This window comes from Staurois parvus, unplaced genomic scaffold, assembly GCF_062004578.1.
Source record: "Staurois parvus isolate SC_StPar_1 unplaced genomic scaffold, SC_StPar_1.0 ptg000132l, whole genome shotgun sequence".
Classification (NCBI taxonomy): domain Eukaryota; kingdom Metazoa; phylum Chordata; class Amphibia; order Anura; family Ranidae; genus Staurois; species Staurois parvus.
The window spans coordinates 785,815-896,015 of NW_028317928.1; the positions used below are offsets into that span (position 1 = coordinate 785,815).

At 45.7% G+C, this 110,201-nt stretch overlaps 4 protein-coding genes across 6 annotated transcripts; 2 read left to right on the forward strand and 2 right to left on the reverse strand.

Moving 5' to 3' along the window:
* The first annotated feature begins 11,760 nt into the window (after positions 1-11,760).
* Positions 11,761-33,261, forward strand: LOC149466113 (uncharacterized). Its single transcript, XM_089672730.1, has 8 exons — positions 11,761-11,888; positions 12,392-12,559; positions 12,646-12,769; positions 12,877-12,971; positions 13,122-13,215; positions 13,438-13,532; positions 14,326-14,419; positions 18,094-33,261. The coding sequence occupies exons 1-8, from the start codon at positions 11,811-11,813 to the stop codon at positions 29,673-29,675; spliced, it is 12,330 nt and encodes a 4,109-aa protein (XP_089528856.1). The 5' UTR covers positions 11,761-11,810; the 3' UTR covers positions 29,676-33,261.
* Positions 33,262-38,819: 5,558 nt separating this feature from the next.
* Positions 38,820-48,455, reverse strand: LOC149466114 (uncharacterized). Its single transcript, XM_089672768.1, has 4 exons — positions 47,588-48,455; positions 46,991-47,176; positions 46,781-46,904; positions 38,820-46,464 (listed from the first exon to the last, which is right to left on the reverse strand). The coding sequence occupies exons 1-4, from the start codon at positions 47,795-47,797 to the stop codon at positions 45,020-45,022; spliced, it is 1,965 nt and encodes a 654-aa protein (XP_089528894.1). The 5' UTR covers positions 47,798-48,455; the 3' UTR covers positions 38,820-45,019.
* A 5,494-nt stretch (positions 48,456-53,949) lies between these two features.
* On the reverse strand, positions 53,950-59,379 carry LOC149466115 (uncharacterized). Of its 3 annotated transcripts, none has more exons than XM_089672828.1 (5): positions 59,327-59,379; positions 58,912-59,062; positions 58,235-58,351; positions 58,026-58,149; positions 53,950-57,915 (listed from the first exon to the last, which is right to left on the reverse strand). In XM_089672828.1, the coding sequence occupies exons 2-5, from the start codon at positions 59,005-59,007 to the stop codon at positions 56,714-56,716; spliced, it is 1,539 nt and encodes a 512-aa protein (XP_089528954.1). In that variant the 5' UTR covers positions 59,008-59,062; positions 59,327-59,379; the 3' UTR covers positions 53,950-56,713. The 3 variants fall into 3 exon arrangements, with proteins under 3 accessions (XP_089528954.1, XP_089528953.1, XP_089528952.1); XM_089672827.1 differs by lacking the exon at positions 59,327-59,379 and adding an exon at positions 59,218-59,317; XM_089672826.1 differs by lacking the exon at positions 59,327-59,379 and adding an exon at positions 59,188-59,310.
* Positions 59,380-59,520: 141 nt separating this feature from the next.
* Positions 59,521-81,483, forward strand: LOC149466116 (uncharacterized). The gene is made up of 7 exons (XM_089672698.1): positions 59,521-59,649; positions 64,212-65,836; positions 75,191-75,303; positions 77,360-77,468; positions 78,003-78,179; positions 78,264-78,384; positions 78,897-81,483. Exons 2-7 carry the CDS (start codon positions 64,328-64,330, stop codon positions 80,603-80,605), a joined length of 3,738 nt encoding a protein of 1,245 aa, XP_089528824.1. The 5' UTR covers positions 59,521-59,649; positions 64,212-64,327; the 3' UTR covers positions 80,606-81,483.
* The last annotated feature ends 28,718 nt before the right edge of the window (positions 81,484-110,201 follow it).

The window sequence follows — 110,201 nt, forward strand, 5'->3', positions numbered from 1 at the left end:
TACGTAGCGCAGTCCTGAACCCTGCACTCTGTATGTAATGCACTCCTGAACCCTGCACTCTCTACTTGGCACACGCCTGAACCCTGTGCATAGTGCAATCCTGATCCCTGCACTCTGTACATAGTGCACTCCTGAACCCTGCACCCTGTACGTAGCGAACTCCTGAACCCTGCACCCTGTACGTAGCGCACTCCTGAACCCTGCACCCTGTACGTAGCGCACTCCTGAACCCTGCACTCTGTATGTAGCGCACTCCTGAACCCTGCACTCTGTATGTAGCGCACTCCTGAACCCTGCACTCTGTATGTAGCGCACTCCTGAACCCTGCACTCTGTATGTAGCGCACTCCTGAACCCTGCACTCTGTATGTAGAGCACTCCTGAACCCTGCACTCTCTACTTAACACATGCCTGAACCCTGTACATAGTGCACTCCTGAACACTGCACTCTGTACGTAGCGCACTCCTGAGCCCTACACTCTGTATTTAGCACACTCCTGTAACCTGCACTCTGTACTTAGCACATTCCTGGTATTTATTGCTCCTTCCTCCAACTGTTATTGCAGTTTGGCCACACCCACCATTTGATGCGGGAGGGTTGGGGGTTCAGCAGAGCGTGAGTGGTTGAGTTCCTATTCTCTGAAGAAAAAAAGCCATGGGCACACGGAACAAGGGAGTGGGGATGTTCGTGACATCACTGACACTAAGTATGGCCACATTTAGACAATTTAAATAGTGAAGCGCTTAAACCATAAAAACTATTTGCAAAATATGCTACATATACTATATTACAAATAAAAAACAATCAATAAATCATTTCCATATAATGTGCAGTGACACCTCCTCCCAACAGGGGGAGTAAAAAATCGTGCTATTAAATTTACACAAAACTCTTTTGTGAAATAATACACACTGTGATAATCCTATAAGGTGCATATAAATTCCTTTAGGGGCCTAAAGTGCATATATTATAAAAATCAAAGTGATAAATATACTAAAAATAAGTGAACACCACACTTAACAAAATAATTACTCTGCTGAATAATAAACAGACGACATATAAATCATAAGTGCAAAACAGTCCGTGCACCACACTTGATGAAATGATTACTCTGTTTGATAATAAAACAGACAACAAATAAGTCATAAGTGCAAAACAATCTGTGCATGTGCAGCTGTGTGTTCAACTCAAACGTGTTCCACTTCTAATGTGAGTTAAATCCTCCAAACGGCAGCAATGCCTGCTCACCTCCCCTCCTAGACCCACACAGGGCCAAACAGCAGTTTCCACCTCAGTGGTATCTCCTCTCTTGGCAAGCTCCTCCTTACTGAGTATCTTCTCTTGTGTCACCACTCCCAGGTATATAAGTGAATACAAAAACACATTTAGACAGTTATTGACCAGACCTGTCCAAGTGGCCATATTAGATCAAGGATGTCACGAACATCCCCGCCACTTTGTTAGGAAAAAAAAAAAGTGTATGCAATTCCATATTTATGATTTCTAACCAGCACCTTGTCACCTTTTCATACGTTTACCGGGTTAATCTTAACTGCTTTGCTGAAGAAAAAAAAAGCCAGCTCTTTACACAGCAGCTGCAAGGTTGAAGCTCAGATTACAAAAGCAACTGAATGAGTTAGAGCAATGATTCCCTGACCAGGCTGCATGCAGTTTCAATTAGAGAGAGATGCTGTGAAAGCAAACAGCTACTGCTCTGCGTCCTTTTTTTTTTTTTTTTCAGGAAACCCACAGTGCACTAGAGTTATGTAATGACCTCACCTTGTATTTACTGTACATTAACCTGTTTCTGCTCGTGTTACAAATATACACGGCAGCAAAAGATTAGGCTTCAATGCCCACGCACGCCACACGTAATCGTCACCAGCTGTCTGATGTTTCTGTGCTGAGAGCACGCTCACTGGGTGCTCCCTGGACAGAGGCCCAGCCAGAAAAGACAGCTCTTGGCCTGGGCTCTAATGATTGTTCCTGATTGTGGGACCACTGTGGCGGCCGATCACAGTGGTCACATGATTGACGATCCTTTCTACACCCTGGCCCTTAGGAACATTTTAAAGGGACACTGGGGTGGGTAGGAAGGGGGTTAAAGATTTTTCATAAAAAGCACATAAAATGTTGGTGAAAAGTATACCTTATGGTGCTGCTATGGATGGAAGGGAAAGGATCACCCCCACCGGCAAGTGAGAAGGGAGGATCTGTTCTGAGCGATTCCAGTGTCGGCCAATACAAGTGAAGAGATTGGGCGCTGCTCAGCCAACCCCAGGAGTCCAATGTTGAGGAATGGCCTCACCCGCCGTTCTAGCCATGCCTTCTGGCCAGCAGTCTGGCCATGACATCTGTGGCCAAGCCCCCTGGTGGGTGGGGTGAAACGCAGGTCGTGGTCAGTATGGCGGCTAAGGCCATTCCTCAACATTGGACTCCTCTGGGGTCGGTTGAGCATCGTCCATCCCTTCACACATAAAATGTTGGATTATAATGTTTTGGATAAAATAAAAATGATGATCCCAAACGATTATGGATCTCCTTCAATGATCGCTGTCAACTGAGAAATGGAGGTGGGGGGGCAACCTACTATAAATGCTACTCGCCTAGTTGTCATTCTGATGCCCTGGCCTCCATTCTTTGTGGTCTACAGGGATAGGGAGTTCTGACCTTTCTTTGGTTTTCACTTGTCACATGCTTTGTCCTGCTTCAGAGACATGGATATGGGACAGAGCAATGGAAAGTTCTCAGCTGGAGGCCAGCAACGGCCTCTCCCATATTCCTCCTTTGTGTACTTTGTATGGTATAGCAGCTAGTGGTGCAGATGTTGAGGCGTGGGTGGCTGTAGGGTGTGGAAACTTGTTTGCCTACATCTCTGAGAAAGGTGCGGTGGCGAAAAGCGACTCTGTTGATCCCAGTGTTACTTGACTCTACTCTGTGTTATGAGGGTTATTGTTTCCAGATCTAGCATTCTACCAGGATCTCAGATCAGACTAGAGCCCGAGGATGTGCACAGATTTGATCTGTTTACCCACAGACGGGCAGAGGTTTTAGAGATCTGGGATCAAACTAGAGACAGAGTGCATGTAGATCCCTCTATTTACCCATAGATCGGTAGATGTTTCAGGATCTTTAATTATAGCGGGGGGGAGGGGGCTGAGATCAGATTACAGACAGAATCTGTGCACATGATCCCTTTGTATACCCATAGACAGGCAGAGGGTTAAAGCAGCTGAACTGTCTCATTTTTTTTTTTTTTTTTTTTAAATTAAATGAACAAACATGTTATACTTACCTGCTCTGTGTAATCGTATTGCACAGAGCAGACCCGATCCTTCTTTTCTGGAGTCATTTTGGGGGAAAAGGAAGCACTCCTGAACCCTGCACCCTGTACTTCGTGCACTCCTGCACCTCGTGCACTCCTGCACCCTGCATTCTGTATATACACACTCCTGAACTCTACATATTATATGTAGTGCACTCCTCAACCCTGCACTTTGTATGTAGTGCACTCCTGAGCCATACACTGTGTACGTAACGTGCTCCTTAGCCTTACATTCTGTACGTAGCACAATCCTGAATCCTGTACTCTGTAGCGCATTCCTGAACCCTGCACTCTGTACGTAGCACAATCCTGAACCCTGCACCCTGTGCTTAGCACACACCTGCACACTGTGTATAGCACAATGCTGAACCCTGCACTCTGTTTGTAGCGCAATCCTGAACCCTGCACTCTGTGCATAGCGCAATCCTTAACCCTTATCCTTTTTTAATTTTTTCTGCTTTCAACACATCAACTTCAGGGACGACATGTTCACTTGCTGCCTCATATTTCCCATTAGATGCCATTGTAACAAGATAATCAATGTTGTTCGCTTTACCTGTCAGTAGTCATAATGTCATGGTTGATCGGTCAGTAATGTCACAAATATATCCTCCTCTTTGTTTACATGCAGCTTCAGGGCATGGAATCCAAATAACAGCGCCAGAGCTGTGTGTATATATATATATATATATATATATATATATATATATATATATATATATATATCGATCATTGTTTTTTTGAATATTTTCTTATTCATGGTCTAAAAAACCCCAGGTGACCTCAAGAGAAATGCAGGCTGCTCTGGTAAAAGATGATATGTTTGTTTCAAGGAGCGCAACACAACGATACTTGAACTAAAATGAGCTGCATGGTTGAGTTGCCAGAAAGAAGCCTTTATTGCTCCAAGCCCTCAATCTGCTGAAAACTGGTCAGAGGAGTGCAGAAAGAACTGCACTGCTGTGATCCCCAGGAGGATAGCCAAAGGACCTTTGGCTATACCCTTTTAAGTCCTGTGGAAGGCGTTGAAATGTATGGGATGATGGTGGGTCAGTGGTATTCTCCCTGCTCTCTTAGTGATCTCATCGGGGACTTAAAATGAGCACGGGTGTGGTCCAAACTGTGAAGCAGGCTGTTACTCCCACCAAATCAGTGCCCAGTCACCTGCAGACAGGGCATGCCTCATCTTATAGCCATACCCCCCCCCCCCCCCCCCCGACACTGGCCCTATGCTTGCCGCTCACTATTGTAATTTGTAAATACAGAAGCCTGGCTTCTGTGTCTACAAGTGACAGTGCACCGCTCCTGGGGGCTGCACTGAACCCTCACTTCACTGTACATGCCTATGAGAGCAGAGCAGGGAGTGGGAGATGCCTATGCCTGGCCTGCAGCCTGCGCTCTCCTACTGAGGCAGGCTGTAGCTGCTCTTCTGCAGCAGCTGTTCTCTATCGGGTACTTGCCAAGGAGGCGGATTAGGGGGTGGGAGGAGAGTTCGGTACTAAGGGAGGGAAGGCGATTTTGGGGGAAAAGGAAGCACTCCTGCACCCTTTACTTAGTGCACTCCTGAACCCTGCACTCTGTACTTAGCACATGCCTGCACCCTGTACGTAGCACACTCCTGAACCCTTTACTCTGTACTTAGCACACGCCTGAACCCTGCACCCTGTGCATAGCGCAATCCTAGACCCTGCACTCTGTATGTAGCGCAATCCTGACCCCTGCACTCTGTATGTAGTGCAATCCTGACCCCTACACTCTGTATGTAGTGCAATCCTGACCCCTGCACTCTGCATGTAGCGCAATCCTAACCCCTGCTCTCTCTACGTAGCGCAGTTCTGAACTCTGCACTCTGTATGTAACGCAGTGCTGAACCCTTCAGTCTGTGTGTAGCGCAGTCCTGAACCCTGCAGTCTGTACGTAGCGCAGTCCTGAACCCTGCAGTCTGTACGTAGCGCAGTCCTGAACCCTGCAGTCTGTACGTAGCGCAGTCCTGAACCCTGCAGTCTGTACGTAGCGCAGTCCTGAACCCTGCAGTCTGTATGTAGCGCAGTCCTGAACCCTGCAGTCTGTACGTAGCGCAGTCCTGAACCCTGCAGTCTGTACGTAGCGCAGTCCTGAACCCTGCAGTCTGTACGTAGCGCAGTCCTGAACCCTGCAGTCTGTACGTAGCGCAGTCCTGAACCCTGCAGTCTGTACGTAGCGCAGTCCTGAACCCTGCAGTCTGTACGTAGCGCAGTCCTGAACCCTGCAGTCTGTACGTAGCGCAGTCCTGAACCCTGCAGTCTGTACGTAGCGCAGTCCTGAACCCTGCACTCTGTACGTAGCGCAGTCCTGAACCCTGCACTCTGTACGTAGCGCAGTCCTGAACCCTGCACTCTGTACGTAGCGCAGTCCTGAACCCTGCACTCTGTACGTAGCGCAGTCCTGAACCCTGCACTCTGTACGTAGCGCACTCCTGAACCCTGCACTCTGTACGTAGCGAACTCCTGAACCCTGCACTCTGTACTTAGCGCAGTCCTGAAACCTGCACTCTGAACGTAGCGCACTCCTGAACCCTGAATTCTGTATGTAGCACATTCCTGGTATTTATTGCTTCTTCCTCTGACTGTTCTTGCGGTTTGGCCACACCCACCATTTGATGCGGCACCCTCAACACTGGGGGGGGGTTCAGCGGAGCAAGGGTGGCTGAGTTCCTATTCTCTGAAGAAAAAAAGCCAAGGGGGTGTGGAATGGATGTTCGTGACATCACTGACACTGAGTATGGCTGCATTTAGAGAGTTATTGACCAGACATGTCCATATGGCCATATTAGGTCAAGGATGTCACGAACATCCCCACCACTTTGTTAGGAAAGAAAAAAAAAAAAGCGTCCATCCCTTCACACATAAAATGTCAGATTATAATGTTTTGGATAAAATAAAAATGATGATCCCAAACAACTATGGATCCCCTTCAATGATAGCTGTCAACTGAGAAATGGAGGGAGGGCATCTTTCTGAAAATGCTTTGTGCTTGGCTGTCATTCTTATGCCTTGGCCTCCATTTTTGTGGTCTACAGGGATAGGGAGTTCTGACATTTCTTTGGTTTTCACTTGTCACATGCTTTGTCCTGCCTGAGATACATGGATACGGGACACAGCAATGGGAAGTTCTCAGCTGGAGGCCAGCAACGGTCTCTCCCATATTCCTCCTTTGTGTACTTTGTATGGTATAGCAGCTAGTGGCGCAGATGTTGATGTTGAGGCATGGGTGGCTGTAGGGTGTGGAAACTTGTTTGCCTACATCTCCAAGAAAGGTGCGGTGGCGAAAAGCGACTCCCAATGTTACTTGACTCTACTCTGTGTTATGCGGGTTATTGTTTCCAGATCTAACATTCTACCGGGATCTCAGATCAGACTAGAGCCCGAGGATGTGCACAGACGGGCAGAGGTTTTAGAGATCTGGGATCAGACTAGAGACAGAGTGTACGTAGATCCCTCTATTTACCCATAGACAGGTAGATGTTTCAGGATCTTTAATTATAGCCGAGAAAGGGGGGGGCGGTGCTGAGATCAGATTACAGACAGAATCTGTGCACATGATCCCTCTGTATACCCATAGACCGGCAGAGGGTTAAAGCAGCTGAACTGTCTCATTTTTAATTTTTTGTTAATTAAATGAACAAACATGTTATTCTTACCTGCTCTGTGCAATCGTATTGCACAGAGCAGACCCAAACCTCCTTTTCTGGAGTTATTTTGGGGGAAACTCCTGAACCCCGCACCCTGTACTTAGTGCTCTCCTGAACCCTGCATTCTGTATGTAGTGCACTCCTGAACTCTACATTTAGTGCACTCTTCAACCCTGCACTCTGTATGTAGTGCACTCCTGAGCCATAGACTGTGTATGTAACATGCTCCTTAGCCCTACATTCTGTATGTAGCGCACTCCTGAACCCTGCACTTTGTACGTAGTGCAGTCCTAAACCGTGCACCCTGTACTTAGCACACGCCTGCACCCTGTGCATAGCACAATCCTGTACCGTGCACTCTATGTAGAGCAATCCTGAACCCTACACTCTGTACTCCGTGCACTCCTGAACCCTACACTCTGTACTCCGTGCACTCCTGAACCCTACACTCTGTACTCCGTGCACTCCTGAACCCTACACTCTGTACTCCGTGCACTCCTGAACCCTACACTCTGTACTCCGTGCACTCCTGAACCCTACACTCTGTACTCCGTGCACTCCTGAACCCTACACTCTGTACTCAGTGCACTCCTGAACCCTGCACTCTGTACTCCGTGCACTCCTGAACCCTACACTCTGTACTCCGTGCACTCCTGAACCCTACACTCTGTACTCCGTGCACTCCTGAACCCTACACTCTGTACTCAGTGCACTCCTGAACCCTACACTCTGTACTCAGCGCACTCCTGAACTGCACTCTGTACTCAGCGCACTCCTGAATCCTGCACTCTGTACTTAGCACACTCCTGAACCCTACACTCTGTAATTAGCACACTCCTAAACCCTGCACTCTGTACGTAGTGCACTCCTGAACCCTGCACTCTGTACGTAGTGCACTCCTGAACCCTGCACTCTGTTTTTTAAAAGCGCAATCCTGAACCCTGCATTCTGTACATAGCGCACTCCTGAACCCTGCACTCTGTATGTAGTGCACTCCTGAACCCTGCACTCTGTTTTTAAAAGCGCAATCCTGAACCCTGCATTCTGTACATAGCGCACTCCTGAACCCTGCACTCTGTACGTAACACATTCCTGGGATTTATTGCTCTTTCCTCTGACTTTTATTGCAGTTTGGCCACAGCCACCATTTGACACGTCACCCTCAACAATGGGGGGTTGAGCTGGGCTTGGGTGGTTGAGTTCCATGGACACACGTAACAAGGGGGTGGGGATGTTCGTGACATCACTGACACTGAGTATGGCTGCATTTAGACAGTTATTGACCAGATGTGTCCATGTGGCCATATTAGGTCAAGGATGTCACGAACATCACCGCCACTTTGTTACGTATGGCTGCAGGATGCGGATTGCTCAGGCCATGGCTGATTTGGTGGGAGTCACAGCTTGCTTCCAGGTTCAGCCTCAACCTAAATTTATAACGTCCAGAATAAAAAAAACGAATGATCTCAAACCATTATGGATCCTCTTCAAAGACACCCGCCTTCAAAAAAATGGAGATGGCTGCTATTGCCTTTCCTTCTTTTAAATGCTGCTCGCCTGGCTGTCATTCTGATGCCCTGGCTTCCATTTTGTTTGTGGTCTACAGTGATCGTAATCTGTTCTCTGACTTTCAATTGTCACATGCTTGTTCTGATTCAGCAGTATGGAAACTGGTTGCAGCCAAGCAGCTAGCATTCTCAGTTGGAGGCCAGCAAAAGAGTCTTCCATGTTCTTGTGACGAGTTTACATTGAATGTTATGGCAGCTAGTGGCGGAGATGTTGAGGCGTGGGTGGCTGTAGAGTGTGGAAACTCATTTGGCTACAATATGAGGAAAGGTGTGGAGGTGACAGGAGACTCTGCAGATCTGTACTATGTGGTGACCCGTATTGTGTGTTTACAGATCTACTATTACACCGGGATCTCAGATCAGACTAGAGCCTCAGGGTGTGCACACAATCCCTCAATGTACCCATAGACAGGCAGAGATTTATGGATCTGTAATCAGATCAGACCAAAGCCTGTTCATCCACGTACAGGCGGAGGTTTAGGAATCTATAATTATAGCGAGGGTCTGAGATCAGACTAGAGACAGTCTGTGCACAAGATTGCTCTATAGCAGTGGTCTCTAAACTGCCACCTTGGGGAAACAGGAACTCTTATTATACAGAAAAGACAAAGAGTTTAACCATAGATGCAGCTACAAATGGATCAAACATACAAATGTAGAGTCAATCGGATGTTCCCTGGATCAACTTTACCTATAAATGTTATATCCAGTTATAGCCTGTGTATCTAGGAAAGAATCCAGGACTTTCCTACAGCAATCCACTGAGCTGGTGCGACATGAGTGCCATAGACTGCAATGTTAAACTCATAAAAGCCTCAAGGTAGTCGTATCTTTGCGACTCTGGCTGCAACTTCAGAGGTTTTTTTTTTTCTGTCTTAGGCCAAAGTCGCAAAATATCAAAGTGGCATGAGGCTAAATTCACACTTTTTTATGACTCCAAAATTGTGTGACTTTTGGATGGGTGTGACTGGGATGTGACTTGTCCAATGACGACCCGTTCAAGTAAATGGGGCCTTTCTGTAAGCGCCTCGCAACTGCCCACTGGTTGCACCACTGTTGCATGTAAGGGCTCATGTACACGGGGTGTTTGGAAAACTCTTCTGACCACTGGAAACTGACTGCTGGAAAATGTAGGTTAAAAAACGTCAGTTTAGCCGTATTTGTATACCGCGTTTATGCGCGTTTGCGTTTAGAAGCGTTTTTAAAAGATAACCCCAAGAGACATTCCCAAATGCCCAGAATGCACTGAAAAACAGTAAATAATTAACTATTTCAGACATTTTGAGAGAAATGAAGCAGAAGCAGAGAGAGCAGTATGTGTTGAGATGACCTGTATTTTCTGGTTCTATTCACTATGGATCCCATCATGAGCATAATGCGGTGCGTTCTACCATTTTTTTCCTTAGTTTGTAGTTTTTAAACTTTTATAGCAGTTTGTGGCTGAGATCTCGGCACCCGATCACTGTGTTTATCCATAGGCGGGCAGAGGTTTAGGGATCTGTAATTATACTGGGGTCTGAGATCAGGCTAGAGCCCGAGTTTGTGCACACAATCAATGTATTTCCCCATAGACTGGCAGATATTTAGGGATCTGTATTTATACCGGGATCTTGGATCAGACTAGAGCCTGGGGTTGTGCGCACAATCAATGTATTTCCCTATAGACTGATAGAGATTCAGGGATCTGCAGTCATACTGGGATCTCGGATCAGACTGGCAGAAATTCAGGGATCTGTAGTTATACTGGGATCTCAGATCAGACTAGAGCCTGGGGCCGTGTGCACGATTGATGTATTTCCCCATAGACTTGCAGAGATTCAGGGATCTGTAAATATACCGGGATCTTAGATCAGACTAGAGCCTGGGGCCGTGCGCACGATCAATGTATTTCCCATAGACTGGCAGAGATTCAGGGATCTACAATTATACCGGGATCTTGGATCAGACTAGAGCCTGGGGCCGTGCGCACGAGCAGTGTATTTCCCCATAGAGTGGCAGAGATTCAGGGATCTGTATTTATACCAGAATCTCGAATCAGACTAGAGCCTGGGGCCGTGCACACGATCAATGTATTTCCCCATAGACTGGCAGAGATTCAGGGATCTGCAAATATACTGGGATCTCAGATCAGACTAGAGCCTGGGGCCGTGCGCACGATCTCTCTGTAAATCGGTTAAGGGGGTTAACTTGGCCATATACTTGTAGAATTTCACTTTTGTTCAATTTTGTTTTTAGTGGGGTCAAATCAATGTTTGTTTTGGATCGCAGTGACAAAAAAATTCTAAGGAGCAGGATGACCAACGAACGAATTTCTAACGGTGGTTGTGGTTTTCTTCTCGTACAGTCCATTCGTCCCAAAATCGAATGTTAAAAGTGAAAGGAAATTTTGTAGTACTTTTGAACAACATTCTTCAAGTCATCACATGTGCTGCATATTTCCATACGAATGTTTTGTATGAAAATCTACCAGTGTATGGCCAGCTTGAGGGATCTATATTTATACCCAGAGCTCACATCACACTAGATCGGGGGTCAGCAACCCACAGATTGCAGCCTACGAGAGATCGCCGCCAGGTGCTTGGTAGATGGCGGTCTGGACTTGCTGACCCCCATCCCAGAGCATCCGAGTGTTTCGAAGACGAGCACGGGAGGACTAACGAGGACTGGTATTTTACGTTTTATTCGTTGGCCAAGCGGAAGCCATTGGAAGGACTGGCATCCATAGGTGGGATGAATTTTAGAAATTTGTAATAATACCGGGAGCTAAGATCAGACTAGAGCCTGAGAACGTGGTGATTTAGGAGGTCTTTTGCTGGTGGATTGGATGTAAAACTTCTCCACCAGAGTGTGTTTCTGCCCTGCTGGACGTGATTCCAGTGGGAGCCTTCGGACGATGTCTGTATGGTCAAACCGTCCCAGCTGGCGCCTTTTAAAGGAAGTCAGGTTTAAAGTTTGAGTTTAAGAAGAGCTCCAACCCAAGAAACCATTGCTGGACTTTCCGTATCTTAGAGAGTTCGCCTAGAAACTGTGCCTTGCTACCAGAGCCAGTGGTGTTCTACTAATATTTTAGAAGCTTGTGGCTAGTACTACTAACTGCTATCAATTCTATGCAAATATTCAGTTTTGACATTCGTTGTTCTTGTCCACTGGATGTTGCAGCAACATAACACATAATCAATGTTTCTTCACAAAGGCCATAACCTGGATCTGTTCCTCAAAAATCAATGACACCCCTGGAATCTCCAGAATGGAAGATGACAGACGCCAGAAGATTAGGAGTATACTAAAACTCACAGTGGAGTTTATCTATGTGCTGACCGGAGAGGTGAGGATTCTGGGAGGTCACATGACGTCACTCTCATATCTATTAATAAAACACAGACCTGACCGGAGAGGTGAGGAGGATTCTGGGAGGTCACATGACGTCACTCTTATCTCTGGTAATAAAACACAGACCTGACCGGAGAGGTGAGTATGATTCTGGGAGGCCACTTGACATCACTCTTATCTCTAGTAATAAACAGACCTGACCGGAGAGGTGAGGAGGATTCTGGGAGGTCACATGACATCACTCTTATCTCTATTAATAAAACACAGACCTGATCGGAGAGGTGAGGAGGATTCTGGGAGGTCACATGACATAATTCTCATTTCTATTAATAAAACACAGACCTAACTGGATAGGTGAGGAGGATTCTGGGAGGTCACATGACATCACTCATCTATTAATAAAACACAGACCTGACCGGAGAGGTGAGGGGGATTCTGGGAGGTCACATGACATCACTCTTATCTCTATTAATCTCATATTTATTACTCATTGTACAGGATTGCATAATAGTGAGGAAGTCACCTGGTACAAATCCTAATCACACCCAGAGGTCATCTAAAAGCCCCACCATGGAATCTCCACCTCCCTCCCTGACCTTTGAGCAACACCATGACTGGAAGTTGTTACAGCTGATCAACAAAATCACTGAGGTGCTGACAGGAGAGGTGAGCGGTGCCGGGAATTCTGGGACATTCTCCAGTAACCGACAAGGGATGTGTCTGGATGGTGACTGTATCATTGTGTGTGTCAGGTTCCTATAAGGTGTGAGGATGTCACTGTCTATTTCTCCATGGAGGAGTGGGAGTATCTAGAAGGACACAAGGATCTCTACAAGGATGTCATGATGGACAATCGGCCGCCCCTCACATCACCGGGTAAGAGGAGACTTTAGTTTTGTGTAAAGGAGAGAAGAGTATTGAGAATCCACCTAGATACACACATCACATAGAAACAACATACTCATTCAATGTGTTTCCTTCAGATGGATTCAGTAACAGAAACCCACCAGAGATGTGTCCTAGTCCTCTGGATTCCTGGGACTCCACACAGAAAAGCCACAATACTCTTCAGGAAAAGGTTAATTAATCTTACATAGTCTGGCTGAAAAAAGACAAAAGTCCATCCAGTTAAACCATGGAAAAAACCATTAATCTGTAACACTAATAACCGAGGAATCTTTTGTAGGCCTCGAATTTGAGGTTCTCTCACCATCGTTCTTCATTTTAGGTCATAAACCAAAAGACAGCCGTGATGACACCAGAGATGGCAAAGTGTGCCAGTTGGAAGAGGAGGCCAGACGAAACAGCTACAGAGACCACCGGTGAGGTCATAAATTAGTGCTGCCTTAAAACTAGTATAGTGTCTGGTAATTATATCTGAAGGAGGCAACTCTTCAAGCCATCTACAACTTGCCTCAACAAGCAGATGTCTACCATTGACGTTTGTAACCCTAGAGCATGCCTCGTCTCTGCCTACTGGTTTGTGATTGGTTGTCTCAACACATATCTGCTGATACTAAGTCAAGTGTGTGTATTTTATACAGACATATCCAGTAACAGAAACCCACCAGAGGGATGTCCCCGTCTTCTGCCTTCTCAGGAATTCACACAGATGGTTTATGTCATCCCACAAAAACAGGTAACTCATTCTACTCATTCTAAACCTGTAATGCAGACATGTTTTAACTGCTTTCACGCCGCCCTATAGTAGAAGTACTGCTACAGGGTGGCAGGGCTGCGCAAAATCACATATATATATATATATATATATATATATATATATATATACACGATTTGCATTTCCGAGTAGGGGGCACGCGCGCGCTGCCCTACATACGCCGCCATTGGCGGCTTGGCATGTCAATCACCGGGTCCCGGCCGGAGATTCCCTACCGGCACCTGGCAATCGCTATGCAAAGCTGACAGGAGAGACCTAGCTCCTTCTAGGCCACACTCTCCAATGCATTTCGTCCTGCCCCTGGGGCTTAGTCATGGAGGACTTCCATGGCTAATCACCAAAGCGGGGTTACAATTGTCAGAGGGGAAAGCAGTCTCAGACTAGCTCAGTCTAGGCCACGTCCCTGACAATTTTAATCCCACCCCAGTGTTTAGTCATGGAAGTTTTCCATGACTAAGCCCCAGGGCAGGGCGAAACGCTTTGGAGAGTGTGCCCTAGACGGAGCTAGTCTGAGGCTGCTTTTCCTTTCCTTGACCGTCGGGTTCTCCCAGAGTGCGGCAATAAGGACTTTCAACCGTCTGTCTCGTTTGGTATTGGTCACCAAGACGCGTTGGGAGGATGACACCGATAATGGTCAAATTTGCCAGGAGTTCTATGGTTTCCTTAATCTATACAAAACTACAAATAAAAGTTTTGGCTGCAGATACATTTTGACTGATACCGCCTCTGTTCTGCTTTCTACGCTCTACTCTAGGTGCAGAAGCAGATAGGCGCACAAGCTTCGGGGGAGACGAAGGACAGCGATGGTACAGAGAAGATTTGCGAGGTTCAAGGTGTGGAGGCCACAGGTGAGGTCACCTAGCTTTGTCTGCCGTATCATGCTGCAACATGTTTTAATTTCACTGGACGCTTGCTTAATGACTGTCCTTACCTAAAATCTCTTGGTGGAGCTGAGCAAGGTTTGATTATTCCCCCCTCCCCTCCCGGCATTGGATCTGCTTGTTGAACTGAACTGCTTGTATGAATATTCCAAACCGGGGGTCTCCAAACTCTAAATAAAGGGCCTGTACGTTGTCCTTTAAAGGGGAACTACACTGCATGGAAGCAGCACAAACCAAAAACACAATTTAATTCATTTTTAATATTCAAAGTGAACTGGCGCCCTCCATCCATGTCCCCACGCTTTATTTTGAGAAAACACCCCTCTGGCTGTGGCCATCTTAAGTAAGGGCAGATGAGTTTACTTCCTGGAATCTGCAATCCATCTGCCTTAGCTGAGAAAGCCGCTCCTCCCCTCCTAAAGACTCCTGGGATGTATGATATAATTTGCCAAGGCATGGAAACCAGGTAGTAACTGAAGAAATGTAAAAAAAAAAGTTTAAAACAAGTAAATAGATTATACTTTCCTATCTATTTACTTATGCTAGCGGCATAAGGATTAAAAATAGTCATTGTTGATTGAGAGAGTGAAGTTCCGCTTTAAATTTTAGGAGGACCAGACTATGGCTAGTGGGAGTAGAAAATATTGCGGCATTAGTGTGAGTTTAAAAAAAAAATAAAAAAAAGGAAAAGCAGTGCCCCCTCATTGGTGTCAGTGGCAGGAAAAGTGCCCCATCCTTGGTGTCAGTGGCAGAAAAAGTGCCCCATCCTTGGCGTCAGTGGCAGGAATAGTGCCCCATCCTTGGTGTCAGTGGCAGAAATGGAGCCCCATCCTTGGTGTCAGTGGCAGAAATGGAGCCCCATCCTTGGTGTCAGTGGCAGAAATGGAGCCCCATCCTTGGTGTCAGTGGCAGAAATGGAGCCCCATCCTTGGTGTCAGTGGCAGAAATGGAGCCCCATCCTTGGTGTCAGTGGCAGAAATGGAGCCCCATCCTTGGTGTCAGTGGCAGAAATGGAGCCCCATCCTTGGTGTCAATGGCAGAAATGGAGCCCCATCCTTGGTGTCAGTGGCAGGAATAGTGCCCCATCCTTGGTGTCAGTGGCAGGAATAGTGCCCCATCCTTGGTGTCAGTGGCAGGAATAGTGCCCCATCCTTGGTGTCAGTGGCAGGAATAGTGGCGTCATCCTTGGTGTCAGGAATAGTGCCCCATTCTTGGTGTCAGTGGCAGGAGTCCTTGGTGTCGCTGAGAAAAAGGTATGCCTCATAGCTGATGTCTGTGGTAGGAATAGTGCCCCATCATTTGTGTCATTGAGAGGAATATTGCCCCAAAATTGGTGTCACTGGTAAACAGGGCTTTTATTCAGCTGGAACACACCTCCAGCATTGAATGTATATAATGACAAGGGGCGCTGGAGGGTCAATTGATGCTGGCTGTTGGGGTGTGCTGGAGGGTCTATCGATGCTGGCTGCTGGGGGATCTATGCTAAATCTGTTTTTGCAGGGGTGGGTCTATCTTTGCTGGGGGTGAGTCTTATGTTGCTGGGGGTCAATCATTGCTGAGAGGGATCTACTGTTGAAGGAGGGGTCTTTTGATGCTGGCTGCTGGTGGGTCTATTGATGGTGGCTGTTGAGATTCTACTATTGCTGGAGAGAATCTGTGTTGCCGGGGGGGGGGGGTATTTTAACTGCTTTTCTTGTCATTAACAAATTCCATAAAAATTACTCAGCACCACAAAATGATACTTGGTTCTGTATTCTCTAAAAGGGGTGGTACTACTGGGAGGTGGGTAGGGGGTGGAACCAAGGGACGGTGCTTGGAGGTGGATAGGGGGCGGAAATATGGGGTGACTTGGAAGGGGGGAGTTCCTTCATCTATTCTCTGAGGAAAAAAAAGCCCTTCTGGGAAATATTATGCCCCATTGTTGGCGTCAGTGGAAGGAAAAGTGCCCCAGCATTGAATAGTGGGAGTGGGTGGAATTATGCCCCACAGTTGGTGTCAGTGGGAGGAATGGTGCCTCGTATCAGTGGGAGGAATGGTGCCCCAAGAGCCAGATAAAGACAAACAAAGGGTCGCGCCTGGTCCATGAGTTTGGAAACCACTGCTCTAAACCAAAATTTTTTTTTTTGTTGCTGAAAAAAATTACTTTATTTTTTATAAAGTTTATAAAAAACAAGGTACTTTATGGGGGTACATTCCACTCTGCACAGTTCCAATCACCTAATAAATACATTCACCCAGCGGTATGATGCCTAACGTGTTGTGCAGAGCAAAGTTCCCGAACCATCACGTCATGCATGACGCCGCTTACCCCAAACCCATTGTGTGGACCCTAAGGTACCACTGGAATACCTAGCTGCGCAATGCCAGACGTGCACTGCCTGGGTCAGACCCCTGTCCCGCACGTCCTACATGGCACCGCAACTGAACCAAAGCATGCAACAAACATTTCAATAGGAAACAGGTGTGATGGGGGTAGGAAAGGGGAATGAGGGAGGGGGAAAGAGTTCACAGTCCCAAAGCTTTATTGAAAAGACAAAGACACACAAGGGAGAGTTGGGGAAGGGGAAATCTTCAGACGTCCTCTTCTTCCTTGAAGTCCATTAAGTTCTAGTCTCTGAGCAAACTGTGCGACAGTCCTCAATGGACTAATGAAGGGGTGAAGGGGTCCTGCGAGACTCCGAAATGTTGCCTTGCTGTAACTATGTGATGGTTCACTAAAACTTTTGGACCAATATTGGTGTGCTGGTGACATTCGCCCTTGTTAATCCTCAATGGACTTCCCCTCCCACTGGTGGAGGAGGTGCTGTCTGGTGCACCATAAAGCGCTCTTGAAGCAACACAGCACCAGCCAGGCACCATCAATGTCCTCCTGAGCAAACATCCAGCAGAATAGTCTGTTCAATCCAATGCTCAATGTATTTTTGTAGAACCCTTTCAAAAGTTCATGATATGGCATTTCTATGTCTCGCACCTTCTAGGGGAACCTCTGTGGAAACATATGGTAAACTCTGACTGGTGGTGATAGTAGCTCAGCAGAAAAGAAGATTCAAATGAAGACTGTGAAGCTGTCCTATTTGAGTCAATTTGGCAATAGCTGACAGATAATTGGGATGTCCAAAAACTGTTTTAGAATTATGGAGAAAAGGACTTCTGTGGATTTTGGATGTCAGGGTAGACGAGGCACCATCCATGGCTTTGGTCAGAGGTCTTGCTTAATCTGATGCCCAGAAACCCAATAGTTGATTGGTTCAGCCTACAAGGAGATAAGAACCGCACCACAAAAACGTAACATTAGAGACTAGCAGGTTTGTTATATACAGCTTGATATAATCTGATTACTAACTCTGCCCTCCTCACTGTGCAATCACTCCACTTTTTCCAAGCAAGTTAGTGGCACTATGAAGATTCTAGGAGCCAACCCACTAGTGTCTACCCAGAGTTGAAAAATTTTAGATTACATGCACTCTTGAAACCTGAACCAGTTTGAATTCCCATTTGTATAAGCACACAACTGGACTGGTGCTCTTTAATGCCCCATATTTCCAGTATGTTCTGATTGTTACTGACTCAAACTGTAGAAACATTATTGATTTTCATTATTTTAACATTTTTGTTCTTTCATGTTAAAAAAAAAATTGCAGAACAAAATGGAAATTCCAAAGCTGAAGTAAATCATGGCTCCTCCACATCAAACCAACCTGAAGCCTACCTTGCTGTGGACAACTCAACAACAACTTGTGGGGATGATACACTCCCTGGTTTTTTAAGGGACACAAATAATTTCTCAAAGAGCCAAGCAACAAAAGAGAACAAAAATAGGAACGCTAATGATGTTCTTGGGCACAGCCCCATCACTTCAAAGCAACCTGAAGTGGACAGTATAATTTCAAACCCAACCGAAAAGGACACAGTCACTTTAAAGCAAACTGAAGCCAATGTCGTCATGTCAAACCAAGACAAAGCTGACACCATCACTTCAAAGCAAATTCTAGCTGACACTATCATTACAACCCCAACTGAAAAGGACTTTGCGCCTTCAAAGGAAACTGAAGCTGACACCATCACTTCAAAGCAAACTGAAGTCAACACCAGCATTTCAACCCCAACTGAAGAGGACTCCATGACTTCAAAGCGAAATGAAGTTGGCACCAACACTTCAAACCCAAGTCAAAAGGAAGCCATGACTTCAAATCAAACTGAAGCTGATGCCCTCACTTCGAACCCAACTCAGGAGGACAGCATAACTTTAAAGCAAACTGAAGCTGGTGCCCTCACCTCAAACCCAACTCAGGAGGACGCCATAAGTTCAAAGCAAACTGAAGCTGATGCCATCATTTCAAACCCAACTCAGGAGGACACCATAACTTTAAAGCAAACTGAAGCTGATGCCATAATTTCAAACCCAACCAAAGAGAATGCCACCACTTCAAAGCAAACTGAAGCTGATGCCATCATTTCAAACCCAACTCAGGAGGACACCATAACTTTAAAGCAAACTGAAGCTGGTGCCCTCACTTCAAACCCAACTCAAGAGGACACCATAACTTCAAAGCAAACAGAAGCTGATGCCATAATTTCAAACCCAACCAAAGAGAATGCCACCACTTCAAAGCAAACTGAAGCTGATGCCATCATTTCAAACCCAACTCAGGAGGACACCATAACTTTAAAGCAAACTGAAGCTGGTGCCCTCACTTCAAACCCAACTCAAGAGGACACCATAACTTCAAAGCAAACGGAAGCTGATGCCATAATTTCAAACCCAACCAAAGAGAATGCCACCACTTCAAAGCAAACTGAAGCTGATGCCATCATTTCAAACCCAACTCAGGAGGACACCATAACTTTAAAGCAAACTGAAGCTGGTGCCCTCACTTCAAACCCAACTCAAGAGGACACCATAACTTCAAAGCAAACAGAAGCTGATGCCATAATTTCAAACCCAACCAAAGAGAATGCCACCACTTCAAAGCAAACTGAAGCTGATGCCCTCACTTCAAACCCAACTAAAGAGCATTCCATAACTTCAAAGCAAACTGAAGCTGGCACCATCTCGCTGAACCCAACTGAATACAGCACCTTCACTTCAAAGCAAACTGAAGCTGCAGATAGGCCAATAAGAGCCTTCAGGGGCAATATACTCACTCGTTCTTTAATGAACACAAACAAAGTCTTCATTCTTGAAGTACCGAAAAGTATAAAATATAGGAAACCAACTGAAGAGGATTCAATGACTTCAAAGCAAACTGAAGTTGACACCATCACTTCAAACCCAACTGAATCCAACGCCTTCATGTCAAAACAAGCTGAAGCTGCAGATAGCCCATCAAGAGCTTTAATGGGCAATATACTCACTCGTCCTTTAATGAACACAGACGGTGCCTTCAGTCTAGAAGTACTGAAAAATATGAAATATAGGAGCAGCAATGCTGTGGTTGGTCAAGCCACAACCACTTCAAGCCAAACCGAAGCCAACTCTGCTTCGAGTAAACTAATGAGAGCTTTCAGGGATGACACACTCCTTCCCCCTCCTGAAGCAACGAAAAAGAATACAATTAAAAATTCCACACCTATGGTTAGTCACAGCAGCATAATGTCAAACCAAACAAAAGCCAACTCTGCTGTGAATTACCCAACAGCTTGCAGAGGTAATGCAATCCCTGCTCCTCTAAAGGACACAAATGCTACGTTCAGTTTTGAGACAATAAAAAATAAAAGCATTAGGAACTCCAAGTATGTGGTTGGTCACAGCATCTTTAGTTTTAACCAAGCTGAAGCCAAGTTGGATGTGGATATCCCAAGCAGAGCTTTCAGGGATGATACACTCCTTGCTCCTTTAAGGAACACCCTTAACAGCTTCAATTTCAAAGACAAAACACTGAGGATTACAATTCAAAATTCCTTAGCTGTAGTTGGTCCCAGGGCCACAGTGGCAAAGCAAATCGAAGCTGGCTCAGCTGTGGATAACCCAGTAGCTCCTTTGGACTTTTCACTATCTGCTCCCTTAAAGGACACAAACAATGTCTCTAATATTGAGGCAATGAAATATAAAACGGTTAAGAATTCCAAGACTGTGGGTGGCCAGAGCGCCATAACTTCAATTCAAACCAACGTGATCTCCGGTTTAAATAATCCAACTACATCCAGTGCAGATGAGACACTACCTGATCCACTGAGGGACACAAGTGACGTCTCCAATTCCAAAACAGAAGAGAGACAAATTCAGATTTTGAGTAGTGTGGTTGGCCTCATGGATGGTGCACTCCTGGCACCTGTAAAGGACACAATTAACATCTCCAACTCCTGTGCAACAAAAAAATTAAAAACAACCACAGTTGTCGGTCACAGCTCCATAATGTCAAGCCAATCTCAGTCAGACTCAGCTTTGAATAAACCAACAACAGCTTTTAGGGATGATACGCTTCCTGCTCCTTTACAGAACACAGGTATTGTCACTAATTTTGAGGCAATGAAAAATAATGAAACTAAGAACTCCAAGTCTGTGGTTGGTCACAATGTCATATCTTCAAACAGAACCAAACCTGTCTTTGCTGTGGAAAACCCAACAACATCCCATAGGATAGATCCACACATCGTTCTTTTAAGCAAACCTGAGGCAACGACAAATGAGAATATTACAAACTCCAAGTCTACGGTTGGTCACAGTCCCGTAACTTCAAACCAAACCAAAGCTGTCTTTGCTGTGGAGAACCCAACAATATCCCATAGGATAGATCAACACATCGCTCTTTTAAGCAAACCTGAGGCAACGACAAATGAGAATATTACGTTTGGTCGCAGTGCCGTCACTTCAAACCAAACCAAGGGTGACTCTGCTATGACTAACCCATCAACAAAGGAAAATTTGCATATTGCATCTTTAAAGGACACAAATAACTTCTCCAATTATGAAGAAACACAAAAGACTAAGATTAAAAATTCAACATCGGTGATTGTTTACATCCCTTTCAATTCAAAGCAAACTGAGGCTGACTCTGCTTTGAATAAGCCAGCAACTAGATGCAGGGGCAATAGTCATTCTCTTCCTATAAAAGACACAAATGTTTCCAACTCAGACATTACCAAAGGGGGAAAAACTGGAAATCCCACATCTGCCATTGGTCATGGTGCCATAACTGCAAACCAAACTGAAGTTGTGGAGAAATTAACAGGAGCTTGCAGGGACAATACACTCCTTGCTGCTTTAAAGGACCCAAGTGACATATCCAATTCTGAGACAATGGAAAATACAAACATGAAGAAGTCCAAGTCTACGTCTGGTCACAGTGCCACCACTTCAGACCAAGCTAAAGGTGACTCTGCTGTGTATAAGCCAACAACATCTTGCAATGAAGATTCGCATATTGTATCTTTGAAGGACACAAATGTTTCCAATTCTATAGAGACAACAAAAGATAAAATTAAGAACTCCACGTCTGTGATTGTTTACAGCACCATTGCTTTAAACCAAACTAAAGCAGATTCTGCTTTGTATAAGCAAGCAACTACCGGCAGGGACAATACACTTTCTCCTCCTTTAAGTAAGACAAATAAAGTTTCTGACTCCGGCACTGCAAACAGGGAAAAAATTAGAAATCCCACACCTGTGGTTGGTCATAGCGCCATAACTTCGAACCAAACAGAGGTTGATGCAGTTGTGGAAAACCCAACAACAGCTTGCAGGGTCAATACACTTTCTCCTCCTTTGAGTGAGACAAATAAAGTTTCAGACACTGCAAACAGGGTACAAATTAGAAATCCCACACCTGTGGTTGGTCATGTCGCTATAACTCCAAACCAACCTGAGGTTGATGCAGTTGTGGAAAACCCAACCGCAGCTTGCAGGGAGAATACACTCCCAGCTTCTTTAAAGAACACAAGTAACCTCTCAAATTTCCAAGCAACAAAAAAAAGAATTGTTTACAACGCTATGACTTCAAACCAAACCGGAGCTGATTCTGTGTTAAAAAAGCAAGCAACGACCGACGGGAACCATGCAAGTTCTTTAAGTGACACCAATAGAATTTCTGACTTAGACACTGCAAACAAGGAAAAAAGTGGAAATCCCACGCCTGTGTTTGGTCATGGTGCCATAACGTCGTACCAACCCGAGGTTGACCCAGTTGCAGAAAACCCAGCAGCAGGTTTTAGGCACAGTACACTCCCAGCTTCTTTAAAGGACACAAATAAAGGCTCAAATTTCCAAACCACAAAAAAGAGAATTGTTTACAGTGCCATGACTTCAAACCAAACTGAAGCTGATTCTGCTGTGAATAAGAAAGAACCAACCTCTGGAGACAATGTACTTTCTGCTCCCTTAAGTGACACAAATAAAGTTGTAGACACTGCAAACAGCAAACAATTTATAAATCCCACACCTGTGGTTGGTCATGGTGCCATAACTTTGAACCAATCTGAGGTTGGCTCAGTTGTGGAAAACCCAACAGTTACTTGCAGAGACAATACACTCCCTGCTACTTTAAAGAACACAAGCAACGTCTCAAATTTCCAAGCAATGAAAAAGAGAATTGTTTACAGCGCCATGACTTCAAACCGAACCGGAGCTGATTCTACTCTGAGTAGGCAAGCAACAACCTGTGGGGACCATACAAGTTCTCTTCTTTTAGGTGACACAAATAACGTTTCTGACTCTGATACAGCAAACCGGGAAAAAACTAGAAATCCCACACCCGTGGTTGGTCATGGTGACATAACTTCAAATCAATCTGAGGTTGGCTCATTTGTGGAAAACCGAGCATTAACTTGCAGTGACAATACACTCTCAACTTCTTTAAAGAACACAAATAACGTCTCAAATTTTCAAGCAACAAAAAAAAGAATAGTTTACAACGCCATGACTTCAAACCAAACCGGAGCTGATTCTGCTGTGAATAAGCAAGCAACAATATGTGGAGACAATACACTTTCTGCTCCCTTAAGTGACACAAATAAAGTTTTTGAATCAGACACTGCAAACAGTGAAAAAATGAGAAATTCTACATCTGTGGTTGGTCATGGTGCCATAACTTCGAACCAAACCAAGGTTGACTCAGTTGTGGAAAACCCAACAGCAGCTTGCAGGGACAATAAACTGCCTGCTTCTTTAAAGAACACAAATAGTGTCTCAAATTTTCAAGCAACAAAAAAGAGAATGGTCTACAGCGCCATGACTTCAAACCGAACCAGAGCTGATTCTGCTTTAAAAAAGCAAGCAACGACCGATGGGGACCATACAAGTTCTCCTTCTTTAAGTGGCACCAAGAACATTTCTGACTCAGACACTGCAAACAGGGAAAAAACTAGAAATCCCACACCTGTGGTTGGTCATGGTGCCATAACTTCAAACCAAACCGAGGTTGACTCCGTTGCTGAAAACCCAACAGCAGCTTGCAAGGACAATACATTTTCTCCTCCTTTAAGTGATACCAATAAAGTTGCTGACTTAGACACTGAAAACAGGGAAAAAGCTAGAAATCCGAAACCTGTGGTTGGTCATGGTGCCATAACTTCGAACCAACCTGAGGTTGACTCACTTGTGGAAAACCCAACAGCAGCTTGCAGAGACAATACACTCCCAGCTTCTCTAAAGGACTCAAATAACGTCTCAAATTTCCAAGCAACAAAAAAGAGAATTGTCTACAGCGCCATGACTTCAAACCGAACCAGAGCTGATTCTGTTTTGAATAAGAACGCAACAATATGTGGAGACAATACACTTTCTGCTCCCTTAAGTGACACAAATAAAGTTTTTGAATCAGACACTGCAAACAGCGAAAAAATGAGAAATTCTACATCTGTGGTTGGTCATCGTGCCATAACTTCGAACCAAACCAAGGTTGACTCAGTTGTGGAAAACCCAACAGCAGCTTGCAGGGACAATAAACTGCATGCTTCTTTAAAGAACACAAATAATGTCTCAAATTTTCAAGCAACAAAAAAGAGAATGGTCTACAGCGCCATGACTTCAAACCGAACCAGAGCTGATTCTGTTTTGAATAAGAACGCAACAACCTCTGGAGACAATATATTTTCTGCTCCCTTAAGTGACACAAATAAAGTTTCTGATTCAGACACTGCAAACAGCGAAAAAATTATAAATCCCACACCTGTGGTTGGTCATGGTGCCATAACTTCAAACCAAACTGAGATAGACTCAGGCATGGAAAAGCCAACAGCAGCTTGTACGGAGAATACATTCCCAGCTTCTTTAAAATACATAAATAACGTCTCAAATAGAGCAACAAGAAAGAGAAAAATTGAGGACTCCAATGGTGTGACGAGTCACAGCCCCATCACTACAAACCATACTGAAACTAGTCCAGATTCGAGTAACCCAACACCAACTTGCAGGCTTGATTCACTCCTTGCACTCTTAAAGAACAGTATGAGCAAATCACCAAAAAAATTGAAAAACTCTACAACTGTGGTTGATCACAGCACCATCATCTCAAACCAAACCAAATCTGACTCCATTTTAAATACCCCAACAACATCTTGCAGTGATAGTGCACTCCCTGCCCCTTTAAAGGGTACAGATACGGTCTCTAATATTGACACAATGAAAAATAAAATGAAGACCTCCAGGTCAGTTTTTGATTACAGTACCATAACTTTAAACCAAAGCAAAGCTGACTTTGCTGTGGATAAACTAACATATCAAAGGATATATTTACCCATTGTTCTGTTAAAGGACATAAATAAAGTCTACAATTCTAAAGAAACACAAAAGGCTAACATTCAGAACTCCCAGTCTGTGGTTGGTCACAATGCTGTAACTTCAAACCCAAGCAAAACTAAATCTGCTGTGGATGACCCAACAACATCTCGAAGGGTAGAGTCACACAATGCTCTTTTAAAGGACACAAAAAACATCTCCAAATATGAGGAAACCAATAAGATTACAATTAGGATCTGCAAGTCAGCGGCTGGTAACACTACCATAACTTCCATCCAAAGCAAAGCTGGTTCTGCTGTGGATAACCCAAAATCTGGTAGGGTAGATTCACAAACTGCTCTTTTAAAGGACACAAATAGTGTTTCTGATTATGAAGAAACAAAAAAGAATAAAACTAAGAAATCCAAGCCTGTGGTTGGTTACAATACCAGAACGTCAAACCAAAGCAAAGTTGGCTCTGCTGTGGATAACCCAACAACATCTTATAGGATAGATTCACACATTGCTCTTTTAAAGGACACAAAGAGTGTCTTCAATTATGAGGAAACAAATAAGATCAGAATTAAGATCTCCAAGTCCGTTATGGGTCACAGTGACACAACTTCCATCCAAAGCAAAGTTGACTCTGCTGTAGATAACCCAACATCATCTCGTAGGGTAGATTCAAAAATTGCTCCTTTAAAGGACACAAATGATGTTTCCAATTGTGAAGAAACAAACAAGAATAAAACTAAGAGCTCCAAGCCTGTGGTTGGTTACAATACCAGAACTTCAAACCAAAGCAAATTTGACTCTGCTGTAGATAACCCAACATCATCTCGTAGGGTAGATTCGCAAATTGCTCTTTTAAAGAACGCAAATAATGTCTTCAATTATGAAGAAACAGCTAAGAATATAATTAGGATCTCCAAGCCTGTGGTTGGGCACAGTGCCATAACTTCCATCCAATACAAAGTTGACTCCGCTGTAGACAACCCAACAACATCTCGTAGGGTAGATTCGCAAATCGCTCTTTTAAAGGACACAAATGTCTCCAAGTATGAAGAAACAAGCAAGAATAAAACTAGGAGCTCCAAGCCTGTGGTTGGTCACAGTACCCTAATTGCAAACCAAAGCAAAGTTGACTCTGCTGTAGATAACCCAACACCTCATAGGGTAGATTTGCAAATTGCTCTTTTAAAGGACACAAATGATGTCTCCAAGTATGAAGAAACAAGCAAGAATAAAACTAAGAGCTCCAAGCCAGTGGTTGGTCACAGTACCCTAATTTTAAACCAAAGCAAAGTTGACTCTGCGGTAGATAACCCAACAACATTTCGTAGGGTAGATTCACAAATCGCTCTTTTAAAGGACATAAATGTCTCCAATTATGAAGAAACAAGCAGGAATAAAACTAAGAGCTCCAAGTCTATGGTTGGTCACAGTGCCATAACTTCAAACCAAAGCAAAGTTGACTCTGCTGTGGATAACCCAACAACATCCCATAGGACAGATTCACACGTTGCTCTTTTAAAGGACACAATTAAGGTCTCCAATTATGAGGAAACAAAAAAGAACTCCAAGTCTGTGATTTTGCACAGCACCATCACTTTAAACCAAACTAAAGGTAACTCTTCTTTGAATAGGCCTGGTACAAGCAGCACGAACAGTACACTTTCTCCTCCTTTAAATTACACAAATAATGTTTCCAACCCAGATATGACAAAAGGGGACAAAATGAGAAATCCCACATCTGCAGATGATCATGGTGCTATAACTTCAAACCAAACCAGCATCGACCCAGCTTTGCATGACCCAACCGCAGCATGCAGGGACAATACACTTCCTGCTTCTTTAAAGGACCCAAATAGTGCCTCCATTTCCAAACCAAAAGAATTGAAAACAATGAAGAACTCTGAGTCTGAGGTTGGTCAAGGCGCCATAACATCAAACCTAACTGAAGCCAACTTTGCCTTGAATGACCCAAACACCTGCATGCATGATAGTCTTCCTTCTCCTTTAAAAGACATAAATAACGTCTCCAACTCTCATTCAACAAAAGGCAAAGAAATGAAAAATTCCACAGCTGTGCTTGGTAATGGCACCGTAGGGTCAGACAAGACTGACACCAACTCTACTATTGATGAGCCAATGGGAGTTTTTTGTGACGGTACACCTATGACTGGTACAAATACTATTTCTAATTCAGAAGAAACAAAAGTCCAAAAGCACAAAAATGCCAAGGCAAATCATGGCCCTGCTCAAATTGACTCTTCCTTGGATAACCCAAGAAGAGATTGCAGTGACAATGCCCCAGCCATTCCTGTAAAAAATACAGATAAAAAATCTGACACCCGGAGAAAGCGAAAGCGGAAGAGAGAAAGAAACCACAAATGTCCAGATTGCGGGAAGCTGTTTTTATTCAATGCACACCTGGTGGTGCATTATCGATCTCACACAGGAGAGAGGCCATTCCCATGTCTTGAATGTGGCAAAAGCTTTGCCTGTAAGACCAGGCTTTCAGCACATCAAGTTTTCCATTCCAAAGAGAAGCCGTATTCGTGCTCCGAGTGCAATAAAAGCTTTTATAACAGCACTCATCTCCAGGTTCACCTAAAAATCCATAAAAACGAACGACCTTATGTATGTGCCGAGTGTGGGAAGACATTTATCCACTCCTCAAACTATACCAAACATCTAGAGATTCACATGGGAGTGAAAAATTATTTGTGCTCTTACTGCGGGAAAAGTTTTCGGCAAAGTAGCCACCTCCGTTCTCATCAAAAACAGCATGCAGCAGACCATGGGTTTTCATGCCACAAGTGCCACAAAAAGTTTCAGACGGAAGGTGCCTTGATCTGTCACTATAAGTCCCACCGAATCACACCACTTTCTTGCCCTGAATGTGGCAAGCATTTTATCAACCGCGTCAGTTTCGACCGCCATCGGCGTATCCATACGGGCCACAAATTGCTGTCTTGTCCCGAATGTGGGAGATGCTTTATAAATAAAACCCATCTTTCTATCCACCAACGGACTCACTCAGGAGAAAAACCATTTGCATGCACAAGTTGCGACATGAGATTTAGCGATAAGTCGGCCTGTAACAGGCACAAAAGAAGGCACCTGATGAAAACTCTTGAAGAGCGCCCAGCAAATGCCAAAGGTTCTGAAAAGCACAAAAGCCCAGGCGTGGACGCCAAGGAATTTCAATGTCTAGAATGTGAAAAGTTTTACAAAACAGAGGAAAGGCTCTCAAAACACCAAAATCGTCACCATAGAGAGAGACGGTTTTCATGCGATGATTGTGGCCAACGTTTTACCAGTGAGGAACTGCTAGCCGCACATCAGGAGTGTCACCTAGGCGAAAAGCATTTTTCATGTTTGCAGTGTGGCCTAGGTTTCAAAACTCAACTGGAGCTTGAAACACATCAGAAAAGTCACTTAATAAAGGCGTTTTTATGCGGTGATTGCGGACGTCGTTTCGCCCTTGAGGAACACCTAGCCATGCATCAGAAAAGGCACCACGATGATGAACTATTTTCATGCGAAAAGTGTAACATAGCATTCAAATCTCAAGTGGAACTTGAAACACATCAGAAAATTCACCCAGAAAAGAAGTTTTCATGCGTCGATTGCGATCGTCGTTTCGCCAGCGAGAAACGCCTAGCTAAACATCAGAAAAAGCACCTTGGTGATCAACTATTTTCATGCGCGAAGTGCAACAGAGGCTTCAAAACACAGCTGGGGCTTGAAGCACATGAAAAAAATCACCCTGAATTGAACTTGGTTTCATGTCTTGATTGTGGTCGCTGTTTCACCAGCAAGACACTCCTAGCTGCACATCAGAAGCAGCACCTCGGCGAAAAAGGGTTTCTGTGTTCGAGGTGCAGTAAAGGCTTCAAAACCGAACATGATCTCAAAATGCATCAGAAAAATCACCCGGAAGCAAAGCCATTTTTATGCGGTGATTGTGGTCGGCGGTTTGCTAGTGAGGCGCTCTTATCTGCACATCAGGAGCGGCATGTCAGCAAAAAGCGCTATTTGTGTTTGGACTGCGGGCGCGGATTTAACGAGAAGTCGAATTTCGAAAAGCACCGTAGAGTTCACACAGGCGAGAGGCCTTATTCTTGCTCGGAATGCGACAAGACCTTCTCCGTCAAATCCAACATGATCCGCCACTGTAAAATTCACACTGGCGAGCGCCCTTTTAAGTGTCTGGAGTGCGGGAAAAGCTTCAGGATCAAGTCTAATTTCATCATCCACCAAAAAATTCACACTGGGGAACGAGAATATTGCTGTCCTCAGTGCCAAAAAACTTTTCGGGACAAGTCAAACTATCAGAGACACAAGAAGAGCCACTCGGCAGGCAAGCGGTTTACGTGCACCGAATGCGGAAAGAGTTTTTTCAGCCCCACTCAGCTGACGATACACGCAAGGACCCATTCGCGGCAAAAATTTGAGTGTGCTCACTGCGGGAAGAATTTTAAAAATAACTGGCGTTTAAACAAGCATTCAAAAACTCACAGGCTGGGTATTTTATCAAAAGGAGAAAAGGTGCCGGTGTAACTCATATTCAGCTGGCACACACTTTCCTATACCTGGCCATGAATTTAAAACCTACTTCGAGGGGCTGTAAAATGGTCCTATGCCAAAGGGTGGGTGCAAACCTTCCAAACTATAGAGTTTTCCTTAGTGCCTTCCATTGAATACATGCCTAGAATGCCTCCAGTTCTAGGCATGACTCTTTCCTGTGGACATCCATGGTGGAGAACTTCATGTAGCATTCAGTAGCTAGTCAGCCTGGTCTCAAAGCCAACTTGGAAGAACAAAATGTTCAATGAAAAGGTCTCAAAAAGGTTCCAGCTGTAATTTTTTTAGGAAATCTGGCCGTGCATATCTGGGTTAATAGCTAACTTTCATACAAGTGGTTCACAATATCTCCGGTGGAATGTTGCAACTCAAAGTAATCTTGGCTATCTTTCCAGAATGATGGTTTTATCTGAAAGAGTAAGACCATCAAACCTTTGGAGAAGCCTCTTTTTTTTTTTTTTTTTTTACACTTTTTCACCTTTCATCTTACCTCCAATACCTGTCACCATGCATGAGGATCACTTGGGTTGACTGGTTAATGGCAATGTTTAAACAAACTCTTCGAGATCCAATACGTGTTACTTTTGTATAGATCAAAACTTGTTCCTTTCTAAAAAAAAAACAAAACAAAAACTTTTGCTTAAAATGTATATAGAAATCATGGATTCAAGCCTCGTTGGTCATTACCTCATCCGCAGCAAGGCCTTCTTGCGAAACAGTTGTTTCGAAGTGTTAACAGGAGAAGGACACCACTCCAAAACCAGTGTAAACGTAGCAGTTATGCCTTAATACTAGAATGTGAACTTGTACCTATGAAGGAGTGGGCTCCATCAGCCGTCATCTACAAACCAAGTCCAAAACCATGAAGTGTCCTTCATGTCAACCTCTGATCCAACTTGCGAGTCTCATGCTTTGATATAGGCAACACCTCCACTCGACCTGACTGGTTTGGTGCTCACTGCTGTAAGGCATCGTCCATAATGTATGCAGTTAGTGTATTTACTTTTATATAGAAGCGGTATTAATATTTGCAAATACTGTCAGGTAAAAGTCTCCACATCTGTACAAAACTTGAGGCCTATCAAGGTGTGCTTGCCTTTGTCTGGTGCAGCCTAATGCTCCCCGTAATTCAGACTGGGTTCAAGCTGACAATTCCTGGGGCAGGAAGACAGCTGTGAATAGAAAAATGGTCCTCCTCTCAGGGTTATATTTTTAGATATGTTTCATGGTGATACGCCCCCGAGGACCCTTACGGCAATGCAAAATTTGAAGGGTGCCTAAGAGTTTGACCACCATATTAGCTCCCTTTTTTTTTTAATTTACACTGAATTTTAATGTGGACTTAAGGGGAATTTACCCCCCATGTACACTGGATAATGTAAATATTACAGAGCAAAAGTATTTTTTTTTAGCACATTTTTCACGATTGTTGCAGCTCTTTTTACAATTCTCAGAACAGTAGATTTGGGTGTTCTAGAGAAGATTTTATGTATTTACCGTAACATTTTATGTAAGGGCTTCTAAACTGTTTAAATAGTAATGGTTCCACTTGTGCAGTTTGACACCATCATTTGGCATTGTAATGGCAAAGGCAATTAGAGGCTAAGGCCGGCCATACATGGGTCGAAACCTAAGAATAATCGGCCGATTTTCGCTCTGTTAGTGGGTCAATGGCACTGGCCAATTTTCGTGGTTCCTCCCCTTTCTTGGCGATCGAGCATGTTGGAAAATTCGTGAAAAACAACCGATTTTCGACTCGATGGTCAAATCGTACGATCGTTTTCCGAAAATAATATGTGCATGAGCCGTGGCCTGGAAGGAACTGAAGTTTTGCATGGTATATGGGGTGAACTTTATGACTTGGCTGATTTTCGACATCAATGATGGCACCATCGGATTACCGAGCGAACGACGTTTCAGATTGTCAGACGAAAAATTCGTTCGGAATTCGAACCATGTATGGCCTGCATAAGCAACTTTTTGCAAAAATTTTATAAATGTACTTGAGGCTGAGGTCCGTACCGAGGGGCAAGACCTTCAGTCATGGAGAAGGAGGGAGGACGGCTGAACTACTAGTATGTGTTGCGTCACCACACTATTGTACCCAGCCGTCTTCATCCACCCTAGGTGCACAGATGTATGTCTTCTCAGCAAACGCACGTGTGTGTGTGGGGGGGGGGGGTAAATGACGTTTTGAATAGGGATGAGCTCAAGTTTGGTTCAGACCCAGAAGAAAGCTGCCACGCCTGCCCAATCAAAGGGCATGTGCACAAAGGGACAGGGATGCTTGTATCATCAAATGGAGAATGCAGGCAAGATAGGACTTGCATAGTTACATCACATTGGAACCATCCACAGCCATACTATTTAAAAAAAAAAACATAATGAGGCACAAGATGCACCCTACAGTTCTGGTAAGGGACTGCTATATAGTTTTTGGGGTCATACAGTATATGCCATGATGCGGCAAGTTACACACTGAATATGATTGTAGCATGGTCCAAAAGGTGGACCTAGCCTAGCCTTTAAGCAGATAAAAGGGAATTCTTTTAGGGATAGTCAACAAGTTCTTGAGCTGTTATTAGGAGCCAGAATAAGTTTGAACTTGCCAACAATTGCACAGAACTCAAATAGTTTTTTTTTTTGCAGAACAAAGAGAGAAATCCTGGCCAGCGCACACCATGCAAACCCAGCATGTAATAGGTGATAGCAGCCTCAGCCTGACCCTATCCAGTCTATTCCCCTCTGACATGTTTCACCCTGTCACATGGCTTACCTTCATGACTAAGCCTCGTGGGCGGGGTAAAACATTTTGGGGGGGAGGGGCGTGGACTAAATGGAGTCAGGCTGAGGCTGCTATCATCTCCCACATGGAAGAAAAATGTATTTTTCTTCGTCACGTGGCTTACCTCCATGACTAAGCCTCGTGGGCAGGGTGAAACATTTTGGGGGGGGCGTGGACTAAAGGGAGTCAGGCTGAGGCTGCTATCACCTCCCAAATGGAAGAAAAATGTATTTTTCTTCGTCACGTGGCTTACCTCCATGACTAAGCCTCGTGGGCAGGGTGAAACATTTTGGGGGGGGTGTGGACTAAAGGGAGTCAGGCTGAGGCTGCTATCACCTCCCAAATGGAAGAAAAATGTATTTTTCTTAGTCACGTGGCTTACCTCCATGACTAAGCCTCGTGGGCGGGGTGAAATATTTAGGGGAGTGTTGACTAAATGGAGTCTGTCTGAGGCTGCTATCACCTCCCACATGGAAGAAAGATGTATTTTAAATATATTTTAAAAATATTCTTCCCAAATATATTGACATATATTTGCAATACTACTATTTTGGCCGTATTCAATAGATTTCAAAATTTTTATATATATATATATATATATATATATATATATAAATGCATTTTTATTACAAAATATATGAAAAATATTTTTAAAAATACATTTTTAAATATGCTGTATGTCTTTAAAAATACATTTAATCTACATTTTTGGAATGCATTTACAAATATATGTAAAAATATATGTTAAAATGACTTTTTTATATGTTAAAAAATAATCTGAAGAACATATTTTAAAAATATAATTTTTAAAAATATATTTTTAATATATTTTGTAATATACAAAAAATGTATTTCAACATGCAGTGTATGTGTATGTATATTTATTTATATATATATATATATGTGTGTGTGTGTATGTGTATATATATATATATATATATATGTATGTATGTGTATATATATATATATGTATGTATGTGTATATATATATGTATGTATGTATGTGTATATATATATGTATGTATGTGTATATATATATATGTATGTATGTGTATATATATATATATGTATGTATATGTATGTATATATATATGTATATGTATATATATATATATATATGTGTGTGTATATGTATATATGTGTATATATGTATATTTATAGTTTTTTTTTAAATATATTGAATATGGCCAACTGTATTATTTAAAATGTATGTCAATATATTTGAAAATAATATTTTTAACATATATTTAAAATATATTTTGCTTCCATGTGGGCTATTACATGCTGGGCTTGTATGCGATTTCGTTCCTTGTTCTGGGGATTATATGGAGCCAGGGCGGACTCTCAGTGGAATATACCAAATGGGGGACATAGAAGCCAGAGCGGAGACCATGAAATTGGTTTAGGTTCACAGTTTTTTTTTTTTTTTGTGATGTTGTCCTTTTAAATGACACTTAAAAGGCAACTATATTACATAGTAATTACATTGTACTGCTGAGAAAGAAAATGTAAAATATTTTTAAATCTTTAATTTTTTTTCTTACTGATATATTTTAAACTATCTTTTGCTACTTTCGTACATTTGGCTAAATGCAGTTTGGAAGTCGACCATACGATGGCGATACTGATTTTATTAAATGAATATTAATAAAAAAAAGAAAATCAGATATGAAATGAATGGTGTTGTTTTTAATTCCTAGTTGTTTTGCATACATACATCTCTAAGGGGCAATTTATAAAACATTCCTTGAATGAGGGTTACAAGCTTTCGTCCAGGCCTCACAAATTTTTTCCTGTAATTTCTATTTTGCTATGACTTCCTATGATCATCAGCTCCATCTAGTGGTCAAAAATGTGCTAAATTTTCAAATTGAAGTATTTCAGAAAAATGTTGCATTTTGGTCACTAGAGGGAGCTGATGAGTATAGGAAGTCCAAGTAGAGAAAATACAGGGAAATTTCATGCAGCCTGAATGAAAGCTTGTGACATTCGTCCAACAAAGGTTTTAAAAACAGACCCCTTTGTCTTAGACCTTTAACCCCTTTCCGTCCGGCCCATGTACATAAACGGCGGGACAGAAGCAGTGCAGGAGCGGGTTGCCGTTTATAAACATCCTCCTGCATTCCCTGCCTGAGCGCGCTCCCTGGGAGCGTGCAGCACAGTGATCCAGTGCCTGCTGTGTCTGGAGGAATACTGATCGCTGTACGGGACCTCTGTGTGAGGTCCTGATCATGTGATCACGGATTGGCCAATCCGTGATCACATGAATAGTAATGACACTTCTGACATCATTGCTTACTACTAGTGAAATCTGTGAATGATCACCGAGGTCACAAGGTACAGGGCCATTCACAACAGCCTTGTACCATGTGACCAATCACAGCTCACACAGTATTTCTCAATGGCTGCAGGAATGCAGCGAGAGAGGAGAAATGATTGCTTTTACAGCCTTTATGGGTGTAAAAGCAATCATTATAAAAATAAAAAAAATCTTCATCACCCCCCACAAGTAGTACAGTGTCACTATGGTGACAATGTACTGCTAGGGTGACAGTAGGTTAAAAAAAATACAAAAAAACTATGATATAAAAAAATAAAAATGTAAAAACATTTTTTTTAAATTATAATTTTTGGTTATAAACTAATTTGGGTTATTATATTTTTTTACTAAAAAGATGAATACATTTTGGCCAAGATTTATGAAGAAAGGTTATTTATTAGCAAAATTTTATAAGAAAAACACTTTTTTTTTTTCAAAATGTGTGGACTTTTTCATTTATATAGCAAAACAAAATAAAAATCCCAGTGGTTAAAAAATACCACCAAAATAAAGTTTTATCTGTCTCCAAAATATCATATGGGTACAGTGTTGCATGACCGCGCAATTTGCATTCAAAGTGTGATAGCGCTGAAAGCTGAAAATTGGCCTGGACAGGAAGGGGGTGAAAGTGTCCGGACTGGAAGGGGTTAAAGAGAACCTGTCACAAGAACAAGTACCGGAATGCATGCGGATGCTGATGATTGGTCTGTGAGGAGTCAGAGAAACTCCTTGAGGGGTGGATAGAAACCTGGAGGAGGGGGCGTTCGAGGCTGGCTGCATTTGGGTGCGCAATGCCCTAAATAACCCCTTGCCCTCCAGAGGATCCCCCTCCTGACCAGGCCATTTTTTGTCATACGGCGCTGCGTTACTTTAACTGACAATTGTGCGGTCATGCAACGCTGCACCCAAATGAAATTTATGTTCTTTTTTTCCCACCAAGAGAGTATTCTTTCGGTGGTATTTGATCGCCTCTGCGGTTTTTAAATTTTTTGCGCTATAAAAAAAAAAGACCGACAATTTTGAAAAAAACTATATTTTGGACTTTTTGCTATTAACCTCTTGCCGTCAGCCTGCTGTTTATAAACGGCAGGGCGGTGGCAGTCCAGGGGCGGGTTGCCGTTCATAAACGGAACCCGCCTTTTCTAGCTGTGCGCGCTCCCTGGGAGCGCGCACCACCGCGTTCCGGTGCCTGCTGTGTCCTCCGGACACAGTGAAACACCGATCGTCGGACGGGACCTCTGTACGAGGTCCCGATCATGTGATCACTGATTGGCGAATCAGTGATCACATGCAAAGTAGTAAGCAAGATGTCACTTGTGACATCATTGCTTACTATGTGTGAAATCTGTGAATGATCACAGAGGTCACATGGTACAAGGCTATTCACAACAGCCTTGTACCATGTGACAAGCTGTGACCACTCACAGTTCACTCAGTAATTCTCAATGACTGCAAGAATGCAGACAGAGAGAAAGAGAAATGATTGCTTTTACATTCTATATGGGTGTAAAAGCAATCAGTGTAAAAAAAAAAAAAAAAAAAAATCTTCATCACCCCCCACAAGTAGCACAGTGTCTCCATGGTGACACTGTACTGCTAGGGTGACAGTATGTAAAAAAAAAATAATATAAAAAAATAAAAATGTAAAAAAAATGTTTAAGATTATAATTTTCGGTTATAAACTAATTTGGATTTTTTTTTTTTTACTAAACAAATAACGGAAAAAATTTTGGCCAAGATTTATGATGAAATATTATTTATTTGCAAAATTTTATTAAAAAAAACACTTTCTTTCAAAATTTTTGGACTTTTTCATTTACATAGTAAAAAAAAATAAAAATCCCAGCCGTAAATAAATACCACCAAAATCAAGCTTTATCTGTCTCAAAAAAATTCATGTGGGTACAGTATTGCATGACCGCGCAATTGTCATTCAAAGTGTGATAGCGCTGAAAGCTAAAAATTGCCCTGGACAGGAAGGGGGTAAAAGTGTCCGGACAAGAAGTGGTTAAATTTATTTAAACATTTAAAAAAAATCAAATTTCGTCCAATGTATTCCGCTCCGTGTCGTTGCTAACAAAAAAAATCCCAATACGTGTAAATTAATTGGTTTACGTGAAAGTTATAGCATTTACAAATGGCTGTGTATATACTGGGATTTTTGTTTTTATTTTTTTTTATACTAGTAATGGCATCGATTAGCGACTTATAGCGGGACTGCGGCGGGTATTCTGACACGGGGGGGGGAAACTGACTTGGTGTCACTGACATCCCCAGTGACACCAATACAGTGATCAGTGCTAATAAAAAGCACTGACACTGTACTACTGGCACTGGGCAGGAAGGGGTTAACATCTGGGGGGATCAAAGGGTTAACTGTGCGCTGTGTGTGTTTTATTATGTAAGCACGCTGATATGCAGAGCCATACACTGCAGCATACTGGTCCTGATGGGAGAGACCTGCATTGTTTACATTTAGATCTTTCCCCCGTCAGTGATACTCAGTGATCTCCGGGTGCCAGTGGGTAATACTGGCGAGGACCAGGTGATTGACAGCTGTAGCCACCAATGGCGGTGCGGATAGAGCAGCATGTGCGCTCCCTAAAGTCACATATATATACACGTGATTTTGCACAGCCCTGCCGCTCTGTAGCAGTAGTTCTGTTAAAGGGCGGCGGGGAAGCAGTAAATGCCCCCATGTGATGCTGAGCCTTCATGATTGAAAGAACTGAAATCCAATAAATGAAAGTGGCGGGCCAGAGACAGACTAGGGAGGAAAGCGCTAGATGATGCTGGACGTCTTTCAGCCAGGAAATGAGGCGGAGCTCTATCTGACTGTTTGCAGGTTTTAAAGCACATTGTGAGAAGAAGCGTTTGCAGTGACATCAGAGAAAGCCATTTCAGTTGAGGAGAGGAGCCAGTATACCTGTGCAAGACTGAAGGGGAGGAGCCGGTACACCTGTGCAAGACTGTAGGGGAGGAGCTAGTAACTTGTGCAAGACTGAAGGGGAGGAGCCGGTACACCTGTGCAAGACTGAAGGGGAGGAGCCATTATACCTGTGCAAGACTGTAGGAGAGGAGCCGGAATACCTGTGCAAGACTGGAGGAGAGGAACCAGTATACCTGTGCAAGACTGAAGGGGAGGAGCCGGTACACCTGTGCAATACTGAAGGGGAGGAGCTGGTAAACCTGTGCAAGACTTAAGGGAGAGCCGGTACAACTGTGCAAGACTGAAGGGGAGGAGTCGGTACACCTGTGCAAGCTTGAAGGGGAGGAGCCGGTACAACTGTGCAAGACTGAAGGGGAGGAGCTGGTACACTTGTGCAAGACTGAAGGGGAGGAGCCGATAGACCTGTGCAAGACTGAAGGGGAGGAGCCGGTAGACCTGTGCAAGACTGAAGGGAAGGAAGCCGGTACACCTGTGCAAGACTGAAGGGGAGGAGCCTGTACACCTGTGCAAGACTGAAGGGGAAGAGTCGGTACACCTGTGCAAGACTGAAGGGGAGGAGCCTGTACACCTGTGCAAGACTGAAGGGGAAGAGTCGGTACGACTGTGCAAGACTGAAGGGGAGGAGCTGGTAAACCTGTGCAAGACTTAAGGGAGAGCCGGTACAACTGTGCAAGACTGAAGGGGAGGAGTCGGTACACCTGTGCAAGCTTGAAGGGGAGGAGCCGGTACAACTGTGCAAGACTGAAGGGGAGGAGTCGGTACGCCTGTGCAAGCTTGAAGGGGAGGAGCCGGTACACCTGTGCAAGACTGAATCTCCCCAGCAGGGACACAGCAATAGGAATATATATATTTTCATTGAAGTGGAGAAGAATTAACACATCTATTACATTTGTATTGCTGCGCCCCCCGTAGGGGAGATTTCTTCTTACTTTCTGTCCAAGTGAGAAATCACTTCCTGTTCTGGTTCCTTGGACAGGAAGCGAGGGGGGCACCTTCTAAAAGGGGGCATGGGGAACATGTAAATGCAGATTGAATCAAAGGTGAATAAGAACGCCAGACACCGAGTGTGTTTTTATTGCTTTTATTACATTTTGATCATTTCTCTCTGAACAGAAGATATACGCCAAGCAGAGTCCAATAAATAACTTGCTATACGACTTGCTGTACAAAGTACCCTCCCCCACCCACAATCTTTTTGCTGAATGGGAACCGTTCGCTATAAGCGCTGGCAGCAAAACGTACATCACACCCCCCTATACCAAAGTGGAGAAACAAAAATCCAAATCTGACACATTCCACACAAACCCCCAAAAATGGACTGGACAAAATTATTGGCACCCTCAATGTAATATTTGGTAGCGCACCCCTTGGAAGAAATAACTGAAATCAATGGCTTCCTGTAACCATCAATGAGTTCCACCTCTCTGCTGGAATTTTGGATCGCTCTTCGTTCACCAACTGCTCCAGGTCTCTCCGATTGGAAGAGTTCCTTTCCCCAACTGCTATTCTGAGATCTCTCCACAGGAGCTCTATGGGATGGAGATCTGGACTGATTGCTGGCCAGTTCAGACCTGTTAGGGATCTGGGTATGACCAGAAATGTGTGGGAACACAGGTGTAGTCAGGGCTGGAGGTGGAATGGTCAGGCAGGTCATTTGGAACTGTTAAGCATCGCCTGGCGGCGTCTCTAGCAGCCCACAGCACGGGGTTCCTCAGGGCGCGGGGTCGAAGTCCCAATCTGCTTATTCACCAGGGCCCCTGATGGTGGGGATGGACTTGGAGCAGACTGAGACTAGGTCGCAACCCCTGAGTACGTCCGGCAATGGTAGAGACCGTCGTCAGAGGTGTGCGGGGAAAGGACCCTGACGTGAAGAGGCTGGCAGACCTGGTAACAGGGACAGATCTGTGTGGGATGGATGGATAGATCGTTTGGGTAACGTAAGGCATAGTCAGGCAGGCCAGGTCAGCAACGTGCGGGCAGCGAGGTACCGAAGGAGCAGGCAGAGAACGGTCAGGGTCACAAGCCGGGTTCAGTAACTCACGGGCAGCGCGATACAGAGGATCAGGCAGAAGGATGGTCAGGCAAGCCAGGGGTTAAACAGGAGACGGTCAGCAGGGTCAGGAACAATGCAGAGGTCGGCAACAGAAGATTCACAGGATACCAGGTACAGGGGCTCATGGGAAACAAACACCAAGGCACTGATTGCAGGCCTGGTCCTGCTTAAATAGACCTCCTGCAATCAGCCTCAGGTAATTGCTTGATTGCAGGAGTGAGACCCTGGCTGCCGAAAGCACCCTCTGGTAGGAGCTGGTACTGCAGCCCACAGAGCAAGTGAGCGACAGCACCACCAGTGGTGAGTCCATTCCTGACAAGTACCCTCCAGCGCTTTGTCTGAAAACATTTCTGAGGGCTCTTTGACGTTTGCATTCGGTCATTGTCCTGCTGGAAGACCCATGACCTCTGACAGAGACCCAACTTTCTGACACTGGGCCCTACATTGCACCCTAGAATTCTTTGGATTTCATAATGCTATGCACACGGTCGAGACATCCAGTGCCTGAAGCAGCAAAGGAACCCCAAAACATCAGTGAGCCCCCCCATGTGTGACTGGAGGAACTGAATTCTTTTCTGTAACCACTTCGTGCCGGCGCCTCCCGGCCCTTTAAGAGTTTCAGAAGTCGGGAGGCGGGCAGGGTTTTAAGGTCATGTGACCACAGTGTTTCGCCGTCACACGTTCGGAAGAGGTCCCGATTGAAAAGGGGAGATCAGAACCTTTCCGTGAGTCACAGACATATGTGCTGGGAGCACACAGGGCGCACGCACATATGTATTTTCGAATTGCACGGAAATATGCGGCCGCTCAGCGTCAAGGCCCAGATGCCAAGAGGCCACATATTTGCGTGCGCTCTGCATGAAGGGGTTAAAGGCCTCATTGCTTTTTCTGAGAACAGTAGAATGGTGGGCTTTACCAAAAAGCTGCTATTTTGTTCCGTCTGTCCACAGCACATTCTCCCAACAGGATTTTGGCTTCCTCAGGTAAGTTTTGGCAAACTCCAATCTGGCTTTTTTAGCAATGGGGTACTCCTGAGTCTCCCACCAAATTTCTGTGTCAGCAGTGGGGTCCTCCCGGGTCTCCCGCCATATTTCTGTGTCAGCGGTGCGGTCCTCCCGCCATATTTCTTTGTCAGCGGTGCGGTCCTCCCGGGTCTCCCGCCATATTTCTGTGTCAGCGGTGGGGTCCTCCCGGGTCTCCTGCCATATTTGTGTATCTGCAGGTGGGGTCCTCTCGGGTCTCCCGCCATATTTCCGTATCAGCGGTGGGGTCCTCCCGGGTCTCCCGCCATATTTCCATGTCAGCGGTGGGGTCTTCCTGGGTCTCCCGCCATATTTCCGTGTCAGCGGTGGGGTCCTCCTGGGTCTCTCGCCATATTTCTGTGTCAGCATTGGGGTCCTCCCCCATAATTCTGTGTCAGCGGTGGGGTCCTCCTGGATCTCCTGCCATATTACTGTGTCAGCGGTGGGGTCCTCCCGGGTCTCCAGCCATATTTCCGTGTCAGCGGTGGGGTCCTCCCGGGTCTCCAGCCATATTTCCGTGTCAGCGGTGGGGTCCTCCCGGGTCTCCAGCCATATTTCCGTGTCAGCGGTGGGGTCCTCCCGGGTCTCCCGCCATATTTCCGTGTCAGCGGTGGGGTCCTCCCGGGTCTCTCGCCATATTTCTGTGTCAGCGGTGGGGTCGTCCTGGGTCTCCCACCATATTTCTGTGTCAGCGGTGGGGTCGTCCTGGGTATCCTACCATAGCGTCCCTTTTCGATCAGATGGCAACGTATAGTGCGAGCGGACACAGTTGTACCCTATTCCTGAAGGTCAGCTTGAATTTGTCTGTAAATTGATCGAGGTTCTTTATTCAACATTCAAACAATCCTGTGTTGATCAATTTTTCTTTTTCATCTACGGAGATTATCTACAGTGCCATGGGCTGTAAACTTCCAGACAATGTTGCGCACAGTGGACACAGGAACATGAAGATCTCTAGGGATGGACCTGTAACCTTGAGATTGTCCATGCTTTTCCATAATTTTTGTTCTCCAATCCTCAGACAATTCTTTGCAGCTCTTTCTCTTCTCCATGCGGCACACAGAGACACACAACAGAAAGGCGGAGTCCATTTTTCACCATTATAACTGGTTGTCGGTGTGATTTCTATGTTGTCATCACCTGGTACTGGGGAGTTTAATGACAAAATTACAGGAGCGTCACAGACTTGGAATGCAATTATTTCTTACAATTTTGAGAAGATGCCAATAATTTTTTACGGTCCATTTTTGGGGTTTTGCGTGGAATGTGTCAGATTTGGCTTTTTTGTTTCTCCACTTGTTTATGTCATACCAATAAAAACAAAATAAACATGACAATGCCGAAACATTTGTCATTGCAGTAATTTTCTGGGTGAAGTGGTGCGTTATCTGACAGGAATGCGGGGGTGCCAATATTTTTGGCCATAACTGTATGTGGCAGCACAGCAGGTGGTATAAAGAAAAGAAACAACTCCGAGTGCCGCACACCATCTGGACCTGACAGTCACTATAGTAGAAGCAGCTTCAGGCAGCCCAGGTCCAAGCTACGACCACTAACACGTTTTGCCCCACCCACAAGGCTTAGTTATGAAAGTAGACCTTAGCACTTATGTGACACTGTGATGAACTCTGAAGCGTTTCGCCCCACCTACAGGGCTTAGTCATGGAAGTAGACCTTAACATCCATATGCCACTATGATGACCTCTGAAGTGTTTCCCCCACCTACAGGGCTTAGTTATGGAAGTAGACCTTAGCACCCATGTGCTACTGTGATGACACTGAAGCGTTTCACCCCACCCACAGGGCTTAGTTATGGAAGCAGGCCTTAGCACCCATGTGCCACTGTGATGACCACTGACGCTTTTCACCTCATCCACAGGGCTTAGTCATGAAAATAGACCTTAACACCCATGTGCAACTGTGATGACCTCTTACGTGTTTCCCCCCACCCACAGAGCTTAGTTATGGAAGCAGATCTTAACACCCATGTGCCACTGTGATGACCTCTGATGCATTTCGCCCCACCCACAGGGCTTAGTCATGGAAGCAGGCCTTAACACCCATGTGCCACTGTGTTGTTTTCAGGGGCACTCAATCAGAAGAACAGAACCGTGACCGAGCTTTTACTAACAGCTCATGGTCACCTACTGATGATCAGGAGTCGGTAGGGTAGGATGATCTCCCCATGACATCATCACTGTGCAGCCAATAACAGTGCTGCATCAGCGGTTGCTCCTCCTGCCGATTACAGGCACCATGGCCCTCCTGCCATTTGATTCCGATTTTGCCAAGCTGTATACCCTACAAGAATTTTAGCAAGCTTTGTTACAACAGTAGGTACTCACGTCTCAGTCCATCACATATCCCAAAAATAGAAATGTCCCTTCTTTTAGGACAGTGGGCGGGGCCAATGAGTATCATTTCCTTTACATCCCATTAGCCGCAGGCACATCTTATTTTAGGGATATCTAGCTAGTGTGCTGTGCACGGATTCAGTTAGAGTTCCTTTTGATTCCTTCAGTCTTCTCACCAATATCTGAATGGTTACATGGTCTCATTGGGGGGCCCATCCCTATGCCATAGAAGCCGTGGTTTCCATACACTACGCTGATGAAACCTAGAAAGCCCGAAAAAGCTGTAAGCAGCTTTGGAATAACTGGCTGTATATTAGGCTTTGTTTACATTATACGCCAGCCTATGCATCTATCAGACGGGATGGAAAGGAATGATTGGCATGGCTCCGTCCACTTCCTCAAATGAGCAATAATCCTGATTTTGGGAAATGGAATGAGACATGAATACTGTAACTTCTGTTCTAAGAAGGCTTCTCTGTGGTATACATGGATTTAGTTGGAGGGTGTTTTGATCCCTTTAGCCCACTGCTGTCAAACTGGTGGCCCTCCAGCTGTTGCCAAACTACAAGTCCCATAAGGAATTGCAAGATTGACAGTTACAAGCATGACTCCCAAAGGTAGAGGAGTGATGGGACTTATAGTTTCGCAACAGCTGGAGGGCCACCAGTTTGACACCCTTACACTAGACCTTGACCACATCGTACCTGGAGATGTGAGGGGCGGTCGGTACTCCTTCATGATGTCCTTGTAGAGATCCTTGTGTCCTTCTAAATACTCCCACTCCTCCATGGAGAATGATGGGACTTGAATGTAGTTTCGCAACAGCTGAAGGGCCGCCAGTTTGACACCCCTACGGGTTTTAGCACTTTCTCACCATAACCTGCAAGCCCTCGTTCAGATACTTACCTGCTTCGGTCCTGCAGATGCTAGGATGACCCTCACCGAAAACGTCAACGTTAGTGATTGGCTCTGTCTCAGGGCACACTGGTCACCCTGCATCCCTGTAAACGTGCAACACCAAAAGCTGCCATGCCCGGTGCAGTATCACATAGGACAGTGCTGCAAATCAAGCTGCAGTTTGACTTCAAGTCTTGAATGAACTTCTACAGAGGCCAATTCAACAGAGAAGGGGATTCAGTAGAATCCTGTCTAGTACTGAATGACTTTTTTTTTTCAGGAAAATGGGAGGTGTTCCAAAAGGGATTATTTCACCGCTGTAGTTCCTGAGGGACTTAAAGGAGAACTCTGGAAATGTTTTTCCCCCACGCAATGGGGAGTTGTGCCCGCACTTCATGGGTTAACTGCTCATTTTGTCTAGGGGGGAACACAAAGCTTGTAGTCAGATCCTTCAGAAAACGGTTCTCCCCTACTTCCAGCGGTGGACTGTTCCTGCCGTTCTCACGTCCAGAGCTAGTCTACGGGTGTGATGACGTCACAAACAGTCCATCGCGCTAGATTGCCTGGAGGGTGGGAGCAGCAGGGACTGGTCTTGCGCTGCGAGGATCTGCCAGTTAGGGGAGTAGATCTTGGCTCTCCAATTCCCTGGACAAAAAGGGCAGTTATCCCATGCCTACTGCATAGGGACATTTTTATTTTCCCAGTGTTCTGCTTTAAGTGAACTTGTGATTCCACCAACCATCATCAAGTTTGCAGTAAGACTGGCCCGTAAACTAGGCTAACACTGTCCGGGGAGCCACGCGGTTGAAGTGGCAATTTTCTAGGTCCACCTAAAAAGCTTGAGCCTTTAATAGACTCAGAGAACCCTCCAAAAACCAGGGGCTTCCTCTGAGTGGTTTAGTCAACATTGGTGAAGGATTCACCACCTATGGAAGCTTTTCACTGTAACATGATGGTATCCCCATGAGTCCTTGAATGTTTGAGAAAGTCCGACCTATTCCTGTAACTCCTCCCACACACAGAGCAGGAAAATGGAGTCTCCCTCGTGTGAACCCTCTCATGCCGGATAAGAGCCGAATTGCAGATGAAGCCTTTACCACAGATGGGGCAGGAAAACGGCTTCTCCTCCATGTGATATTTCTGGTGTATCCTTAGCTCTGAGGAGCTGACGAAAGACTTCTCGCACGTTGAGCAAGAGTAGGGCTTCTCCCCCGAGTGGATGCGCTCGTGGACGACGAGGTGCGACCGGACAACAAAGCCTTTCCCGCAAACGTGGCAGGTGAAAGGCCTTTCCCCGGTGTGAGTCCTCTGGTGGACGGCAAGAATAGAACTCCGGGAAAAACACTTGCCACAGTCGGGGCAGGAGAACGGCTTATTTTCCCCGTGGCTCCTTTTGTGTTTCTCAAAAGACGTCCCGTACTTAAAGCACTTCCCGCACACTGAACAAGAGTATTCCGTCTCCTTGCTGTGAGCTCTCTCGTGCCGGCTGAGGTAGGAACTGTTGTTGAAGGTCTTCCCGCACACGCAGCAGGAGTATGGCTTTTGCCCCGTGTGAATCCTCCGGTGGATGATTAGGTTGGAGCTGCTAATGAAGCGTTTCCCGCACTCTTCACAGGCGTAAGGTCTTTCCCCAGTGTGGCTCCGGCGGTGGGTGATGAGGTTAGACTTGGAGGAAAAACACTTCCCACAGTCGGAGCACTGGAATGGCTTCTCTCCCGTGTGGACTCGATGGTGGGCCAGAAGCTCTACTTTGTAGCGAAAAGACTTCCCGCACAAAGAACAGATGACTCCGTTCCTTTTGGTCTGAAGACTTTGGTCAAGGTCTCCAAAATCTTTGCTGTCGGGAGATGTGCACTGGGTATCTTCTACAATAAATGTGGTGACTGTGAAATCGTCTTCATCTCCTGAAAGAGGTTCTTCTTTAATGTGATGGGTGGAAGTAGAGGATTCAGAAACTCCTTCACATGGGAAGGGTTCATCCTTGACCTCCACAGACTGTGCCAGATTTATATGCGTAAAAACATAAGGGTCGGGGAGATGTTCTCTAGGTGAGGGGAGATCCTTCCTTACCTGAGTAGGACATTGTGTCTGATGTGGGGGTGTAGAAATGTTGGGATTTGGGGGACAGTCTCCTTTTTCCAATGAGAGGAGTTCGCCCTTAATAGGAGTCAGTATGGGACCTGTGTGACTGGATTGTGTAGAAGAGCCAAAGTTCAGCAGATGTTCCTCACTTGACCCAATGTTCTCCTCCGTACGAGGAGGTGTGGTCATAGTACAGTCTGCAGGGTTAGAATTGACTGGGTGTGGTAGATGTTTTTCACATTCCACAGGTTTCTTTTCAAGATAACAAGACGTAGGTTTGGTTTTGTCATCTTTAATTGAACCTGTAATGTAAAATGGTGTTTTGTTAGGACGTTTCCTCCAACTTTACCAGAAACATTACATGCCCTATCAGTCTCTCATAACCATCACCATATACATGTATTACAAAATGTGCTGGCTTCAGAATCCACTAGACCACGGGTATCAAACTGGCGGCCCCTCCAGCTGTTGCCAAACTACAAGTCCCATGAGGCATTGCAAGATTGACAGTTATAAGCATGATTCCCAAATGCAGAGGCATGATGGGACTTGTAGTTTTGCAACAGATGGAGGGCCGCCAGTTTGACACCCTTGCACTAGACCTTGACGAAATCGTACCTGGAGATGTGAAGGACGGATGGTCCTCCTTCATGGCGTCCTTGTAGAGATCCTTGTGTCCTCCTATATACTCCCACTCCTCCATGGAGAAATAGACAGTGACATCCTGACACCTTATAGGAACCTGACACACACAATGATACAGTCACCATCCAGACACATCCCTTGTCTGTTACTGGAGAATGTCCCAGAATTCCTGGCACCGCTCACCTCTCCTGTCAGCAGATCGATGATGTTCTGGGTGACTTTCAGAATCTTCTTGTTGTTGTTGCTCCTTTCAGATGTCAGGGAGGGAGGTGGAGGCTCCATGGTGGGGCTCCTGGTCCATCTTTTGGACACATAGGGGCAGTTGCTTGATGACACATGATCATCGGACTTCCTCATAGGTCCATAATCCTATGTAATGAAATAATCATATGTTACGGAAACATGGCTACCTGCCCCATGCAACTTCTCACCTCTCCGGTCAGGTCTCTGGTTTATTAATAGAGATAAGTGATGTCATGTGACCTCCCAGAATCCTCCTCACCTCTCCGGTCAGGTCTGTGTTTTGTTCATAGAGATAAGTGATGTCATGTGACCTCCCAGAATCCTCCTTACCTTTCCGGTCAGGTCTGTGTTTTATTAATAGAGATAAGAGTGATGTCTTGTGACCTCCCAGAATCCTCCTCACCTCTCCGGTCAGGTCTGTGTTTTATTAATAGAGAGTGATGTCATGTGAACGCCCAGAATCCTCCTCACCTCTCCGGTCAGGTCTGCTTTTTATCAATAGAGTGATGTCATGTGACCTCCCAGAATCCTCCTCACCTCTCCAGTCAGCAGATATAGGATCTCCAGGGTAAGCTTTATTAATCGCTCTTGTATCTCATCTCGGTCTTTGTACATCTTCTGGGCACCTCTTGGCCGGACGGCGCCCTGGTCTGTTGGACACAACTGACAAACAAGGCTCAAGATCATGTGATGAAGCGATCCTAACCTGAGACACAAGATCGATTCCATTAATAGATCTATTCCCATCTCCCAACACAGAACTGTATCGAAATCACAAGGGTCTTCTCTATAAAAACAAAAAAAAACATTTTAGCCAAACCAAGTGCCCCCCAAAGGAACATTGATTGTCACCATCTTGGATGTGGCGTCGGCAAATCAGAGCTGTCGCTTCTGTTACACTTTGGCTCCTACCCCAGGTGTCACACATGCACAATATTTTTATAAATACTATTATTTGAATATTAATAAAGGAATACAATAAATATTAGAATACATGAGTCCTTATTAGCTGCACATTACACATTTAAAGGACAACTCCTCTTCGTTTCCCTTCCAATATTTCCCTTTAATGCTCCTTAACAACCCCTCCATACTCACTCCTCCAGCTCAACCTCACTGGGACACTTCCTGGCAGCAGGAAGTTCCGGTAGAATCACTTCCGGTTGCCCCTGTCTCCCTTTACCTGCTCACCTTCTGCTGGAGCTCTCCTGGGAGACCGCCCACTCCTCGCGCTGATTGGCCTGGGCTGAGCTCTGTCGCCATGACGGTTCCATATATGGAATGCCGCTAGAGCTCAGCTCAGTGAGGCGGCGGCCATTTTGTCGTAGTCAATGCGCTCTGCGTACAGCTCCAAACTGCGATAAAAGCTAGGCAGAAGACCCCTGATGTTCCTAATGAAGCTGCGCAACGAATACAAGTGTGTAATTATTTAAAACGAGTCCGAATTGCAGAGTTGAAAGACGGGAAAAAAAGTGTCCTCGGTGCTTAAGCAGTGGGGACCATTTTGTTGTGGCCAACTGTCACCAATGTATTGTTATTGCTGCCATTGATCTTTTATGAAGAAAGATATTATTTATATATTTCTAATTACAGCACATCCCATATATGAGCTCCTCCCACACTTACCAACATATGACTGGCTTTCTCATCGATCAATAGAACGATCGTTTTTACCATTCCAATCAGATCTAGCCACCATCAACCATTCTTTACTCGGGAGCGCATTGACTTCTGATGAAATTTCCAGGCTTCACTAAAATTGGAATATTCCGATCGTTCGCTGTATGGCGACATCAATACATTTCCAAATCGGTCACCTTAGATCTTTGTTTTTTTCTCAGAGTGGAAGATTGGGCCGATGTCATCACGTACGACCTCTCGCATCAAATATTTCATGTGACTAAATGAAACGGACGTATCAGTCGATACATGTGTGGCCAGCGCTTAGCAGATCCTTCCAGTTGGGGAAACTGCAAATATTGATTGTTTAGATACGATACGATGGCTAAGGGGGATGCCGGTGATACCGATCACACAATTCCCACTTTATATTCCTTGGTGCACTCCATTAGCACCCTTCGAATGACACCGATCACATACTATTCCCATGTTTTATTCCTTGGGCCCTCCATTAGTTCATAGAATGAGAAGTACCAAGTCGTCCTCGGTGCGGCTGTTGGGTGCAGCTGGGAACTTGGGGACAGAGGTCCTAGTGAGGAATGGTAAAGTACAAGTTCTACGTAGAATTACTGGCCATATGGTAGCCATAAGTACACTGATAAATGCATAGCACCATGTTTGTTTGCTTAGGTTATCCTGCAATCAGCACTGGAAACTAACAGCCGTTTACTGGTGACACGAGTGACTAGTGGTGTCACTCAACCCCCCTTTCCCCCATGCTATCTAAGTCTTGTAATTGCAAAGCCTGGCTTGGAATGACTCCGTGCAGCTCATGGTGTCACTCAGCTCCCCCCACATCATGCTAAGTCTTGTGATTGCAAAGCCTTACTGGGAATGACTCCGTGCAATTCATGGTGTCACTCAGACCCCCTTTTCCCCATGTTAAGTCTTGTGTTTGCAAAGCTTGACTGAGAATGACATTGTGCAGCTCATGGTGTCACTCAACTCTGCCCACCCCATGCTAAGTCTTGTGATTGCAAAGTCTGACTGGGAATGACTCCGTGCAACTCATTGTGTCACTCAGCTCCACTTCCACCCATGTAAAGTTTGTGATTGCAAAGCCTGACTGGGAATGAGTCCAAGCAACTCATGGTGTCACTCAGCCCCCCTTTTCCCCATAATGTTGTGATTGCAAAGCCTTACTGGGAATGAGTTTGTACAACTCACGATGTCACTCATCTCCCCCCACCCCATGCTAAGTCTTGTGATTGCAAAGCCTGACTGGGAATGACTCCGTGCAACTCATGGTGTCACTCAGCCCCTCGTTCCCCCATTCTAAGTTTTGTGAGTGCAAAACCTGGCTGGGAATGACTCTGTGCAACTCATGGTGCCACTCAGCTCTCCCCACCCCATGCTAAGTCTTGTGATTGCAAAGCCTGACTGGGAAGGACTCAGTGCAACTCATGGTATCACTCAGCTCCCCTTCCACCCATGCTAAGCCTTATGATTGCAAAGCCTGACTGGGAATGAGTTTGTACAACTCATGGTGTCACTCATCTCCCCTTTAGGTAACCAAGCAAGTGAACAGGTGTACCTAATAAAGTGTCCGGTGAGTGTACATGTCGTCTTCATTTAGTATGCTCAAAGTAAGAATGAGCTTTGATCAATAAAATTGTGCAAATACAGAGCTCTGTAGCTCAACATGAAATTTAAACACACAAGTGAAGGAGTCATAGTAGGGGCACTTCCCCTCCTTTCGTATGACCCCCTCAAAGGTTCAGTCAGAAACAGAGCATTTGAAAGTGCTGATCTGTCTTTGTGGATGAGCCGCAGTGCTCTGGGAATCCTTTAGCATGGGTGCGCCCCAAGTAAATATTTGAAACAGAGACCATATATATATATATATATATATATATATATATATATATATATATATATACACAGTGGGGCAAAAAAGTATTTAGTCAGCCACCAATTGTGCAAGTTCTCCCACTTAAAAAGATGAGAGAGGCCTGTAATTGGCATCATAGGTAGACCTCAACTATGAGAGACAAAATGAGAAAAAAAAGCCAGACAATCACATTGGCTGATTTGGAAAGAATTTATTTGCAAATTATGGTGGAAAATAAGTATTTGGTCACCTACAAACAAGCAAGAGTTCTGGCTCTCACAGACCTGTACCTGCTTCTTTAAGAGGCTCCTCTGTCCTGCACTCATTACCTGTATCAATGGCACATGTTTGAACTTGTTATCAGTATAAAAGACACCTATCCACAACCTCAAACAGTTACACTCCAAACTCCACTATGGTGAAGACCAAAGAGCTGTCGAAGGACACCAGAAACAAAATTGTAGACCTGCACCAGGCTGGGAAGACTGAATCTGCAATAGGCAAGCAGCTTGGTGTGAACAAATCAACTGTGGGAGCAATAATTACAAAATGGAAGACATACAAGACCACTGATAATCTCCCTCGATCTGGGGCTCCACGCAAGATCTCACCCCGTGGGGTCAAAATGATCACAAGAACAGTGAGCAAAAATCCCAGGACCACACGGGGGGACCTAGTGAATGACCTGCAGAGAGCTGGGACCAACGTAACAAAGGCTACCATCAGTAACACACTACGCCACCAGGGACTCAGATCCTGCAGTGCCAGACGTGTCCCCTTGCTTAAGCCAGTACATGTCCGGACCTGTCTGAAGTTTGCTAGAGAGCATTTGGATGATCCAGAAGAGGATTGGGAGAAAATCATATGGTCAGATGAAACCAAAATAGAACTGTTTGGTAGAAACACAACTCGTCGTGTTTGGAGGAGAGAGAATGCTGAGTTGCATCCAAAGAACACCATACCTACTGTGAAGCATGGGGGTGGCAACATCATGCTTTGGGGCTGTTTCTCCGCAAAGGGACCAGGACGACTGATCCATGTACAGGACAGAATGAATGGGGCCATGTATCGTGAGATTTTGAGTGCAAACCTCCTTCGATCAGCAAGGGCATTGAAGATGAAATGTGGCTGGGTCTTCCAACATGACAATGATCCCAAACATACTGCCTGGGCAACGAAGGAGTGGCTTCATAAAAAGCATTTCAAGGTCCTGGAGTGGCCTAGCCAGTCTCCAGATCTCAACCCCATTGAAAACCTTTGGAGGGAGTTGAAAGTCTGTGTTGCCCAGCGACAGCCCCAAAGCATCACTGCTCTAGAGGAGATCTGCATGGAGGAATGGGCCAACATACCAGCGACTATGTGTGCCAACCTTGTGAAGACTTACAGGAAACGTTTAACCTCTGTCATTGCTAACAAAGGATATATAACAAAGTACTGAGATGAACTTTTGATATTGACCAAATACTTATTTTCCACCATAATTTGCAAATAAATTCTTTCCAAATCAGCCAATGTGATTGTCTGGATTTTTTTTCTCATTTTGTCTCTCATAGTTGAGGTCTACCTATGATGCCAATTACAGGCCTCTCTCATCTTTGTAAGTGGGAGAACTTGCACAATTGGTGGCTGACTAAATACTTTTTTGCCCCACTGTATATACACTCACCGGCCACTTTATAGGTACACCTGTTCAATAGCTCGGTAACACAAATTGCCAATCACATGGCAGCAATTCAGTGCATTTAGGCATCTAGACGTGGTGAAGACGACTTGCTGAATTTCAAACAGCATCAGAATGGGGAAGAAAGGGGATTTAAGTGACTTTGAACGTGGCATGGTTGTTGGTGCCAGATGGATGGTCTGAGTATTTCATAAACTGCTGATCTCCTGGGATTTTCCCGCACAACCATCTCTAGGGTTTACAGAGAATGGTCCGAAAAAGAGAAATTATCCAGTGAGCGGCAGTTGTGTGGAGAAAAATGCCTTGTTGAGGTCAGAGAAGAATGGGCAGACTGGTTCCAGATGATAGAAAGCCAACAGTAACTCAAATAACCACTCGTTACAACCAAGGTATGCAGAATACCATCTCTGAACGCACAACGTGTCCAACCTTGAAGCAGATGGTATACAGCAGCAGAAGACCACACCGGGTGCCACTCCTGTCAGCTAAGAACAGGAAATGGAGGCTACAATTCGCACAGGCTCACCAGAACTGGACAATAGAAGATTGGAAAAACGTTGCCTGGTCTGATGAATCTGGATTTCAGCTGCGACCTTCAGATGGTAGGGTCACCATTTGGCGTAAGCAACATGAAAGCATGGCTCCACCCTGCCTTGTATCAACGGTTCAGGCTGGTGGTGGTGGTGGCATGGTGTGGTGAATCCATCCTGCCTTGTATCAGTGTTTCAAGCTGGTGGTGGTGGTGTCATGGTGTGGAGTATCCATCCTGCCTTGTATCAACGGTTCAGTCTGGTGGTGGTGGTGTCATGGTGTGGTGGATCCATCCTGGCTTGTATCAATGTTTCAAGCTGGTGGTGTCATGGTGTGGTGTATCCATCCTGCCTGGTATCAATGGTTCAGGCTGGTGGCGGTGGTGTCATGGTGTGGGGGATCCATCCTGCCTTGTATCAACGGTTCAGGCTGGTGGTGGTTGTGTCATGGTGTGGAGGATCCATCCTGCCTTGTATCAATGGTTCAGGCTGGTGGTGGCGGTGTCATGGTGTGGGGGAGATTTTCTTGGCACTAGCACAATGGACCTAAGTGGCCGGTGAGTGTATAACGTAAAGGAAAATGTCAACTAAAAACATACAATTTATAAAAGTTAAATAAAATTGACTGTAGCTTGACTTCAAAGGACGGCTCTAGTGAGCGAGTATGGAGGCTGCCAATAACTGACCTCTTCGGAAAATATTTGTTCCCTGGCTGTCCTGCTGATCAAATGGCTTCAATATTTTGAGTCACTGGCCTAGAACAAATGGGCAGATTAAGAACTCTAAGTTCACTGTGTGCTTGTTTCTTGATGACTCAAAATGCACAGATGCCAAGTACACGACTTGGCAACTAAACGTTTTAGGAGGTCAGCAATAGCGGCTTCCATAGAAAAAGCCTTTCCAGTGAACATTTCAGTTTTGTGCTGTTGCTGACAAAGTCGCACGCTTCATAAATTTCTCAGGGACTCCAGTGGACAGGTAGCTACACCACAATTCCCAGCTCCGCCCAAAGGCAGAAGATGTTATAAAGCCATGGCGTCACACTTCCATCATGAAGTTTCCAAGAGGCAGACAAACCACTGGAGAATCTCACAATGATACTGTTGTGCTCAAAAGTTTGCCTCCCCTTGGAGAACTGGTAATATACAGGATGTACCATTTTTAAAGAAAACACGAGTTTGGCAAAAACCCATTTCTTTTATTTCTTATGGGATTCATATTCTGGAACTGTAGGTCATAACAGAATGTCCCAATCATAAAACAAAACAAGGCGGAAAGTAGACAAATCAAATGCCCCCCTGTTCAAAAGTCTGCATCCCCTTAGTTCCTAAACCTCTGTATTGCCCACTTTAGCATCAATGACAGTATGCTGTCTTTTGTAATAGTGGTCTATGAGGCCCCCGAATTCTTGCAGGTGGTAGAGCTGGCCATCCGTCTTGGCAAAATGCCACCAGGTCATGCAAGGTCTTTAGTCATCTTGCATGAATGGCATGTTGGAGATCTTCCCACTCAATGATATAAAGGTTGGGAGACTGTGATGGCCACTCCAGAACCTTCACCTTTTTCTGCTGTAACCACTGGAGGATCAACTTGGTCTTGTGCTTAGGGTAATTGTCATGCTGTAAAGTCCAATGAGCAGGTGGTAGAGCTGCCCATTCGTCCTGGCAAAATGTCTCCAGATCATGCATGGTCTTTGGTCATCTTGCATGAACCGCACGTTTGGATCTCCCCACTTAATGATATCAAAATTGTAAGACTGTGATGGCCACTCCAGAACCTTCATCTTTTTCTGCTGTAACCACTGGAGAGTCAACTTGGTCCTGTGCATAGGATTATTGTCATGCTGTAAAGTCCACTGAGCAGGTGGTACAGCTGCCCATTCATCCTGGAAAAATGCCTCCAGATTGGCTCGATGATATCAAGGTCAGAAGACTGTGATGGTCACTCCAGAACCTTCATCTTTTTCTGCTGTAACCACTGGAGGATCAACTTGGCCTTGTGCTTAGGGTCATTGTCATGCTGTAAAGTCCAATAAGCAGGTGGTAGAGCTCCCCATTTGTCCTGGCAAAATGCCACCAGGTCATGTGAGGACTTTGGTTATCTTGCATGAACTGCACGTTTGAGATCTCCCCACTTGATGATATCAAGGTCGGGAGACTGTAATGGCCACTCCGGAACCTTCACCTTTCTCTGCTGTAACCACTGGAGGGTCAACTTGGTCTTGTGCTTAGGATCATTGTTATGCTGGAAAGTCCAATAAGCAGGTGGTAGATCTGCCCATTTGTCCTGGCAAAATGCCTCCAGGTCATGCTAAGTCTTTGGTCATCTTGCATGACCTGCATGTTTGAGATCTCCCCACTTGATGATATCAAGGTCGAGAGACTGTGATGGCCACTTCGGAACCTTCACCTTTTTCTGCTGTAACCACTGGAGGGTCAACTTGGTCTTGTGCTTAGGATCATTGTCATGCTGGAAAGTCCAATAAACAGGTGGTAGAGCTGCCCATTTGTCCTGGCAAAATGCCTCCAGGTCATTCAAGGTCCTTGGTCATCTTGCATGAACTGCACGTCTGAGATCTCCCCAGAGTGGCTCGATGATATCAAGGTCAGGAGACTGTGATGGCCAAAAATCAGCTTTTGTGTAAAAGAATGCAAATTGTTGGCCAGTATTATCTGATAACATGCTGCATCCATCTTGCCATCAATTTTCTCCTCAAGATTCCCTGTGCCTGTAGAGCTCACCTTCCCCCCCCCCAGAACATCAGTGATCCACCACCATGCTTCACAGTGGCAATAGTATTCTTGCTGACCCCGCCCCCCTTCAAACATAGCTCTTATGGTTGTGACCATAAAGCTGTATTTTGGTTTTGTCACTCCAGATTACAGTGTGCCAGAAGCAGTGAGGCGTATCAACGTGTTGTCAGGCATATTGTAACCAGGCTTTTTGTGGCATTGGTGCAGTAAAGGTTTCTTTTTGGCAATTTGACCATGCAGCTCAGGTTTGTTCAAGTATTGTATTGTAGAAACAACTACACTGGCTTTTTCCAGAGCAGCCTATATTTCTCCTGAGGTTACCTGTGGGGTTTTTCTTTGTATCCCAAACAATTCTTCTGGCAGTTGTGGCTGCAATCTTTCATGGTCTACCTGACCTTGGCTTGAAATCAAGAGATTCCCAAATTTTTCACTTCTTAATTAGTGACTGGCATATTCAAGGCTTTGGAAATCTTTTTCCATCTTTATAAAGTTCCATTACCTTGTTACGCTGGTCTTTTGGCAGATCTTTTCTGCTCCCCATGGCTCAGTATCTAGGCTGCTCAGTGCATCCACGTGAGAGCGAACAAATTCACTATTTATACATAGACACTATTTGCAATGTAAAAAGTCATAGATGTGGGAAATTAACCTTTAATTGCTATTGTAACCCGTGTGTGTCTGTACCAAGGCCAAACATTCCAGGGGAGGGAAACTTTTGATCAGGGCCATTTGGGTGATTTCTGTTATCGTTATGATTTAAAAAAAGGGGCCAAAGAATGATGTGATAATAGATGGCTTCATATGGGCGCTATCCTTAAATAAAAGACAGTTGTTTAGCATGATCTGTCAGATTTTCAATATCAATGCCAAAATTTCACAATTTCTGCCAGGGGGGTGAAAACCTTTGAGCACAGCTTTATGTCCACTATGTCCATGAGGATGGAAGGTTGGCTGGACTCCCATCCTTGGGGGCCTCAAAAACATGAAAGAAGAAAGGAAGTGGACCACCCAAGCTTTAACTTGATTTTCATAATGGCAAAAAGAAAGCCCACCAGCAAGTTCTAGCAAACATGAAAACAAACAGACATATTGGCCACTAATATACCCAATGAGATGTAATTGTCTACGAAAGCCCTGTCATCAAAGGACTTTAAAAAATTCTTCCTTCTCCCAGTGTTGTCTATGAATTCATGCATCATGTCCTTTGCTTATCTGGTGCTTGAGAAGGTCCTCCTTCCTGGTAAAGCATTTCCCACATGAAAAGCAAATGTGGGGCCGCTCACCTGTGTGAACATGCCGATGCCTGGCCAGATTGGAGGTGGACTTAAACCTCCTTCCACATTCCATACATGAATACGGTTTGTCTTCCCGATGTATTTTCTGGTGCTTTCCAAGCCCTGAGGAGCTAGAGAACTGTTTACCGCATGCCAGGCAACAATATGGCTTCACTCCCGTGTGAATCCTTAGGTGTATGGCCAGATGGGAGCTGGACACAAAACGTTTATTGCATTCCTGGCAACAGAAGGGCTTGTCCCCTGTGTGACTCCTCTGATGCCGGGTCAGATTAGAGCTCCGGGAAAAAGTCAGCCCACACTCAGGGCAATGAAACGGCTTCTCTCCTGTGTGGGTCCGGCGATGGCTGAGTAAGTCGGACGTGCTCCTAAAATTTTTCCCGCACTCAAGGCAGGAAAAGGGTTTCTCTCCGGTGTGAACCCTCACGTGTGTCAGAAGAGCTGAGTTTGTTGGAAAACATTTCCCGCATTCAAAACAAGAGTAGGGCTTCCGTCTTGTGTGGATTTTCTGGTGTACATGAAGTTTAGTCTTGCTCCAGAAACTCTTGCCGCATTCAGAACAAATAACGTTTTCTTTCAACTGATAGCCTTGCCTGTTGTCTTGGTGGTCCCCCAAATCAGTAGATGGATACTGAAGGTGTTCTGTAGCTGTAATGAATTGAGGGTCTACAATGTTTTCTTCAGCTGAGAAGGGTTCCTCCTTAACTGAGATGAATGTCAACTGTTGTTGATGCGTCAATAGGAAGGTGTCAGGAGAGAGATGTTCTTCATGTGAATGGGCCTCCTCCTTAGTATACATAGGTGGATCCTGCGTATCATGTGTGAGCTTGGAGAGGTCAAGGTTGCTGAGATGTTCTCCAGCTGAAAGGGGCTCCTGCTTAACAAGTCTCGAAGGGTATTGTGCAAGAGATGTGGAGACTTCAAAGCTGGAGACATGGTGTGAACCTGAGAGAGGTTCCTCTTTAACATAATTAGATACAGATAGTCTACTACATGCAGGTGTGGGGACATCTGGATCTGAGAGATGATCTCCAAGTGGCCAAGGTTCCTTCTTAATATGGTCAGAGATATATAGCGCTGGTGGATCTTCTGTTGGGTCTGTCAGAGAGAAACACATATTGAAGGTTTGTTCAACCACCACCCCAATTTATCATAAGGATTTGACCTCACTGTGAACAAAGAACACATTTGTGGGCATGAATTCTTACCCTGTGATGTGAAGGGGCGCTGATTGTCCATTATGACGTCCTTGTAGAGATCCTTGTGTCCTTCTAGATACTCCCACTCCTCCATGGAGAAATAGACAGTGACATCCTGACACCTTATAGGAACCTGACACACACAATGATACAGTCACCATCCAGACACATCCTTGTCTGTTACTGGAGAATGTCCCAGAATTCCTGGCACTGCTCACCTCTCCTGTCAGCAGTTCCCAGATCTTTTGGATGACTTCCACAATCTTCTTTTTGTTTCTCTCAGGTGCCAAAGAGGGTGGTGGGGGCTCATCAGGATTTTTTAATGGTCCGTAATCCTACAAAACGGGATAAAAAGTACCATACATCATATTACTCTCCCAGAATCCTCCTCACCTCTCTGGTCAGATCTGTGTTTTAATAAGAGAGATAAGAGTGAGGTCAAATGATCTCCCAGAATGCTCTTCACCTCTCCGGTCAGGTCTGTGTTTTATTAATAGAGATGAGAGTGATGTCATGTGACCTCCCAGAATCCTCCTCACCTCTCCGGTCAGGTATGTTTTATTATTAGAGATGAGAGTGATGTCATGTGACCTCCCAGAATCCTCCTCACCTCTCCGGTTAGGTCTGTGTTTTATTAATAGAGATGAGAGTGATGTCATATGACCTCCCGGAATCCTTCTCAACTTTCCGGTCAGGTCTGTTTTTTTACTAGAGATAAGAGTGACGTCATGTGACCTCCCAGAATCCTCCTCTCCTCTCAGGTCTGTGTTTTACTAATAGAGATAAAAGTGACATCATGTGAGCTCCCAGAATCCTCCCCACCTCTCCGGTCAGGTCTGTGTTTTATTACTAGAGATGAGATTGACGTCACGTGACCTCCCAGAATCCTCCTCACCTCTCCGCTCAGCAGGTAGATGACCTCCAGGGTGAGGTTTATTAACCTCTCAGTTATGGCTCTTCTCTCCTCATCCATCAGCGGGGTATCAGCCATGGGCAGGTCTGCGGGTCTGGTTCATATGGTTTGTGCAGAGCCGCCCATGGTAAACCTATGTAAAAGAAGATATACATATTTAAGGAAAACAACCCAGGGGGTACCCAGAATTCCCTACAGACAAAAAAAACTATACCCCCTCTCTCATTAACAGAACCCCCCATGGCTTTTCATTCATACCCATCAAAACAACCAACAATGTGCACCCACACTGCCTCCATGACAACCCCTCTCCTCCTGGGGTCACATGACTTCCACACAACCCCGCCCCCAACGGATCATTACCGACCCGCTCTGTATCAGCTGTCAATCGGCTTACCATAAAAGGAAAGCTTGACGTCACTTCTCTAGAGCCGCCCAGTAATCCTGTCACGGGGTAATCGCCCTATAAGGAAAGCTAGACGTCAGCACGCTAGAGCACAAAGCCTGCGTGACTGCGGCTGCGTAAAGAAAACGTCAGAAAATGTGTCTTCGGGGGGAGGGATAGGCAGCCATTTTGTCGGAGTCCTGAAATCCAGCCTGGAGGTGATTAGTGGCTGAAATAAGGGTCCAGGTTGCAGAAGTCTCTCCTAAATGTCCTTCCTACTTCTAGAAGTGGAAATAGATCGCTTCTGTGATGCTGAGTAGATTCACCAGGAGGAGGTAATAGGGATGAGGAGCCATTGGTGGTTTTTTTAATGATTATTTATTGGTATTAATATTTTTAATATTATAATTATCATCCTTTATTATTATTAGCATGAATGGAGGTGACTGTTATTATCACTTAAGGCAAATATTAAGTGCGTGCGTGCGCGCGTGCCCACCCACCCATAGGAAAGATCGCCACACCTCGTTGGCTCCACCTTTCACCATTGGGAAGAATTATGGCGAGCTCTCCATACTCCTTGGGTACCCCTAAATTAAATCTGGCGCAATCAGATGTACGCAAATTAAATGGTTAGTTCATCTTTACCAAAACCCTGCCTGTGCAGGTCAGGGGCTTCTGTAGATAAAAACAAACTGTACAGCTCCGACCAAAATTGAATAATGCCTTCGGTTTAGGTGTAGGCCATCTACCAGAGGTGACCTGACAACTCATGGGGCCCCTGGGCAATAGGGGATCATGGGTCCCCTGTGTCCTCGCCCACACTCAAACCACACCCAAAAAAGCCTATGAAAGGTAACGGGCATCTCATGGGGCCCCCTACTGACCCCTGGCCCTCGGGCAGTGCCCAAATGTTCAGTCCGCCCCTGCCATCTACATACCTCATAAAGCCTAAATGGAAAACTCCCAGGACATTGCTAAGGACGTTGCTAAGACACTCCTTGCTGTTACTGCTCACCTTCAGTATCACATGAGTGAGCTCTCAAATGCTGAGCTCAGAGCTACTGCGCCAGGGGAGTGAAAGAGCATGTAAGGGGGTTGAATCAGAGAAAGAGCTCTCTCCTGTGATGCTGGAGGTTAGCAGTAACAGCTGGGAATGTCTTAGCAATGACCTTAGCAACTCTCCAGAAGTTTTCTAGTAAGGCTTCATGAGGTATGTAAATGGATTACACCTATAGCAAGGGCATTTTTCAATTTTAAGCAAAGCTGCACAGTTTGTTTTTATCTACAGACGTCCTTTATCTGCATAGGCAGGTAAAGGCAAATTATGACTTTAAATATACACTATATTGTCAAAAGTATTGGCCCCACCCTCTAAATCATGTGATTCAGGTTTTCCAATCCCCTCTATGGTCACAGGTGTATGAAATCAAGCCCCTAGGCATGCAGACTGCTTTTACAAACATTGGTGAAAGAATGGGTTGCTCTCAGGAGCTCAGTGACTCCAAGCGTGGTCCCGTGATAGGGGGCCACCTGTGCGATAAGTCCATCCGTGACATTTCCTGGCTACTAAATATTCCACACTCAACTGTTAGTGGGATTATAACAAAGTGGAAGCAACTGGGAACAACAGCAACTCAGCCTCCAAGTGGTAGGCCACGTAACAGGACAGAGCGGGGTCAGCGCATGCTGAAGCGCACAGTGTGCAGAAGTCGCCAACTGTCTGCAGAGTCAATAGCTAAAGAGCTCCAAACTTGGTGTGGCCTTCAGATGAGCCCAACAACAGTGCGTAGAGAGCTTCATGGAATGGGTTTCCATGGCCGAGCAGCTGCATCCAAGCCTTCCATCACCAAGTGCAATGCAAAGCATCGGATGCCGTGGTATAAAGTATGCCACCACTGGACTGTAGAGTAGGAGAGACATGTTCTCTGGAGTGACCAATCACGCTTCTTTGGCAATATAGTGTATGTAAAGCCAGGAGTTTTTTCATCATACAGAGTACAGAAGGATTAAAACTCCTACCAAGTTTTATTCTCGCCATTTGTGTCCCATTGGATAAATTTCCCTTCACTTCCTGTCCTGTGGACACAACAGGAAGTGAGAAGAAATCTCTCTACAGAAAGGGAAGTTCCTGTTTAGAAGTCTTATCCCGAATGGGTATCCCCATTAAAAGATTTTCTTCTTTCTTTTCTGTGATAAATTAACATTTTGGATTTTCCATCACTTTCGGTTTCAGTGACCATGGTCTCTAATCTAGATGAGCTAAAGTTCAGCCCAAGCCTGTGACATGATAGCAGGATGCCAGCCCAATGAACTGCGGCAAATGAATTTCAGTGTAGACATCCAAAAGCTCTGAGATTGATGCCACCGTCTTGGATGTAATGTCAGCAGCCCTGGCAGACTCAAGTATTTCCCTTTGCTCCTCCCCCAGCATCTGCACAAAAGGTTATGCAGATTGATTAGGGGCAGGCCAGAGGAGCTGGGCCAGCGAAGGCAGTTATTATAAACTGCCATCAGTGGAGAAGACTATGACATGGAGGGTGGAAGGGGACTACGCAGGGGAATTGACTTTTCTTTAAGCCAATTTCAGTGATTGAGCCACCTACAGCTCCCAAGGAGGGCCGTCAGTGGCCGGGTATCAGGATGCCGCAGAAATAAATCATTAGGCTGTACTACAAGATGAATCCTGATTATATCCGTGTGTGAGCACTACTTTTTTCACCTGGAGGTGTCGCTGCTCTGCCTGTTGACATCCCAGCCGCATGGATTGACAGGGAACTGCCATGCACTGTAGGAGTTTTAGTCTCGGCCTATCAGAAAGGCCAAAGACTACCTTTCCCACAATGCATACATCCTTTGCCTTTTAAAGGGGCAAAACTAGGGTAAGCAGTTGATCCACCATCAGCCTGGTATGCTCAGAGGGAAATGAGTTGGGGGTTGACATAAATATCACAATGTTTATACAAGTTTACACAACACCGGCCACTTTATTAGATCCACCTGTTCAATTGTTTGGTAACACAAATTGCTAATCAGCCAATCACATGGTAGAAACTCAATGCAGTTAGGCATCTAGATACAGTATGGTGAAGACGACTTGCTGAAGTTCAAACCGAGCATCAGAATGGAGAAGAAAGGAGATTTAAATGAGTTTGAACGTGGCATGGTTGTTGGTGCCAGACGGGCTGATCTGAGTATTTCAAAAACTGCTGATTTACTGGGATTTTCATGCACAATCACCTCTAGGGTGTACCGAGAATGGTCCAAAAAAGAAAATATCCAGTGAGTGGCAGTTGGGTGGAGGAAAATGTCTTGTTGATGTCAGAGGAGAATGGGCAGACTGGTTGATAGGCAACAGTAACTCAAATAACTATTTGTTACAACCAATGCAGAATACCATCTCTGAATGCACAACACATCAAACCTTGAAGCAGATGGGCCACAGCAGCAGAGTACCCCACTGGGTGCCATCCCTGTCAGTCAAGAACAGGAAACAGAGGGTTTAAATTCACACAGGCCCACCAAACTTGGACAATAGAAGATTGAGAAAACGTTGCCTGGTCTGATGAGTCTCAATTTCAGCTGCGACATTCAGATGATCGGGTCAGAATTTGGCTTAAACAACATGAAAGCATGGATCCATCCTGCCTTGTATCAACAGTTCTGGCTGGTGGTGGTGGTGTCATGGTGTGGTGGATCCATCCTGCCTTGTATCAATGGTTTAGGCTGGTGGTGGTGGTGTCATGGTGTGGGGGATATTTTCTTGGCACTCTTTGGGCCCCTTATTACCAATTGAGCATTGTTTAAACACCACGGCCTACCTGAGCATTGTTGCTGATTTTGTCCATCCCTTTATGAATCCAGTGTCCCTATCTTCTGATGGCTCCTTCCAGTAGGATAATGCACCATTTCACAAAGCTAAAATCATCTCAAGGTGGTTTCTTGATCATGACAATGAGTTTACTGTACTCCAATGGCCTCCAGAGTCTCCAGATATCAATCCTATAGAGCACCTTTAGGATGTGGTGAAACTGGAGATTCGCATCATGGATGTGCAGCCGACAAATCTGCAGCAACTGCGTGAAGCTGTCATATCAATATGGTCCAACATCTCTGAGGAATGTTTCCAACACCTTGTTGAATCTATGCTACGAAGAATGAAGGCAAAAGGGGGTCCAACCCGGGACTAGCAAGGTGGACCTAATAATGTGGCCGGTGAATACTTGTATTATAAGGCTTTGTAAGGAGCCATTGGCAGATTTGCATTCTTTCGTCCTCTTCTAGATCCAGCTGCTGTGGCATGAATCTGCAGCACAATTACCATCAGGTAATTGCTACTTTCACTCTATTTTGTGCAGCTGGAAATTATTAGATGGGCTAAATGACACCTGGTACTGTCTACAAATAATTTAAAAAATTGCTCAGTGAAGTTATAATTAAAAAATAATTTGGGGGTTGGTCAATCTCGTAGAAATGAGCTTTCCTTTTTAAAGGGGTATGCCACCTAAAAGTAATTCTGGTGGCATCCCATGATGAGATTTTCTTTGCTAAAGATCCTGCTCTCTTCTCATTCATCCTTCTTGGAGCTCGGAGCAGAAATCTCCCCAACAGAGTCCTCAAGAAATAAAGGAGAGTGTCAGGGGGTATAACTCCAGACAGCTTCTCTAATGATATGGCAGACAACTTCTGTAGTGCAGCTAGGATATGGATCTCCTCATATGGATGAATGCTCACTTTTCTTCTGAAAATGTTGAGGGACGTAGGTGCTTCAGAGAAAAAGCAGTAGCCATTACTGTTGCCAAAGAAAACTGTAATGTGTGCAGATTTGAGTTTATTTTTAACTGTGTAGGTTCACCCTCATATTTCTGCCTTGTTACTGCCGTGTCTGTGTTTCCAGATGTAATATCCGGAGAATGCCTCGCCATGTAGTACTCCGTTGCCGGATTGTGGGAATAAAGATTTGAGAATTGCTATCTCCAGATTGGCAAATATTCCTCACCAAAAGATCCAAATATGACCCATACTCCAGAGATTTTTGACAAGACTGCAGCTACGTGTAAAGAGGAAGAAGAATGGCTCCCACAATGTGACATCTTAGCAAAAGAGGAGGAAGAACCGCTCCTACGCTCTAATGTCCTCATAACCCCATATGATATGCAGTCTATATCTATCCATATGAAGGAAGAGCCCATCTCAGCAACAGAACATCTTCTAGACTTTGACACCTCCACACCTCGTGCACTCTGTTTTTCTGTACATATTAAAGAGGAACCTCTGTCTGCTGAACAGCATCCATCCTGCACCTCCACACCCACTTATCACACACAGTCAACATCTACTGATGTCAAAGACAAACCCCTCCCACCTGAAGAACATCTCCCCAAAGCTGATATCTACAAAATGGCTCATCATACACAATCTCCAGCTACCTATATTAAGGAACAACCTCTCTCAGCTGAACCCTCACACACTAACAAATCCACAACCTCAGATGAAGTCCAACCTGCCTCTTTCAATTGTAAAGGAGACATCACATACTCTAACCTCTCCACCCCATCAGGTCCAATACAATTTACAACTGTGTGTATCAAGGAGGAAACCTGTTCTTCAGAAGAAGAACATTTAATTTGTGTTGGCACCTCTCATGTCCTGCACTCTTCACATTCTAGTCTTTCTTTGGAAGAACCACTCTCTGGAGGAGTAGATGAGCAAGATGCTTCTCAACCTGAAGGTGTTACCTCGTATATAAACAGGAATGGAGATTATGATGCCCAACCATCAAGAGAAAAGGTCTTCTTCTGTTATGAGTGTGACAGTTGCTTCAACTCCAAGTCTGAACTGGTTAGACACCAACGTTGTCACACTGGCCAGAAGCCTTATCCCTGTCCAGAATGCGGGAAAGGTTTTACAACAAGCTCCTACCTCATGAAACATCGTAGGATCCACTCCGGGGACAAGCCATTCATTTGCTCCGAGTGTGGGAAATCTTTTACCCATAAAGCTGATCTGGTGATCCATGGACGCACCCACACTGGAGAAAAGCCTTATTCATGTTCAGAGTGCAAGAAAAGTTTTATCAGCCAGTCATATCTGATAAAGCACCAGAGGAGCCACACAGGAGATAAGCAGTACACTTGTTCCGAGTGTGGAAAGTCCTTTGGCACCAACACCTACCTCGTTATCCACCAACGAATTCACACAGGGGAGAAGCCATTTTCTTGCCCCGAGTGTGGAAAATGTTTCATCAGCGATTCCTACCTCAGCCGACACATGAGAGTCCATACGGGAGAGAAACCATTTTCTTGTGCCCAGTGTGGAAAGCGCTTTGCTAGCAACTCTCAGTTGTGCAACCACCGAAAGAGCCACTCTGGGGAACGGCCTTACTTTTGCTTCGAGTGTGGCAAAGGTTTTACTTGGCGAGCCAAACTCGTTCGACATCAGAGAATTCATGCTGGGGGAGGAAATGCTGTTGGTGAACCAGAGGCGGGGAACATTTCTGGGGAAGAACATGGCAGGCTGACTGTTTGATCTTCTCAGACTAGAAGAAGTCAAGTCATATTTGCCAAAGTGCATACAGAAAGAACTAGTCTTGTTGACCCTCAAAGCCAAATAGCTTCTCCATTTAATTCTTCCTGGGCAGAAAGAATGGAATATTCCCATTGGTTCCTTATCACTCCTAGTCCTGTAAGCACCACAAAGTAGCCAAAAACAGAAAAAGAACATTTGGCGTATTAAGAAAGACAGGTCCAAGTGTATAATGTAGAGATAAAACAATATATTGGCACTCCTGGAGGGGAAACTCAATGACACAGTAACAAGAGTCAATGTGTATGATAAAAAACACACTAAAAGTCCTTCAATAGTCCAAAATATAATTTAAAGGTGCTTGACCCAGTGGCAGCCAATTCTAAAGAGCTAGAAGGGACTCTGTATGAAACACAAAGAAGAGGGAAGCAGCACCATCTAAGTGTAGAAATAAAACCAAATGATTCATTATCACAAGACTGGCAACTGACAAAAGTGGTAAAATGAGCGCTTGTCAAACAGATAACACCACTGTAAAGTTCTAGTCTGGTCCTGCAAGTCCCTGATACGTTGTCTCCAGTATGCTGTCCCTGGCTGTGCTGGTGGCTCCCAGCACTTCCTAGTCGGCGTGGATCCATAGGGTGGGCAGAGATGGCGTCTCTTCCTGGATCAGGTCATGGGCTGATGAGAGCGCACGCATGCTCAGAACGTGCTTGCCACGCCTACCGCAACAGAATTGGGGCAGTGGCATCATCTCCATTTGCCCTGTGTACACACGCCGACTAGGAAGTGCTGGGAGTCAGTAGCCAGTAGCTGTCCTATTTTTACTTTAAAAAATTGTTGGCGAGCCAAACAGGTTATGGAAGGAGTGAGAAAGCTGGAAAAAACTTGGATGGGCTGTTGGGAGTAGAAAGCTCATTTCACAAGTCAGTAAGCTGCAAATCATTAAAGTGTATCTATTGCTGAAATTTTTTTAGTTTTAGATAGAGTCGGGAATTATTGGAAACATCAGGTTTTTATTGCTGTCTGTGTTCCTGTTGGGAAAGTCACCCTTCCATTTATCCCAATGAGCATTGTCACCAAGACAGAGAGTGATAGGAAATCCAACATTTTTTTGACGGTCACCAATATAGAAGGTGAGCAGATGAATTCTGAAGGGACATCTGCTTATGTGGCAACCACCTAAGAGCCTCAAAAGTGTGGCATATATGTGAACAATGACTCACTGTTGTCATTTTAAAGTGTCGTAAATAGATTGAGATGTTTTCCATTGGCTGTTGGGCTTATGGAAGGACAAGTATAGGTAGGGATCCTTCAACAGTGTGTCATCAGTGTCTGTAGGTGAGGAGTGCCAGAAACAGCACCATGAAGCATTAACACTTGAAGGATGTGATTCTTTATTAGCAGCAAGCAAGAAGGCCAAAACATTCCAGAGTTCTGAAGCCCTGGATTCTTTGGGTTCATGCACATTGTGCTTCAACTGCTTTTCTTTCAACCATTTTCTTTGACACTCATTTAGTGACCAGAATACTGAAGACTTTGTCTACTAAACCCAAAGATTTCATGGTCTGTTCTTCTAGGCCATTTCCATTAGCCTGGATAACCAAAACCCTGAAGAAGGAGGTGCTTCATTGTCTAAGAGGGGACTTCCCGTTACTTTGGAGAGATATCGTTTTAGGACAGGAGGTAAAGTGAATTCTTCCCATAAACTAAAATAATAGACAGGTGTATACAGGGGCGGACTGACAACTCTTGGGGGCCCCGGGCAATAGGGGACCATGGGGCCCCTGTGTCCTTGCCCAAACTCAAAAAAGCCTATGAAAAAGGTACCAGGGGCATCTCATGGGGCCCCCTACTGACCCTGGGCCCTCGGGCAGTGCCCGAGTTTCCAAATGGTCAGTCCACCCCTGGGTGTATAAACACTTCCCTTTCCTACTCTATCCAAAACTTAAAAAAATTATTAAATATACTTTAATCCACAATTTATTAAAGTCTAGAACAGAAAAGCAGGTCTCATTGCATGCAGCAACCCCTCAGGTTATCCTATTTGTTCTCCCAGTGCACCATGAGGAAAAATAAAAACGTATCTTATATTTTAACGTGTATTAGTTGTCTAGAGGTTGTACAGACCCTTGTAGTATTAACCACTATGCTCAACTTCAAATGATTGCTTTTTCGACCTATGGAAACCTTAGACATGGAGAATGCACCCACATGGCTTGCCAAAACAAAAAATTCGATAGACATGGCTGTCCACAGTTTTCTTTCAGTTGTTCACACAGTCACAGTAGTTTACAGGGCTACAGTACTCTTCACAGCTGTAAATTAAATTTAAACTTTTCCTGTGGCACATCAGTAACCCATACAAGTTGATTAGTTGGCTTTTTTTTAGAACCACATTGCATGGAGTGGTCTCCAGCTAGGACAGGTTGCTCATTAATATAAGTATAAGGAGTATATAATGCACAGTTGTGAAGATCTAGGCTTCGTGAAATAGTCTGTAACTGGCAGGGGATTTCCTTAAAATAAACCTTTCATGGCCCAAACTGTACTGAACAGGGTCCAGAACTTCAGTGGAAGCACTGCAGGAGCTTGCACATACTTTACATGCCTTCTTCAGCTCCCCAAGTGTCTCAAATCCTAGGGTGTTATAATGAACAAGTTTAAGAACTTTTTGGTATTAGTAGCCTACCCTCTTCCTACCTCTGGCATGTTCCTTTTGAAACTAAAGGCCATTAGGATAGTAATATAGTGGGGACATTGAGCTGGTGCTTAACACTATCAAGAAGTGTTGAAACCTGCTCATAAAAGATTTATGAAATATCCGAGGTCCCTGGAGGTAATTACAAAATAAGAAGTGCGCAAGCTCCTGTGATTCCTGCACTGTAATTTTGGATTCTATTCAATTCCATTTGAGCGTGTGCGCTCCTCTCAGCTGAAGAACATCTCCTCATCGATACCTCATCGCACCCAGCCTCCATCTATGTATATTCAGAACAAGCCTCTCTTAGCTGAAGAACATATCCACATCAATATACCATACCCATTCTCCATCTACTCATATTCACAACAAACTTCTCTCATTTGAGGAACATCTCTACATCTCTACATCCATACATCATACTCATTCTCTATCTACTTATATTCAAAGCAAACCTATCTCAGCTGAAGAACATCTCCACATCTGTACACCATAACCATCCTCCATCTATTCATATTTAGAACAAGCCTCTGTTGGCTGAAGATCATATCCATCCGTGCACCATACCCATCCTCCATCTACTCATATTCACAACAAGCCTCTCTCATTTGAGGAACATGTCTACATCCATACATCATACTCATTCTCTATCTACTTATATTCAAAGTAAACCTACTGTATCTCAGCTGAAGAACATCTCCACATCTCTACACCATAACCATCTTCCATCTACTCATATTCAGAACAAGCCTCTCTCATTTGAAAGACATCTCTACATCCATAAATCATACCCATCCTTCATTTACTCATATGCACAAAAAGACTCTTTCATTTGAGGAACATCTCTACATCCATACATCATACCCAGCCTCCATCTACTTCTATTCAGAACAAGCCTCTCAGCTGAAAAACATCTCCACATCCATACACTATAACCATCCTCCATCTGCTCTTATTCAGAACAAGCTTTTCTCATTTGAGTAATATCTCCACATCTCTACATCATACCTATCCTTCATCTACTGATATTCAGAACAAGCTTCTTTCATTTGAGGAACATCTCCAAATCCATACGTCATACCCATGCTTCATCTATGTATATTCAGAACAAGCCTCTTTCAGCTGCAGAACATCTCCGCATCCGTACACCATATCAATCCTCCATCTACTCAAAGTCACAACAAGCCTTTCTCATCTAAGGAACATCTGTACATCCGTACATCATACCCAGTCTCCATCATTCAGAACAAGATGCTCCAAACGTAATAAATTCTCCACAATCCTGACATGTCCACAACTATACATTATATCTGAACTGTATCTACTCACATTCAGAATGAGAAGCTCTCAGTTGAAGAATATCTTCATATTCATGAATCATACCCAGTCAACATCTACTCATATAAGAACGGCATGTTCTCAGATGAAACACATCTCCATGATCCAAGTGCACAGTTTGAAAATCTGTGCAAGTCTGATGGAACGAGAATGGCATAAGTTCTGTTCACGGAATTGGTGACCTCACTACCCTACCAAACAATTTCACACCTTAAAGCTGATGTTTATTCTGCTTATACTTTTTCTTCCTCGTTTTCCAATTTCCCTCTCCCATTGGCATTTTGAGCCTCTATGATTAAAAGAACTAAAAATCAATAAATGGAAGGGGGCGAGTAAGATATAGCCAAGCCCCAATCATGCCTCTACCTTTGAGAGTCATGCTTGTAACTGTCAGTCTTGCAATGCCTCATGGGACTTGTAGTTTGGCAACAGCTGGAGGGCCGCCAGTTTGACACCTGTGACCTAGATGATGCTGGATGTCCTACAGCCAGGAAAAGTAAGCCATTTCAGTACAAGAGAGGAGTCTTTACTAATGTGCAAGACTGAAGGGGAGGATGGAGCTCATCTGCAGGTCAGGCCTTGAGTTCCTCGCATTCATTGATTTTGCTGAAATCTTTATATTGTAATATATTTTGTGCTTTTGTGATATGGCTGTTGTTTTGACTGAAGCTTTGTGTGTTTAAACTGAAGTAGGGGCATCGACTTCCCTTCCTCTTTTACAGTTAAATGCCAGCCAACTAAATTTCAGGAAGCTGTCAGTATCTTCCACTTCTAAATGTCTCTGAAGCTTAACCAATGAAAGTTCAAGATGAATGTTCCAAGATAATACAACTGGAGATGAAGGTTGTACAGAATCACGGGATGAGAGGTGGCAGGCCAACTTAGAAGCACTTTTGAATCTGACTTAAACACGTACTAAAGTCTAATTCATCAAGAGCATTAATGACTGGCTCAAAATGCTGAATTAGTATTGTAAAAATATTTTTTCTTACATTGAAATGTGTACATATCTCAAGTCCATCCTGGTAGATGCAGTTGCTGTTTTTTTTTTTTAGTATTTCTGGCTCTTCATAACAGCCAGCAGGGAGGGTGATACATCAGCAAAAGTGAAAGAACCTATTCCCGGTCACTCTTTAGATGTACATGTTCGAGGAAGGGAGCTGGCCACTGGCTGGTGTAACCTTTAGCTGTACAGTCCGCCCGTCAGTTGCTGGATCACATTCTATCACCTACTTCTGGAACAGTAATCAAGCAGCTGATCAGCACAGCTAAAGTCTGCACCATCCAGTGGCCAACAGGGAGGAACATGCGCATCTAAAGGGATACCAGGGATGTATTCTTTTACTCTGGTTCATTACTCATCATGGAAATTAATGCAGATGGGGATCTCTGGAAGGATTCTAAGGTATTAATGGGAACTCAATGTACACAAAAGTTAAATGAGATTAAACATGTGAGAAATGAAACTTGAAGTACATTTTTCTTTTTTCTTTAATTTTAGTTATGCTTTAACTCAGCCAAACCTTCTTTATGTAGAGGGAGGTAAGGATTAAGGCTGGTGACACACTGACAAACGGTGTCACCAGGACAGAAAGAGAGAGGGAATCTCTCCAATGGAGTCATAGACAGCAATAAAAACCTGATAAGAGAATCCTTCCCCACTCAGCCAAATCTTTTGTAGGGATGTGGCTCCTAAGGCATGCTCAAATCTGTACTTTTTGGCTGTGACGTAGTGTTCTGGATGGGTATTTGGCTACAAGCTGTTGCCTGCGTTAGGTGTCCTGAGTTAGAGACCAGGCCTATGGGCCTTAGCCCTCCGGCACACCATGTGCTACTGAAAGCTTAACAAAGGACCAAACCCATGCTGATCTGTTTGCTACTAAGGATATCATGGGGACACTGAAACCACACTTGATCCTCCACTGGTCTAATGCTTTACGCGAGTTGATAGTAGCTAGTAGGTAAAGAGCTATTGCTTTGAATATTGGAGTAACACCTGATCCACCACTGGTCTAATGGAACCATTACCTGGCACAGGGAAAACACAGAAACCTCTGTGGTATTGCATGCCAGTTGCTGTATACAGAAGACGTTTGAGCTCCATGCAGGCATTATCAGTTTCAAGAAGATGTTTGGTTTGGTATACCGTTTGGTATTCCTCCAATTCCTTCCTCCCTTGTTTGAAATACATTTTTTAAAAGACATTCGAGGTCTGGACTGCAGTTATTTCAAGAGGTATAGCAAGTGTAAGTGCAAACTACTATGCCCGGGGACAAGGTAAATCTTGATTGGGGATCCAACTTCCGCTTCACAAGGGCCAACTAAGTGGAGGCACTGCCAGAGACCGTACCATGGTCCTACGCTCCCACCTTTGTGAAGGCTAAGCCTTAGTTTACCACACAGGTGCACTTTCTTTTAGTAACCTGGAGAGAGAAGCATATAAGAACATATAAAATTGAGTTACCTACTGTGACAGTGTGAGACCCTGCCACTGTGTGAATATCGGGAACAGGGTTCACACTAATGCCGAGTGCAGGGCTACGGAGTGCTGTGACAGAGCGGAGAAAACTGGGTATTCAGTTTTCTTCAGGTTTTCTAATCCCAAAACGGTCTGTAGCTTGAAAGGCTTCAAAGTGCCTTGGGTAGGACGAAGCCTTCAATCTTATATCCAGGTCTTCTTGGAGATCTGCAGGTTGTGTTAGCGTACAGGTGTCCATATTCACTTTAAGGCAGGAGCTGGTCCTCTAAAGAGAGAGTTTTGTGCTCCAGCCAAGAAGGATATATGTTCCTGCTAGGAAACAGGTGCTTGACTCGAGAGGAAACAGGTATGTTAGCTCTTCTACCTTCCCACATTTCCACTCCACCCAGCTGCCACTGCCTCTGAGTAACATGGATCACAAGAGAAGAAGTTGGCACTCAGAATGGCATCCAACAAAGGTTAGTCCATGACTAAGGCCTGACGGCCAAAATGCATTGGCTGTTTTGCAGCTGTTACACACGGTTTTGCAATAAAGGATAACCATTGTTGGATGCCATTCTGAGTACCGACTTCTTCTCTTGTGATCCCCGCTCTGCTCAAGTGACTGCACTCCATGTTGGAGGGATTCAAAGCCCATCAGGGCGAGAGGATAGAGGTAACTTAGCGAGTCTGGGAGCTTGAGGAATCCAGAACAACTAGGCAGCTCTAGGGGACTGAGGGAATACATAAGTCTCTGGAAAGAGAGCTTGGAGTGCTGGGACAGCCCCTACCAAGAGTGGGACCATACTGATGGGGGCTGAGTGAACCAGGGAAACCCAAAGAAACAGGCCTGAGAGTTAAGAGCAGTTGTGCTGCTGGAAACAGAGCCAGCTGGATCAACATTTTCCTTTACATTTTGTTGTGTGAAACTTCAATTCCCTTGCATGGGCAACCAAAGTGTTGAACTTTTCATTTTCAATAAAAATGGTTTGCCAAGCCCTTACCCACAGTTTGTACTACTAAAAATGCTCACCACCACTGAGTTTAATCACCCCTATGACACCATTCTATCCATCTCTCTTTGGCTTTCTATCCTTCCATTACCCACGACTTGTCTAGAATGGAGAAGCTCTAAGTGCTGAGTTGGTATCCCACCTCCGTAAAACCAACACCTGTTAAAAGTATGGCCAAATCAATATTTATAATCATAAATCCCCAGCGCCAAAGAAATGCGTATACCCAATTAAAAAAATTAATTGCTGTACATAAGTGCAATAAACGCCAAAAAATATAAAAACATTATAAACAGCGCAAATATTTAAATCATATAAAAACATATACAAATGAAATAGAATAAACAAATAGTCCCACTCCAAAAATCGTGTAAAATTATGAAAAATATATAAAGTGTCAAAAAATCAAAATAAAAAAATAATAAAAAATTAAAAAACAAACAAAAAAAGTCCTTGTTCAAAAGAAGTGTGCTTCCACCATAAACCAGTGCTTCAACCAACATATACCACACTCACCAGATTCTGGTGAAATATACGCCTTTTAGGTATTTTAGGGATCCTAGACCCTGCTGATCAGCCTCCAGAGCTCCACTCCACCACATGAGACCTTTAATCCACCTTTCTATATCTCCAAACTTCTCATCCCAGACAGGCTCCTAATATTGTAGGAAAAACAAAAACACATATAGTGTAATACTGCAATACGCAGCATGCAATAATATTGAGAGTTTTGAAAGCCTTTTGGATGTTTTTATATTTTATGGCCAAATCAATGCCCAGTGGAAGGCCCAAGTCTTGGGGGCTTATTTAGAAAGGATGGGTAGATTCAGGCACATTTACCCACATGGGTAGTTAGTCTTTCAAACTTTTTCATACAATATATGCGAGTAAGTGAGAAAACAAAAAGGACTTAAGAAAACATACAAGCAATGCTTGCTACGAACGCTAGAGGGCACCAATTCTGTTCTGTTGTTCTCCAGCAGTAGATCTCTTCCTGCAGTGGAACGCACAAGACTGCCGAAGTGCAAAGCCAGGAAGAGTTCACCTGCTGAACATCAACTTCCAGTTCATTCACATGCAGCTGGATGGAAAGGAGAGCTTACTACAGATGGAGCTGCTATAGGCCTGGTATTATTTTATTATATATACTATTTCTTTTACATGTACTGTATGCCTAATAATTTTGCTGCCGATCCCTTGCACATAACCATTGCACACAAGGGTTCTCAATGCCTATTTTTTAAAATTTTTGTCTTTCAAAGAGCAACTCCAGAAAACCACTGACAACGCTCACTGAGCTTCTACACAGAAACCATACTGGGCTAAGGACGGGAAGCTCACTCAGTCTCCCTTAGTCTGAGATCTTTGTTGTAATCCATTGCAGCAAGAATCCAGATAGAACCTCTCAGGGTCATGGAGATTATACTTCCTGGTGTGTCATCATTCTCTTTCTGACTTTCAAGGTAGGTTTGAATCTTATTGGCTGTGGGGAAAATTGTCTTAGTCCTGTCCTCATTTTAACATCAGGCTGCAGGCCTTTAATACGTGCTCCAGAAGGTGGGCAGAACCAGGACATTTCCAGTACATACCAGAAACTGAATTATCAATTCTAGGATTATAATCTTTTAAGTGGTTGAATTCTACTTTCCTTAATTTGGTGTTGACTGAGGATCCAATTTCCATGGTCCAACAGCTCAGGTTCATTCAAAGGGACCCAAAGATAAGCATGGTAGGTATACCTCAACTGAGGAGAATGCCTCTGCAGAAAGAATCCAGATAGCACCTCACAGGGTCATGGGGAGTGTACTTTTTGTATAGTTGAATTTTGGTTCTTGTCCTAGTGTATCACTAATTACATTCAGACTTTTAGGGAAGATTTGAACCTTATTGGTTGCTGCAAAAAACATCTTAGTACTGCCTACAAACCTGGGGCCTTTGATAACTGCGCTATCAGGTGGGCAGACCCAGAAACTTTTAAGTACCTACAAGAAATTGGAAAATCACTACTAAGGGGATAATCTTTTCAGCAGTTGAATTGTACTTTACTTCCATGTGGTGTTCACTGAGGCTCCAAGATCCATAGATGATCCTACAGCTCAGGTCCATTCAGAGGAACCCAAAGTTAAGGTATACTAGGTATCACATACCTGGTTGGGGAGCCTGACGTGGAGAGAGGGCGTCCTTTTACAACTCCCGCTCGGAGTCCCTGATAGTGGGAACAGAGGGCGCAGAGTCAGGAGTGTCGTGTGGATCTGAAGCTGGCGGCAGGTAGCTAGGGACCCAGGAGATCCGGATGCAGGCCAGGTGCGGGTGCAGGAACGTAGGTGCAGCAGCAGGCAGGTATGGCGGCAATCAGGATGCAGATTGGGACCGGATACCGGAGCGTAGATGCAGTAGCAGGCAGGTATGGCGGTGACAAGGATGCGGATTGGGATCGGACACCGGAGCGTGGATGCAGTAGCTGTCAGGTATCAGGATGCAAGCCAGGCAGACAAGCCGGGTCAGTATCAAGTGAGCAGATAAGGTACAAAGGAGCAGGCAAGCGAATGGTCAGGGATAGCCGGGGTCGGTGCAGGTGGAGTTCTTTCTTAGGTAAATCAGAATACAGGATCAGGAATATGTGCAGGAACGTAGTAGACCAGAAGGCATTGATTTTACTATTCTGCAGGTTTAAATAGCCCGCCTGACGTGACGTGTACGCTTACTGCGCATGCGCGAGTTTTCCGTGCTACTGTGCATGCACTGCCACACACTCCCGCGCCTGCACACTCGCACCGCCGCTGCTCGAGGGGATCTGTCGCACGGCTGCACGGCGACAGGATCCCTGACACTAGGTATGTTGCCACTGCCTGCCCCAAGATCTCACAGGGTCATGGGAGGAGTACTTCCTGTTGAAGTTGAATTTTGTTTCTTGTCCTGGTGTATTACAAATCACATTCAGACTTTTAAGGCAAGTTTGAATTTTATTGGCTGCTGGAAAAAAACATCTTAGTACTGTTTTTTTTATTGTAATGTTGAGCCTGGGGTGTTTGATAACTGCTCTATCAGGTGGGCAGACCTGGGAACTTTCAAGTACCTACAAGAAACTGGAAGATCACTTCTAAGAGGATAATCTTTTCAGGAGTAGAATTCTACTTTCCTTCCATGTGGTGTTCGCTGAGGCTCCAAGGTCCATAGATGATCCTACAGCTCAAGGTCTATTCAGAGGAAGCCAAATTTAAAAAAGGTATACTAGGTATAGCTCGTTTGAGGAGAATGCCACTGCACCAAGAATACAATAGCACCTCACAGGGTCATGGGTAGTGTACTTCCTGCATAGTTGAATTTTTCTTCTTATCCTGTTGGGCTCGGGTCCTTCAGGGGGGCTGACCGGGGAATTTTCAAGTACCAACAAGGAATTGGAAGATCACGTCTAGGAGGATAATCTTTTCAGCAGTTCTTCCATGTAGTGTTCACTGAAGCTCCAAGATCCATGGATAATCCTACATCTCAGGTCCATTTTGAGGAACCCAAAGATGCACAAGGTATACTAAGTATAACTCAACTGAGGAGCGTTAAGTGGGAGCCCCTGATTCTCTAACTTTGTTTGCCCTTAGGCTGCAAACTCCATTGAGAAAGAGTCTTGTGGGTGGAGTTTGACAGTTCTTGGTGGAGTTTTAGTACCTCTGGATCATGGTCTCCTTTGTGCTGGAATCTCATCTGGGAATGTGTGAAAAATTTGAAGTTTGGGAACCAAGTAAATGGTGCTTCCAGCAACTGAATTTTACAAAAAGTAAATGTTTAATGTATAAAACATATAGAGGAGATAATGATGTATATTTAGTGTCCTCACTGAAGGAATTCAATACAGTGTATGAAATATTTTGGCATATATTTAAATTATTGTTTGATATTTGATCAACAAAAGTTGATTTTCGGCCTTTCTTATGAACTAATGATATTATTTTTTTTGTTTCTAGATGGAGTTGTGAAGTAATCTTTGAGTAAAACCAGATTTTAGAGGAGTAAAGCCTATTAATATATGTCTATAACTCTGTGAGCATGGGTGATGACAAAAATAACATCACTGAAAGGATAATAAAGCTAACTTTAAAAAATCTCCATCTGCTGTTTGAAGAGGTGAGGAGGATTCTGGGAGGTCACATGACATCACTTTTATCCCTTTTAATAAAACACAGACCTGACCAGAGAGGTGAGGAGGATTCTGGGAGGTCATATGACATCACTCTCATCCCTATTAATAAAACACAGACCTGACCAGAGAGGTGAGGAGGATTCTGGGAGGTCACATGACATCACTTTTACGCCTATTAATACAACACCTGACTGGGGAGGTGAGGAGGATTCTGGGAGGTCACATGACATCACTTTTATCTCTGTTAATAAATACACGGACCTGACCGGAGAGGTGAGGAGGATTCTGGGAGATCACATGGCATCACTCCTATCTCTAATAATAAAACACAGACCTGACCGGAGAGGTGAGGAGCATTCTGGGAGGTCACATGACATCACTCTCATTTCTATTAATAAAAAACAGACCTGACTGGAGAGGGGAGACAAATTCTGGAAAGGTCACCTGACACATGACATGGCTGAAGAGATGGGAGGAATCTGGCAACATCTTATTGATATGCATCTCTCAATTTCTAGGATTATATCATTATGAAGAAGTCTGGTGATCAATTAAAAGTTAGCAGCCATTCCCGTGGGTTGCGAGGATGCAGAAAAAGCCCTGACATGAAGTCCCCATCTTGCTTCATTACATCTGAGAAAAACGACAAGATTCTAGAAGTCACCAAGAACATCACCGAGCTGCTGACAGGAGAGGTGAGCTGTGCCAGGAATTATGGGACATTATCCAGTAACATGAAGTTTCTTTCTGGATGCTGATTGTATCATTGTGTGTGTCAGGTTCCTATAAGGTGTCAGGATGTCACTGTCTATTTCTCCATGGAGGAGTGGGAATATTTAAATAAACACAACTATCTGTATCACCATATAATGGAGAATCAATGGCCATTCTCATCACCAGGTAAGGGTGCTTTTAAAAAAAAACTTTGATTAAATGATAAATAGCGCCTCCCCCATTAAAGTAATGTGGCTTCCACACACAGCCATGGTTGTATCTCATCTCATCCCAGACGAGCCCCCAAGTCACCAGTGTACCACACAAGAACCTGAATTACAGCAATGTCCCAGCTTATTAATGCTACGAGTTCTGGTATAAAGTACATCTATAATTTGGTTTGGCAGATGTAATCTTTTAGAGGCTGTTATCAGAAAGGAGTACCCCAAGATGGTCATGCAAACGTGTTTTAAAACTTTAGTGTCTATTGGAAATTAGTAGTAATTGGTAAATGCTAGGGCATTACCGACTGGCTTCTTACATCTGGTAGGGAGCATTCTTTTTGTAAGCTCAGCCTAATTGGGAAGGGATGGGGGTTTGCTTTTCTGTTGAAGTATTCTTTTTGTTGGAAGATAAAAGAAAATGAACCTAGCAAGCTGAAAATTAAATCTATTCTTTGCCTGATTTTTTTTAAACAGATCCTAGAAGTCCAGGCAGCACACGCCAGTCCCCTATGTCATCACAATATGATATGGATGAAGATTATAATATTGTTATAACTGCTACAAACTACACATTGGCAGGTGACCAATTGGTTGCCAAAATTGCAAGTCTGTATGAAGGAGGACATTTCCCACACCTTGAAAAGCACATGGACACAAATTCTATGCATGGTATAACTGGAAATATTAAGAACTCTGCCTCGTGCATGGGTAAATTGTATTCCCCGCTTGCGGACCACACATATGCTCTTACATATGCGAAGGCAAGGGCACTATTGCAGAAACAGGGGTATCGGCCGGACCTTAACTTGTATAGCTCTTCAGATGGTACACAATGTTCAATAGGTGATAGTAAGGAAGACTCTCTCTTGCGTGAAGAAGAACATCTTCCTCTTACTGATATGTCTTCCTGTGTAGACTCTACAGAGTATATAACAGTTCGCATTAAAGAAGATCCCTGCATATGCAAAGAAGAAGAACATCTTCCAAATGCTGGCTCTTCCACACTTGAAGACTGTTGCCTGGGCACATCTACCCTTATTAAAGAGGAAACCATTCCATGTCAAGAGTTTTCCCCATACCCTAGCACATACACATCTCCAGCACCTGTACAATATACCTTTTTCCACATTAAGGAAGAACCCATGTCAGGTGAGGAAGAGGCTCCTGCTGAAATTGAACTGTATGTTGACGGGACAGACTGCCCTTCTGACCATCCAAAGAAACCTAAGGAGTCAAAAAAGGTCCATTTGAAAGAGCGGCCACTCTCGTGTACTGAGTGTGGAAAGCATTTTAAGCATAGATCGAGTCTTGGTAGGCACAGGAAAGTTCATGGCAAAGTTGAACAGTACACTTGCCATGAATGTGGCAAACGTTTCCTCAGCCTGATGAACCTTGAGACGCATCAGAAGATACACGAAAAACCGTACTCTTGTGGCGAATGTGGGAAACGTTTTAGCAAAGCAACAAACCTCTCCAATCACCAGAAAATCCACGCGACCAAGAATCCCTTTTCTTGTGCTAAATGTGGCAAGCAGTTTGTCAGCAACTCCAATCTTCGACGGCACCAGAAGAAGCATGAAGGTGATGTGGAAACCACAGAGTTTTCTAGTTTGGAGGGTGGTGAGGGGATCACCAACAAATGTGAACAGCACTCTTCCACTGACAAGTCATTTCAATGCTCCGAATGTGGAAGGAGCTTTATCAAGAGAATCAATCTGGTTAAACACCAGAGACTTCATACCAGGAAGAATCTCCACTATTGCCAAGAATGTGGGAAGTACTTCATGAGTAGGGCCTATCTTTTAAGACACATAGAGGGCCACAGCAAGAAGAGGAGGCTATGTTCCTGCCCACTATGTGGGAAGTATTTTCATAATAAATTAGACTTGACCATACACCAAAGGATTCACAAAGGTGAAAGACTAAGTACCACTACTTCAGAATGGCGCAAAAGCTTCATCCGTAAATTAGGCTTCGTGATACAGGAACGCAGTAATGTGGGTGAGAAGCCATGTACGTGTCCAGAGTGTGGGGAGAGGTTCGAGAAGAAGCTGCAACTTCTTCGGCACCAAAAAACTCACAAGGAAGAGAAACCTTTCTCTGGCTGTAAGGTTGAAAGAACTGAACAAACCGACAAAGCAGGTGTTGATGTAAAGCCAAATATCTTGAATATTGTGAAATAATAGGAACTATAAGTGGTATACTGTATATATAATTATTTTAATTGTTGGACTTATGCTACAAGCATTCAACCAACCCTCACAAATTATGACCACAGTTATTTCGTCAGATCTTCAGCTCCATCTAGTGGCCTTAATGCAGTTAGCACAATAAGGTCAAAACTTGTAGGGGCTGGTCAAATGCTTATGCCATTCCTCCAACACAATTTTTTAATAATAGACCCCAAACAGTCAGTCCTGCTAAAAGTGATATTTAGGTTATCTTCAGAACCTGGTAGGCTCAGTGAGTCCCTAGAGTACAGCTGCTTATATGTCACTCCAACAGTAGGATCCCCCATAATTCCCAACCCTAGTCAGGTGGACTCACCCTTTAAGGATGTTTCTTTGAATGGTACCTAGACCTACATAAGAAATATTAAGTCATTCCACTGTTATCAAAATGCCATTGCTGGCAACTCTTTTTTTAAGTTTAGGGGCCCTTTAAGCATTTGGGGACCCATATACTCTGGCTCTGCTTAAATGAAGACATTCTCAAGGTTATTTAGCTTGGGTTCAGATTTCTCCTCTGAAATCCATTTCAGCTGTTAAAATATTTGGCAATTTTTTTTTTTTTAACTGGCTGTTCTAGTCTGTAATCTGCAACAGTCAATCAACAAAGAGGAAAGAACCTGTTATCAAGGTACGACTTAGACTTGTTTCAAGGAGAGCTGTTTAGCTATAGGTAAAGAGAAAAGTTGTATTTTATTGCTGGTTGTTTATATTTTTATTTTTATTTTTTTACTGTAAAACAAAATGTAATGGTGACCATGGGACAAATGCTCCAATCACTCACCAGCGGTGTAATTAAATGCAAAAATAAAACAAAAATTCCATGTCATAAAGTGTATGTAAACTCTATTAATCTTCTTATTCTATTTGTTCTCTTTTGATCTGTTAAATATACCATTTGAAGCATTATCTTATATCTGTTGGATGAAAAAAAAAAAATATCTGTTGATCTTGTCACAAATTCAGAGGTGTCTTATGTCCTGAGTACACTTCATGAGTTCTTATCATGGACTACTGAACAATTACTCCCTAGGAAATGAGGAGAGTGGGAGGGATTCAGTATTTAACAAAAGACAATTGGGCAGGGCTGACACCATCGCTTGTGGTATAAGTTAAAAAAAATGTCCACAAGAGCAATTCTGGCATATCAAAAGGTATTTTTCTATGCTTTTGTAAAATACAGACCTGATCAGAGAGGGAAGGAGGATTCCGGGAGGGTCGCATGACATTGCTTTTCTATTTCTGAAAGAGGGAAATAAGTGACCCTCTTATGGAGTCCTGAGTCACTTTATGCAAATTGAGTTAAACCTTCCTGACATGCTGCTAGCAAATCTTAAAATAAGCCCCAAATACACAAAGATGCAGTTTAGCTGTCTTGGAACGAAGTTAGTTTACAAGGGATGTAGCAATTCAGCAGCGGTGCAACCCAACCAGGTTGCTGTTCAGATCGATGGTCTGGTGGCATCCTCTGTAGATCCTTCAACAAGGTTCGGTAGGGCAAAGTACTGTCTTTTTTTTAGTGCTTCAAACAAGGAGTCATAAAACTTGATGAGGCCCTTAGGTTCCTTTCCTTCCCTACCATGGGGGTTTCTCTTCGGGAGAGCCCCTTACCAAGGTTCTGTTGATTATGAGGAGCTGGGTCCACCAGGAAGGGGTCAGGAGTCTCGTGTTCCTGGAGGTCAGGGAAGAGTCATTCCCCTTCAGGATGGGACCACATGACACACTCTAGTAAATCTGCACTGTGATTTATTGCTTGAAAAGTTTAAAGAGGGCACGTTACATCAGTGCAAGGGCAGATTTAGTTGCAGTCTGCTCACCTGAGTTTATTGAATTATGGTCAAAATTCTAAAGCCCTGATGAAGGAGGAGTTGGACCCTGGAACGCATTGGCTTTACTCTGCTATGAATCAATTTTATCATTAAATTACCTTGGACTCCTGGATATTTGTTTGGCACTCTCATTGGATTGCATGTATGTGGATTCTCAACTGTGGGTCATTTTCCTGGGGTGGTCCCCTTTTTTGTGCTGTTCTACCAAACCAGAGCCCTTGTGTTCAGGGACAATTTCAGTGACCCTTAGAAACTCTGAATCCAGCTCCCTGTTTGTTCTTGTGTTTGGGCTATTGTATTCTGACAGCTGGCAGAATGTCACTATTCGGCCAGCAATTTTCCTTCTGGCTCCTTAGAACTTGAGATCGAGGTTGGTCGAGTCTGGTGGTGCTAGTAGGCAAGAGATATGTCATCAGCACACCAGGGAACTCCATAAAAGGGTCCAATGCTTTATTGAATGATTACATGACAGTAGATAGCGATGTTTTGGAGCCACTCAGGGCCCCTTCATCAAACATGTGACCATGAAGGGGTCCTGTGTGGCTCTGAAACGTTGCTATCTTCTCTCTGATGTGTTCATTCAATAAAGCATTGGACCCTTTTATGGAGTTTTCTGATGTGCTGGTGACATATCTCTTGCTTTGAGGTCTTTCCAGTCTCCAACCGGTGGTCGCTACAGCACCCACCCACTCTTCAGCCATTTTCTGGAAGGTGAGCGTTGGGAATATTGCTATGGGTGGTACCAATAGGGCCACTCACAGATCAAATTTTATCCAATGCAGCAGGAAACGGCCAAAAGTTAATCTGTGTATGGCCAGCTTAATGAGCATTTTTCCCAATTTTATGGGTGTCACTAGGGTTACATGTGGACCTTATGTCTTTGCAGTGTGGCCCTTGGACTCCATAAGTCATTAGTAAAAATGTTGATTTGTAATGAGGTTTTAATAGCAGTGATTTCTAGCATTTCTTGTGACATTTTCCCAGTCTATGAGGTTCTCCTGCAGCATGACTCCAGTCTCCAACCACTCCAGTCAATCTTTGGCCATTTCCTCTAGTAAGTCTTCAATCTATAACAGGTTTCTGTAGCATTACCTATAATGAATAATATACAGTGGGGATCGAACGTTTGGGCACCCCAGCTAAAAATTTGTATTAATGTGCATAAAGAAGCCAAGGAAAGATGGAAAAATCTCCAAAAGTCATCAAATTACAGATTAGACATTCTTATAATATATCAACAAAAGTTAGATTTTATTTCCATCATTTACACTTTCAAAATAACAGAAAACAAAAAAATGGCATCTGCAAAAGTTTGGGCACCCTGCAGAATTTATAGCATGCACTGCCCCCTTTGCAAAGCTGAGACCTGCCAGTGTCATGGTCTTAATCATCGTCTGGGAAGACCAGGTGATGTCAATCTCAAAGGTTTTAAATGCCCAGACTCATCTGACCTTGCCCCAACAATCAGCACCATGGGTTCTTCTAAGCAGTTGTCTAGAAAACTGAAACTGAAAATAGTTGACGCTCACAAAGCTGGAGAAGGCTATAAGAATATAGCAAAGCGTTTTTTGAGATGTCAATATCCTCTGTTCGGAATGTAATTAAGAAATGGCAGTCATCAGGAACAGTGGAAGTTAAAGCAAGATCTGGAAGACCAAGAAAAATATCAGACAGAACAGCTCGCAGGATTGTGAGAAAAACAATTCAAAACCCACGTTTGACTGCACGATCCCTCCAGAAAGATCTGGCAGACACTGGAGTTGTGGTACACTATTCCACTATAAAGAGATACTTGTACAAATATGGTCTTCATGGAAGAGTCATCAGAAGAAAACCTCTTCTACGTCCTCACCACAAAAATCATCGTTTGAACTTTGCAAATGAACATATAGACAAGCCTGATGCATTTTGGAAACAAGTTCTGTGGACCGATGAGGTTAAAATTGAACTTTTTGGCCGGAATGAGCAAAGGTACGTTTGGAGAAGAAGGGGCACAGAATTTAATGAAAAGAACCTCTGTCCAACTGTTAAGCATGGGGTTGGATCAATCATGCTTTGGGGTTGTGTTGCAGCCAGTGGCACAGGGAACATCTCACGAGTAGAAGGAAAAATGGATTCAATAAAATTTCAGCAAATTTTGGATGGTAACTTGATGCCATCTGTGAAAAAGCTGAAGTTAAAGAGAGGATGGCTTCTACAAATGGATAATGATCCTAAACACACCTCGAAATCCACGGGGGATTACATCAAGAGGCGTAAACTGAAGGTTTTGCCATGGCCTTCACAATCTCCTTACCTCAACATAATTGAAAATCTATGGATAGACCTTAAAAGAGCAGTGCGTGACAGACAGCCCAGAAATCTCAAAGAACTGGAAGACTTTTGTAAGGAAGAATGGGCAAAGATACCTCAAACAAGAATTGAAAGACTCTTGGCTGGCTACAAAAAGCGTTTACAAGTTGTGATACTTGCCAAAGGGGGCAGTACAAGATATTAACTCTGCAGGGTGCCCAAACTTTTGCAGACGCCGTTTTTTTGTTTTCTGTTATTTTGAAAGTGTAAATGATGGAAATAAAATCTAACTTTTGTTGACATATTATAAGAATGTCTAATCTGTAATTTGATGCCGAGATTTTTCCATCTTTCTTTGGCTTCTTTATGCACATTAATACAAATTTTTAGCTGGGGTGCCCAAACTTTCGATCCCCACTGTATATGGCCCTTTGGTGATGTCAGGGGCCACCTTTGAGATCCCCGTCTTTACTATCATTCACTCATCTAGACCCCACATATGCTTTGTATTACACCTTACACTGGGTTAGTAACCTGATTCCCTAGCTCAGCCTTTCTCAACCAGGGTGCCCAGGCACCCTGGGGTGCCTTGAGGTTTCTTTTTTTTTTTTTAGGAAAAATGTCTAAAAATTGCCCAAAACTTGTACACAAGCCAACAGGTGGAACAAGCCTGCCTTTTAGTTACACAAAGCCACAGATTTTCATTGTGCACCATTACGACCTTCTAGCCGCCAAAGTCCTGACAACAAATGGCATCATCAGTTGATAAGGAGGCAGTCAGCTGCCTGCACAGCATCCTAGTTTTACCCTCCCCTGCCCCTCTCCATCAGTGCTGGGGTCACACTAGCTCTGTGATGGAGAAAAACTGAGGGAGAGGAGAAACATTGGAATACTAGTCAGTACCAGTGTACGTGCTTTGGAACAATAAATCACCTCCAATGTTGGGCGTCCTATGTGTCTGGATGTTGCTGTGTTATATAAAACTATTGGAATAGTTTTTCACATTTTGAAATGGGGTGCCTCAGAACTGTCCGTAATTTAAAGGGTGCCTCGGGACTGTCCGTAATTTTAAAGGGTGCCTCGAGACTGTCCGTAATTTTACAAGGGTGCCTCGCGACTGTCCGTAATTTTACAAGGGTGCCTCGAGACTGTCCATAATTTTAAAGGGTGCCTTGAGACTCTCTGTAATTTTACAAGGGTGCCTCAAGACTGTCCATAATTTTAAAGGGTGCCTTGGAATTGTCCATAATTTTTAAAGGGTGCCTCGGGACTGTCCGTAATTTTAAAGGGTGCCTCGAGACTGTCCATAATTTTATGGGGTGCCTTGACTGAAAATAGGTTGAGAAACACTGCCCTAGCTCATATGCTTGGGCCTGGAGATATGCAGCCCAGGCCTGAGCACTGAATCTTGGGTGAAAGGAGAGGAGGTCATATGGCCCCCTTCATCCTGGAAGTACTATAGATGAGCTTGGTCATCCTCTAACCTCATCTCTAACTGGAAAGCCAAACTCCTGCTTATCTGTACGCCAATGAGCTGTGGGCTGGGTGCTCCTCTTGAACCCCAAAGGCAGCTTTTAGCAACAGTCAGGCCAGCTAATGGGTAGGGGGGGTCACAAATACTAGTTCTCAGCTGTTGATCACTGTCAGTGGCCAGAAACACCATATTTTTGGAAATATAACATCCTCAGTACTCCTTTAGGTGTACAATGAGCTGTAAGATGATCCAGCCACGGTGTCTGTAGTGGCTGGGGGTGTTTTATGGACATGTAACAGGGATGCTGGGGATACTATATTTTATGGTTTACCAACATGGAGTAGGGTTACCACACAACATCCAAAATATGTTTTTCTAGAAGGTGATTATCATCCTTCAGCTGAAGCTTCTCACATAGTGTGTAGGGGATGAAGGCAATTTACCCTAAAGAAGGCTTACAGATACCACATATACAAATTAAAAATGCTAATATTTTATTTTTACTGAAAAATAAAAACAGACTGAATTTATTTGGATTTTTCAACTGTCTCATAGGATATCAGACATGTCTTCACCTACATCAAAACTAAGGAGTCTAATTATAAACAATTCGCTGTGCCAATATCTCAGGGATTCACTCAGCTGTCGTGAAGAATCCTGTATTCATCTAATATTCTTATTTCTTATGACTGTCAGCTCCATCTAGTGGACATAATGTGGTATTTTCACGATTGAGGTATTTCAGGACAATCCCCCATTATGGCCAATAGATGGTGCTGATGATCATAGGAAAAAAATATATTAAGAAAATTGCTTGATTCTTTATAACAGCTTAGCAAATGCGCGAGACATTTTGTACAGCAAATTCGTTTTATAAATAACCCCCTTAATACTGAAGCCGCTGTGACCAAGCCCCCTATGGACGGGGTGAAACACATCAAAAGGCGTGGCCGGAGCGACAGCTGAGGGCATCCATCAGACACAGTGTTGTTTACTGACTCCTGGGGATCGGTTTGAGGGGCGTTCACCTCTACATATGGCAGCAAGTCTCTGGAGAAACTTGGGCCACTGCTCCCTCTACCTTTCTCTGCTGAAAGGGTGATTATCATTTACATACAACTTCAAGCGGCACCAGAAGGTCCTCAGTGGTTCTCAACCCCCTTAAAAGCTTTATTAAATGAGCCGCATTTAGGATATCTCCTGTGTCCGAAGTCACTTGACCAATTCTATGTATTTTCTGGTGCCTCTGAAAATCTTGTTTCCGTAGGAAGCACTTTCCACATTCGGAGCAGGAAAAAGGTTTAACACCTTGGTGAATACGCTGGTGGCTGACCATGTCTGAGTTGCAGCCGAAACACCGGTCACAGTCGGGGCAACAAAATGGCTTCTCTTCCGTGTGAATACACATGTGGCGGTTGAGGTGTGACTTCTTCGTGAAGCGTTTTCCACACAGGGCACAGGGGTGGGGTCTGGCCCCTGTGTGGGTGAATTCGTGTTTCACCATATCTGACCGGCATGCAAAGCACGGCAATGGTTTTTCCCCTGTGTGAGCTCTTATGTGGCTCTGGAGATAGGCGTTCTGGGAAAAACATTAGCCACACTCACTGCAGGCATATGGCTTCTTGCCTGAGTGCATCATCTGATGGATGATGAGTTTTGACTTAGAGCGGAAACCTTTAAGGCACATCGAACAGCAATAGGGTTTCTCACCCAAGTGGGAACGGAGGTGGGCCTCAACTCTTGCCTTATCTGTGAAGGACTTTGCACACTCTGGGCAAAATAATGAGTGTTCAGAGAAGCCTGGGCTGCTTAGAAAAGTCCTTCGACTTCCAGCAGGTAAAAGATTTACAGAAATGATGCGGAGGTCCCCATCACACTCAGGTGCTGAACTATCTGCATACAGTCCATCTTCATACAAGATGGTCCCCTCCCCCACCAGGTTATCTGTAGGATGCATAGGAATGTGAGAGTGTTGGAGACGTTGTTGCCGGGCAAGAAACTCATCATTAGTATGGACAGGAACATACTGTATGGAACTGGTAGGTAAACAGAGGTTGGAGTGTTTGAAATGTTTCTCATCACGAGAGGTGTGCCCCTTCCTAGTAGGCACAAATTTACGATGAACTTGAGCTATGGAAATGGCAGAGAGTGGAGGGCGCTCTTCATCACTTGACATTGAGTCCTTATCAATAATATTAGTTGTATAGTCCATCTCATGAGGGATACGTTCCTCAGCCAATAGTGGTTCCTCCTTAACATGAATAGTTGTAGGCTCTGTATGATGTATGGGTGTTGACATATTAGAACTGATGAGATGTTCTTCATTTGACAGGGGTCTTTCTTTAATATGAATACTGCTAGACTTTCTTCGATGAGTGTGTGAGATCTTGGGCATGGGTAGCCGCCCCTCATCTGATAGCGTACCTTCCTTTGAATGAATAGTTTTAGGATGTGTACGATGTACAGGTGTGAACATTTTAGGATTGAGGAAATGCTCTTCATCTGACAGGGATCCTTTCTTAGCACGAATAGTTCTAGATTGTCCATGATGACTGGGTCAGGAGGTCTTAGAACTGAGGAGATGCTCTTCATGTGACAGGGGTTCTTCCTTAACATTAATAGTTGGATGTTGTCCATTAGAAGTGGGTGGGGACATTTTAGGGTTGGGAAGGTGCTCTTCATCTGACAGGGTTCTTTCTCTATTATTAATTGTTGTGGGTTGTGTATGCTGTACAGGTGTGGAGATCTTAAGGTTGAGATGTTCTCCATCTGACAGGGATCCTTTCTTAGCACGAAAAGCTTCAGATTGTATGTGATGAATTGGTTGCGAGATATTAAAGCTTAGGAGATGCTCTTCATCTGACAGGGATCCTTTCTTAACATTAATAGTTGGATGTTGTCTATTACAAGTGGGAGGGGACATCTTAGGGTTGGATGGGTTCTCTTCATCTGACAGGGTTCCTTCTCAATTATTAAAAGTTGTGGGTTGTGTATTCTGTACAGGTGTGGAGATCTTACGGTTGAGATGTTCACCATCTGAGAGGGATCCTTTCCTAGCACGAATAGTTCTAGATTGTCTATAATGAATGGGTTGGGAGATCTTAAAGCTGAGGAGATGCTCTTCATCTGACATGGTTCCTTCCTTATGAATAGTTGTAGGTTGAGTTTTATGTAGAGGTATGTCCATCTTAGGGTTGAAAAGATGCTCTTCATCTGACAGGGATCCTTTCTTACTATGAATAGTTCTAGATTGTCTATGATGAGTGGTTGTGGAGATGTTATAGTTGAGATGTTCATCTGACAGGGGCCCTTCCTTAACATGAATAGTTGTAGGTTGTGTATAAGGGGTAGGTGAGGAGACATTAGACTTTGGGAGCTGATCTTTGATTGAAAGGTGTCTTTCCTTAACATGAATATTTGTAGGTTGTGTAGAAGGGGTAGGTGAAAAGATTTTAGACTTTGGGAGCTGATCTTTGACGGAAAGGTATCTTTCCTTGGTATGACTAGTTGATGGTTGTGCATGATGAGTAGGCAGGGAGATCCTAGATTTGAGAAGATGTTCTTCAGCTTCCAGAATCTCTTCCTTAACATGAGAAGATGGAACTTGTTGGTGGCTTGTGGAGATTTCGGAGCATGGGAAAGGTTTCTCAGCTGAGAAACTCTCCTCCTTAACACAATCAGGTGGACACCTTGAACGAAGTGTGTGTATAAAGCATGGGAGATATCCACATAGTGATTTTCTGAAATTTTGGAACCTTTGTCATTGTTAAATGCAGAAAATGGCTTTGAAGATCTCACAGAGTTGTCAGCCAAGAACGAATCTGGAGGGAAAAAAAAAAAACACAAGACAGAATTTAAGACCATCAAAGGTGTAGTTTATAGGCAGACCATTAAAAGTCTTGTTTTCCTCAGCATTATAAACAGAGGTAAGTAAATCCCAGTAGCAGGATAACCAAGTATACAACTTACAACCATTGCTCAACCAGAAGACTGAAATACAACAGCGTGTTATAAATTGATAAGTATTCAGTAAAGAAGACTAAAGCCTACAAACCATACACACAGTGGGATATGTTCTTCAGACCTCTAAAGCATCATTCTATTGTTGTGCAAGTTCTCCGGCATTAAAACAGAGGAACTTCAAATATAGTTTTTTACTTATACAACTGTTTAGCTGTTTTTTTCTCACTTTGTCTTCTTCATCAAACTAGACACTGCCTTTGTGAACTGAGTTTACTGCAAGCACGCTCCTTCCATTTCATTTCTCACTCTGGAATATGCACCTCTCGTTTCTGGTGTAAATGCACAGCCATCTTTATTTAAACTGCATATAAACCAATTCAGAAAGCTCCGCCCCTGAGGAGCAGAATCAGATTTTTTTTTAAAGCTGCCATTTCAAAGTGGCTATAACTTAATACAATAATGTAAGGGGCGGCCAGTTCTTCATCATGATGTCCTTGTAGAGATCCTTGTGTCCTTCTATATACTCCCACTCTTCCATGGAGAAATAGAGAAACATCCTGACACCTTATAGGAACCTGACACACACAATGATACAGTCACCATCCAGACACATCCCTTGTCTGTTACTGGAGAATGTCCCAGAATTCCCGGCACTGCTCAACTCTCCTGTCAGCAGTTCCCAGATCTTCTGGATGACTACCACAATCTTCTCTTTGTTTCTCTCAGGTGCCAAGGAGGGTGGTGGGGGCTCATCAGGCTTTTTTAATGGTCCGTAATCCTACAAAACGGGATAAAAAGTACCATACATCATATTACCCTCCCAGAATCCCCCTCACCTCTCTGGTCAGATCTGTGTTTTAATAAGAGAGATAAGAGTGAGGTCAAGTGATCTCCCAGAATGCTCTTCACCTCTCCGGTCAGGTCTGTGTTTTATTAATAGAGATGAGAGTGATGTCATGTGACCTCCCAGAATCCTCCTCACCTCTCCGGTCAGATCTGTGTTTTAATAAGAGATAAGAGTGAGGTCAAGTGATCTCCCAAAATCCTCTTCACCTCTCCGGTCAGGTCTGTGTTTTATTAATAGAGATGAGAGTGATGTCATGTGACCTCCCAAAATCCGCCTCATCTCTCTGGTCAGGTCTGTGTTTTACTAACAGCGATAAGAGTGATGTCATGTGACCTCCCAGAATCCTCCTCACCTCTCCGGTCAGCTCTGTGTTTTATTAATAGAGGTAAGAGTGATGTCATGTGACCTCCCAGAATCCTCCTCACCTCTCCGGTCAGGTCTGTGTTTTATTATTAGAGATAAGAGTGATGTCATGTGACCTCCCAGAATCCTCCTCACCTCTCCGGTCAGGTCTGTGTTTTACTAATAGAGATAACAGTGAAGTCATGTGACCTCCCAGTATCCTCCTAACCTCTTCGGTCAGGTCTGTGTTTTATTAATAGAGATAAGAGTGATGTCATGTGACCTCCCAGAATCCTCATCTCTCCGGTCAGGTCTGTGTTTTATTGATAGAGATAAGAGTGATGTCATGTGACCTCCCAGAATCCTCCTCACCTCTTCGGTAAGGTCTGTGTTTTATTAATAGAGATAACAGTGATGTCATGTGACCTCCCAGAATCCTCATCTCTCCGGTCAGGTCTGTGTTTTATTAATAGAGATAAGAGTGATGTCATGTGACCTCCCAGAATCCTCCTCACCTCTCCGGTCAGCTCTGTGTTTTATTAATAGAGATAAGAGTGATGTCATGTGACCTCCCAGAATCCTCCTCACCTCTCCGGTCAGGTCTGTGTTTTATTATTAGAGATAAGAGTGATGTCATGTGATCTCCCAGAATCCTCCTCACCTCTCCGGTCAGGTCTGTGTTTTACTAATAGAGATAACAGTGAAGTCATGTGACCTCCCAGTATCCTCCTAACTAGAGATGAGCGAATCGAACATGGCGAAGTGGAATTCGTTTCGAAGATCAGGAAAAATTTGATTCGCGCCGAACAAGAAAATTAGCAAACTTCGGATGCACGAATCGAATTTTCCCAAAAATGGTGGCGACATGTGTGGCGACGGAGCGGGGATCTCTGGAAAGGCGCGCAGACAAGGCGCGCTGACCCATAATGCATTCATTCATGACATGTGATCGCATTAGCCAATCAGCAGCCAGCCAGCACTGTGTAATGGTGGAGCTATAAATTGCGGCCATCTTACAATTCTCCATTAGCCTCCGGTCATTCAAGAGAGACAGACCTGTCTGTATTAGGGACAGAGTTAGGGCCAGAGAGACTTTAGGGCCACAGAATCGTTACTTAGGGACACAGAATTGTTACTTAGGGACACAGAATCGTTACTCAGGGACACAGAATTGTTACTCAGGGACACAGAATTGTTACTCAGGGACAGACACAGAATTGTTACTCAGGGACACAGAATTTTTACTCAGGGACACAGAATTGTTACTGAGGGACACAGAATCGTTACTGAGGGACACAGAATTGTTACTCAGGGACACAGAATTGTTACTCAGGGACAGACACAGAATTGTTACTCAGGGACACAGAATTGTTACTCAGGGACACAGAATTGTTACTGAGGGACACAGAATTGTTACTCAGGGACACAGAATTGTTACTCAGGGACACAGAGTTGTTACTCAGGGACAGACACAGAATTGTTACTCAGGGACACAGAATCGTTACTCAGGGACACAGAATCGTTACTGAGGGACACAGAATCGTTACTGAGGGACACAGAATTGTTACTCAGGGACACAGAATTGTTACTCAGGGACAGACACAGAATCGTTACTCAGGGACACAGAATTGTTACTCAGGGACACAGAATTGTTACTGAGGGACACAGAATCGTTACTCAGGGACACAGAATCGTTACTCAGGGACACAGAATCGTTACTCAGGAACTCAGAATTGTTACTCAGGGACACAGCATCGTTACTCAGGGACACAGAATCGTTACTCAGGGACACAGAAACGTTACTCAGGGACACAGAATCGTTACTCAGGGACACAGAATCGTTACTGAGGGACACAGAATCGTTACTCAGGGACACAATCGTTACTCAGGGACACAGAATCGTTACTCAGGGACACAGAATCGTTACTCAGGGACACAGAATCGTTACTGAGGGACACAGAATTGTTACTGAGGGACACAGAATTGTTACTCAGGGACACAGAATTGTTACTCAGGGACAGACACAGAATCGTTACTCAGGGACACAGAATCGTTACTGAGGGACACAGAATCGTTACTCAGGGACACAGAATCGTTACTCAGGGACACAGAATTGTTACTCAGGGACAGACACAGAATTGTTACTCAGGGACAGACACAGAATTGTTACTCAGGGACACAGAATCGTTACTCAGGGACACAGAATTGTTACTCAGGGACACAGAATTGTTACTCAGGGACACAGAATCGTTACTCAGGGACACAGAATCGTTACTGAGGGACACAGAATCGTTACTCAGGGACACAGAATCATTACTGAGGGACACAGAATCGTTACTCAGGGACACAGAATCGTTACTCAGGGACACAGAATCGTTACTCAGGGACACAGAATCTGTTAGGAATGGACTGGCCAGCAATGGTGGGACTCACCTGCCTTTTGATCTGCAGTACCAGGGCTGGCCAGCGGGTGCTCCCAGCAATCAGAGACTCAACCTTTCAGCCAGCTAACACCTGGAACTGATGATGCTGGGGTATTTAAGGGATGGCCAGACTTGCAGACTCTGCCTTGGTGTTGTGTTTGTCCTGGGCCCTGTATCTGTCCTGCATCCTGTTTCTGTTCCTTTGCTGACTTCTCCTGCTCTGATCCTGGCTTGTGACCCTGACCATCCCTCTGTCTGACCCTCTGTACTACGCTGCTTGCTACCTGTTCTGATCCCTGGCTTGTGACCCGGACCATCCCTCTGCCTGACCCTCTGTACTATGCTGCTTGCTACCTGCTGAACCTTGCCTGTGACCCCGACCATTCTCCGCTTGCTCCCCCTGTACCTACCTGCCCAATTGATATTGACCCGGCCTGCCTGACGACGCTTGCTTGTATATACTGTTATCTGTGGGTGGTTTGGTTTGGTTTGTTTGCACTGTATTATGTTTAGCATTGCACTGCGTTTATGTTTGTACTGTTAGTGTTAATAAATTATATTGTTTATAACATATCTGAGGTCTGCGTTTCCCTGCTTCAGTCACACACCTCTGGTCATACCTGGGAGCCCTGACATTACACCAAGGCCAATCCTGACCAGAAGTGGCTGCACAGGGAAGCCATCTTGGCTTGTTGATGGGAAGGATGGATCTTGAGGAGGTTGAGTATTTATATCTGCTAGTGTTTGATGACAGGGAGTATGCTTATCAAACTCTGAAGGAGTATACCCGGGATGAATTGCTAGAATGTATACGGCTCGCTCATGTTCTAGTAGATCAGGGCACAGTGTTCTCTGAGGTGCAGCCATTGATTGAGGTTTGTGCAGAATTGGTTTCATCTGGTTCCCCCGAATGCAGGGATGAATTTTTGCCACCATTTAGTGCAGACCAGGTAGAGTCCCTGGTGTGGTTATTAGAGGATGATGTGGGTTACTTTCTGGAGCGTTATTCCACATGTTCACCACAGACACTGAGAGATTGTATAAACGCAGTGCAGTCATTGACCAGACAGGCTTTGTGTAAGCTCAGCTTTGTTCAACCCATACTGCAGACATGGACAGACTTGTTGCACCCAGCCTCAGTCAGCTTACAAAGACCCAGTCCTGCTTCTAACTCTACTCCTGTATTCCCACCAGCTCCTCCAGTTACAGCCCAGTATACTTGGCTATCTACCGCATGTCAGTACCCTGTTCCCACTCGCTGCACCTATCCTGCCTTTAACCCTGTAAAAAAGCCCTCTGTAGCAACTGCTCCCTCTCCTGTTCCATCCTCCAGTTCTTCTCTGTCTCCAGCTGCTCCATTCGTTTGCAGACCTGCGTTTACTTGCAGTGCTCCAGTAGTTAAAACCAGAAAAAAGCGAAAATTCTTTCCAACCAATACCATCCTGCCAGTATCCAAACCGGTGAGCCTGCCTTCCGTGGTTCAGACTGATGCCTGTACGCAGCCTGAAGCCTCTACTCGGCCTGAAGCCTCTACGCGGCCTGAAGCCTCTACGCGGCCTGAAGCCTCTCCTCGGCCTGAAGCCTCTCCTCGGCCTGATGCCTGTACTCGGCCTGATGCCTGTACTCGGCCTGATGCCTCTACTCGGCCTGAAGCCTCTACTCGGCCTAATGCCTCTACCCAGCATGATGAACTGATCCAGCCTGACGATCCTATTAGGCCAGTTGATTCGATGCCCGCTGTTGATCCAGATGATCCGGTACCTGATCCGGTGCCCGCTGTCGTGCCAATTGACTCAGAGCCCGCTGTCGTACCTGGTGACTCGGTACCCACTGCCTTGCCAGATGATGCGGTGCCCGCTGGCAAGCCAAATGACCTGATGCCTGGTGACCTAGTGTCCGCTGTCATACCTGATGACCCGATGCCCGCTGTCGAGCCAGACAATCCGGTACCTGATGACCCGGTGCCCACTGTCGTGTCTGTTGACTCGGAGACCACTGCCTTGCCAGATGACGCGGTGCCCGCTGTCGAGCCAAATGACCTGATGCCTGGTGACCCGATGCCCGCTGTCCAGTCAGACGATCCAATGTCTGACCCAGTGCCCGCGGTCATACCAGTTGACTCGGAGCCCACTGCCTTGCCAGATGACGCGGTGCCCGCGGTCGAGCCAAATGACCTGATGCCTGGTGACCCGATGCCCGCTGTCCAGCCAGACGATTCAATGTCTGCCCCGGTGCCCGCGGTCATGCCAGTTGACTCGGAGCCCACTGCCTTGCCAGATGACGCGGTGCTCACTGTCGAGCCAAATGACTTGATGCCTGGTGACCCGATGCCCGCTGTCCGGTCAGACGATCCAATGTCTGACCCAGTGCCCGCGGTCATACCAGTTGACTCGGAGCCCACTGCCTTGCCAGATGACGCGGTGCCCGCTGTCGAGCCAAATGACCTGATGCCTGGTGACCCGATGCCCGCTGTCCAGCCAGACCATCCAATGTCTGACCCAGTGCCTGCGGTCATACCAGTTGACTCGGAGCCCACTGTCGTGCCTGGTGTCTCGGTGCCCGCCGCTCCGCCTGGGGGCCCGAGACCTGTTGCTCCGCTTGGGGGTCCAGCGCCCGCCGCTCCGCCTGGGGATCCGGCGCCCGCCGCCCCGCCTGAGGGCCCGAGACCTGTCGCTCCATCTGGGGGTCCGGCGCCCGCCGCTCCGCCTGAGGGCCCGAGACCTGTCGCTCCGCCTGGGGGTCCGGCGCCCGCCGCTCCGCCTGAGGGCCCGAGACCTGTCGCTCCACCTGGGGGTCCGGCGCCCGCCGCTCCGCCTGAGGGCCCGAGACCTGTCGCTCCTCCTGGGGGTCCGGCGCCCGCCGCTCCGCCTGAGGGCCCGAGACCTGTCGCTCCACCTGGGGGTCCGGCGCCCGCCGCTCCGCCTGAGGGCCCGAGACCTGTCGCTCCATCTGGGGGTCCGGCGCCCGCCGCTCCGCCTGAGGGCCCGAGACCTGTCGCTCCGCCTGGGGGTCCGGCGCCCGCCGCTCCGCCTGAGGGCCCGAGACCTGTCGCTCCACCTGGGGGTCCGGCGCCCGCCGCTCCGCCTGAGGGCCCGAGACCTGTCGCTCCTCCTGGGGGTCCGGCGCCGGCCGCTCCGCCTGAGGGCCCGAGACCTGTCGCTCCGCCTGGGGGTCCGGCACCCGCCGCTCCGCCTGAGGGCCCGAGACCTGTCGCTCCTCCTGGGGGTCCGGCGCCCGCCGCTCCGCCTGAGGGCCCGAGACCTGTCGCTCCGCCTGGGGGTCCGGCACCCGCCGCTCCGCCTGAGGGCCCGAGACCTGTCGCTCCTCCTGGGGGTCCAGCGCCCGCCGCTCCGCCTGAGGGCCCGAGACCTGTCGCTCCGCCTGGGGGTCCGGCGCCCGCCGCTCCGCCTGAGGGCCCGAGACCTGTCGCTCCACCTGGGGGTCCGGCGCCCGCCGCTCCGCCTGAGGGCCCGAGACCTGTCGCTCCACCTGGGGGTCCGGCGCCCGCCGCTCCGCCTGAGGGCCCGAGACCTGTCGCCCCGCCTGGGGGCACGATGCCTGTCGCCCCGCCTGGGGGCACGATGCCTGTCGCCCCGCCTGGGGGCCCGGTGCCTGTCGCCCCGCCCGGGGGCCCGGTGCCTGTCGCCCCGCCCGGGGGCCCGGTGCCTGTCGCCCCGCCCGGGGGCCCGGTGCCTGTCGCTCCGCCCGGGGGCCCGGTGCCTGCTGATCCGCCCGGGGGCCCGGTGCCTGCTGATCCGCCCGGGGGCCCGGTGCCTGTAGCCCCGCCCGGGGGCCCGGTGCCTGCTGCTCCGCCCGGGGGCCCGGTGCCTGCTGCTCCGCCCGGGGGCCCGGTGCCTGCTGCTCCGCCCGGGGGCCCGGTGCCTGCTGCTCCGCCTGGTAATCCGATGTGCCTCTGCCTGGAGTCCTGCCCGATGTGCCTCTGCCTGGAGTCCTGCCTGATGTGCCTCTGCCCGATGTGCCTCTGCCCGGAATCCTGCCCGATGTGCCTCTGCCTGGAGTTCTGCCCGATGTGCCTCTGCCTGGAGTCCTGCCTGATGTGCCTCTGCCCGATGTGCCTCTGCCTGGAGTCCTGCCTGATGTGCCTCTGCCCGATGTGCCTCTGCCCGGAGTCCTGCCCGATGTGCCTCTGCCCGATGTGCCTCTGCCCGGAGTCCAGCCCGGTGTGCCTCTGCCCGGTGTGCCTCTGCTCGATGTGCCTCTGCCCGGAGTCCAGCCCGGTGTGCCGCTGCCTGGAGTCCTGCCCGGTGTGCCAGTCTTTGATATCCCGCCAGTTGCCAGACCCGGGCGGTGGAACATTTTGCCCAGCTAGGACTGTTTGGAGCGTCCTGAGGCCGCTCCTTGAGGGGGGGGTACTGTTAGGAATGGACTGGCCAGCAATGGTGGGACTCACCTGCCTTTTGATCTGCAGTACCAGGGCTGGCCAGCGGGTGCTCCCAGCAATCAGAGACTCAACCTTTCAGCCAGCTAACACCTGGAACTGATGATGCTGGGGTATTTAAGGGATGGCCAGACTTGCAGACTCTGCCTTGGTGTTGTGTTTGTCCTGGGCCCTGTATCTGTCCTGCATCCTGTTTCTGTTCCTTTGCTGACTTCTCCTGCTCTGATCCTGGCTTGTGACCCTGACCATCCCTCTGTCTGACCCTCTGTACTACGCTGCTTGCTACCTGTTCTGATCCCTGGCTTGTGACCCGGACCATCCCTCTGCCTGACCCTCTGTACTATGCTGCTTGCTACCTGCTGAACCTGGCCTGTGACCCCGACCATTCTCCGCTTGCTCCCCCTGTACCTACCTGCCCAATTGATATTGACCCGGCCTGCCTGACGACGCTTGCTTGTATATACTGTTATCTGTGGGTGGTTTGGTTTGGTTTGTTTGCACTGTATTATGTTTAGCATTGCACTGCGTTTATGTTTGTACTGTTAGTGTTAATAAATTATATTGTTTATAACATATCTGAGGTCTGCGTTTCCCTGCTTCAGTCACACACCTCTGGTCATACCTGGGAGCCCTGACAGAATCGTTACTCAGGGACACAGAATCGTTACTGAGGGACACAGAATTGTTACTCAGGGACACAGAATTGTTATTCAGGGACACAGAATTGTTACTCAGGGACAGACACAGAATTGTTACTCAGGGACACAGAATCGTTACTCAGGGATACAGAATCGTTACTGAGGGACAAAGAATCGTTACTGAGGGACACAGAATTGTTACTCAGGGACACAGAATTGTTACTCAGGGACACAGAATCGTTACTCAGGGACACAGAATCGTTGAATTAAAGAGTATGTCAGACAACACGCAGAGGAGTGGCAGAGGAGGCAATGTTTCAGGAGCGAGCAGACGTGGCAGCGGAGGAAGGGGTCGAGGCAGCACTAGTCGCAGCCAGAGGCCAGTGCTCCCGGTGTCATCCAGCGGTCGTGTCTCCACCGACAACCCTTCCGTCATCGATTGGTTGGCTCGGTCGTCTTCCTCTTCCCAGGTCACCTCTGACACCTACAGCCAACGGTCGGTGGGTACGTCAGACACAACCGTTAGTTGGCATGGCCCACTGAAATCACGTGTCCTCTACCTGTCCCTGTCCTTTGGTGTTCCCTCACCAAGCGAAGTATCGCATGCTGTGGGCTCAGCCCCACTGTACAGTGAGGAAGAGCTAACAGAGGGCGGTCAGGAACGGGGGGAGACATCCGCCTCTTCAGCAGCCAGGCGAAGAAGTACTGGCGAGGAGAGTGGCTCGGTAGCCGGTCTAGAGACAGGTCTGTCTCCTGACCCACACGCAGCCGAGGGGGCTAGTAGTGACGCGGAGACCCTAATTGATGATGATGAGGCTGATCGCACTTGGCAGCCTCGTCGTCATCTGCCAGGCCCGTAATCTGCCATGGGCCCCCGTACCGACTCCTCATGCTGCTGCCAGGCCCGTAATCTGTCATGGGCCCCTGTACCGCCTCCTCATGCTGCTGCCAGGTCCAGAGTGTGTCATGGGTCCCTGTACGGCCTCCCATTGCTGCTGTCTCCATCGCCACACTCTGACATGTGCCACTTTCAGGTCTCCTCACACTGCTGGTGGGTTCCATTTTGTCATAGGGTGCTGGCAGATTACGGGCCTCCCATTGCCGCTGCCAGGCCCGTAATCTGCCATGGGCCCCCGTACCGACTCCTCATGCTGCTGCCAGGCCCGTAATCTGTCATGGGCCCCTGTACCGCCTCCTCATGCTGCTGCCAGGTCCAGAGTGTGTCATGGGTCCCTGTACGGCCTCCCATTGCTGCTGTCTCCATCGCCACACTCTGCCATGTGCCACTTTCAGGTCTCCTCACACTGCTGGTGGGTTCCATTTTGTCATAGGGTGCTGGCAGATTACGGGCCTCCCATTGCTGCTGCCAGGCACGTAATCTGCCATGGGCCCCCGTACCGACTCCTCATGCTGCTGCCAGGCCAGTAATCTGTCAAGGGCCCCTGTACCGCCTCCTCATGCTGCTGCCAGGTCCAGAGTGTGTCATGGGTCCCTGTACGGCCTCCCATTGCTGCTGTCTCCATCGCTACACTCTGCCATGTGCCACTTTCAGGTCTCCTCACACTGCTGGTGGGTTCTATTTTGTCATAGGGTGCTGGCAGATTACGGGCCTCCCATTGCTGCTGCCAGGCCCGTAATCTGCCATGGGCCCCCGTACCGACTCCTCATGCTGCTGCCAGGTCCAGAGTGTGTCATGGGTCCCTGTACGGCCTCCCATTGCTGCTGTCTCCATCGCCACACTCTGCCATGTGCCACTTTCAGGTCTCCTCACACTGCTGGTGGGTTCCATTTTGTCATAGGGTGCTGGCAGATTACGGGCCTCCCATTGCTGCTGCCAGGCCCGTAATCTGCCATGGGCCCCCGTACCGACTCCTCATGCTGCTGCCAGGCCCGTAATCTGTCATGGGCCCCTGTACCGCCTCCTCATGCTGCTGCCAGGTCCAGAGTGTGTCATGGGTCCCTGTACGGCCTCCCATTGCTGCTGTCTCCATCGCCACACTCTGCCATGTGCCACTTTCAGGTCTCCTCACACTGCTGGTGGGTTCCATTTTGTCATAGGGTGCTGGCAGATTACGGGCCTCCCATTGCTGCTGCCAGGCCCGTAATCTGTCATGGGCCCCTGTACCGCCTCCTCATGCTGCTGCCAGGTCCAGAGTGTGTCATGGGTCCCTGTACGGCCTCCCATTGCTGCTGTCTCCATCGCCACACTCTGCCATGTGCCACTTTCAGGTCTCCTCACACTGCTGGTGGGTTCCATTTTGTCATAGGGTGCTGGCAGATTACGGGCCTCCCATTGCTGCTGCCAGGCCCGTAATCTGTAATGGGCCCCTGTACCGCCTCCTCATGCTGCTGCCAGGTCCAGAGTGTGTCATTGGTCCCTGTACGGCCTCCCATTGCTGCTGTCTCCATCGCCACACTCTGCCATGTGCCACTTTCAGGTCTCCTCACACTGCTGGTGGGTTCCATTTTGTCATAGGGTGCTGGCAGATTACGGGCCTCCCATTGCTGCTGCCAGGCCCGTAATCTGCCATGGGCCCCCGTACCGACTCCTCATGCTGCTGCCAGGCCCTTAATCTGTCATGGGCCCCTGTACCGCCTCCTCATGCTGCTGCCAGGTCCAGAGTGTGTCATGGGTCCCTGTACGGCCTCCCATTGCTGCTGTCTCCATCGCCACACTCTGCCATGTGCCACTTTCAGGTCTCCTCACACTGCTGGTGGGTTCCATTTTGTCATAGGGTGCTGGCAGATTACGGGCCTCCCATTGCTGCTGCCAGGCCCGTAATCTGCCATGGGCCCCCGTACCGACTCCTCATGCTGCTGCCAGGCCCGTAATCTGTCATGGGCCCCTGTACCGCCTCCTCATGCTGCTGCCAGGTCCAGAGTGTGTCATGGGTCCCTGTACGGCCTCCCATTGCTGCTGTCTCCATCGCCACACTCTGCCATGTGCCACTTTCAGGTCTCCTCACACTGCTGGTGGGTTCCATTTTGTCATAGGGTGCTGGCAGATTACGGGCCTCCCATTGCTGCTGCCAGGCCCGTAATCTGCCATGGGCCCCCGTACCGACTCCTCATACTGCTGCCAGGCCCGTAATCTGTCATGGGCCCCTGTACCGCCTCCTCATGCTGCTGCCAGTTCCAGAGTGTGTCATGGGTCCCTGTACGGCCTCCCATTGCTGCTGTCTCCATCGCCACACTCTGACATGTGCCACTTTCAGGTCTCCGCACACTGCTGGTGGGTTCCATTTTGTCATAGGGTGCTGGCAGATTACGGGCCTCCCATTGCTGCTGCCAGGCCCGTAATCTGCCATGGGCCCCCGTACCGACTCCTCATGCTGCTGCCAGGCCCGTAATCTGTCATGGGCCCCTGTACCGCCTCCTCATGCTGCTGCCAGGTCCAGAGTGTGTCATGGGTCCCTGTACGGCCTCCCATTGCTGCTGCCAGGCCCGTAATCTGCCATGGGCCCCCGTACCGACTCCTCATGCTGCTGCCAGGCCCGTAATCTGTCATGGGCCCCTGTACCGCCTCCTCATGCTGCTGCCAGGTCCAGAGTGTGTCATGGGTCCCTGTACGGCCTCCCATTGCTGCTGTCTCCATCGCCACACTCTGACATGTGCCACTTTCAGGTCTCCTCACACTGCTGGTGGGTTCCATTTTGTCAAAGGGTGCTGTATGGCCTTCCATTGCTGCTGCCAGGCCCGTAATCTGCCATGGGCCCCCGTACCGACTCCTCATGCTGCTGCCAGGCCCGTAATCTGTCATGGGCCCCTGTACCGCCTCCTCATGCTGCTGCCAGGTCCAGAGTGTGTCATGGGTCCCTGTACGGCCTCCCATTGCTGCTGTCTCCATCGCCACACTCTGCCATGTGCCACTTTCAGGTCTCCTCACACTGCTGGTGGGTTCCATTTTTGTCATAGGGTGCTGTATGGCCTCCCATTGCTGCTGCCTCCACCGCCACACTGTGGCTCCACACTCTGGTTTTGGCCCCGTGACTGCCCAAATGAGTGAAGTGTGTGGTGATTCTAAGATCGACGGCACTCATCTGCATGTCATACTGACTGACAGTATTATTTCTCTTCCCCAGCAGACTCCAAGGGCATTTAAATTAAAGGTACAGTGTTCTGCACTAATATAAAGGCTCTCTGAAGCCTAGAAACACCCTTTTTATAAGTTAAATTCGCAGCAAATATATTCGACTCGAATCGAATTTATTCCGCGAATTCGCCAAATCGAATTTTTGAATAATTCGCTCATCTCTACTCCTAACCTCTTCGGTCAGGTCTGTGTTTTATTAATAGAGATAAGAGTGATGTCATGTGACCTCCCAGAATCCTCATCTCTCCGGTCAGGTCTGTGTTTTATTGATAAGAGATAAGAGTGATGTCATGTGACCTCCCAGAATCCTCATCTCTCTGGTCAGGTCTGTGTTTTATTAATAGAGATAAGAGTGATGTCATGTGACCTCCCAGAATCCTCCTCACCTCTCCGGTCAGGTCTGTGGTTTACTAATAGAGATAACAGTGATTTCATGTGACCTCCCAGTATCCTCCTCACCTCTTCGGTCAGGTCTGTGGTTTATTAATAGAAATAAGAGTGATGTCATGTGACCTCCCAGAATCCTCCTCACCTCTCTGGTCAGGTCTGTGTTTTACTAATAGAGATAACAGTGAAGTCATGTGACCTCCCAGTATCCTCCTAACCTCTTCGGTCAGGTCTGTGTTTTATTAATAGAGATGAGTGATTTCATGTGACCTCCCAGAATCCTCCTCACCTCTCCGGTCAGGTCTGTGTTTTATTAATAGAGATGAGTGATGTCATGTGACCTCCCAGAATCCTCCTCACCTCTCTGGTCAGGTCTGTGTTTTATTAATAGAGATAAGAATGATGTCATGTGACCTCCCAGAATCCTCCTCACCTCTCCAGTCAGGTCTGTGTTTTATTAATAGAGATGAGTGGCATCATGTGACCTCCCAGAATCCTCCTCACCTCACCAGTCAGCAAGTAGATGACCTCCAGGGTTAGATTTAATATCTTTTTAGCCATGTGATGCCAGCCCTCATCGCACTTTGGTGTACCACACACAACATTCTGGGCCATGTCTTTTCTTCGGCAATATTCACATGGAGTCACAGCTAGGATGGAAACAGATGAAAAATAAGACTGGAATATGGCAACTTTGTCAAGTACCTCCATTATAAAAATATTAACATAACAAGCTTTTGGTGATTCACCTTCCCAATCCCAATGTGAACAAAGCTCTAGGCTCCAGTACACTAAAAGCCTCTAATGAATCAATTCTTCTAGAAGGTCACCTTGCAATGGGCATTTTAGGAGGCCAAGTTCATGGGTGTGACCAAACTTGCTCAATGTAACATTTGACCAGACTCTTGGTAATTGGTAGAGAATTGGGAGTCCATATACATTGTAGGTTTCAAACCACTGGCTTGAACCAGCTTTGAACAATGCCTAGAAGTTCCATGAAGAAACATTACACTCAGTGCTGTAACAACAGAAGTAGGCGAGAATATGCCATAAATATCACAACCTCCGTTTGGAATCAACATCCACAAGAAAAAAAAATAAAAAATCAACCTGCTTGTGTCTTACATATTGCATCCATTTACCATCCTTTCTCTATTAAAGTGATTAAAAAAAAAAAGCAGGTTTACAAATAATAAACATGTCATACTCACCTGCTCTGTGCAATGGCTTTGCACGGAATACAGTTGGATGAAATAGGGGACATGTTCAAAGCAGACTTTAGCCCAAAAATAAAATTAAGCTATATATATTTTTTCTTTTAAGTTCAACTTTTTTTTTATGAAAAAGGGTGCACTGGGGATGGAAAACAACATCATGGTAAGGGAGGTCCTTATTGGAAAAGACAGTTTCAAAGCACAAATGGCAGTGTAGAATACAAAAAGCAGAGAAAAAAAATAAGCATTTTAACCCTGTGGTTCACATAAGATGTCAAGATCATGAAAAGATCCTGGCAGTCAAGAAATACCGCAGTCCAACCCATCTGAGGACCACGCAGTTTCCAGTGGACAACCCACCTGAGGACCACGCAGTTTCCAGTGGACAACCCACCTGAGGACCACGCAGTTTCCAGTGGACAACCCACCTGAGGACCACGCAGTTTCCAGTGGACAACCCACCTGAGGTCCACGCAGTTTCCAGTGGACAACCCACCTGAGGACCACGCAGTTTCCAGTGGACAACCCACCTGAGGACCACGCAGTTTCCAGTGGACAACCCACCTGAGGACCACGCTGTTTCCAGTGGACAACCCACATGAGGACCACGCAGTATCCAGTGGACAACCCACCTGAGGACCACGCAGTTTCCAGTGGACAACCCACCTGAGGACCACGCAGTTTCCAGTGGACAACCCACCTGAGGACCACGCAGTATCCAGTGGACAACCCACCTGAGGACCACGCAGTTTCCAGTGGAAACCCACCTGAGGACCATGCAGTTTGCAGTGGACAACCAATCTGAGGACCGCGCAGTTTCCAGTAGACAACCCATCTGAGGACCACGCAGATTCCAGTGGACAACCCATCTGAGGATCACATAGATTCCAGTGGACAACCAATCTGAGGACCACATAGATTCCAGTGGACAACCAATCTGAGGACCACATAGTTTCCAGTGGACAACAAATCTGAGGACCACATAGTTTCCTGTGGATAACCAATCTGAGGCCCACAGTTTCCAGTGGACAACCAATCTGAGGTGGGGGTTGATAAATAGAACTATGACTGACCACCAGTGAAAAAAAAGGGGGTTACAGCACATTAATGTTGAATGGGCTGCCTAATGTCATGCAATGCACTTCAACAAAAGAAAAGGCACTACAACTGTGTAAGTGTTGGAAGTGTTGGGGGCCACACTTGAGGCCCTGTATAACTTTCAAGTTGACCACCACTACTCCGAGGTAATACAAATAACAGCTCCACAAATGGAACAGGTGGGTTTTTCTCAGTACGTACACTGTTGTTCTTGAGTGCTGTCACTCTGGTCCTCATGAGAAAACAGCTGCTCAATCTGTATGGTTCTATGCGCAGTAGAGGGGCCAGCCTCTGTTTGCGTGTCTGCATCTGCCTTAGTCAAAACTGAAGCCATCATGGTACTGGTTGAGCTGGGCTTCAGTGGCTTGGCCATGTTCCTCTGGCAGGCTAGGTGCGTCTTTCCAGTGGTCCTCAGACGGGAGGCTTTACGGATTAGCTTGCAGCCCGCAGGGAAGATGGTGGGCATGGCGTCCGCCTTCAACACCCTGGCGTCACCCAAGAACATATAACTGTCCTTGGCAAAGTGTGCGACGCATATTCGATAGCCCCCTTCTTTCCTCGTCTCCAATATTCTTCCGATAAAGGCGTCTATGTCCTTACATCTGTGCCCCGTCCTCTCCAACCAGCTCCTTATACGCCAGGCACTACTAGGGAAGGCGTGGAGGGTGATGTCCGGCTTTCCCAACTTCCAGTAAAGATATGATTGGACGATGTAAGTCGGCATCCTGATGGCCTGTACAAAGAAAGAAAAATGAATCGTACAGAGTAAAAATGGCTGCCAGAGTCATCCGTGTCCTCTGCTTCCCTTCCCTGCGTCCACCAGGAAGAGTGACCACTCCAGAGACCCAATTATTATTGTTACCTAAAGCATCAAAGCTTGACCCGGCCTGCGCCGTCCTTTAATGTCCAGCAACCAATAATATGCACTCCCTTTAGGAATATTTATTGACTACCGTTCTATACAAGATCTCCTACAGCACGGGTGTCAAACTGGTGGCCCTCCAGCTGTTGCCAAACTACAAGTCCCATGAGGCATTGCAAGATTGACAGTTACAAGCATGACTTCCAAAGGTAGAGGCATGATGGGACTTGTAGTATCGCAACAGCTGGAGGACCTTAAAGGGCCGGTGGCAGGGGATTACTTCAAGCCCTTTGGGGGGGGGAACTACTTTAATGCAATTCGGCCCATCTGTGCTTCCCAAAGGATTACCATCCACGTTCCCATGGATAGGACATAGCTACTTACCTACGCAGGGGGCGGCCATGGGTGCCCATCCCCAGCAAGTATTGCATTCTCATGTTGCGTTCACGAGGTGTCGGAAATACAAAGTCCTGTCGCCAAACTACAAGTCCCATGAGGCATTGCAAGATTGACAGTTACAAGCATGACTCCCAAAGGTAGAGGCATGATGGGACTTGTAGTTTCACAACAGCTGGAGGGCCGCCAGTTTGACACCCACGCCCTAGAGCAGGGGTAGGCAACCTGCGGCTCTCCAGCTGTTGCAGGACTACAAGTTCCATCATGCCTCTGTAAGTCATAGCTGTAACTGTCAGTTTTGTAATGTTGCAATGCCTCATGGGAAATGTAGTTCCACAACAGCTAGAGAGCCACAGGTTGCCTACCCCTGCCCTAGAGGGGCCGGATACAAAATTGCGAGGTTTTGCTGCCAAGCAGCTACCCAAGCTCTGGCCAAGAATGGAAGACTTGGGTGTTAAGCTCAGGCTGCCTCTCCACCGGCCGGGCAATTAAGTTGCATGTGACCGAGTACTTGACCACTTTTACATTTCAAAAGTAGACGGGATATGGCCACAGTGGAGAGCCCCTTTAAATTCATGCAAATATAATCTGTTGATAAGCAGCAGCGATTGGCTTGCTGGAGGAGAGGAGTCAGGCTGACAGAAAAGCCCTGCAGGGGGCAGTACAGCACACCTTGAAATATGTGGAAGAAGCAGGGGCGGACTGACCATTTGGAAACTCGGGCACTGCCCAAGGGCCCGGGGTCAGTAGGGGGCCCCATGAGATGCCCCTGGTACCTTTTTCATAGGCTTTTTTGCGTTTGGGCAAGGACACAGGGGACCCATGATCTCCTATTGCCCCTGGGAAGAACATGCAAATTTACAGGCATACCACCACTGATTCCCCTGAATTACTAGTCTACAACCGCAGCAGTGCCTCCCCTTTTGCTCCTTACAGCATCTAACCTGAACTGGAAGCACATCGCTTTAAGGGGAAGGCTACTTCCGGCCAATGCGTTCCAGCCGCGCGTTCCAACAGCGCTTCCGCTTCTTAGATCACGCCCAGCTCACGTTTATAGTCTTTCCGCAGTCAAGGGCACGACCATATATGGCGCTAGAGGTGGGCGTGTACATCAGGGCCTCGCTCTAGGTTACCAACGCTAGAGTGGCAACCGAAAAAGAGCGTCCTCCATTTTGTCGTGGTCTATCTGGCCAAACTTACTATTTGATGTTGGCTTTCTCTATAACATATAAAAAGCTGTCTACGTTATTTCAGTTCCCATCATATTTTGTATTTAGAATTATATTACAGCAATTTATGGTGATGTACTAAGCTTAGAGTAGAGCTATAGGCAAAACTTTTTAGATTGTAAGCTCCATGAATCAGGCCCTCCTAACCCTCTTGTATTGAACTGTATTGTTGCTGTATTGTCTCCCGTTATATTGTAAAGCGCTGAGCAAACTGTTGGCGCTATATAAATCCTGTATAATATTAAAGTCCGGGTTTTTTTTGCCATCTGTGTCCCGTAGATTTACCTCCACTTCCTGTCCCATAGCCAAAACAGGAAGTGAGAGGATATCCTTGCAAACTGCGCAAATCCTTGGGGGACTTCACATGACCAGAAGTAGTGTCCCCGTTGAAAGACTTCCCCTCGATTCCTATTCTGGGGACAACCCAAAAATGTGGGTTTTTATTTTCTTTTGACTTAAAACAGGGAAAATAGGGCAAATCTTCCTAACGGGGGGGGGGGGGGGGCTAGGTCACAATAAAAACCTGACAGGGGGTCCAATCCTTCTCCACTCTGTCCAAAACTAAAAGAAAAAAAAAGTTTTGTCTTTAGTTATACTGTTCTGTCCCCACATGAAGGCGAATGAAGGTATATCTAATATTGGCTGTGTAACTTCCTACCTTCGTATCCAAGCAGTGGAGCAGACCGGACCGGCAGATGTTCAGGTTAGATGGATCCAAACGTATACACGGGAATGAAATCAGCGTGGGTTTATTTGGTCCAAAATACAGCGACAAACAGTGATACAATACTGTAAGGTAGTAGAGGTATTCATGCTGTCCTGTGATATCTTTCCTGAGGCTAACTGCTGGTCAAAAACTGATGCCTTCACAAGCCCAGGGTAATGAATGTCCTGTCACACAGCTATATAGCAGATAAAATGGCTGCAGGAAGTGACCAGAACCAAGGCTTGCCTAAAACCACGCCCAGCAGAGAAAACACTTACTAGCTATAACAAAGGCATGCAGCATGCAAATTCTGGCCAGCAGATGGCAGCAACAGATCAAGACATAGAACAACATGGTGAAATAAGAATTGGTAATACAATGCACAGTTAAATAACAAATATGAGGAGAACAGCACATATACCTTAAATATTTGCGCCGGTCTCTCTAGGAATATCAACTGATATTGGAGTGGATTACGTTACAAAAAAAAAAAAAAAATAAATCAATGAAGCATTGCAAAAAGTGGGGAGATTTCCCTTCACTTCCTGTTCCAAAACTAAAACAGGAAGTCCCTTCAAAATTAACTTCTTCCTGACTGCCTTATAGCAGAAATACGTGATTTTGCATTTCAGAGTAGGGAGTGTTTGCGAGCCTTGCCTGTGCCGCCATTCACGGCTGTCAAGCACGGGGCCCCGATCGGTAATTACTCGCCGGCGCCCGCTGATTTCCGAAGATCACTGACAGGGAGGAGGACTGTTTTGTTTACTAACAGTCATCCTGCTTGTTAGCTCAGGCACGCTGCTCTGGATGACTGTGCACAGCACAACCATCCAGAGCAGTGTTCTTACAGTGAAGCACAACCCCCGCCCAACAGTAAAACATGCCCAGCACACAGTTAACCCTTTGATCACCCCTCATGTTCACCCCTTCCTGCCCAGTGCCATTAGTACAGTGTCAGTGCTTTTTTTTAGCACTGATCACTGTATTGGTGTCACTGGGGATGTCCGTGACACCAAGTCAGTTCCCCCCAGTGTCAGAATTTCCGCCGCAGTCCCGCTATAAGTTGCTGATCGCCGCTATTACTAGTAAAAAAAAAAAAAAAAACTCAGTATCTATACCGCCATTTGTAAACGATATAACTTTCACGTAAACCAAATAATTTACACATATTGGGATTTTTTTTTTTAGCAAAGACACGGAGCAGAATACATTTTGGGCGAAATTTGACAAAATTAGATTTTTAAAAATTTTTTATTGAACATGTTTCATAGCAATAAGTCAAAAATATAGTTTTTCCTCAAAATTGTCTGTTTTTTTTTATATAGAGTAAAAAATAAAAATGCACAGGCGATCTAATAC

What these genes read in the sequence shown, in the direction of transcription:
- LOC149466115 (XM_089672828.1), bottom strand. Translation starts at nt 59,007, where the DNA reads ATGGCTGATACCCCGCTGATGGATGAGGAGAGAAGAGCCATAACTGAG. An exon ending in TCTACCTGCTGAGCGGAGAG is followed by an intron (nt 58,352 to 58,911) that starts GTGAGGAGGATT and finishes CCCGTTTTGTAG; the next exon opens with GATTACGGACCATTAAAAAA. An exon ending in GGGAACTGCTGACAGGAGAG is followed by an intron (nt 58,150 to 58,234) that starts GTGAGCAGTGCC and finishes TGTGTGTGTCAG; the next exon opens with GTTCCTATAAGGTGTCAGGA.
- LOC149466114 (XM_089672768.1), bottom strand. Translation starts at nt 47,797, where the DNA reads ATGGGAATAGATCTATTAATGGAATCGATCTTGTGTCTCAGGTTAGGA. An exon ending in TATATCTGCTGACTGGAGAG is followed by an intron (nt 47,177 to 47,587) that starts GTGAGGAGGATT and finishes TTCATTACATAG; the next exon opens with GATTATGGACCTATGAGGAA. An exon ending in TCCGTCCTTCACATCTCCAG is followed by an intron (nt 46,465 to 46,780) that starts GTACGATTTCGT and finishes TTTACATTACAG; the next exon opens with GTTCAATTAAAGATGACAAA.
- LOC149466113 (XM_089672730.1), top strand. Translation starts at nt 11,811, where the DNA reads ATGGAAGATGACAGACGCCAGAAGATTAGGAGTATACTAAAACTCACA. An exon ending in CTGAGGTGCTGACAGGAGAG is followed by an intron (nt 12,560 to 12,645) that starts GTGAGCGGTGCC and finishes TGTGTGTGTCAG; the next exon opens with GTTCCTATAAGGTGTGAGGA. An exon ending in AACAGCTACAGAGACCACCG is followed by an intron (nt 13,216 to 13,437) that starts GTGAGGTCATAA and finishes TATTTTATACAG; the next exon opens with ACATATCCAGTAACAGAAAC.
- LOC149466116 (XM_089672698.1), top strand. Translation starts at nt 64,328, where the DNA reads ATGACCCATACTCCAGAGATTTTTGACAAGACTGCAGCTACGTGTAAA. An exon ending in TTTGATAACTGCGCTATCAG is followed by an intron (nt 75,304 to 77,359) that starts GTGGGCAGACCC and finishes AGAGGAGTAAAG; the next exon opens with CCTATTAATATATGTCTATA. An exon ending in CCGAGCTGCTGACAGGAGAG is followed by an intron (nt 78,180 to 78,263) that starts GTGAGCTGTGCC and finishes TGTGTGTGTCAG; the next exon opens with GTTCCTATAAGGTGTCAGGA.